The sequence below is a fragment of the Sceloporus undulatus genome, chromosome 2 (assembly GCF_019175285.1).
Source record: "Sceloporus undulatus isolate JIND9_A2432 ecotype Alabama chromosome 2, SceUnd_v1.1, whole genome shotgun sequence".
Taxonomy (NCBI): Eukaryota; Metazoa; Chordata; class Lepidosauria; order Squamata; family Phrynosomatidae; genus Sceloporus; species Sceloporus undulatus.
The window spans coordinates 102,768,196-102,908,368 of record NC_056523.1 but is presented as its reverse complement, the minus strand read 5'-3'; the positions used below and the strand labels follow the sequence as shown (position 1 = coordinate 102,908,368).

The following is a 140,173-nucleotide window of genomic DNA, read 5'->3' as shown; positions in this document are numbered from 1 at the left end:
AGAGCTGGGCTATTAAATGCTATGCGAGTGAGATCAAAGTTTGTATACAGTTTTTTATATATTTTAATATTTTAATGTGTAGTTGTTTTAACTTTTTAAATTATTCAATTGTTTTCTGAACTTTATACTTTCTTAATGCTTTTATATTGCTTTGAAATTGTACTGTTTTAAATACGTTGTTAGTTGCCTTGAAACCCAATATTGGGAGAAAGATGGGATATAAGTAAATTTAATAACATCATCATCATCATCATCATCATCATCATCATCATCATCATCATCTTAACTCTCAAAAACTCCACAGTGAAAACTGACTCACCACTTCTTCACAGCTGAGTATGAAGGGCACTTGTCATTCAATGTTTGCATCATATACTTCTGCAGGAGCAATAATCCTCATGACAGCCCACTGTTGAGTACTTGAAAATTCCACACTTTTTGCTGACATGGTTCTATAAATAATCTGAAAAAATCAGAATTTACAGCCATGATCCTGCAAATTGGCAGTTTACTATAAGAAAGAACATTAATTCAAGCTATAGTGACAACAACATTATGCTTAGATTTTGGGAAGTCAGTTGGGGCAGGAACCTTTCAGCACCTCCTTGTAGAGCCAATGTATGTTTAGTAGGGCCATCCTCTATTGATGCTCTTCTGTTTACTGTTATTATTCTCAGGGTCTAAGAGCCCCCATCTTCAGAGAAAAGATTGGTGAATATCATTAGCAGGGCTTCTTCATTTCTGGGACCTAATGGTCATAATCCTGCATGGCTCAGCATAATGTAGTTCCATATAACAAGATATCACAGTGCTCAGCCATCTACTGCCTTCTGCACCTACTGAAAACCTTACACCCATGACCATTCATGCTTGACGGAAACTGGGATGAGGTCTCAGAAGCGTCTGGCTATATCCCCATACTCAGATGTAAAACAAGTACATCATCTGCTGCCAGGGGCCTTCAGTAGTTGCAGTGTGTAATGTAATTGGTTTTCATCTGGCTACAGGGACATAGCCAGACACTTCTGAAATCCCACCCCAGGCACAAACGGATGTGGGTGGAGAGCTTCAGTGGGTCCAGGGTAAGTTGAGGGGCTGGCTTGGGTTTCTGCAGAGGGGGGAAGGGATTACCACTCCCTGCAGTGGCCAAACATAGACATAAACAGGATAGATTTAATTTATGCACAGGATGCCAGCCACTGCCTAGGACATATTGCCCAGAACAGCCTGACAAACCTGCTTGCTTTTAGTTTTTAGAAAGGTGGTGAAATATTTATCTTTCCAAAGGCTTTGATGCTGGCTGGGAAATGCAGCTGTTTAAATTATTTTGATAGTGCTGTTGTTGCTAGGCATTTCAGCTTTTTTTTCTTATTAAATAATGGGTTTGTAGAAGGGTAGAATGGTGTAATGGTTTGAACATTGGATTTGGACACTGGGAGGCCAAAGTTGAAATCCTGGCTTGGCCATGGAAACCCACTGAATAAGCTTGGCAAATCACACTCTCTCAGCCTCAGAGGATGGCAATGGCAAACCCTCTCTGAAGAAATTTGCCAAGAAAACCCTATGATATGGTCACCTTAGGGTCACCAGAAGTCAGAAATGACTTGAAAGCACACAACAATACATTTATTGCAACATTGAGATATAGCACTACACTGACAGCCTGTTGGACCAGAAATCCCCAGCACAATCTACAGGGGGCCCATTTACACTACAGAATTATAGTGCTGTTATTCCACTTTAACATCTATGGTTCCATCCTGGTATAGAGCATTGGACTTTATATTTTGGTCAAAGGCACCAGAGGAGCTCTTTGGCTGAGGATTCTAAAGGCCTTTCCTTAAATTGCCTATGTGACTGCAGCATTATATTCTTTTTAAAATACATATTCAACAAACATAGAACTGAGAACATAGAAAATGATCTAACTGGAGTGAAAAATGCTGATTTCAGAGGAAACATTCTCTCTTTTAATATGAATAAATTTAAGTGGCATAAAAAAAAGGGTTATGGGTAAGACAATTTATTTAAGGCAAGAGGAAGAGAAAAGATGTTATCACTGAAAAGATACCGAAGTGCCAAAATTGTTAAGACCAGTAACTGGAAATGATTCTGTTTGTGTGGGTGAGTGGAGGAGATTCTTAGGACACCAGGGAGAGGCATTCTAAGAATTTGCCCCAGCAGATAGTGGGGGGTTGCAAGTATATAATTATAAGCAGCACTCCCTTTAGAGTTAAATAAGTCTGTTTATTCTAGCATGAGATTTCCTCACACTGCATGTTGCAGATTAGATTGCTTTTATCTTTCCAGGTATGACCAGTAACATTCTGTCCAGAAGGCCAACAGTGCTTAGTGCTTAGCCTTGTACTTACCTGTTTTCTTTCTATTTCTCTGTTTCCTAGCTTAGTCTTGTTTGTATGTTCTTACTGGGCAAAGCTTTATATGTCTGCTTACAAGTAACTTCCACTAGATTCACTAGGGCCAACTCTTGAGTATAAATGTAAAGCATTGTAACCTTAATAAGTTAGTAGAACTCTTAATATTGTCTTGCCTCTTTTTCCACGTTTTCTTAAAGTGGACACATCCAGTCATATTTGGCATCTGATTAGCACTGCCTCTTACTGTGACATGCATGTGAAGGGCATGGAATCTCTGCCAAAGGCGGAACTTCTTTCCAGTAAGTAGGATTATAAATATCAAAATATATGTAATATCAGTTATCTAACCACAGTCTAGACCCAAAAGGCCAAAAAAAAAAAAAAAGGAATAAGTTATAACTAACATTCAAACCTATTATTGTACTTGGCTTCAACACTGATTTAATGTGGATAATTCTATAGGAACTCACATTGGCTCAGTTAGATATTGCTCACTGTTTGGAAAATACCTCTATTTTGATATTTATAACCTGCCTTTTAAAAAGGATCCTCAACATTTTAATAATATTGCTTTTTGTGCCAGCCATAACATTTGGCTTACACTTTAATTCAGTGCTTCAGGAAACTTTGGTTCAAATCAACCCAGAACCAGGCTGTTTCAGTATGGGTTCAACCTTTTCAAGGACCAGACAAATTTTTAAAAACTCACCTTTTGTTCTGGATCTTCCCAGAAGATTTGGAGCCCTCCATTGCAATACTGAGTGGCTCTTCAATGCATCCCATTTTGCTGCCTGGCGTGGCCACTATAGGCAAATGTTGCTCACTCTGAGGTCAGATCAAGGTGCCATGTGATCAATGCTGGGCACCTCATTCTGACCTCAGAGGGAATAATGTGTGGCAGCAGCGGCCACACAGGGTGGCACAGTGAGACATGCATGAGAACAGCTGCCCAGCATCAAAACAGGAATGTCAGGTAATGGAAGGATGCTAGGACAGCTCTGGAGCCAGAATAGTCTGGGATGCCCCCAGAGCATTCTGACCCATGCTGATACCATCTGCATGCTTAACAGAATTAAAATTCTAGGATATCATAGGATACAGCCATGGCAGCTTAAGTGGTATCAAAATGCTATGATTATTCAATATAAAAATGACAAAAATGGACTCTATGAAAAAAATACTGAATACCTAGTTTATTGGAACTATGCTCTTGAATCAGTTTTGAGAAGCGTATGATTCTGCCCTAAGTGACAGAAACATTAGCTACCCATGCACTGTCAAACCGGTTTTTCATTGCTCAAAGTTGAGTATTTTCAGGATCCATTAAAATCCAGGACAACATAGTTAAAGATAATCTTTCTTAAGTTTTTATTGAGCATTTGCTGTAACTGAAACATTATACATGGCTAATTCTATCAAAAAGAAGACAAAGAATAATATTCTATATATCTCAGCTAATATTGGTTTAATACATTTATTGAAAGGTTGTAATATCCATGGTCTGATAAAATTAAAATCACTAAATGCCATATAGTCAATGGGGAAATGAACTACATGCACTATAGTCAATGGGATACTTAGGCTGCATCCACACTGCAGGAAGAATCCAGGTTGACACCACTTTAAGTGCCATGGCTCAGTACTATGGAATTCTGAGAAATGTATTTTGTTGTGACACCCAAGCTCTCTGACAGCAAAGGCTAAATGTCTCAAAAAACTACAGTTCCCAAAATTTCATAGCACTGAGACATGGCAGTTACAATGACATCAACCTGGATTATCTCGGCAATGTGGATTCATCATAATTTTAAGTATCATAGGGGTGAAACAGACAGGCAAAATAAAGAGGCTTCCAGACACTTTGAAGGTGGGGCATTTATATGACGTGCACCTCCAAAGTGGGTGAAAAGCAAAACAAAGCTACTGTCCATGGCTCAAAACTAGAGCAAAAAGAAGCCAGGACACTTCTGCTTAGCTCAGAAAATATGCATCTTCACTTCTGTATATATATGCCCCGACATGAGTGTGGAGTTGCAGCAAAGCAAAAAAATGAAAGTGCAACAACTCCAGTTTAATTACAATGTACATAAACCAGACAGTACAACAAGGGGTATGGCTTGAAAGGGGCATGTAGGAAGGCCTCCATGATGGTGCTTTGCCAATGTGTCATTAGCACACTGATGCACTGCATGCCAGCTGAGCAATTCTCATGCAAGTAACACATGCTAAAATTGCCTCTTCTACATAATCTTGACTTTAACAGATCGGAGAGCTGGGCTCAGACAAAATGAATTTCAGCAGGGATACATGAAAGGTACTATGTCTAGGCAGGAACAATAAAATGAACAAATATAAGATAGGTGACAGCTGGTTTGAAAATAGTATGAGTAAAAATGAGGTCAAAAATGAATTTTAGAAGAGCACAAGCTAAACATGATCCAGCCGTGTGAAACACTGACCAAAAAAAGGCAAACACAATTCTGGGCTGCACCAACAAGAATATATTGTCCAGAATGAGGGAAATAGTAGTGCCACTCTATTCTAGTTTTGTCAGACATCACCTTGAATTTTGTGGACAGGTCTGGGCACCACAGTTCAAGAAGGATATTGACAAACTAGAGCCCATCTAAAGAAAGGCAACTAGGATAATCAAAGGCTTTGAAGCCAAGTCCTATGAGAAATGATTTAGGGTTTTGGTTATATTTAGCTTGGGAAAGAGAAGACTGAGTGATGACATGATGTGTGTGTGCATGTGCATGTGTGTATCATTTCAAGTTGACTGTTGACTTAAGGCAACCCCAAGAAATTCATAGGGTTTTCTTAGGAAAGTAATGCTCATACAATCATAGAATCGTAGAGTTGGAAGAGACCACAAGGGCCATTCAGTCCAACCCCCTGCCATGCAGGAACTCTCAGAGGTGGCTTTACTAGTTCCTTCCTCTGGTCTTTGTTGGTGACCTCCCATCCAAGTACTAACCACAGCTGATCCTGTTTAGCTTTCAAAATCAGACAGGATCTGGTGCCTAATAGCTATCTTTAAATATCTGTAGGGTTGTCATATAGAAGATGGTGCAAGTGTGGTCTCTGCTGCTCTAGAGACTATGGCTGAATCTACATGAGGGGTGTATCTCAGCTCCATTGCGTAGTATCCCTGCCATCTGGTTTGACTCCTTTTCTGCCGCACACACCAGTTCTAATCCAAATTGAAATCACTTTGGAAAGCCACACAGGACCCCCATTACATAGCTCCATCAGTACAAGGGATGTTTCTACTGTGTGAATGTGTTCACTGTATCAGATTGTGTCTGGTGAGATCACAAGCCCACAGCAGCTATAATGGGGGGGGGGAGTGGGTTGTGTACATATTCACATATTTGCTTAATCAACCAGCCTTTGTTTTCCTTCCCTTGATCATCTTCACTTCTAGAAAGTGAAGCTAGTAGAGAAGGGGGTGATGTACTGCAGACCTGCAAATGTGTGTATTTAATGCAGACCTGCAAATGTGTATTTAAACGCTGATCTAGGTGACCATCCATCAACCTGGCCCACCCACCACCCATCCCACCTCCAATTCTATCATGATCCCAATTCAAGAGTCACTAAAAAAGCTTCTTCCTCAAATCAGTGGAGCAAATTGAGTTTTTAAAAACATTCCTTAAAGTCCTGAGGCATTAAAAAGAAGTCTTTGCACATCAGAATGTGAGTAACATTGTATGTTCCAATGACATTCGGACTGAAGTAAGGATGCATTGTTTAGCTTGTGTAGATCCAGCCTACAATATGAACCAATGGATTCAAATTGCAAGAAAAGAGATTCCACCTAAACATTAGGAAGAACTTATTTTTACTGTGGGAGCTATTCCACAGTGGAATGGATTACCCCAGAAGGTGGTAGACTTTTTCTTTGGTGGTCTTTAAACAGGGGCTATATGGGCATCTTTCAGCAATACATTGCAGATTCCTGCATGTCAGAGGGTTGTACTAGAGGACTGTACTTGTGGTCCCTTCCAACTCTAAGACTGTATGATTCTGTGATTTTAATTCTAATCCAATGCATATATGCAGCAACACAGTTAGCTGTGGAGAGAGAGAGAGAGAGACCACTAGCACTGTACTGTAGCTCCTTTTTCCCCTTCCAATTTTTTTCAGATACAGACACTGCAGGTGTATATTTCATTCAAGCTCCTCTTGCAAAATAAAATCCATATCACAGTCTTGTTGACCAGGGTGAAATATGTGATAAATGAAATAGACTTTATGAAGAAAAGAGGCAAAGATGGGAACATGCTTACATTTCTTTACAAGTCTGATGGCTCATAGATTGAGAAGTCACAGGTTATCAGCCAATTATCAATTGAAAAGACAGAATTATAGAACTGGAAGGGGCCTCATGGCCATCAGATCTAACTTTCAGTCAGTGCAAGATCTCTAGCCAGAGCATTCCCAGGAGGTAGCTGCCCATCCTCTTTTTGAAGCTGGGTGACATGAGGAGGAGACTCCTCCATGTCTCTAGAAAATTGGTTCCATTACCAAATCCCTCTTAATATCAAGGAGTTCCTTCCAATATTCAATTGAAATGTACTCTCCTGTGACCTAAAACCATTAGACCCAATCCTTCCTTCTGAGACAGCAGAGAACAGACTGCCTCCTCGTCTCAATGCATGAATTTTGTGACACATAAATAATTTCCCCCCGAAACACTTGCTGCCCTGTGTGGTTCATTCCATCAAAGAGAGCATTACCATCACTGAAGTCATAGAGGTTATCAATGTTTATTTTGTTTACTAATGTTTAGATGCTGCTTTTATGACAGAAAATACAATGATGTCAGCTCTTTTTGCACACTCCTCAGAATTCTACCCCATATCCAACATACACAGACATCCAGGTCTTAGTAATGGTAGTTTTATCACACCAGTATATTATCTTTTGTAGCAGCATTAAGTTGGGAACTTCATTTGTGAAGGCAGTCATTGAAGTGAAAACAAAAAATACTCCATTATGTAAAGAAAACAGGAGTTTGATTTCACAAACTTTATTTAAATTAAGGCAAAGTACATTTTAAAAATCTGTGTGCCACAGAAGTTCCATCACATATGAAACTGGCCACTGTCATTAACAACTTGATATAAAAACACAAAGCTTCCACATACATTTAAATATATTAGCAATTCCTTTGTGATAACAGCCTGAATCAAATTACAGGTTCATGCAAAATCATGAAGGTCATCCAAAAAAACATAACACGATCAACCTGAAAATAATGTAACAAGGGAAAATGCTAAATGCAACTGAGGACTATAACTTAAGCAATGGTTGTAACTCCCTCTTCAAGAAAGATACTCTTTATTGGAGTTGCAGCTTGCCTTTCTCCCAAAACAGGGGTCCAAGCCAGCTTACAACACAAACAGTAATAAAAAACACATTCAGTCATAAATATTAAAATACTGTTAAACTGCATGTAATATTAAAACCCAAGTTAAATACTTTTAAAAAAACCCCACACCTCAATAATAATAAATAAAACTCCAGTATATCTATTTAAAACTTGTCCATCTCTGGCAGTCAGCAAAGATTTTGCCTGAATGAAAAAGGTCTTTGCTTCCAAGAAAGAGACAAGAGAATGAGGTCCAGCCTCAAAAGAGAGCCCCATAGCTTGGGGTAGATTTCTCTTGCGTCCTCGCCACATGTGCCCCAAAAGGTAGCTGCTCTATGACAAGGGTACTCCTGCCAATCTCAAAACCTGGGCAGGCTTGTTGACAGTCCTAGACCCAGATTGTATGGGACATTAAAGGTGTTTAGCTTTATTGCCTTTTTATGGTTAAACATTAGTTAGCTTTCTGATCAAGATCAGAAATGCTTGAAAATATATAATACTCTATAAATATTAAATAAAATAGAAATAAATAAGTTCTAGGTCATGAGACTCCAAGGGGACAATGAATAATACATCAGCCATATAGCCCACCATCATTACATATGGATGTATAGGTCTAGACAACCATTTTATCACACATCTGCTCATGATTTGTGTAAAATATCCTATGCAGCTTGGCAGGACAATCCAGACTGTAATTACACAGAACAACAGATACACAGTTACATTCCACTTGATAGAAAGACTGGTATTACAAATCGTCTGAGAAGAACAATGGATGAATACGGAATGAGGATTGCCCTTTGATTTTTCTAAACCATGGCTGAGAAGTGGTTGAGAGATGGACTTAACCATTAAAATCACCTTAACAGTGTCACATTTGGACTGCATGGCTCCCTATCTGGGATAGGAAGAGTATTGTCATACTGACACTGTTTCATGCTAGACAGTTATAGCACTTTAACTGACCTAGTAGCATCCTAAAGAAGCTTAGGATTTGCCATGGGGGGGTTGTTAGCATTTTCAGCCAGAGAGCTCTAGTGCCTCTGACCAAACTGCAAAACCCAAGATGCCATAGGAAGGAACCATGGAAGTTAAAGTAGAATCATAATGCGATAATTGTGTAGCATGAAAGGGTCTCCTGCATACATTTGGTATACATTTTTAAGCATTGATTTAATCTGCCTGCTTCCCAGAATTCCATAGCATTGAGCTAAACTGGTATCAAATCAGATTACTGTATTTCTGCAGTGCAGATGCAGCCATGGAAAGTATTTTAGCACCAACTGCTGATCTGAATGTCATGACAGATGAATGGGTGAAGAACATGCTACAACATGGGATACTGTATGCACACTTTTGTACATGTTTTCTTCACAGAATCCATCTGCCATAAGAAAGGGGTAAGCTAATCACCCGGATAGGGATACATGTTATGACATGCGTCTGTAGATGACTAAATTAATTATTGCATTTCTTATTTTGATATCAACTTTCACAAGAAACATGATGGTGTTTTTTTTTAAAAAAATGTCAGTTGCCATATTTTTTTTTAAATTCACCCCCGCCCCCCGATCACTTTAGGCAGGTGTTAAATAAACTGTTCCCAATCCTTAGGCACATCCGCCATCTAGGTTGTCAACATATTTAATAACTTTTGAGCAGAACTGATCCAGAGAAATGTAAGCTTCAGCAGGATGTGTGGAATTGCAGTTGGCCTTAAACAAAAGGAAGACAAAGGAAGAAGAATTTAGTTAGGCTCCAACAACTCCCAGTTGTTAACAATTAGAAAAACACATGACAATGACAATATTCCCCCTCCCCGTTCCATATTTTAAGAGGCATTCAGTACTTGTTGGGATCCCTTCAACCCTGAAAGAACAAACTGATAAGACTAATTTCATAGAAGTATTTCTGTCATATCTGGCTCCAATTCAAATTCACAGCAAAATCAAGATGGAAAACATGAAATATGGAGTTTACATTGTGAATCCAAAAATATTTCCTTGCAGTCTCCTTACATTCTTTTCTCAAAAAGGTGAAAATATTAAATGCTCTCATTCCAAAGCTGGATTACACATCTTTCAAACTCACTGTTATACACTGATGGTTGGGTGTAAATGGGCCTTACATTTTAACCTGAATAATTCTTTGATTTTGTCTCATGCTACGTTAAGGCCAGGCATGCACCAAGGGGGACCCTGGGGCCACATGTGGCATCCAAGGATATTTCCATGGCCCTCAACACCTCCATAATCCCCAGAATGACCTTTTCCTGGCCAAAAAAAGTAAATCCTGCTCCTAGAAGTTTCCAGGGGCTATAGTTTATCTTTCAAGTAGGTTGCAAGGCTACCCTGTACTGTTTAACCTTAAAAATACTTATTTTTGAGACCTCTGGATGCTTTGGGATATTGTGTTTTATTTCTCAGAAGTCCATGCAGCCCTCAGAGGGTCTCAGAGCATGAATTAAGGTGGCCTCCAAACCTACCACAGATGCCTGCTCCCTCCTTAGAGCTATATATATCTGTACCTACACTAAGCAGACACAGAGATGGAGTAGCTAAGGAATTAGTTTCAGCCACTGTTATTCCTATTTATTTTTGGCTAACTGATGCTAACAAAATGGAGAGTTATAGCAGTAGACCCAAATTTATTCTGGCATTTTCAGTAGTTCATTTTTGTTGTACTGACAGATGATTAGAGTTGAGCTTTAAATATGGATTTAAAAAAAAAAAGGAGCTGAGCTACTTGGTTGCAGAAGGGACTGCAAAGAGTTGTCTCTCTTTGTTGTTCTCATTGCTAGTAGATTGTTTGTACACTGCAAAATTTAATGATTTATTCAAAATTAAAATAGAAAGCATTCCTAACTTTATTAAGTAAAAAGGAAGACTCTTCTAATGCTTTTCATCACCATCTAATTTTTTTTAAAAAAATAAGAATGTTGCTAAACCTAAGTGGAGAGCAGGGCATCCAGTGACCATTAGTAATGAAACCAACTTTACTGACTCAGTAGACATTAATATTCCTAACAGACAAGTAGGTGTAGAAAGCATCTTTAAAAAAAAATAAAAACATGTTTTAAAACAATAAATCCCTACTAAGTTTAACTGATACTTACAGAATTACCAAGCAGTACCCGGGATATTTGAATTTCTGAAAAAGTACTGTTGCGCTCAGTCTGTTTGAGTTCTTTCACAACATTTTTGACTTGGCAGAATATTTTTTGGTACTCTGAAGGTGTACACTGCTAAGAAAGGTTGAAAATGAAATGCAGCATGACCACTTTAACACACTGAAAACAATATTCATTTAATTCTATCACTAGAGGAGGTACAATATAGTATAATATAATAGTATAATATTACGATGGGGAACTTAAAGGCCTCTGCATGATGTTGGCCTTCAATGTGCATCAATCCTTGTCAGTACAATCAATGGTAGCACATGATAGGAGCTATAATTTAATACCATGAGGGTCATTCCTGATAAAATGAAGTGAGAGCCAATGTGATGTAGTGTATCCAGCCCTGGACTAGGACTCTGGAGACCAGGGTTTGAATCCTGCTCAGCCTTTAAACCCACTGGGTGACACTGGGCAATCATGCTCTCTCAGCCTCAGAGGAAGGCAAGAGAAAACCCCTCTTTGAACAAATCTGGTCAAGTAAACCCCATAACAGGTCTGCCTTAAGACATCCATAAATCAGAAACTATTTGAAGGCACACAACAACAAACAGCAACAGTTTGGGGAAAGTTGGAGAAAGCATTTCTAAATTTCTTAGAAGACAGATAGATAGTTATGATGATAGATAGATAGCTATTGTCTATATAATTTTGTTTGCGTGTTTTTTCACGTTATTGCAGAGCCATCCCATATGCTTCACTGTAGGTCAACTCCTTGTGTAACATGAATGAAAAAGTATTTAGTAGTATTCTACCTAGTAGAATTACATGCAACATAATAAGTAAAGTGGACTGTATTGGAAATCTTCAAAACTTCAAAAGGGCACTCCTAAACTCCATTTGAAGAGGTCCAGTGATGGAGGCAGTAGAAGATGAAAAGTAGTGTGTCTGGAGTGGGTTGGGGAAGACCTTGGCTCCAAACCCCTCCCATTCCCTGGCAAAATGATTTAGGATCCCAAACCCTCTCATTTTTCCCAGTAGTTTCCAAACTTTGGTCCTCTAGAGGTTCTAGACTCAGCTCCCAGAATTCCCTACTATTGGCCAAGCTGGCTGGAGCTTCTGGGAGTTGCAGTCCAAAACACCTAGAGGACCAAAGTTTGGGAACTGCTGTCTTAGACAATCTGCCATCTCCAACAAAGGAGAGAGAAGAAATTGTCAGCATTAGAGATGGTATAGTTATTCATCTTCCCAATGAAACCAATGTAAGAACTAGAAAAGGATAATCAAATGCAAAGGAGGGAAGCTGCTACACTGGCTAGTGTAAGCCCAACTTGTCTGCTTAGGAAACACTCTCCCTCACAGTCATAGACTCATAGGATTTCTCTTTCCCTTTCCAAACCAAGGACGTCTTCCACCTCAAAGCAGTCTTAACAGGTTTAAATAGAGGGCCTGAAGGCTCACAGCACCATTTCCCACTAGATTGACTGTAGAATATATTTCACAGTTTGGGGAGGGGGGAGAGAGTATCTGTCACATTTCTGTTAGTGCTCATAAAAACTTTCCACATGAACCATGATGGTTATTATGAGAAGGCAGTAATGAGTACTTGCCAGAAAGAAATACAGTGCCAGTGTTTAGAAAGGAGACACCTAACACACAAAAATTGTATTGTAGAAATCAAAGAATTTGAAAGAAAAAGCAATATTTTGCATATAAAATATTGCAATGTGCTCAAACTTACATTCTAGAGTTCTAGACTCATCTCCTTGTGTAATAACAATTTTCCTTTCTCCAAGAATTCATAACAGATCAGTAAGAACATTTTCAGTAGATTCGCTATTTCATAAGTACACATTTTCATTTTAGTGCCTTTCACTGATCTGTTATAACAGCAAATGTTGTGCTAATGTGGACAACAATCTGTAGAAAAATTGCAAGCCAAACTCTACATTATATGAAAGCCCTTTTAATTCTTAGTAGCCAGATATAATACTTCATGTTTTAGGCTTGTTGACAAATTTGTGAAAATGTAGTCACTGATGACATGGGAAGATTACTTAAGATTAAAAACAAACAAACAACTCAGCTGAAAAAACTCAATTTTCTCTGTTAACCCTTTGGTTTGATTCAAAGACATAGAAGATGATAGAGGCACTGACTCAAAGTTTACATATACACTTTTCACTTACATTGACTTGAAAATTGATATCTGTTACTTGCGGGTTTCTGCAGGACAGACACTGTGAAACAGAAAAGAGATAGATCAGATAAGGATGGTGCCTTTGCTTACATTTTCTGTGAATGAAACAAACTTTACTAGATGAAACAGTACGTTTTATTACTAGGGGTGTACACTGAATACAAGAGTCAGCTTTCAACCCAATTTAGAAAACAGTCTTACTAGTAAAGGTAAAGGTAGTCCCTTGACATTAATGTCTAGTTGTAACTGACTGTAGGGGTTGGTGTTCATCTCCATTACTAAGCCAAAGAGCCAGTGTTGTCCGAAGATGGCTCCAGTGGTCATGTGGCCAACATGACTGCACCAAATGCTGTTACCTTCCCACCAATGCTACACTGGCAGAAGCTAGGACTAGTGATGGGATCTCACCCATCATGCAGCACTCTGGCCTTGAACTGCCAGCCTTCTGATCTTCTACTTGTCAGACTTGGTGTCTTAATCACTAAGCCACCACATCCCTAGTTTTACTAGGCTCAAGTTAATTTGGATACCACCTAATTTGTCTAAGTTTCAAAGCAAAATCTGTTAACTATTCACTGTGATTAGAGCTTGAGCTGCCAGTCACAAAACTACTTCAGATAAGTCCAGGGATCTAAGTGTTAGGTTTTGGAGACGTGTTGTCTCTGTCTCTGTGTTTATCCCAATCAAAATTGCTAACAAATCTTAGGAAGTGTTCAGATTCAAAGTCACTTTGCCTCAGGGCAGCACCATTTTCATTCAAACTTCTCCCAGTTCTGCCAAACCTGCCCAACAGAATTTTTCATTTGCAATTTATCCAGTTTCACCTCTTAAAGCTCTGGTGTCTGTCCTTTTTTCATCAGATTATGAGTGCTTTAAAATAACTAGTTTAAATTGTAGATTCACTCCCCTCCTTTATTCCCAGGATGCTCATCTGTATTAGGATAGGGTACTGTTACCAACATATATCTGGTAAAGCAATGTACATTAAAGCCATGAGTATGGCAACTCTGAGGTGTGGATAGTCCACAAAAAGTGGACAGTTCCACTAATTCACAAATGCCCAGGCTCTGGTAAACTACCTAGTAGTTACTGGGTTCTGGAATTCTTGTAAAACAAAACATAGGCTGCTTGCTAGACAACAACAACAACAACAACAACAATATTACATTGATAAAATATGTACCATAATGACAATAAAAATAAGCATATTAGATTTACCTTCGATGCATTACACACTTCCTTTTGCACTTCTGTTTTAAATAGACCAAGTTCTCTTTTGAAGCCCATTGATGGTGGGGTGCTCGGAGCTGTAAAAACAATTCCTACCAAGCAGCAGATTGAAAGCAATTTTGGCAAAGACATGACTATGATCTTTGGATTGCTAAGAACCACAAGTAAAATCCTTACTGTTTGTATCTCATTCACAAACCCAATATTTATACATATATCAGAGGAAGTAAATTGGTGATGTCAGTGGATTCCCCACCCCACTCTCCTCAAAATCAAAAACCACAACTATCTCACTTATAGATAAGGTATAAGGTCCAATGCAAAGTGAGTAATTTTTGCTTTCTAATGGAAGGGGGGAAAATCTTAAGTTATGGCTTACCAAGTGCATGTGTGTGTGTGCGTGTTTTGTTAACAGTGTAGACTTAATTCTGGGCCTAAAGCTCAGTGGAACCACGACAATTAGAGAGCAAGAATTCAAAGATATAGCTGTGTTAATCTGTAGAATCAGTATGTAGCAGCTCTGAGACATCTTTCAGTTAGCCTCAAAGGTACTACAAGATCTCTCTACATAATGAGAGAGTAAGAAGAACTTGCTCATATGGATGTACATGCACCTAATATCTCATTTCAATGGGTCCTCAGCAAGCACACATGAACTATGCCACCATGGAGGCCACTTATTAGTTTCACCAGAAATTAAACTATTTTAGAGATACAGACCGTTCGTTAATACCTTGATTGGTGTATGTATGTGTGGTATGTTCATCTGTATATAATTAAGTTTATATGAATAAGAAAAGATGATCTGAAGCTGCAATGTATGTTTCTATGAATAAAAATGTAATATCCATGTAGTGTTGAAGGTGTCCCTTATTATAAAGGATGGGGTTGTGCAGACCACCCCTAAGGGGCAGCCTGCAGGCACCTCCATTTTTGTGGGATCGGGGCCATGGCAATCACATGCAATCGTCTCAATCCAGCCTTTCCAGGGCATGATAGCCATGGAGGTGCAGCTTTACAGTGCTCCTTCAGCACTGTGTCATGTGGATGCAGTACCTGAGGAGCACTGTGATGCCGCACACTGGATGGCGTGGCATGTGGCATCATGCTGCCCTGGGGGGGGGGGGCGCGGGGGGCGTCCTGTAGACACTATATCCCGGCTCTGCTCCCAACCCAGCCTTTAAGGTTGGTGTGTACATGGGGGATGTTTCCTATTTGAGGATTGGAAAGCTTTCTTTTTTAATAGACTAAACAAAAATCCTGTATTTTTGGGCATGGCTCTTCATAAAGGCATAATTTAATAACAAGAACAACAACAATAAATACATAATTTATACATATGCTAATTTTACAGGAAAATACATGGTTGAGTTATCTGAAATGGATACTTTTGTTTAGTATTCAGATAGGGCAGAAACTTGTTAATAGCTACTTCTTGTCGTCAACTCAGCATATAATGAATTTTGACTGTCCCTTAATGCTATTTTGAAAACCTGGCAACACAACTCTTCCTTTTAATACTCAGAGTACCTACTTTGATGAGAGTTCAGACCCAACTCCAGAAATGTATGGGAATAGTCCCTGAAGAAAGTCAGTTGGTGACAAGGCCAAAACGCATTGGGCTTTTTAAGATATTAAAGTTTTTGGACCATCACACAGCACATGAATTTTTTTCCCCTATTATTCTTCTACTAACACTAGATATATGCCAGATCAAAACAAAAGTCCATCTCAGGGGTGAATATTTTGTCAGCATCAAGGGCCATATTTCAGGTTAGTCAAGTGCCTGAGGAGAAAGGAGAAAGGAGAAAGGGCAGAGCTTAGTATACTTTTAAAATGAACTGTACATTTAATGTATTAAAATAGATATATGAAGTATGTTAGAACTGACTGTAAATAATGGCCTAAGTCTTGAACTGAGTTAGACCCATTTAATCAGATGGATTTACCTATGTCTTGACTCACCATTCCAAAATTGATTGAATACTCTAATTGGGGCTTACCAACAGGATTCTGGCCAATACAGTATTTATAGTTTATTTCATTTTTAATATGGAAATTTAATCATGCACAAATAAAATCTACCATTCAATCTTGATTAATTATTGCTAAACATGTATGATTAGATGAGTGAAAAATGCACTTAAATTGTCTTTAATATGATATTTACCATGATAATGATTACTGACTAGGATATTAACTATCTCATTGAGTATAGTTAATGTGATAGGTAATATTCTAGTCAATATCGTTAACTTCCCTATAGACTATGGCATTTATCAGACAAAGGAAATTGGAAGTATAATCCAATGGCAATCCGAACGCAATCATGGGGTTTCATGTTATTGCGTGATAGACTACAACACACAATTTCAGGCAATGGGAAGTCAGCTGGAATGCAATCATGCAGTTTCACGTTATTGTGTGATAGACTACCACACACAATTTCGGGTAATGGCAAGCTATTTTCGAGCAATGAGAAGTCAGTTTGAACACAATTCAAATTCACGTAAATTTGCCGAACTAGCAAATTTGCATGAATGCATTCTGGTCCCACTTTCTTTTCATTCGAAATTAAGAGAAATTCATCCTGTATGATTAACTCCTATAATGCATTTAGTAGTTTGCCACTGGATTTTGGCATCAAAAGAAAAATTCATTAAGAAAACAACAACACCAAGAACACTGGAAGAATTGCACAAAAGCGCTTGGGGGAAGTATGCATCTCATGATGGATCTGTTCCAGTATTTCATCTCAGCCAAGTAACTATAGGAAGCCCACAAATAAAATTAAAGGGGTTCTTAAGAAAAACTACACAACAAAGGCAAGACTCCAAAAACCAAACCCCTAAAATTGTAAAACACAAATTCACAGATAATCAATTACAGTAGCCTCTTCATTTTCACAGGGAATCTGTTCCACCACCACCCCCCCCCCCCCCCCCGCAAAAATGGAAAATCACCGGTATTCAAGCCCCATTGCCTTGAATGGTGGTGAATGCCCCATTCTGTCCCCCTTCATTTGCCACCCACGAACTGGCAAGGTACACAGATTCAAATTCCACGAAAATGGAGGGGCAACTGTATTTATAGTTGTAATGGGAAATATGCAAACACATTGTGAGTGACTGGGGGAAATATCCCCCCCCCCCCTTTTCGTAGTGCCACTGCTGTTTTTACTTTCATACATATCATTTAAATCATCTTTCTGCTCCAAAAGTACCAAAAGGTAATACAGCTGGCCCTTGTTAGACACTGATTCAAGCATCCACACTTTGAAAATGTTCAAAAAAAGTATAAATTTCAAACATCAAACCTTGATTCTCCATTTTTTATAAGGGACACCATTTTGCTATGTCATTATATTTAATGAGACTTGAGCACCCACGGATTTTGTTATCTACAGAGGATCTTGGAACCAAACCCCAGCGTATAACAAGGGCCCACTGTATATAAACTCTAACAGCAATCTTCTTGAAAACAAACCAAATTAAGAGTGTAACAGAAATATCTGGAAAACTTTGAAGTATAACAGACAGTGGAATTAATCCCATTTAAAAAACCTACAGTAAATAGAACTAAACAATATGTATTCTTTATTTGTAGATTATTCATTAATTAATATAGGTCAGCGTTCATTTTTATTCCTGCCCATCCACTTAAAAATCCTGCCCATCCCATTAAAATATATTAAATAGCTTTGTACAATTTTAAACTGAAAATAAAAAAATATTTTTTAAAAAATATATTAAATAACTTGTCAATTAAAAAGAGTCAGTTTAATATTGGTTAAAATTATGTTGAATAATAACACTATAAAACATGGGCAGCCTGGATAAAATCAGTTTGGCTTGAAAGCTTTCATAAAAACATTGTCACCAATTGTGCCTCCAGGGTGAGACAATACAGTAAAAGAGACAACACAAAAAGTTATTATCCACCTTAAGCTAAACATGGGGCCATTTCCACAGAAGGGATCTGCCAGAGAACAGGATTATCAAATTGAAAAAGACCACAAATCAGAAGAAAGATAATGCTGATTTCAGCACTATAGGAAACACATGTGGGGGAAAGAAACATTTCATCATCTTCTTCTTTTAATGTGAGAATAAATTATCAGTGAACAAGAGTGGGCATTATCAATGAAAGGAATTCTTAAAATAGATAATAGGGCAGACATGACACTTCAAGCATGATGGAGATAAAAGATGTTATCATACACTGACGCACAACATTTATGATAGTTCATACAGTATGAGTGGAGGACCAATTCCTAGGACCCAGTGGAAAAGCATTCTGAGAATTTGCCCCAGAGATTTTACAAGTTGAATCAAAGTAAGAATTGAAGTAATTGGACTTGCCATGATACATATCAGCCATGGTGTGAAAAGTCAAAGCGAAGGTTAATTTGTGTGAAGATCGTGTTCCTTTATTGTTAGCGTTATCAGCATCTATGGCACAGCAAAGGGTTTTTACTGTACAACCATCCTGCCTCAGTGCATAAAATTTACGTTACGGTCTTTTTCAGACTCCACTGGCTTCCATTTCTACCCCTTCTGTGTTTTCCCACAATGTCCTTTTTAATTCCTTCAGGAATTATTTTTTTTATATAGGGAGGAGCTTACTATAGGGGAAAGAGGCTGCACAATTAAGTGCATAAGAATATCTTTTTAGTAGCACTAGTAGCCATCCATCCTAGAAGCAACTACTATACATACCATGTGATAGATAGGCTAATTTGCACTTTCCCCAATGTTTAAAGTATGTTTTTATTCTGTTCAATTTCTCTGTAGATGCTGGTTTCTAATTCGCTTTGCCCACTGTAATGTCATTGTCCTGTTGTCTCTTCACTGAAATATCAAGTGGGTTGCAGTGGTCAGATTCTACAGTTGCCTTGTACAGGGGGGAGGGGGAGTGGGAAGGAGATGGAGGGTTGTTCTAGAGAAGTTGTGTCTCATAATTGTGAGTTTGAGGCTTTCATGGCCAGCATCCATGCTTTTTGGGGGGGGGGTGTTCAGAGAAGATGCCAGCCACAGATGCTGGTGAAACGCCAGGACAAACTCTCTCGAACTCAGCACTCTAGACCAGTGGACCCATAGCCCCCCCCCCACAAAAAAACTGTGTCACAGTTGTTCCAGATCTCAACACTCACGAGTTACACTAACCTAGATGACTACAAGCTGCTTCTAAACCATGTTACACACAGGAAACAAGGCGCAATACTTTTGCACCATGGCACCTCTGATCGTAGCTGCCTGTCCAACCCTTCCCTTTTCATTGAAGGGGAACCTCCATCAATGATCTCACACATGCAAGACCCCAGGTGTGAAACAAAGCTACTGGGGCAGTTGTGGCCTACTCCCGTCCTCCTCCCTCCAGGTGACCAAATGCCTGTTTTCCAGGACTTGTTCACATGCAACCTTCTGTCCAGGAGGAATTCCAAAATGTCCTGTAGAATAAGGACCTAGGCAGGGAGGCTGGTTTAAGGACAGTCAGGAAGATGGTGCCATGTGGCAGTTGTTTGATGGTGTGTGATGAGAAGAGGTGCAGTGATGATTGTTGAAAGCAGTATGTTCCCCCTTTTCTTAACTAACAAAGACAGGTGTGAGAATAGGTTCATGCACTATAAGCAGTAAACTTGCATCCAATCTACACATGCATGTAACAGAGGGGGTGTGTGAGGATGACCCCTGGATGTGTTGGCTGTAGTTTTCAGTACCACTCCACATTGGAGCTGCTGGTAAGTTGGTATGGGACTGTAGTTCAAAAACTCGGATGGGAGCATTTTGCCTGCTCCCAGTGAAAATTAATACACACCGTACAAAACAATTTACCAACAACAAATCCTCCTTAAAGAAACCAAGCTCAGGGGTTAACCAAAATATAAAGAAAGAGGTTAGAATAACTGATTTTTACAGGATCCCAGTATCTGTGAAAATATAACTTGGGCTCAAGCTTTCACTTTGATGGGGGGAGGTTGTTTTTTGTTTGTTTGTTTATTTTTTTGCATGGTTAAATGTTTTAAAATAAACCATTCCCATTTTAAAAAAAATTAATTGTTGATTCTTTAAGATATTTATGTTTATTGATCTGTCCTGTATACTGTTAATTGGATGTTAAAAGGAAGAATGAATGAATGCATTGTTACATTATTTCAAGCACATCTGATGAAAAAATAAAGACAAGACACACAAGCGGCACATCATGAGGCAAGGCATTCCATTATCAGGACCCAGCTTCAACACAATGTCCCATTTCAGAGACAGGGCACAGCACCAAGAGAGGTCAAATGCCTAAAAGGAAATACTCTTCAACAGCTAACAATGGTAGGGGATCATATCCTCTGGAGGGGATAACCGAAAGGAAGTAGTTGAGAACATGCTCCTTTTAAATGCTAAATTACATCTTCTGTAATGTGAGGACAGAAAACCTGGGCCCGGACAGACAGGCCAAATAAAGCTGTTTCATGTCACTTTGAGGTATGCTGTTTAAAATGATGCGTGCTGCCTAAGGGCCAGAAGCTGTGCCAACCAACTCCAGGCCTAAAAGACTGCAGCACAGTATTTGGGGGCAGCTTCTAGCTCTTAAGATGTGTGTGTCATTTAAACAGCATATCTCCAAGTGACCCAAAAGCACTTTATTTTGCCTGTCTGTTTGGGCCTCCTATTTCTTTAACTCCCCTTTTAAGGTCAGCTATCCCAGCCCTAAAGATGAAAGAATGTTCATGACTGGTCCCTGGGATATCTGTATGAAGGTTGTATCTGCTTTTTTGATGCCTGAGACACACATGGGTGATTCCTCCGTCCTCTCCCCTACATTGGCTCAACACATTGTTTGTTTGTTTGTTTTTAATATGTCCCTTTCACCAGAAGGTACCCATGGCAACTCACAGATAAAACATTTAAAAATAATAATTACAATCAATTAAAACAATTGAAATCTTCTAAAAGCGTATAATACATTAAAATATCAAAAGTTAAACACATTACTAAAACACACTGACTCCACAAAACCGTCTGATATGTTACCTATCAAATACCTGCCTATCAAAAAGCATTCATGGAGGAGCCAGCCACACGAAAGCTTTTTCTCTTGTCCTCACAAGTGAACTTGCTGTGGTATGGGACCGAGTTCATCTATCTCCACTTTAAACCCCAACCCTCTAGACATTGAGGTAATAAGAGGTTCCCCCATACATTGAAGAGCATCCATCAGTGTTGATATAAGCATTTTGCTTGCCCACGCCATGTCTGGAAGTGCTGAGACCAGTCTTGAAATTGCAACCCAAAGGAAGGAAAGAAGCTGGTTGTTAAACATGATGAATGGCTTTCATTTCCCTTAAAGATTTGAAACCCTAGGCCCAGAATGTTGGAACCTTCTATAGCTGTTGCCAATGTAAGAAAAAGGAGGCTTGTTGCTGTGCAATTGATTTTTGCTGGCCAAGTCTTCCTCATAACATTGGACTGTGTGAGTCATGGTCTATTGGCAAACATGATGTTGGGTGTGATCTGAAATTGTGTTCTCCTAAAGGGAATGTAGTCCCTAGGGCTTCAGATAGTGCTTAGGGACTGCAGAAACAGCTGGAATCCAAGTGTTTCTTCTATTAGGGAAGCACTGTTAGATCACAACCACAATCACATTCTTATCACAGCATGACTCAATGCATTCAAAGACAGAGAAAAATAAATTCTCCACCCAAAGTGGGAATACCATAGGAACGGCCTCTCTCTATAGCAGTACTCAGTTGAAGGGGAATGGACACCACTTTATTGATGCAAGGGAGAGAAGATTGCTTTGGAAATTAAGGTTTCTCAAAATATCACTTTTGAATCTTTTCCTGGAAAGCTTGGGAGAAGTCCCCTCATTTGCCCTGTCATAGAATTATAGAGCTGGAAGAGACTACAGGGCCATCCATTCCAAATGTCTGCCAGGCAGGAATTCACAATCAAGCACCCCCAAAAGATGGTAATCAAGCCTCTTCTTAAAAAACTTCCTAAGAAGGAGACTCCACCACAACTTTGACTACCTCTGATCTTGCCACCTGACATCTTTCTGTATTGTCTGTCCCATCTGACACTCACTTTCACATTCCCATGCACACACAGACAGTCACCCTATTTCTATAGAATCATAGAATTGGAAGAGATCCCAAGAGCCATCCAGTCCAACCCCATTCTTGCCATGCAGGAAATCTCAATCAAAGCATCCCGACAGATGGCTATCCAGCTCTGCTTAAAGACCTCCAAGAAGGGACTCCACTACACTCGAGGGAGTTTGTTCCGCTGTCAAATTGCCCTTACTGTCAGGAGTTCTCCTGATGTTGAGGTGGAATCTCTTTTGCTGTGCTTGCATCCATTGTTTCGGGTCCTATCTCTGGAGCAGAAGAAAACAAGCTTGCTCCCTCCTCATTATGATATCCCTTCAAATATTTAACAGGGGTATCATATACCTTCTTAACCTTTTTTCTCCAGGCTAAACATCTCCAGCTCCCTAAGTAGTTCCCTATAGGGCAGGGGTAGGCAACCTGCGGCCCGCGGGCGGATACGGCCCGGCAAGGCCTTGGGACCGGCCCCCACCCAGTCCTGCTGCCGATTGCCGCCGGCGCTTTGGCCTCTTGTGTGATTCCGTGGGGCCTTTGGCCTATCAGGAGGAGGTGGGCAAGGGGGGGCAAGGGAGGGAAGGGGGGGCATTGTCTATAGAAGCCTCCAAAACATGCATTTTTATTAACATTTTTAAAAAATAAGCGAATGTTTTGCGTGTCCTCCATTTGAAAATTTGTCCTACATTTGTCCTGGTTATTTATTTATTTAATTTCTTTTTTAAATTATTTAATTATTTATTTTTTGGCTTCCTCCCCCCAGTTGTCTGAGGGACGCAACCTGGCCCCTGGTCAAAAGGTTGCCTACCCCTGTCATAGGGCATGGTTTCCAGACCCTTCACCAATTTAGTTGCTTATATATGCACTATATAAACTATTTATTTGTTACATTTATTTTCACTTTTCCTGCACTGCGCTCACAAGCAATGAACTCACAAACATTCTCTTGGTCCTGCCACCTTCACACGCACATCAGGTAAGAATTTAGGACAGGCCTTTGCAGTGGATGTTCCTGGATTTGCAAACCTCTGTAGAGAAGCTAGGTTGGTTCCCGTTTGTATTTTTTCATTGGCACAATGCAAACTTTTCTATTCCAACAGGTTGTTGGAATTTAATGGAAAGCTTTTAATAGTGTATTGACTTACTTATCTTTCCTCTTTTTAATGGCTTTGTTTCAATTGGTTTTAATACTATGGATTAATGCATGATCTTTTAATAATAGTGTGTTGGTTTTGTTTTTTTTATATCTATGTTGTGCTTTTATCTTTGCTTTTTCTTACAGTTTTGGGGGAAAGATAGGATATAATTAATAAAGAACCAAAAAAGCAGCAGCAACAACACACAACCAACAAACACAACAACACACAGGCTGTCCTCTTTCCAAGACGTAGCCAGGATTTTGGAAGGGGGGGGTCAAGACTAAGTGCCACCCTTTTGTGAGGCTAAGAGCCCCCCCAGACAACAAAAAGAGGGTCGACGTTTACCCGCGACACCTTGATGGCACCACTTTAACTTCCGTTATGGCTTCGTTGCAGTGGAATCTTGGGAATCGTAGTTGAGTCATCTGTCAGGTGCCACAACAACTACAAATCCCAGCATTTCACAACATGGAGCCAAGAGCAATTAAAGTGGCATCAAACTGGATTTTTCAGTGCAGATGCAACTGAGTTCTTCCTCTGAAGGTGTTTACATCAGATAAATTCAGCTCGATAAGCAAATGCAGCTCTCAAGCAAGGCGGCAGCCACTCTGTTCAGCTCAGAGAACTGCGCTTGGGGCACTGTATTCCAAAACTGAGCTGAGCTACAAACCCAGGCTGCACCACACATTCATTCCCACTTCAAGAGGGGGTTTTTATTTGAGACACACCACACACACCTAATGCCAAGACCTATCTATCATTCTATCTACTCTATCTTACACTACATCAATTTTAATTCCAAGCCATTATACGTTCCTTTTTTTATAATAAACAAACCCCTTAAGAGAACCTATTTTGGGGAAAGGCCGGGTATAAAATCAATCAATAACAAATAGTGCAATAGTTCCATCAGTGCATGGCTTGCAAAAGACTTAACTTTAAAATGTTATACATAAAAACTATTAAAATCACAGTAGACTCAGAGTGCTACAGAATCCTGGATCATAGAGTTGGAAGGACCCAAGAATGGCCATCCAGTCCAACCCCATTCTGCCATGCAGGAACTCCCAGTCAAAGCATTCTCACAAATTATTTAATAGAGGTGTCCATCTGCATTGTAGAAAGATATCTACTTAGATTAATGCTATGGAAAATCACCACCTTGAGTCTGTTATTGGGAGGAAGGGGTATATAGAAAATAACAACAACAACAATATCTGGATATTGTGTTTTGTGGATTTAGCATTCTTTGTCAGGAAATCGCAGGATTTTCCATAGCATTAAAGCAGTGTCGAACTGGATTATTTCTGCAGTGTGCAGCCTTATTAAACTGCAGTTCCCATCGTCTGTGGTGCTGCTGGATGATGGGCCTGCAGTCTAGCATTGCCTGGAGCAGGGCCATAGGACTCCACAGCCACGATTCATCATCTTAGATTGATTCCAATATTAATTAATTAATTCATTAAAACATAGAGTTAGAAGAGACCCCACGAAGGGCCCTTCACAGTCCAACCCCATTCTGCCATGCAGGAACTCTCCATCAAGCATCCCCATTGACATGCTGAAAAGGGCCAGCTAACTGTATTTTATTCTTATGTCTTTAAAAAAAGAGAAAAACAAGGCTGGAAGGAAGCCTCTTGCCTTTTTGCATCACAGACCCACCTCTTTTTGTGTTTGCAAAATCCAAGAAATGACTGTTTTTGAAACATGGTCCATTCTCAGGGCAAATGTCCAGAGTAGAGTCTGACTCTTCTTCTCTGGACTTCCAAAACCCCAAACTGACCCTGAGGCATCTGGTCTGACCCCCAACTCAAGGAAACTTGGAAATCCTGAAGGTTTAGATCAATGACTGAATTATTGAATATACAGGCATAGTGGTTTCAGGGTTTTGCTGAAGCTCAGTATGACGAAGCACAACATTATTTTAAAAATATTGTGCATTAAATTACCTTCAGTCTATGTCTATGAGATGCATATGAAACATACATGGATCCCATCTCCTAGTATAAATCCCATTAGACCTAATACTGTATATAAAATTACCCAAATCTGAAAAACTCCAAAATCCAAAATACATCAATCCTCCGCACTTTGGGTAGGGATATTTTATTATTTTTTATACTATATTGTACATGGATATAACAGCTAAAAGTAGAGTCACCTTTCCTCTTTTTTCTTTCAGTTCTCCCTGAGGGAGGAAGGGGGGGAGGAGGAGGAGGAGGAGTGGAAGCCGGACTCTGAAGGAAACGAAAGCGAAAGGAGTCATAGGGACTCTCCTCTCTCTCTCTCTCTCCCTCCCTCTTTCCTCCTCCCTCCTCTCCCCCCTCCATTAAGCCACGAGCAGAGGGAAAAGAGGACTTTGTTTTGTCTTTCTTTCTGTTCTCTCGCCGTGGTTTATAGGAGGGAAGGGGGAGGAAGAGCTTGAATCTGCCCCAGGGCCTGATAGGGGGGTTCCGACCCCCCAAACCCCCCCGGCGTACGTCCTTGCTTCCATTTTTTCTTAACAACAATCCTGTGAGGTAAGAGATAATGATTATCCAGGTGCATTTCACTAGACTGAAATTTTGATGTCTTGTTCGTCATGCACATTATTTAACTGCTCTGTTGATAACAGTCACTTTCACTAAAAGAGAGCACAACAGAGCAAATCTACTTTGAGTGCATTTAACCATTTGTTTATTTTATACCCCTATCCCCCTTTCATCCCTCATTGGAGTCTTTTAATACCCACGCCTCCCTTTTTCCTGTTTGTTCTCTGTGTAGTTTTGTTTTTGCTTTGTTTTGCTTTTTTGCAACATTGGCATTGGGAGGATGGTGATGGAGGCTTGGGCTTTTTGGGTCAGCTTGCAGCGCTATCTCAGTAAACGTTGTAAAAGCTTGAGCTGGGGAAAAATGGGAACTCCTCTGTAGCTATATACTCTGGCTGTATTACTTTGCCTTAATCAGCTACAGGAAAGTAAAGAGCAGCTGCCTTAGATTTACTGAGCGTGTATGAATGGCAAAGATAAAGGAAAGCAGATAAGCCTGTCTCACCAGCTATCCCTGGCTTGTTTTAAAAAAAAGAAAGAAAGAAAAACAGATAGACTTGTATTTGACCACTACAATGGAAATCTAGTGGAGAATGGTGAAATTCTAATATTAAATAATAAATCTCCGATGCTCGAAGAAGCTTCAAGTGGTCTTGGAAGGGTCCAAATGCTTTTGTTTACTTATGCAAGGTACCTGTCCTATTGTTCATTTCACATGGGGAGGTTGTAGTTTTGAATAAAAAGTTTCCTAATATCTGAGTTGCTCTTCTTCTGTTTTTGTAGTACAGGAATCTACCCATTTTTTCCATGCTATTTCTGCTCCAGCACCAAATTTTCTGTCAAAGAAGTAAGGTCCAGAAACAGATTTGCACTATCTGTTTTCAACGTAAAAACCAATACTGCAAACTGACGAACTCAGGTATAAATTTAGGAAACAGCAATGCAAAAGAGAGAGATATGTAAAGTCCCACTCGCTCCAGTCCTGTCTACATGTTTGCTTAGAATGAATTCCCATTATGCTTAATGGACTTATTTTCCAGTATGTTTCTATAGGACTGCAGCTCATATCCAGTGACAGGAAGCAACTTCTCATGGTTTAAGTAGATTTCTGCTGAGCTTATATGCAAGCATTTGCTATTCTTGGGAACACTAAAAAGAGATCATAATTCAGGCTGAGTTGCAAGTGATTCATCCATTGCTTTATCTGCTCCAATAAAATGGAGCTTGATGAGAAGCATTTCAGGGCAACAAACTGCCCAGTGATAAAACTAGGCTAACTGGCTAGTTAATAGTTGATTCAAATTTCAGTAACGCAGAAAGTGACAGTATTCACATGTTTTTGTTTCCATTTCCCCTCTGCTTACTCATGACTAGTTATCACATAGATCAGACCACGCACAGCCTCTCCTCTTCTCTACAGAGAAATCCACAAAAGACGCCCTGCCCATTTTCTACTCCACTGGCCCAAGTTCCCAGGCCTGTTTTCCCCATCTATCCATCCACCCTTCTCTACTGCTTCCCTGCCCTGCAGCCCAGATCTACTCTTCCTGTATCCTAGTCTGTTCCTAAAAAGGACAGGGTTGTGCAGAAGGCCGCTGAAGTTTCTTTCTCTCCTTTCCAGCCATGTCTGCTCTAGTGTTCCAACAAGAAGAAAGCTGATTGCCTGGAAACTGGGGCTGGTTGGCAGGATGATGGACTCTGGGCAGCTATTATTTACACTCCCTTTTGAGCCAGTGTTGGGCCCCTGGAGGCTATACAGATGCAGGTTCAAGTTATTTGGCAGCATGAAAGAATGGTCCTTCCGAATGTGCTCTTTTCCACTTGCCTGTTGGACCTTGGATTATCTGCACACATACAGACAACAAGCCTGCACTGTGTTTATTTAAAATAGAACGTTTCCTTCATAGATACTTGTTAGCCTGTGACTTTAAAACCACCATAGTTATCTCTTAGGTAAAGGCTTGATCTAGTCAATAACAAACTTATTCTAATAGTTTATTTAATCCTGACTCCTGTCTTTTCAGTAAGGGAGATGCTTATGTATTCTTACAGTATTTTGTAATCAACGCTCTCCTTTTTCTTGCAAGGGTAAGGTCCAAAACACACTGCAGATATAATCCAGTTTGAGATCACTTTAGCTGCCCTGGCTCAAGGTCAGGGATTCTGGGAGTGTAGTTTTGTGAGTCGTTTAGCCTTCTCTGTCAGATAGCTCTCTAGGGACACAGTAAACTCCAATTACCGGATTGCTAGCACTGAGCCAGGGCAGTTAAGCAGTCTCACATGAATTATTTCTGCCTTGTTTTTGGACCCAAGTTAATAAAATACTTGATTACTGATTCAGTTCTGATTATTGCAATGTGCCATTGTGCATTTTAAGAAAAAGATCACTTAGTCCAAAACACACTGCAGAAATAATCCAGTTTGACATTGCTTTAACTGCGTTGACTCAATCAATGCTAGGGAATTCTGGAACAGTAAATTTGTGAGACATTTGTCTTCTTTATCAGAGAGCTCTGGTATCTCAATAAACTACGAGTTCCCAGTTCCCTAGCACTGAGCCAGGGCATGTGAGCAGTTCCTCCCTGGTTGTTTTGCCGTGTGTTCTGAGCTTAATTTCTAAACTCCACACGATCCTATAGGGGTGGAGGGCTATTACTAAACGTGCTTGTCCATGAGTACGACTATGGGCCGGACACGGAATACCAAAACTAGGCGAAGCCTGTCGCTTAAGCATTTCCCCTCATGCAACGATATGCAATTTTGCATATTATGCAAATACATATTAGGCAATTATCTGAAAGAAAACTATTATAAAATGTTTTATAGATGATATCTAGCACCAGAGAAATTAGCAAAATATACACAAATGGAAAAGATAAACTGTGAAGTGGGGGAAAAAAGTCTGGATTCAAATTTATAATATGTTGGAGGAAATTCTATAAATTAAAATTGAAATGTAACAAAATTTCAGAAAAAGAAATAGGGTAAAACATCAGTTTTAAATGTGGAGGAATATTAATAGATATGACATAACACGCAAATATACATAAATAATGGACTGACACTTAAATTATGAACAAGAAAAATTGGAAAGGAAAACATATCAAGTTAAAAAGGTAAATATATGGAATAATATATTTTCATAAGTGTATGTGTGTATGCATAAACTGGTAAAAATATGAAATAATACAGATATGTTCATATTACAGTATATACAAACTGATAGAAAAAAGAGAGATTAAATGTTGTATGTAGATAATTCGGTGATTAATAGAACAGATAAGGAAGCAGAAAGAACATTGAGAGAGAAGAGATAATGAAATGTACCTAGAAAAGGACATTTAAAATCAACTTCTAAATGAGGATGTTAAATCAGAAAGATTTATTTGTGGAGGTTTTGTATGATTTTTTTGTTATACGTGAAATACGGTGATAACTTGAAAGCAACAATATGTGAATTTTTATAATGTTAATAAAAATAATGGGAAAAATCATACAAAATGTCAATGTTAAAAGAGAGTTAAATGATTAACAATATTACAACCATTTAAAACATACAGTTAGAAAGGATAAAACCAAGTCAGAACCGTTACAATTGAAAAAACCCTGCCTTTTCTTTTAAAACCTTCAATTCTATAAGCCTGTTGAAATTAAAAAAAGGCTTTGCCCACTGATGGAAGGACAACAGGAAGGGACCCACTTTAGCCTCCCTGGGAAGGCACTTTTGGTGTCTAGGGGCAGCCACTGAGAAGGCCCTATCTTGTGTTCCTGGGACTGAAGGAAGGGCCTCTCCTGAGGATCTCAGACGGCTGTGGCACTAACTATACTTGGTGTCTCCTGGTGCCAGAGGGACAATGGTGGCCTGTCCCATCCCCTCCAGCTGCCTCACTCACCTGTGCCCCCCATCCACCTGCCCTCCACCAGCCAGTCCTTGTAAGGGTTGGTGGGCATCAGTGGCATCAGAGTCCCCTGCCTTTCCTTCCCTCATTCTTTCACTTGCCCAGCTACCCATCCAGGATGGCCAAGTGACAATCTGGCAAGTGAGCCAGGAGAAGGAGATGGAAAGGATGCACTTTCCCCTCCTCTTCCTCCACTAAACCTCTTTCTTCTTGGGAAGAAAGCCAGGCAGTGGAGTAGTCATGAGGGGTGAGTGTTTGCCCCACTGCTTCCTCTGCTTCTTGGTTTCCTCCTTAGGGAGAAAGCCGGAGGGACAAGCAACACTCCTCAAGGAGAAGCTGGCCAGCAGAGCAGCCTTAAGAGTCAAGCGTTGACTCCTCTTCCTTCTCCTTGGAAGGAAGGAAGCCAAACAGCAGAGGAGGAGTGGCAAATGATCATTCTTCATAGCTCCTCCACTGCCCGGGTTTCTCTCTGCGAAGGAAGCCAAGCAGCAGAGAAGGAGGCGCACATGTTTGTCCCTCCTCTTCCTCTGCTGTTAGCTTCCTCCTTATAGAGAGAAAGAGATGGGGAGTGGAGAAGGGGTGGGCACCAGGTGCAGCACCACTGGTACATACACATCCCCTGCAATGGGAGGAGGGCCAGACCAGGTGTCGCCCCTCCTCCGAGGTATCATCTGGTGCATTACGCACTCTCCACACACCCCTATTGACACCACTGATCTCAAGAGCCTGAACAGGCTCATATGGGGAGATGTAGTCTGTCAGATAACCTGGACATAAGTAAGACAAGGCTTTGTAGGTCATAACTTCTACTTCCAGTTGTGCTCAGAAACAAGACTGGCAGCCAGTGGTGTTACTGGAGCAGGGGAGCTGTATAAACTTTGTAACCAGCCTCAGTTAATTCTTCTCTGCTTTGGAGGGCCTAACTGACCTTTGATAGAACCTTCCACGTGTTACACCAGTTGTAACATCTGCTGCCCATTTCTTTTTCACTTATTAGGGCTGTGTATCTGTCTCTTGTGTACTATGTCAATGTCTATTGTCTAGACTGGGATATGACTCATTTTTTTTTAAAGACCCTACATCATCTTCAGAACTTCGCTTCTGCATTCAGGTATTCAGTCTCACAATGTTGGAAGTTTAACTTCTTGAGTATCACTGTCAGGTCAGAGCCCCATCTCTTCCTACAGCATACAAGGCAAATCAGTTCTCTAATGGGGATAGATTACAGAACTGAGAGGTTAGAAGTCCAACAATACACTCTGGAGTGCCACAGCATTTAATGGCAACTGAAAGGTGAAGTTGCAATAGCCCTTTCTTATACCTTTGGTGTAGGGGTGAGACTGTATTCCAAAAATTTATTAGGGAATCAAACACAGGCGATGATAGCAAAAAGGAAAAAGAAAGAAAAAGAAAGAAAAAAGAAAGACAGAAACAACCCCTTCCATACATGCATAATATATTATACAAACACCAATACACACAAGTAAATCTTAAAATTACATTGAAACAATAAAAAAAAAACCAATAAACATAAAATAGAATTTGTTGTTGTTGTGGGCCTTTTAGTGATTTCTAACTTATGGTAACCCTAAAGTGAACCTGTCTGGGGCTGAGAGTCTGTAACTGTTTCCTTGGCTGACATGAAAATTGAACCCTGATCTCCAGAATCATAGTCCAAAGCTCAAATCACTCAAACCACTGGCTCCCTATACATGATATACTGTATACAAAATATATACGATATATAATTACAAGATTTATAAATATTTTGTTAAGTCCACATTTCTTTTGAGTTGTATTATCTCAGCTATTATCATAAACAGTTCTAAATTGGATTGCTTTCACTGAAAATCTAGCTACATCAACCAGGATTAGACTGGATTAGACAACGGATGTATACATTTATCTGTCATTTAAGATGGCTATAGGCTCTTAATATCTAACTAATTATTTATCTTTTAAGGTTTCATATAATGTAAAATATAATACATAATGTAGTGTGTCCTCAATCACTTAGTCACCACATATATAGAGATGTTGGTCTCTGGGGATATTCTTTACCTTCCACGAAATTGGTCTTCATAGTCTAAAAGTGAAAGGCAGTAAAAGGTAGGGTGATGTCTGTCAGGTATTTCTCCTCCCCAAAGCAAGTGTTTAAGAAAAGGAAGCTGGTAGAAAATCTAGACATATAGATTGCTTCTATATCCATCTTAGCAAAATAGCCCCGCAGCTGTCATTTAATAGATTTATGAGCAGGTTTAATGGTGACACTGTATCTTATATTTTGCCTTCCTTCCTGCTTAGTTTTGAAGGTGAAACATCTTATGTACCTGGCAACCACTTGCGTTTTCATGGTAAGAGGAGACTGTCAAAAGTAAGCATATTCAGCTAGAAATTATTATTTTATGCTATACTGTGTGTAAGAACTGCAGCTCATGTTGAAAGTGGGATACACATTTTATGCAGTCAGTAGCCAATGTGTTAGCCAGTAAGGCTAAAATGTTGAAATTAAAATGCATAGTATCTTTTTCAGTTGTTTATTTTTTTGAAAACATTTGTTTCCATTCTTAGCTTGGCTATGTATCACAGGAAGCTTTTAAGTTTAAACAAATAATGTGGGCATTTAGTAATCATATTAAAATGATGTGTGGTCAAGGGAAATGCAGATAATAAATGTCACAAAATATCCAAATTTTTAGGGTTTTGCCACATAGCTCAGTTTTATTGAATGGAAATCCTAATGTAAAGGATTTGAGAAGCGTTGTACAAAATAGTGTTATAAACAATTGCACTTGTCCCTCCATATTCGCTAGGGTTAGGGGCACAAGACCCCCGTGAATATGGAAAAACCGCAAATAACAAAAACACCATGTTTTTACCTGAGGGGACACCTCTCTAGGAATTTCTAGTTCCTCCAGTGAAATTCTGTGGTCAACATCTGACAGACACTGACCACAGAACTGCACCGGAGGAGCTACAAATGCCTAGTGGAGTGTTCTCTCTAGGAATCTCTAGGCCTTTCAGTGCAACTTTTAGTTAAAGTTGACCATAGAGTTGCACTGGAGGACCTAGATATTCCTAGAGAGAACATATTAATCAAATCGTGAATAATCAAATCCACAAATATCAAAGCTGCAAATATGGAGGGATGAGTGTATATATGTTTTACTCAACTGTAGTGGATTCCTCTTTTAATGTTCATTTCCTCAAAGACATTCCAAACATTTAATGAAAATGATTTCAACCAAGTGGCATTTTGGAACTTAGTGTAAAGGTTGACTGTGGTTGGTAGAAAGGTGACTTTGATTAGTTTGTGGAGTTTGGCCACTGGTCTTTTTAAAATGACAGTCAAAGCCATTGGAGATGGCAGCAGTCCAAGGGGCATGTATAAAGGGGATCAGAAGGGGATCATTAGACCTCAGGGTCAAAGGCACATGATTTGCTGGTAGTAGCTGGCATTAAGGAGTTTGGAGTCTGATTTTGAATTATGGAAACAGAGCCCGAGAGATTAGGCTCCCCAGATGCATGACATATGCATTTTTTGGTACTGAGATCACTTTTCCTTTGGTTTATGAGAAGCCATGGCACCGCAGAGGCCAAGGTGGCCAGTAGGCCTGATTAAGGTTTGGGGAGTGATGACAATTTCAGTACTGGCTTTTCATCAGGTCCTGCAGAAGTTTCACAGCATTTCTCCTACATGAATCAGATGGGAATCTGAAGTGGGGGCTGGACTGGACATGGAATCAACCGGCCTTTGAAATTAAACCTGATTCTGGACCATATTGGATGAAAGGGTCTGTAAGTCTCTTACTCTTGAAAACCCCGACTCCTCCCCTTTTTGGAAGGAATATATAGTGTGTTTTTCTTTCATCTTTAATGTTTTAATAGGGTATTGGCCAAACAGAATCAATCCTTTGCTAGGAACTGTGGCTAGCTTTCCTCTAGAAAGGGTATACAGTATGTATTCTAAAATGCTCTAGCCACATTAAAGTACCCTCAAGACAGTCTTTGAAGCAAGCTGATGGATGGTGCCAGCACTAGGAAAAATAAGAAACAGCTTGGCAAAGCTTTAAAAATAGCGATGGGGTTGGACTCTTGGCAACTGACCGTTAAGGAGGTGAGGAAAACAGCTTAAGAAATTTGCAAGACCTGGAACTAAATGAGTGTCTCCAGTAGACAGAGCTGAAGAACAAGCATTTTGCTTTCACTGTTATCAAATGAATTTAGCTCTCCTGGCCAGTGATACAAAGGTAACAAGAAAGGACTACAACTTGACAGATAAAGAATGCATCTGGAAGTTTTCACGTTGTGTGTTTGGGGTGTGTATATGGATCTCTTTTTGTCCCAGCCTTATGCATGACAGCAGTGATGCAAAGTGATACTTCTATCACAATTCCATCCAGTATAAACAAGCAAGACAGGCTTGTTTTACTGAATACTAACATTTTTTACTTAATGCTTGATATCTTATCAACTCCTTAGTTTGTGTTGTTGGTTCCACAGAGTATGGAATTATGAAGTAGGCAAGCATTTTATGTGGCATCCTGTTGGTGGCATGTGTGTAAGATGATGGCTTACATGCATCTCTTTTTGCACAAGGCACAGGGGCTCCACTCTGGCCCTTTGCATCCTGTCCCAAACCTTCCACCTGCAAGCAGCTGTTAAGCCCCAGAAGAGGCCCATTTGCTGCTTTTTATTGGTGGGGGCAGAAGGAAATGTGGACAATAAAGATGGAGCTAGGTTGAGAGGAAGAAGAAAGAGTGCAATAGCGCTAGCCGCCCTATTTACACATATAAATCAGACAGCTTCCATTTCATCTGACTGGGGGATTGCAATTATTGCCCCAATCTTTAAAAAAGGGTGAAGATCTGATCCGGCCAATTATAGACCCACTAGTTTATTAAGTATAATTAGTAAGCTGTACACAAGCCACCTTCTAGAGAAATTATTGTGCTGGATAGAAGAAATATTTCTGAGGGAAGAACAAGCAGGATTTAGGCATGGGCGTTCATCAGTGGGCCAGGGTCTTATACTGCAACATCTACTATAAAAATATTCATTTTCTGCAGGAGGGACACTCTATGCAGCCTTTATAGATTTTAAATCTGTGTTCGACACAATTCCAAGAGACAGGTTATGGCAAAAACTGGAGGCACTAATATCGATAGGCGCTTACTGACCCTCATACGAAGGCTTTACGACCAAACCTCCCTGAGAATAAGATGTAATCAAGAAGGGCACTTGGCAGATGTGATACTTGCATATAAAGGGGTAAAACGGTTGTGTTTGGCTCCGACGCTGTTCAATATCTACATTGACTCACTGATCAGAGTATTGTCTGGTGAGAATTTCCATCCACCTAAATTGGCAGGGAGATCTATATCTACACTCCTTTATGCAGATGATGCATTCTCTTGCCTTTAACTTGTGTAGGTCTGAGATGCTTGTTAAGAACCTTAGGAACATATTGCAATACTGAACAATTAACAATGATAAATCTAAAATTCTAATTTTTACTCAGAAAAAATGTAAACATCATTGGCAAGTGAATGGTTATCAAATAGAACAGGTTAAATCTTATAAATATTTGGGAGTAATTTTTCATTTTAATGGAGCTTGGAGAGCTCAAATCGCCTATGCAATTGCAAATATACAACAGAGTTATAATTCACTTACCTCCTTTTATAGCAAAGGTGGTCAACATGTTCCCTCAGCTATTCAGGTGTTCAAAGCAAAGATCCTTCCTGAAATGTTATTTGGTGCGCAGATGTGTTCATTTAAAAATACTGCAGCCTTGGAAACTATTCAATCAAAATTTCTGAGAAATATTCTCAGCCTCCCAAGTTGCATGCCAAATATTTTCCTCAGGTTGGAAATGGGTTTAATCTCTATTGACTCAAATGAATGGGGCTCGAGCATAGGCAGATATCGCCTTATGTAGGGGGGTGGGGTTCGAAATGGACCCACGTGTAAGGCAAGGGTCCACTGTACTCAACTTTTAAAGACAGTGGGAGAGGCTTCGTCCTTGTTGCATATTTGAATAATTTAACAAATCCAAAGTATAGAAAAGCCTTTACTCTGGCCAAATGTAATGTACTTCCATCAGCCTTACTTGCGGAAAGATATAACAACAAACCATTTTGTGAATGTTTATGTTCTTGTGGGTCTGGGGAGGTAGAAACAGTGCGGCATGTCTTATTGTATTACACCTTTTACCAGGACCTGCAGCGTTGGTTATAGCACCAATTTTACAAAAAATACCAGGTAAACCCGATACATTCTATGCTGATTACCTCCTGACAGACCAGCAGCCAGGGATTACAACCAAGGTAGCAAGTTTTTGCGTTGCTGCAATTGCTTGCTAACGCAGAATGTTAATTTTTAATTTCACTGATTTCATCTAGTATTTGAAGGGATTCCACTCTATAGTTATTTGAATTTACCTAGGTTTTGATCCATTGATAAAATTGATTACATTTGATATATAATTTTACCCATCCTAATGTGCCGTTTTTTTCCTCATGGTTTTATAGCATTATTACAAATAGTACCAGGTAAACCTCACTACGTCTGGGCTGACCCTCAGCCAGGGTTTACAGCCAAGGTGGCAAATTTTTGTGTTGCTTCAATAGTGTGCAGATGCAGAATGGTGTTTTAATTTTAACGACCCTATTTACTATTTGAATGGGTTTTATTATATAGTTTAGTTTCTGAATTACTGAGAAAATTGATACAACTTGATGTACAATATTACAAATTCCAGTACCTATTGACCTTGTTTGAGGAATCTCCAAGTTGTATTCCTTTTTGTATCTCTATTGTGTGCTTGCATTATTTTTTCTATTGGACATTGTATAATATTGTGCTGTATTGTGCTGGTCATTGACCGTAATAAATTTCATTTCATTTCACTTTGTGTAAGTATACCCTTGTTTCCTCTCCTCTTCAACTGAAACAAGCTTCTTTTGTTGCTTCACCTGAATTGCCTTCCCCAGTATCTCCCCTCCACACTAGTAAATGACAGAAACTGCAGTGGGGGCCCTTCATGGGACATCTGCCAGTGAAGATGGAAATGCATGGAGGGAGTGCTACTCTGTCTTCCTGTTGTGGCATCTCAGCCTTTGTCTCCTCAATCCTGACACTCCATTGCAGAAACTGTGGCATTTTAGTAATGCAACCATTTGGTAGAAGTCAATAAAAACTATTGTGTACATTCAGGAAAAAAAGGTTTCCCTTCGCAAAAGAATATAGCTTCTATATCCAAAGAACAATCTTTATTTTTATTACAGAATGTTTCTGAGCACTTCTATAATGCAAAATATTTACAAATTCTAATGAAGATATGATCCCAAGGAGGTGACATTATATTTCACAATTTCAGAACACTGGTCAAGGTTCTTCTTAATTCTGTAGAATTTCTCCACGTATTCAGAACGACTCAAAAGTTCCACAAAATCTTCATCATGTGTAATAACAAGCAGCTGAAAGTTTCGTTGCTGGGATCTACTTTTGATTATCCTGTGAAAAATACCATTTATTATTACTATTCTTTATTTATTTATTGTTGAGCTGCTGTTAAAATATTTCTATCCTGCCTTATATCAAAAAATCTCAAGGTAGTACACAAGTAAAATCTATACAAACAAGTTAAATCCATTTGAAACTATACAAATAATTTAAATAGACTAAAACCATATTAAGCACATTGAGTTTAAATAGGTTTATAAGAGTAAAACAGTATAAAACTGTCTGCACAGATTTGAAGTCAGTCAGTGAAGTCCAAAAGGCTTTAATACATAGCCATGCTTTAATTGCCACTTAAATCAAACCATTGTTGATGGCAATCAGGCATCTGAGGGGAGAGCATTCCACAGTTGGGGTGTCACCACTGGGAAGGCCCACTCCCCACATCCTGATACATCCTTGGCCTCACTGGTGAGACACAGAAGAAGAACTCTGTAATGTAAAGCATATTTAGAACACACAATTCACTGATAGATAACTAGCAGGGATATAGCAAAAGAAACTCTGTTGTGTGATTTCAAGTCGTTTCCGACATATGGTGAACCTATCATGGGGTTTTCTTGGCAAGATTTCTTCAGAGGAGACTTGCTACTGCCTTCTCCTGAGGCTGAGAGAGTGTCTTGCCTAAGGTCACCCAGTGGAAACCCTGGAATAGGTTCACCTTGGGGTTTTAGTTCTGAGGAAAGAGGAAACAACAACCCCTAACCCCCGCTCCCACTGATAGGGTTTAAAAAAAAAACTTATTTAATCATCTGCACCTGAGTTGTAGTTGCAAAGGTGTGCATAAGATGTCTATTTTTTTTTTTAAAAAAGTATGCTGTCTAATGATGTCCCCACCTCCCTGCCACGCACCTTGGCGAACAGTGGCTTTATGATCCTGCCACCCCTGAAGGTTCTCTGGGACCACCTGGAAGACCCTTTGGAGAAGGACTCCATCTCCTCCGGACTTTCTGGGCAGGCCAAGGGGAATCTCCCCCACCCCACCCCGGCCCAGAGGCCCTGGACAGCCTTGGACTGGACAGCCACCTCTGGGAGGCTCCTTGACAACAATGACCCGATAGACATAAGTCCGTCCCTCAACCCAAAATAATGGGGGAGGGGGGAAGCAGCCTCTGTCAGCCTTGAAGGAAAGAAGAAAAAAGACCCCTAACCCCCACCCCCCAATAGTTTTTTTAAAAATGTCAATCAAATAATGCACACCTTTGTCATGACAATGATGTAAAGTATACTGTATAAAGGTATGGTCTACTGCGTCCATGCAATTGCAAAGGTGTGCATAAGCAGTCAAATTTATTTATTTATTTTAAAAAATACACCTTTTAATGGTGTTCCTGGGAGAACCCCCTCCCTGGCTTTGGCTTTGGCTGGCAGGGAGAGAGCAAAGGGGTGGGCATGATTTGCTCCTGTGAATTAACTGCTCCTTTCCTTGGCGCCGAATTGAATCAACAGCAGGTTCCCATTTGCAGCTGGTAGAAAAAAGGCCAGTTCTTTTCAAAAGAACCACTAAAGTCCCTGTTTCCAAAAAATCCCAGATTAAGGGGGATTTGCACTCCCTGATTTCGGGTCAGAAAAACTCAGTGCAAGTGTGAACGATCCCAATTTAAACCAGTTTGCAAACTGGTTTAAAACATAGTGTGAACGACCCCTGGAACTGTTAGTCTACGCATTTTTAAATTAAAGGTTACAAAGAAGATTTTCGTTATACAATAAAATCTAACAAAAACAACATCCCTAAAACACCTTCTTTCAGAATCCAATTAGTAAGGAAAAGTGTGGGGAAAAATTAACAGAGTCGAAGTGAGGGAATTAGCAAGAAGCAGACAGAACTAATCTGCGGTTCTTTAAAACTTTAGAGCAGTTGTTTTTGAGATATACAATTCCTGATTTGACCCACAATTCCTGATTTGACCGACTATCCCAAATTATTATCCAATGACCGACCTTAATTTATGAATTACCACACAATGTGAAATTTGCATCTGAATAGTAGTACAAATTAAGGCCATGTAGAAATTTTGCTCCTCCATTTTCAGTAAAATCTGCAGGTACTTACTCCACCAAGGCATGTGCAAGAGATTCAATATTCTCTCTGTCAAGGTTGGTGGTGGGCTCATCAAGTGCAAGAATACCACAGTTGAGACAAAATGATTCTGCTAGAGCAAGGCGGATAATGAGGGAAGCAAGAACCTAGGATCAAAGATAAGGGCCACTGTTCAGTAATAAATTAAAACACACATGTTTTCAAATGCACTGTAATGACAGCACTCTCTGGGCTGTACTATTTCAGGCTAAAGATTAACACTGAACACTCTTCTTCCTCACATACTATTCATCTATGGCGCGTTATAGACGGGCCTAAGAGGTGCCGTCCTTGCGCTGCGATTATGCGCAAGGGGCAGTGCTTCCGGACGTGCCTTGCCCCTCGCGCGTAACCGATATGTCAAGATAGCGGCGCCCTATACAGATGGGCGCCGCCATCTTGACATAGAGGACGCTCTGCGTCCGCACGTCCCAACCCGGAAGAGACGTCGCGAGTGCGCGCTTTGGCACTTGCGACGTCTCTTCCGGGTTGCCGGAAGGAGTGCGATTTTCGCGCTCCTTTTTTGCAGCGCGGAGGAGTCGCGCGGTTTGGCTGCTGCGGCTCCTCCACGCTGCAAGCAGCAGCGGCCTGAGACCGCCCCTTTTGGGCGGTCTGTAACAGGCCTATGTGTGAGCCTTCCTTATACAGAGATGACTGCCATGGCATGGAGGATCTTAGCCTATTTTTCTTCCTTGCATAATAGCTTTTTCACTGTTGAAATGTTTATACATGAAAGAGCATTCAATCACAATCTGAAGTGATGTAATCAAACATATGGTTATAATCCAGGAAAAACCAATCTACATGTACAAAGAAACACCATGATTTTGTTTTGTGTAGTTAACGAAAATGGATAATGGACCTTTTTATAAAAAGGGTTGTGCTTAATTGTAGTTGGCAAAGGATAGCAGATAGGGACAGACCTCCTAGATAGATTTCTAGATGATTTTCCATGCATCAACATCATGCTCTAGTTAGTGGACCTAGTAAAAAAGAAATAAATTGTACAAGTCCTGAGGCTTACTCACCTCTGCCCTAGAGACACAATACAAGCCCCTTCCTGAATGATCTGAAGATACATTTAAAGTCTTATGACCTGACCAGACCTTGATAATACCCATTTGTCTCAATGTTCCTACTTTGTAATCTACTGATCTAGTCTAAGACGCCTTTGTTTTGTCTTGCTTTAAAATACATTCTGACTGCTTTAAAATTAAGGTACACAAGTGTTCTATCAAATTTCCAGATCACAAATACAATTCTATTTGTATTCAACCTAATGGAAATAAAAAAACCTCTTCAGATGTTTTCCGCCAATTCAAACAAATCGGGGGAGGGAGGGGGGAAAGGTGGGGGGGGGGGGATTCAGCAAGTATAGCCTCATGCCCCTTACTCATGTTTAAGTATCTGTTCAGGCTCAAGGCCTGAATGAGGCCTATATACCATTGGATGTGTACAGTACTACAAATATTTCTAACATAAAAGTGACCCTGAAGAGAAAAACCATTTCACATCTTTTAAGATATTGCCATGGGCTTTCCTTTGTTAGCATTTATTTACCAGTTTAGGTATAGTGTGTGTATGTTTGGGGGTGGGGAGAGTAGGTTTTTAATATATTTTAATTAATTATTTTCCCCTGAGGAACAGAAGGGAAACATCATGGCTACTTCTCAGATAATTATGAATATAACCCTGCTTCTCTTTCAGGTATTGCAATAGTTTTTCTTCTACTTCAGGGACTAGACATACAGTATTGGCATTTCTCTGTGTTAATGAGATGACACTGTAGGCTACAGTGCACAGCATTTAGTTTTGCACAAGCCTCTGAGAAATTTTAGTAGTATCATTTTGTCATCTACCAAACCCAGGATTCAAAAATCATGACTCATCAGTCTTGCAGTTATCTGAATTAAAGCCTGGGTAAAAATATATGAGATGGTTACGGAACTCAGTTTACTCTTCAATCAGGTATTATCCAACTACAGTGGGTGTATATGCCTTATCTTCTGAGTCAACAGTTAACTGAAAACAGATAGCTAGAACATAGCTTTGCATCTGAGTGTGTGAATTTGAATAGCATCAAGTCCTTAGTTGGGATCTGCGTGTGCACACATGTACATCCTGTGTTGATTTTTTTACTCTCCTTTACATGATCCCACCCTATTCTTTCCATCTCACACTTATCATATGTAAAGTCTTAAATGTGTTTACATATACATAGTTTCATGTGATTAAAGTGAAAACTTAGTAAAATGTGATTTTTAAAAAAATAAAATAAAAGAATAATGTATATTTTTAAAAAAATATATTTTAAAAACTAAATAAATCTGGAGCCTCTCTTTCCTCCTCTCACTGAGCTTCATTTCACTCACACCATGTCTTCAGCATTTTAATGAGACACAGGCAAATGCCACAGCCTGTTTTTACCAAAACACAGTTGTTTGAGGAGCAGTGGTGTCACCTGCTATTGTCCATAACCCCTGCACCCCACCACTGCCTGTTAGATACCTTTTGGCCAGCACTGCATCTGCCCCTCATATCTAGAGCAGTGTCTCCTTTTATCATTACGACTCTATAATTGTAGCTTCTTCTTTTGTCAGAAGCAGAAACATTCTCATCTGCATCAGACCGAATTTCTATGTATTCAATATCTAAAGGAAAGAAAAATAAAGTTGCATGTTGTTAATTGCCAAAATAGAAGATTTGTTAGTCTTGAAGTAATCTGAACACATCCATTCCCTTCTCCCTTTGTGTCGTGTCTTTCTAGATTGTAAGTTTGAGGGCAGGGAACCGTCTAATTAAAAATAATAATTGTAAGCCGCTCTGACAGCCTTTACGGCTGAAGGGTGGGGTATAAGTACTCCAATAAATAAAATAAATAAAATAGTCCATCTTTTTTTACTGATGTAAACTGTGCTATGCCCAAACCTTCTTATTATAGTAAGTAGAACCCACTCTAAGAATGCTGTCTCAGAATTCCACCTACACCCCACCCTGGAGAGATTACACACAGACAGAGAGAAAGACTAAATACCCTGTCCTCTGTAGGTGCTTCGCCAAAGGTCACGGATTGTTTTGTTGATTTCTTCCATTTTCATGCTGTGAAATGTCATTATTGCTCTAAGTGAGAGGGAAAGGAAAGCCACAGTCATTTCTAGCTCACATGATTTTGTAAGTTTCCATTAATCTGTAATTTTTACTCTGTAAACTATAAAATAGTTTATTCTATAAAATATTCTGTAATTTTGAGCCATTACAGAAAAGAAATGTTCAATAAGCGAAGACATATGCTAATAGCTATAATCCAACATGTAGAGAGATCTTGTAGCACCTTTGAGACTACAGTGGGACCCCGGGTTACGTATGTAATTCGTTCCGCGGCGCCGTTCGTAACCCGAAAAATTTCGCTAGCCGAAAAAGCCATAGCCGCTAGCGCTGAAAGCCGCGATTCCGTGTGAAAAAGCGCCGAAAAGCACCAAAAATTTTTTCGTAAGCCGAAAAAAAAAACGTAACCCGAAACAGTTTTTTCCTATTTATTTTTTTCGTATCCCGGAAATTTCGTAACGCGGTGATTTCGTATCCCGGGGTACCACTGTACCATATATACTCAACTATAAATCGAGAAATTTATTCCCAAATATTGACCCTAAAATCTGGGGTCGAATTATACAAGGGTCAATACAGTTACCATGACTTGAGATCGACTGGAGGACAGTTAACAACAACAACAACAACAACTAGTAATAATGCTCATAAAGCTCCTTTAAAAAGTAGCCCTGTGTAACAGTTACCTTGTCTATCCCACATTTTACAAGCTTGTTTGCAAGAATGTCATGGGAAACCTTGTCAAAGGCCTTACTGAAATCAAGATATACTATATCCACAGCATTCCCTTCATCTACCAAGCTGGTAATTTTATCAAAGAAAGAGATTAGATTTGTCTTGCATGACTTGTTTCTCTGAAGCCCATGTTGACTCTGTGATTATGGCATTGCTTTCTAGATGTTCACAGACTCTCTGTTTAACGATCTGCTCTAGAATCTTTCTTGGTATTGATGTCAGACTAATTGGATGATAATTGTTGAGATCCTCTTTTTTCCCCTTTTTGAAGATGGGGACAACGTTTGCCCTCCTCCAGTCTGCTGGGATTTCTCTTGTTTTCCAGGAGTGTTCAAAGATTATTGCCATTGGCTCCAATATTACATTTTGCCAGTTCTTTTAATACCCTTTGCTAACAGATGGGACTCAGGAAAATACTGGCTTAGATACACAGACTTAATAAAAGTAAATGAAAAACAAGAAATTTCTATGAAATCCAGAAAAGAATTAATTAGGGGAAAAAGGAAATAAACTGGTATAGTTACTGGCAAATAAAAAAGTTTAATGAGGATATTAGGACATCGGGAATCGAGATAAAGTTAACAGAATTAGATGACCTGATAATGAAGACAGATTACACACCAGTCAGAATGAACAAGTTCTTTAAAGGGGAAACGGATAAATGTTGGAGCTGCCATAAAGAAAGAGGGATGATGATCCACATGTGGTGGAAATGTGAAAGAATGAAAAAGTTTTGGGATGAAATACATAAGATAATACAACAGATATATGGTGTCAAATTTAAGAAAAAAACAGAATTGTACTTACTAAACATGACATATTTTCTGAACATTAATGATGAGAAAAAGCTTTGGTGAATAATGTTATATCTGATTACATTGGCAAGGATGATGATAGCACAGAAGTGGAAATCAGAAGAAGAACTACAGATAGATAAGTGGTTATTAAAAATCAGTGAGGTTAAAGAGATAGACAAGCTTTCCTACATTTTAGGGGACAAGAAAGGAAATAATATAGAAAAGGATTGGACGCAAATTACGAGGTACTGGGAAAAGAGATGGGGTGTTGATAAAGACCTGGTCTAACTTCAATAAGGAATATAGTAGAGGATGGACGAGAGGTGGTATTTGGATATGAACCAAGGGAAAGTATATTTTCAAGGAAATCAAAGTTAGAGAGGGTCTTTCTTTGATAAATAAAATTTAGAGAATACGTGTGGACATACATTCCTACATTTGTTTTTTCCTTTTTTTTCAAGAAAGGGATGTTATAATTTAATGAGGAGAAATATGGGAGAGGATAAGGAGAATTAATTGTTGCTCAATAATTGGAATGTATGGAATATCAGCAAGAAACAGGAAAAGTATGGTAAGTATCACACAAAAGATAATAGATTGGGAAGTGAAAAAGTAAAGATGATAAAAGAAGATTATATTTTTGCAATTGTAATTTTTTTAATTGTTTTTGGAATGTATGGTTATGAACAAATTATTATATATATGTGTGTGTGTGTGTGTGTGTGTGTGTGTGTACACATACACACACACACACACACACACACATATACACACACACACCCTTGGATGTAGTTCATCTGGTCCTGGAGACTTAAATTCATTTAGATTAACAAGGTATTCCTGTACTTTACTTATTCTATATCGAAATTCCCCCATTCTGTCCTCTGCTCCATTATCCTCAGGTTGAGCACCCTTTGCCTTTTCTGAGAAGACTGAGGCAAAGAAGGTGTTTAGTAATTCTGCCTCTTCTCTGTCTTCTGTTAGCATTTTGCCATCTTCTCCGCACAGTGGCCCTACCATTTCCTTCTTCTTCCTTTTGCTGTGGACATATCCAAAAAAGCCCTTTTTATTGTTTTTAACCTCTCTACCAAGCCTGAGTTCATTCTGCGCTTTAGCTTTTCTGACTTTACCCCTACACATGCCTGCTGTTTGTGTCATATTCTGTCTTTTTAAAGCCACGTTTTGTATGCATGTTATATATGACTGCAGCTAACATTTCAACAGGGAATTTCATCACTGTATAACAGGAAGATGGAGGTACAAGAATGTTAATGTATCCAGAACTTTAATGTATTTTAACACACTGGCAGATTTTAACTGCCATCTAAAAGTCAGTAATGAGGTTCTTGCAAGAGCAGCTCAAGTGAGCTTTCAAACACCTTAATAAGACTGAGATCACATATAGCCAGTAAACATCTGGACACCTAGATCATCTTCTATACGCTACATCCATTCCAATAATACCAGAGATTAAAAATGGCAGAGATGATGGGAAATGATAACTTTGCATGGAACACTTTTTGTCTCCACGATACCAAGAATTATTGCTTTCATTATCCTTATTAGTTATATTTAGTCAGAGCTTCCATTATAAAGATCCTCATAGCAGCTCTCCATCAGATAACATCAAACTTCTTTAATGTTGAGTCATGGTTATTTCTACTGGTGAACAGAGTTGCATACTTAGGTGCATCAGATAAGAATAGACAAAGACAAGCAAACTTGCCTGTTATCGTGGCCGAGGAAAAAACCCTGTGATCATAAAAGATGCTTTATTTGGGGGGGGAAGGGGGGGGGAGGCTAATGCTACATTTCCTTGCATCATAATAGTTACCTCTTTCCATTCTGACTGTTTTAAAAAAAATCTATGTGTATTCCATTTAAATAAAACTGAGGGAACTGACAATGGCAAAAAGCAAAGATAAAAAAATTAGTCTTGCCTGTATGCAGACTGAACTTCTGAACTTGATTTAACTAGCACCATTCTCTAAATCAAGGATTCCCAAACTTTGGTCCTCCAAGTGTTTTGGACCTCAGCTCCCAGAAGCCCTAGCCAACTTGGCCAACAGTCAGGAATTCTGGGAGATGGAATCTAGAACATCTAGAAGACGCAAATTTGGGAACCACTGCTCTTAATAATGGATTATTCAACTTTCTGCCCTTAGGTTCTCTTTGAGACCCACAGTCATAAAAAGCCAGTTGTAAACATCTCAGAAAGAAATGGGGCCTGGCATGATCAGTTAGCAATAACTGTTGCAATGTTATATTGATACATAATCTCTGTTTGGAAATTATGAAATTCTTTGCACAGTGATTTCCTTGGAGTGGAGCTCCACAATTAATCTCTCTCAAGCTTGGTCAAACACTGGCTCTGGGGACATCATGCCTCAGACCATCCCATATGAAACAGAATTTGCTGACCCAGAGGCTCCACCTGAGTGCAGGGCTTTTTATTTTATATTGCTTCCTCATTACTGGGAGTATTCCTATACTCCTTGTTTCTTTCGTATCCCTTTATCCTCTCACAACAAAATGTTAATGAACCTCCACACTGCCAGGTTTTTCACCCTTTCCTCTTGTTGGAAGTATTGATAAGCTGCAGCACTGATGCTTCAGTGCAGCACTGACAAAATGGAGTCTGGTTTCAAAAATGCTGCTTTAAACCAACAGAATTCCCACTGCCCCTTCTAAGGCACCTTTCAGTCCTGGGTTGAAAAAATGACATTTTAAAATAACTGCAAACATTGTGAAAGTGTGTACCAGACCTTCCCTAACAAGCCCCCCCCCCAAGGTTTTATAAAAAGTTGCAGCACATATAAAGAAAGCAGATGATAAAGTTTAACCTAACCAAAATCTACAGGACAGGAATTAGCAACCTTCAGGGTATGGGGAGGGGAGGTGGCCAGTTTTTTCACATACACACCTGGGCCCTCCATAGAAGGCACTACTTCCACTCATTCAAACCATATATAGCTAGAAGTCCACTTCTGGTTTAAAAAGGAAAACATTATCTTCAAATGCCCTTTTATGTGTGCATGGGAGCTTTATGCGATAGTTTAATCTTCTGGAACACGATTCTTTATATTTTAAGAAAAATTTAGGATGGAATGGGGATCTACAAATGGAAGACACTTCAAAATGCAAAATCCTACAAATGAGCCACTTCTTATCCCTTCTACTTTAAAATCAGCACAGACCATCCTCAAAGCTACCTCTCCTATAATGACAAATGAACTGAGACCTGTTTTCTTGAGTACAAGCCACCAAAACTTCTATACCTTCCTCAAATTCTGAGTAACTGGCAAATCCTGGTAAACTAGAATAATTTATCTCTTCTGACTGATATTGTACACACAGGTAATTCATATATGTGTGTGCATTATTAGATTAATTCTGTGTAATGTGCAAATAAACTCTAAATACTTAAAAAAGAAACTGTAAATTGAGAGCTGTATTCTTGCTTTGCAAAACACACCACTTTCCATTTGAAACATTTATACTAATCAGCTTTAAAATGGATGTTGTGATGACTTAACAGGTCCAAAAATACAGTCAATTTCTGCTCAGGTTGAATTAGCTACATTGCCCTGGTGATGAGGACAAGTAGTTGTCAGAAAGGAATGTCCAATAAGGAAGCATACCATAGGCTCCAAACCATTCCCAGATATTGTTATTGGGTTTGGAAGCCAGTACAAATAATCATTAACATTAATTGTTAGAGATTAAAAACATTCAAAATCATGGTGTTTTTTTTAAAAAAATAATGGACTATAATTTTGGCCACCAAAATTTTAATGCTCTCCTTAGGCAATCTAAGGGAAGATGGAGTAATAATTACCTAAACAGAGTCTATTTGGAGCTCCAAGTACTTAAATTGCAGTTGTACACATGCACCATTTGTCCCTAATTTGATCTGAGCACAGGTGGGTATATAATGAGTCAAGCACTAGAAACAGCCAACCCAGAGTTAGCTGTTCACTTGCCATTTAAAATCCACATTTTCTTTCCTTCAGTTAACTGGTTTTGTCTGGAACTAAGCAAAAATGAAGCAGGTTTCAATAAACATGCATTTCTGCTGCCTCATTTAGGAAATTTAAAGTAGTTTTCACCTGACATTTCGTTGCAGCTCTCCAAAACACTTTCTCATAAGTATAGAACTTCTGGGGTTACCAAACATTATTGAAGTTATTTTGCAATGGAAAGACCACTTACCACATAGTATACTCATGATACAATACCATACTCACTGATCGAGTGCTTTGTAGTAAATGTCAAGATCCTTGTTTGCCAACTCTGTTGTTCTCATAACTATCATCATTTCTCTATATTTCTCTTCAGCATCTTTAAACTGTGGATCTCTCAGCTCTTTCTTATACCTAAGGATCTCTTCCTCAAATCCATGCTGGCGACCAAGGGCTAAGCTGTGGTTTCTTTTCAATTCTTCTATTCTGCCTTCTAAATGCTCACGCTGCCTGTCGAACAAAAGTCAGTCTATAACTTTATGATATTTTATATGGTTCTCATGTTTATGACTAAAAATACTATTGAAATATTTTGGTTAAGGAAACATAAGCAGAAATAGCAGCAAATATATTATTATAATATTGTTACAATATTATAAACCTGAAGTAGATAATTTCTAGAGGTTGGAAGGACTACAGAGGATCCTACCATCACATCCCTGATCCAATATTTTTTAGTTCTTAAATCTTGTATAATTTATTTTATTTTTACCACACTTGCCCCGAAAGTGCGAGGGCAATTTTTCCAGTCCCCCAGTCTGGTTTATGCCCAAGGCGATTATTTAATTAGAAAATAAACTGCAAATGGGGGATGGTGTGAAGTTAAAACCTGCCTTGAAAAGCTGCACTCTCATCACCCTTGATTTGAACAAATAAAAAATTCAGAAGGAAGCCAATAGGCAACTTTCCAGTTCTCAATATGATAGAAGAAACAAATATAAAATTACAATAAAAGTTTATGCAAGCAGATAGAAAACAGTTTGGTTTACAAGCAATTCCTTCAATGAGATGGGGTGAACATGCAAATATATGCGGGCCACTATCTATCATCAAGCAGGGGAAATGGAGAATATGCAAATAACTTGGCACTGGCTACTTTGCATTTAAGAAATTGTTTTGGTTTAAAAAAGAAGATCAGAAGATACTTTTTCAGTTGTGGGACATGCATTTCACCCATCTCCTTCTGATATTGTTTTATGTTATCTTCAACTTCTTTTAGGTCTTCATTTCTTTTTCTTAAGGTAAGATTATCTTCTAACCACCGCTCCTGAATCTAATTTCAAATAAAATATATTAGTGAATTGATTTACATCATTTTGTACCATTACTTTTTGACAAGTGTAAAACATGGGCATTAATTAACAACTGGTTATTTAAATAAATAACACAAAACCTAGGAGTGTTTCATGTTCTGTCACAGTGTTGCATATGGATTTTAATTAGTACAAGCAGTTAACAACAATAGGCATAGAATTCCACAGAATTCAACAGCGCTACGCCCCAGCAGACATGTAAACCATTTTAAAGGAAATCTTAGAACCATCTCATCAGAGAATGGTCCAGATTAAATGAAAAGATAAATCAGAACTATCAGTTACGAGCATATTTACTGTGCCCTGTACTTTGGCTCCTCCCACCAGTAGGAATAGTTATACAAACTGGGAGGCCTTTTTCCACTGTTGGTTTGCACTATAGGTTGAACACCTCTAATCTGAAATCCAAAATGCTCCAAAATTCAAAACTTGTTGAGTGCTGACATGAAACCACAAATACAAAATTCGACACCTGACCTCACGTGATGGGCTGCAGTGCACAACAGACAGTTTATCCAGTGGCCCCAGGGGAAAAAAGACCTTCACAGGCCTTCTATATCCATGGGGGATTGGTTCCAGGACTCCACAGATAACCAAAAAACGTAGATGCTGAAGTCTTTATATATAAAATGGCATGGGGCAGCAGTGAAGGCAGCAGTAGGGTCTGGCCACCAGGGGTGAATTATTCAGGCTCCCCTGCCTCCAGGAAGCCTGTCAACCACCCACTTTCACCTGCAAGGTGGTAGCTGTGGCACATCTACAGGCAGCTGGCAGGTTTCCAACGAACGTGCATCTGGGATTTGCTGCTGCTCTGATAGTATGTATAAAATTACATATAAGATTTGTATAAAAGATATATATAAAACAAATGAATTTAATGTTTAGACTTGGGTCCCATCTCTAAGATATCTCACTGTGTATATGCAAATTTTCCAAAATCAGAAAAAATTCAAAATCTGAAACACTTCTGGTCCCAAGCATTTTGGATAAGGGAGACTCAACCTGTGTTTCTGAATGGTACCTGTCTTTTTTTTTTTTGAAATATTTATTATTATTTTTTTACAAATTAAAATACATCATATCGTGTTCTTACATTTCATAGATAATTGATGAATGGCACCTGTCTTATTCCTCATCTAACAAGTCAGAATCATAATCGAAGAACAAACATCTCACAAAGTGGACAAGAATCCATGACATTTGGCACCAAAAAATCTGCCAAGCCTTCCAGATACAGTGGTACCTCGGGATACGAAATACCCAGGTTACGAAATTTTCGGGATACCAAAAAAATCCCATAGGAAAACATTGTTCCGGGTTACGAATGTTTTTTCGGGTTACGAAAAAACTTTTGGTGCTTTTTTCGGCTTTTTCGCACGGAATCGCGGCTTTTCCCCATTAGCGCCTATGGCAATTCGGCTTACGAAGGCTTTTCGGGTTACGAACGGTGCCACGGAACGAATTAATTTCGTAACCCGAGGCACCACTGTACCACAAGGTTGGATTGCTTTTCCAATAACAAATCACAGTTTATCATATTAGCTTGTTATGACAAGACCAACCTGATAATACTGATCTGGAAAGACATAACATTAAAAAAAAACACAGAAGGCTTCCCAAGTTTGGAGGAGGAACTAAATGGCAACCATTAAGCAATGTGCACTTGCTTGTTCTAATAAGCCACAATGCTAAAGCATTCTGATTTTATCATTATGCCCCAAGAAGGAATAGGAAAAAAGCCCTTTTTGGAAATTTATATAACCAGTACAGTGGTACCTCGGGATACGAAATACCCAGGTTACGAAATTTTCGGGATACGAAAAAATCCCATAGGGAATCATTGTTCCGGGTTACGAATGTTTTTTCGGGTTACGAAAAAACTTTTGGTGCTTTTTTCGGCTTTTTCGCACGGAATCGCGGCTTTTCCCCATTAGCGCCTATGGCAATTCGGCTTACGAAGGCTTTTCGGGTTACGAAAGCGGCCGCGGAACGAATTAATTTCGTAACCCAAGGCACCACTGTATTTGTGTTTTACAATAGCATGTGTTTAAAATGATTTAGCTCAGTGGTTTTAATATATTTTAAATGTTTGTATTAATAAAGTTTTAGCTGTGCTTTCATTTGTTGTAAACTGCCTTGGGTCCCATGCAGGGAGAAAGGTGGGATATAAATAAAATACTAAAAGGCATAAACAATTAGTTTATTGTATACCAATGCTCAGTAGTGACTCAGAAGTAACAATGTTACTTGTAACAATCTACTTCCCAATCTAACCAGACCCTTCCTGATGCACTGCAACCAACAATAAAAAGTTAAATCAGGGTTTGAAGCACTAAGTAATATTTAGCAAGTAGCAATAACAAGCACATTTCTACACCACTTATTAGTGCACTTAAGCACTCCTTAAGCATTTTACAAAGTGTAAGCTAATTGCCTCCAACAAGCTGGGTACTCATTTTAGCAACCTCGAAAGGATGCAAGCCTGAGTTGAGCCTGAAGCCCTGGTTGGTACTGAACTCACAACCTTATGTTTTGTGAGTGAGTGGTTGCATTACAGGCATTTAACCACTGCGCCACCAATGCTGATCATCTTGGTTACAGGGAAAAGGGTTACTTTTCAATTTTTAAAGTAAAACAAAGATCTTGCACCACTCTAGTTCCTGCTGACAATGTTTCTGGCAATGACACGCAACCTTTATTTTCAAGTGTCAATGACTTGGATGACAGAATTGGGGGCATACATATCAAATTTGTGGATGACACCAAACTAGGAGGAGTAGCTAATACCCCAGAAGACAGGATCAAAATTCAAAATGACCTTAATAGATTAGAAAGCTGGGCCAAAGCTAACAAAATGAATTTCAACACGGAGAAATGTAAGGTACTGCACTTAGGGTGGAAAAATGAAATGCACAGATATAGGATGGGGGACACCTGGCTGAATGAGACTACATGTGAAAGGGATCTGGGAGTCCAAGTAGACCACAAATTGAACATGAGTCAACAGTGTGATGTGGCAGCTAACAAGGCCAATACGATTTTAGGCTGCATCAATAGAAGTATAGCATCTTGATCAAGAGAAATAATAGTGCCACTCTATTCTGCTCTGGTCAGGCCCCACCTGGAATATTGTGTCCAGTTCTGGGCACCACAATTTAAAAAGGATGTGGAGAAATGGGAGTGTGTCCAAAGGAGGGCGACTAAAATGGTGAAGGGTTTGGAAACTATGTCCTATGAGGAATGACTTAGGGAGCTGGGGATGTTTAGCCTGGAGAAGAGAAGGTTAAGAGGTGATATGAAAGCCCTGTTTTAATACTTGAAGGGATGTCATATTGAGGGAGCTAGCTTGTTTTCTGCTGCTCCAGAAACTAGCAATGGATGCAAGCTCCAGAAAAAGAGATTCCACCTCAACATTAGGAGGAACTTCCTGACAGTAAGGGCTGTTCACCAATGGAACAAACTCCCTTGTAGTGTAGTGGAGTCTCCTTCCTTAGAGGTCTTTAAACAGAGGCTGGATGGCCATCTGTCGGGGATGCTTTGATTGAGATTTCCTGCATGGCAGAATGGGGTTGGACTGGATGGCCCTTACAGTCTCCCCCAACTCTACGATTCTGTGATTCTAAGTTAAAAAGAAACAGCTTTTTGGTCACTCATAGATTCCATTCCTCTTTCCCCACCACCTCGTGAATAACATAATCTTAATATAATGAATAATGTAACATATTCTTTTGGAATACCTTGGAATGGCAAAACATTGCTGTTTGGTCTTTTAATTTGTAATTTGCAACAGAATGAAAGTATGTACCACACCATTTAAAAACAATAACAACACTGTTTTTAGCAACCTCGAAAGGATGCAAGCCTGAATTGAGCCTGAAGCCCTGGTTGCCTAGAGAGGTGGTGAAGTCTCCCACTCTGCATGTCTTCAAAAATTGGCTGGACAGATACCTTCTGGAAATGTTCAGGCTGGGGTCCCAGATATGAGCAGCAAGTTTGACTCAGTGGCCCACAACGCCCCTTCCAACTCTGTGATTTTATGATTTTATATCATATTCTTTGAGGTATGGGTAGGTTATAAATAAAAAGGACATAAATACAGAATTCTGTGTTGCAAGATTTCTAAAGAAGCTTTCAATAGAACTTAAGGATCTAATAGAAATGAAGTGACCTTTTGGGATGCTTGGGAGATAAAGAGGAAAAGAAGGCTAGAAAGACATATTTGTGTTTAGGTCCATTCTTAATACAGAATTGAAGATTTAAAAAAAACCTGATAGTAAAACTCTTAACATGTATCAACTTTATTCATACTTTATTTTCTCTAGTACCATAACAATTCTAAATACTTAATCCCTGAGAAGTATCACTTGTTGCTCTTCAGCCTTTCATTCTTATTATTCCCTGAAATTACTTTGGCCCTGTACAGATGGGCCAAAAAGGACGCCCTCGTTATGTGCGAGGGGTGCCTCAGGGCAGCGCTTCTAGACGCCCCTCACCCCTCGCATGTGACTGTGGTGCACTCGTTATGACGCTGCCACGGCATAGAAAGAACCTGCAAAAAGCTTTTTGGACAGTCTGTAGTTTGTACCCCACCTTTATTGAGAAAAGTAATTACTGTGATAGCCTTAATGTCCAAGGCAAATGCTATTCTCCATTCTAATGCCCTTTTTACATCTACTTAAAAGGGTGTGTGTGTGTGTGTGTGTGTCTATATATATATATATATATATATATATAGAGAGAGAGAGAGAGAGAGAGAGAGCACACATTAACAATGCTATCTGCTTATATATATATGATGCTAATATATGAATTGAAAAATATAACATATTGATATATGTAATTGGGCTAGGTGATAAGTCCTTGATTTGGTTTACTGTACCTGGCTGTTTGATACCAGGGAGCACATTTCAAAGCAATGCATAAGTCCAGCAGACTTTATTACTTTGGTTTGCTTACTATCTAGTAAAAAGAGGGTTTATATTTGTAAAATGGCCCTTATAAAATGACATTGAAGTGTTTTAAACTATTGTGCCACTCACCTACAAATACTCATTAGGCAATATATGAACTCCCCCCCCCAAAAAAAACCAAAACAAAACGTAAGGTGACATAACAGCATCTGCCTAACAGTCTAGTAAATCTTAGTTTATTAGGTGAGTCCAATTTGGGCAGTTTATACACATGTCAAACACATGTTTATGTATTATTTTATTGATAAGAGCGCTCCCCCAGTCTTCAATGCTGCAGTCATCCACCTGTAATTTGTGGAATCATTTGGGAATAATGTTTAAAAGTTACCTTTTGAGTATCAATGTCTTGTCTAATTGTGCCTGTTTCTTTATTTATCTTCTCTTTCTTTTTCTCACATTCTGCTAGCTGGATCTTGACTTCATCAAGTTCAGATTCTTTTTGCTATGAAAGAAATTGTGTTTTAAGGAAGACTGATTATGTTAGTCTGTTGCATAAAAAAGCCAAAACAAAATCTACTGTATGTCTACCTGAGGTTCAGGATAACACTTCCTGTACATGATAAAGTAGGCTGCAGTAGTTCACAAAAGTATATGTGCTAATAAATTTCTTCACCTTTTTATGGTACCACAGAGTCTGCACTGATTTTCAATTAAATGTTTGATTAAAACTGTACTATTATCTTGGAAGGTCTTTAATGTCTTTAACATATTTTATAATTACCTGTTTGTATTCTTCTTTCCCTTCTTGGATGTAATTTTCAATTTCTTTCACATAGCTACTGATGTTTTTAACTTTTTCTTTTATGTCATTTATCTGGGAGAGCATATACATGTAGATTAGTTTGCTGACAAGAAATGCATATATTGAAACAACACACTGTCCAAGTGAACTTAAAATACTACATTTTTCTTATCATAATAGGAAGGCTAAACAAATTAGACAACAACGTTTAAAAAACATTATACAGTTTTACATAAATTGATTCAAAGAAATAAAATGTCCCCTCTTACAAACAGTTTTCATATGTGGACAGCCACAGGTGGCTATTAAGAGACGTTTCCACCCTTTTGGTGGTATGAAATAGAAGGTAGAAGGCCAAAAATAGGAAGACAGGAGGGCTTAGAAATACTTCTCTTCAAATGAAGCCCAGAAATATCCTATTTTGAGAACAGAAATTGTACACAACATTCCAAATAGTACAACTATGGGCAGACTTCTGAACCCAGAAATCATCACTGAGTATCAGAAATGAATGAACTCACAGTCTTCTTGCTTCATGCTGTAACATCAAGGAGGGACTGGTTTTATTACTGATTCTATTGAAATACCGGGAGATCTACAGTAAATTCTATTTCCTACTAGAAAGTATGCTGTCCACCTTAGCCACAGATATATAAGGGCACTACAGTACTGGCAGCTTTGTTTTATGTCTTTTTTCTAATAATCCCTAACAGAGATTTATCTTTTTCATAGCTGCTGCAAACTGAATCAGTGTCTTCAGTCAACTATTCAAAAATCCAAGCTTCTTTTCCCCTGGTTTTATTACCATAATTTGGCTTTCACTGCTGCATGTGTGAAGTTCTCACTTTTTGAAGTTCTCACTTTATACCAGGAATGAAAATCATGATACCCTTCAGCTGCTGTAGGATTGCAACTCACAACATTCTTCATCATTGGTAATGCTAGCTAGGGGTGCTGGGATTTGTAGTCCAACATCACCTGGAGACTCACACCTGTTTTATAATTGTTTACATTGAATTTGCCATTTTGTTGCTCTTTCAGAAAGATATACTCAGATCGCTAGCTAGATGTATCTCAAATTTCTAAACTACATCAGTCATTGTCAGTCAAACTGCCTAATTCTGACTATCTAGAAATTTGGGGAGCCATTAAAATTGACAAGATATACTTTTAATTGGGAAATGTATGCAACTGTTGCCTACAAGAAACAGTTATATTATTTTAGCTAACCATATTATACAAACTCTCTAACCTTCTCTTGTGTTGCTCTGTAACTTGTGTTCTTTTTGTTCATTAATGCTTCTTTTTCTTGTTGTAGTTTTTCTAAAGTTGTTTCCAGAGGAGAGATCTGCTCCTTTGCTTCCTAAAAAAGTAATAAAAATCATTCTGTATTCCTTTTGCTTTACAAGTTTGTTTTTGATTTCTTCATAGTGTAGTGGAGTCTCCTTCCTTAGAAGTCTTTAAACAGAGGCTGGATGGCCATCTGTCAGGGATGCTTTGACTGAGATTTCCTGCATGGCAGGGGTTGGACTGGATGGTCCTTGTGGTCTCTTCCAACTCTTATGATTCTACATTATTATATTTTCTATGACTTGGCAGGATTTTTTAAAATATGAGACATGGGGAGGGGAACAGAAAAACAACCTGTGTTATCATTGTGTTAATTCTTCTTACCTTAACTTCTCTGTTCAGTGACTGAACCTCAGTAGTCAGCTCCACAGTCTGCTCTTCCAGTTGCTGTCGACGCTGCAAACGACTACATAGTTGAAGTTTCTCTGCCTTAAGCTCATTCACTGTACTCTTTAGACTTTGAACCTGATTTTGCTGGTCTTGTTTAAGAGTCTGCTTCAATTCGATTTTGCCAGTAACTGAAAGCATAATTGAAGTATTGCTTCAACATTGCAGTAAACTACAGTCTCAATATACAGCTGGATGAAATTTAATCAAAATCATTACTATGCCAGTAAGTAAACCAAAATTAAACAGATGTGCATTGTAGTAAATTAGGTGTTGAAAATTCAGTTTACATAATTGGATGATTCAAATCACTATCACCACTGGGTAGAGTAACTTTACACTACTAAAAAAAAAAAAAAAAGGGGGGGGGGGGGGAAGAAAGATACCTGCTATGGCAGCGGTTCCCAACCTTTGTTGGGCCGCGACCCCCATTCCGGGTGAAAGTCCCGCCTGCGACCTCCCTCATTGGTTGGGAGGCAAGGAAGGGGCGGGACTTTCGACTGCCTACAAGCCCCAGCAGGCTTTGCGGCCAGATGTCCCGCCCCTTCCCAGCCTCCCAACCAATCAGGGAGGCCACCGGGGAAGAAGGGGCCGGACTTCCAGTCGCAAAGCCTGCTGGGGCTTGCAGTCCCGTCCCTTTCGCCTTCTCCTCCCGGGTGCCTTCGAGGGCACCCGCGAGAAGGCGACCCCATCCCTTTCGCCTTCTCCTCCCGGGTGCCTTCGAGGGCACCCGCTGGGAGAAGGTGAGGGGAGGAGACCCCAGCCCTCTTGCCTTCTCCTCCCGGGTGCCTTTGAGGGCACCCACGGGGAGAAGGCGAGGGAAGGAGGCGACCCCGGCCCTTTCTCTTTGCAGTTGCCGGCGCTAGTGCTGGCACCTGCTGGGAAAAAGGGAGGAGGGGGAGGCAGGGGGGAATCCCAACCTGGCGACCCCCAAGAAAGGGTCAAGCGACCCCCAGGTTGGGAACCCCTGTGCTATGGTATCACAGGCACAAATAATCTCATAGACTTGTAAATAGATATTCACAAGAGTTTTTCATCTGTTGTAATAATTATGATTTATCACAAAGTGGACAGAGACATTTTAATAATTATTAATAATAATATAATATAGTAGAATAATTTATATGCCACCAATCACTGGGAATCCAGGCAGCTTACAACAGAGGGGATATTAGATGGCTCCCTGCCCTCAGGCTTACAATCTAAAAAGACACGACACAAAAGGAGAAGGGAATGCTGCGGGGAGGGGATCAGGTCCAGCATTCTTCTCTCCCTCTGAGGTCTGGACCAAGGCAGATGGACTGGAGGGAGAGCTCTTTTTCTTAATCGAGGCCGGGCCTGATGGTGTTGGGCCTGTCCTTTCACTCCCTCCAGGCCAGAAGATGACAGTTGGCAAGGAGGGAGGGCTCTTCTTCTTCAGGCCCAATGGTGTTGAACATTTATTAGCAGTTACCATATGGACAGCAAAGACCTAAATACCATAAAGACACCAGCTCCCATCTGATCTTGATGGGAGACCATCAACGAATACCAGGTGCTATATTTCAGAGGAAGGACCTGGAAAAACCACCTCTGAGTATTCCTTCCCTAAGAAAACCCTATGAAATTAATGAGGTCACCATAGTTCAAGAGGCAATTTGACGACACAAAAACTGGCAGCAAACGTTACTGTGGAAAACCAATCTCCAGAGATACCAAAATGGCTTAATAATGTTATAGCAAGAGTTAAGGAGTTATTGCATTGAATTAAGTCAAGGAAGGACTACAAGGTATTTTACCTGACCTGAATATTTCTGTGGTACAAAAACACAATAAAGGCAACTTATCCTGTCTGATTTTATGCAAAGGGAACTTGTACTACCTTTGAGACTAATTGTCTGATCGTAGAAGCTAAGCAGGGTCAGCCCTGGTTAGTACTTGAAGGCACAAACACTCACATCTAGATAAATAAATATTGACAGATGATGATTCACGTAATTTAAGTTATTCTCTATACAAAATAAAATTAAAAAATTGATACCATTTAAATTCCAAAACATTTTTTCCTGTTATTTAGAAATACGTGATTTAAAAGATGCTCAAATGGTGCCCAACAGCCATTTTGTAAAATCGCCAGCTGCAATGCTAGAAAATGGTAACGTCTCACATCCCAAAGAGTTTGAAAATTGCAACAATCAATCAGTGATTTTTTTCATACCAGTTTGGGAAATCTAGAACTATATTGAAATGCCTTGAATATGAAGGAAACCTTAAGACTATTCATACAGGGTTACCTGTATCCCACTGATGTTTTCTCTCTTGCTTTTCTTGGCTCACTTGTAGAAGCGTTCGACCTAAATCCACACCTTCTAGCTTAGTAGCATGCTGAGCAATTTTTCGTTCAACGTCCTTCAAATCAGTCTGAAAAAATAAACAAATTCTGGCATTTTTGTACTGCTTGAAAACATATTTTGGACTCAGTCAAGTCCACTACAGGTACAAGTGGCCACATATGATATTTCCACTGGGCATGAGAACAGCTCTTTCTTTCCCCTTGAAGTCCCAGCACATGAAGACTATTTGCAACCACAATACCCACATAATTCTTGTTAAACACAAAATCCACAAAAGAATGATTCCTTTATTGGCCAGCCAAAATTCACAACATACATAACACAAGCTTTCAAAGCTCCACTGGCTTTTTCTGTATGTTAAAAAAATTATAAAGGAGAAAGAAAAAAACTGACAGCGTTGGAGCCACAGGCCTACATTTTCTATTGATGTTGTCTCTGCTGTAGCTCAGTTGGTATGGAGGGATCTCAACATAAACAAAGACCATTTCTTTCTTAGCCACATGGGGATCAAGACAAAAGACAGTAAAATTTAAACCCCAATTTAAACTTCTCTTGGGGTCTAGCATGTCTCTGTTTCTTAGACAACACCACAAATAAACATGAGTCAACAGTGTGATGAGGCAGCTAACAAGGCCAATGCAATTTTAGGCTGCATCAATAGAAGTATAGTATCTAGATCAAGGGAAGTAATATTGCCACTCTATTCTGCTCTGGTCAGGCCCCACCTGGAATACTGTGTCCAGGTCTGGGCACCACAATTTAAAAAGGATGTTGAGAAACTGGAGCGCGTCCAAAGGAGGGCAACTAAAATGGTGAAGGGCCTGGAAACCATGCATGCCCTATGAGGAACGACTTAGGGAGCAGGGGATGTTTAGCCTGGGGGAAAAAAAAGATTAAGAGGTGATATGATAGGCCTGTTTAAATATTTGAAGGGATGTCATATTGAGGAGGAAGCAAGCTTGTTTTCTGCTGCTCCAGAGAACAGGACCCAGAACAATGGATGCAAACTATAGAAAAGAGATTCCATCTCAACATTAGGAGGAACTTCCTGACAGTAAGGGCTGTTTGACAGTGGAACACACTCCCTTGTAGTGTAGTGGAGTCTCCCTCCTTGAAGGTCTTTAAGCAGAGGCTGGATGGCCATCTGTCGGGGTTGATTTGGATTTCCTGCATGGCAGGGGATTGGACTGGATGGCCCCTGTGGTCTCTTCCAACTCTACGATTCTATGAGATTTCCTGCATGGCAGAATGAGGTTGGACTGGATGGCCCTTGCATTCTCTTCCAACTCTATGATTCTATGTAGGTCTATCACTCTTTGTCATTTTACCCCCTTTCCTCTGTATGATTTTTAAACATCTTTAGCCTGATGAAGAAGCCAGTGGAGCTTCAAAAGCCTGCTTTATGTGTTTTGTGCATTTTGGCCTGCACATAAAGGGATCACTCTTTGATGGATTTTGCATTTTGTTTTATCCTGCTGTACAGCCAGCATGCCTACCCCTGAATAAGTATCTTTCATGTTAGTTGACTAAGGAGAGAAGAGGTGAATGGGGATACAGACCCTTTCAATGTGCTCTGCCCTTCATGCAAGCAGCATGTGAATAAAGAAATTTGGCGTAAAGGCTAGTTTGTTTAGTACACTTACCTGATACCTTTCCATAAGTGTAATATCTTGGAGACATGCTTTAGCACTTTCTTCCTCTGGCATGATAGTACCCAAGAGGGTTTCCTGTTCTTCTATCTCACTTTTAAGATGCTGAATCTCTCTGTTGAGAGCCTGTAGCTTGTTCCTTAAGTCTGGTATCTCCTTTTCTTGCAGTTCAGCTACTATTTGCCTTAACAAAAAGAATAATTTTTTAACAAATACATTCACACAGACTTTGTTTTAGCTTATAACATTTATCATACATTCATCAACTGCTGACTGTTCATGCGTGTCAGAATCAGTGCCCAAGAGTAGGTCCTGGAATCAACTGTGTACTGCCAAAGATACAGTGTAGCTCTTGATTGTTCTGTTTGAGTTTCTTCCAAACATTTTCCACCTGTATACGGTAACCTCCCACATCCCTAAAGGCATCCCTCAGTTACTCTTCCAACCGTCTGCTCTGTTCTGTTCAGAAACTTTTCATTTCCTTTGATGAACTATAGTATACTTACATGGTATTTAAGTTATAGTACACTCTCCCCCAGCAATGCAACCAGCTTGAACTTGCTGCTGGTGTAACTTTATATCTTCAGCAGAAATAAAATGTGTAACACCAATATTACAGATCACTGCAGCAGTTTCTTCACTGTCCATGACTTTTTTGCTTATGTAGTCAGTGACACTGGACTCCAGGCCTAGCTAAGCTAATCCACTACTGTCCATAGAAAAAAACTGTTTATTCTCCCTGTTCATGAGTTCCTACTCACAGCCTCCCAGAATCTGTGTGAGCCAATGTTGTGAGATCCATCCCTAGCCAAATCAGTTATTCATGTCCTTTCAAAAGTCAAGTTTTTCAGCAGTAACCTCTTCTCCTTTCCATGTATTCTAGCAGCGTATGCCTCAACACTGACAAAAATACATGCAAGTCTCCAAACAGCTCAGCCAAGCAAGAAGACTTATCCCAACTTAACTCAAAAGACACAAGTTCATCTTGTTGTGCCTCTTCCAACAATTCCAGAGAAAATGCCTTGTTTACTCTTTAGAAGCTATACTTCTGACTGAAAAGTAGCATATAAGAGTTATTATGAAGAGATGTACCATATACAAGTTGCTTTCAAAAACACATAGGGCTCAGCTGAAGTGATTTTTAAATGGCTGTATTCTTTCAAAATGTTGTTCACCTTTACAGTACCACAAAATGCTAAACTCTCTGTCTCACCTGACAGGTTTGAGTGACATCATTTCATCACGTTTTTTCTCTCTCCTCTTAAGCTCAGACTCCGTTGTCTTCAGTTTGTCTGGAGCAAGGCGCAACTTCTTCTGAAGATCATCTATCACTTCCTGCAGTTCTGACTCTGTCTGGAAGACTCTCTGACAAACTGGACAACACGCTTCATTTTCATCTGTTAACTGTGTGATGAACTGGGAATAAACTGCTGTAGCTCCAGCAAGCATGGCTGTTTTGAGGGAGGGAAATTACATCAAATCAGTATTCAGAAGACAAAGAAAGGGCAACATTTTATGAAATTCATCAATTGAGGCAAAGGAAAGGCAAATAACTACTTTAACCACATACACCCAAGTAGCAAGCACCTGATGTAGATCAATAAATCCCGCAGATACATCAAAACTGCAAGACTGATGCCTGAATGATATTGGTACAGACTCCTCATATATCCCTTAGTGAACATCGAGGGAATACCCTTATTTCAGATGGGACCATTAGGCAAGATGCAACAGTGAACCTCTGGCAGAAGAGATAGGACAGGTAAGATAGGACTCCCTCCTGCCTTCAAATCTTCAGTGTGACCTAAAAACCTGCTTCCCCAACAGGTTTTTGGCAACCCTGAAGACTGCTGGTTGGGGGAAGAGGCCTGCTGAGACTGCTAGCATCATATTGGCTTTAGCCCAGTGGAGCTAGGAACAATGAAACATCACTAATTGCTCAAAGTAAAAGGATGGGTGACAACTGTTCCAATGGAAAACAAAAATAAATTAGAGAAAAGGAAATTGAAATGTTTATATTTTTAAAGGGAAGGCATGAGATATATTTCAGATTTATGCTAACAATTTTTCCATGACAAAACAGTGTTATTATAATTATTAAAGTGAAAGTTGTCAATGCCATATATCTGAGTTAAAAATTAAAAAGAGAATACACACCAGCATGTTAACCTAAATCTGAAACAGATTACGGAAACTGTGGGAAAATAGAGAGGAGTTATAAACCTACCACGTTGCTTGGATGTTTTTTTCAATTTCTTCCTGAAGTCTATAGAGATCACTTTCAAAATCCTGGCTTCCACAAACATCAAAAAGCTTTTCTTCATAATCTGATTGCTGCTCTTCTTTCTTCCTTAATTCAGTGCTAATATGATTTTTATTTTGCTCTGCTGAAACAAGATCTTTGCTGAAATGTAAATACGTATTGTTGTAATCAGAAATTAGATGTAATTACTCTTGCCATTTCAGATTTAATTTTAAAAAACCTAGCTGGATTGTTTAATTCTGTCTTTTAATATATAATCAAAATATGGAAGTATAAGCCTGCTGATAGCCAGCTTGGTATACTGGTTTGAGTGTTGGACTAGCATAATGGGTTCAAATAATTACTCAGGGTCTGAATCCTTACTCGGCCATGGAAAACTTTCAGCCTCAGAGGAAGGTAAGGACCAAGCCCCTCTGAAAAAATTCTGCTAAGAAACCATGTGATAGGGTTGTTATAAATTAGAAATAACCTGAAGGCACACAACAACATAATCCTGCAAATGTGTTGTCTGAGTGGAGTCATCTATCTGTCAGATGACATTCACCAGTCAAAATCAGCCTTGTTTCTTTGTAAATTAGAGCACCTCAACCAAATGCAAAGGTTTAAGGCAAAAACTTACTGATTCAATTCAGACTGCTTTACTAAGCTATTTATGGATGTCTATTTTTTACTTTAGTACAACAGTGTCCTTCATTTCTAGGCTGTCTTCTGCTAGTGATTTCCCATGCTTTTTTGTTATGATGCCCCACTCTGCTGGAATGCAAAGTCCTGTTATCTTCATTTTGTAAATGTTATGTTATCTTGTACTTTCAAATACAGTACAGGGAACATTGCTGCTGCTGAAACAACTGGCAACACTAACAAGAGGGACTGAATGCAAGACCACATTGGATATGTAGTGATGTACTGTATTTTCTGGCATATAAGACTACTTTTTAACCCAGGAAAATCTTCTCAAAAGTCAGGGGTCGTCTTATACGCCAGGTGTCATCTTATAGGGCAGGTGCTGAAACTTCTGAGCTGGACTAGAGAATCTGCGGTCACCGCATATGGTGGGGGGAGCTCAAAAACGGCTGTGGCCACATCCCCGCCATATGCGGCAATCGTATGAAAGCAGCTACCACTCTGATAGTCTTGGAAACAGGGAGCACTGGGCAGGCAGGGAGAACTGACCAATCCAAGCAGGCTTTTTATACAACAAGGTTTCCTGCTAAGTACCTGCATGTCATAAGCATTTGAATTAAAATTACCATATTGAAATCAAATCTGATTTTTTTTAAATTTTTGCTTGATGTGCGTTGGAAGAGGGGTAGTCTTATACGGCAAGTACATCCCAAACTCTATATTTTAACTGGAAAAGTTGGGGGTCATCTTATATGCTCAGTTGTCTTATACGCCGGAAAATACGGTACAGTATTTAGTTTTCCTTTTAATAACAGTAACAACCTCATCATTTTCCTCAAGCCACGTATATAACCAAAGCAGGATAGCATGAACCCCCTCTTTCCCTTTCCCCTCAAGTCCCAGTTCGCAGCTGCTCACTCCTTTCAGAGGTTCACTGCCTGTAGCGCCACACTATCCAATTTCATCTCAGAAAAGAAGCTAAATCATAGGGAAATCCCATCAAATGCTGCAACTGATCAAAACAGAATATTTTTCACTTTTTTTCAATATACTGAACCTCTATTAAGTCCAAAGTTTTATAAAATCGAGCAAAACTCCATTTTACCAGAAGTAGACATAATTAGCACTGCTATGGTTTGCAAACTCATTTCAAATCACATTTTAGAGATCAGCATTAACTTTTATTTGCTCAATGTGGACAATATAGTGCATCAACTTAAAGAAAAGCCTGATGAAATGAGTATGCAAGTAGGGAAGGGAAAAGAGGAAGTGAGCCTTTCTCAACTTAGAATAATATTCTATCAGTCCTCCAAACCACTGTGTCATGTTCAACCTGGAGGCGGGAGGGGGGGTGAGAAAGAAAAGAGAGAAAGAAAATGAGACAGACAGATGTCCTTAGCATTTACAATTATAATTAATAGTACACTAGAATAGTGTATTAGAAGTATTTATTTGTTTTTGTGTGCCTTCAAGTCATTTCTGACTTATGGCAACCCTAAGACAACCCTATCACAAGGTTTTCTTAGCATGTTTCTTCAGGAGGGTTACCATTACCATTCTCTGAGGCTGAGAAAGAGTGACTTGCCCAGAGTCTGACAGTGGTTTCATGGCTGAGAGAGAATTCAAAACCTGTTCTCCAGAGTCACAGTCCAATGCTCAAACCACTACACTACAGTGGCTCTCCACTGGGAGTATTTATAGAAGATAAAATCTAAGCATATTGACACCAATATTACCTCCATACAGAAAACCCACATCTAAGTTAGATGCCATTTTATTAGTTTAACAAGTTAGCCATGATATTAAGCACCATCAATTTCAGTAGGAACTAACCCGCAACATAATCATGCACATTAAATCTCACAACGTTCCCTGCAGCTTATGCTCAGGTAAGAAAACACTGGATTGCAGTCTACCTGCATCTTACCACATGTGGTTCCAACCCAGACTTGTGTGATGAACACACTATCCTGTTTCACTGTGCACACATAGTGGGGGAGTTGCAACTGCATTTTCTTGGTTAACTGTGTTTTATACATGAGAATTCAACTTAGAAGACAAACATACACGGCACAACTAGCCAAGAACCAACTATCCCATCTATCACAGATTCATTAAATTAATGGGAGCTCAGCTACATGGAGTTCCCAATGTGTCTGCCTGCAGCTTTGGCCCACAGTATTGCGTATATGCAGGCAACCACTTTTCTCTAATTTGTTTCTCTCCTGACAAACCAAAGGAAGAATCCAAAGTTTCTTAGGTTTGTTACTCTGTTTTTCTGACAGAGAAACAAGTCAGAAAAGGGCAGCTTCCTGCGTTCTTACAACATGAGACACAAACAATGAATAAAAAAAGCTATGTGTTTTGGTACAGCTTCTGATACATGTAGATCTCTGACTGACATGCTCCCACTGCATACAGATGCCTGACTTGACATGTCATGCAAACACACTTACTCTCTGAGAGCCTGTGCATTTTTAAAAAAGGGAAGAACAAGAAGGCCATTTAACAACAACAACAACAAAATCCATAATCTGGAAAGGGCAAAATGATGTTAAGTAATCCCATGAACTGCACAGCAATCAGGCCACAATTATACTATGGGGAAAAAGTTCCAGAACTATGCTTTCATAACTGAACTGGCTAGGGAAAAACTCAACAGCTTTCTGGCTGGTAAATTCCAATGCATGTGACTATTCCTTTCTATCATTCAGTTAACGAAACAGTAAACCCCATAGGAGGATCTCTTTCTATCATGTTAACATCTCTTACACCACCTCTCCCATATCTGCATCTTCCACTTCCTTCCTCAACATCCTTACACCCTCTCTCATGTCTGCCCCACTTCCTTTCTCAGAATCCCTTTTTGACTACTAAAGCCTTATACAGGCAGAGAGCACAGTATCCTGAGAACTGTCTCTACCCATATAAACCTGCCTCACCCTTCAGATTATCTACCAAAGTCCTGTTTTAGCCACCCCCTGTCCCAGCACTGCAAACGGAAGCACAATTTCTGGCAAGATCTCACTGCCAGAAGCACAATATTGTGTAAGATTAAGATCATTCTTAATTCTTGTAAAATAAACAAAAAAAACTGATAAAACATTGATACATTACAGCTCTTTGGTCAAATCTGGACATTCATGTCCTAAACACATTTAGATTAAATGAATACACTATGCTCTACACAGTGGCACAAAAGGAATGAATGTTCTGCCTAAGAAGTTAGCCTGTCTAACTTCAGCCAACAGCTTAAACTTATTCTTTTCAGCAGACATTTTCAACCTTAGCTTCTAAAAGAAGGCTTAGAATGCTGCTGTTTTTATACTTATTCATCTCACCTATGGCCATACCACCCTGAACATGCCCATTTGTTTGATCTCAGAAGCTAAGCAGGGTCAGGCCTAGTTAGTTCTTATTTGACTTAATTGATTTTTACTTATTTGCTGCCTCATTGTAACTGTTTAAATAGGATTCACTGCTCTAAGTAGGTTTTTTTTAAAAAACTAAAAACCTAGAGAGGGGCTGGGGAGATTGAAAACAAATCACTCCACTTTTTTATTGCATCATCATTTATGCCCTTTTCATATGAATGAATACTTACTTGAGCTTGGCAAGTTTGTCTCTTGTCTGATTAATTTCTTTAATTTTAGAGTGAAGCCAATCTTCAAGCTGCCGTTTATTTGGGAAATATCCTAACAAGGAGATTAATTCTTCACTGTGCCTGGACTTTATTTTTCTGATTTGCTCCTCTTTATCAGCCTTTAAATAAAGAGATGGATACAAATAACTTGTAGCTGTGTTCTTCAATTATATATTAGCTTAACAACAACAGACAGATAAGCAAAACATTTGCAATTCTGAAAATATTCAGTTGCCCATGCTGAAGCTATGTCTCTTCCTCCCCTCTGATCCCTTTCTTGCCTTGAGGCTAACCATATTTTACAATTGTGTTCCAAGTAGCAAACGTTGATTGATTGACTGGTTTTGTACACTGACTTTCTTGCAAAGTGGGGACCAAGTCTGCTTAAACAAATAAGGTATTGTCAGCTGTCAAAAGGAGAGTGGGGTGGCGGTGCAGAGAATTATGTCTCATATAGTGCTGACCAATGCACTTGGCACTCCTTTGAACCAGGCCTTTTACAGAAAAAATACATTTAAAATTATGTATTCTAAGATATTAGCAGTGTTGGAAAAAATGCACTACTTTATCTTTCTTCAGCATGTCCATTTGGGTTATAATTGTCGTATTTAAGTTCAACTGCTCCATCTCTTTATCCAGTTTCCGAAGGATGCCATCCAAATCTGTCTTCTCTTTTTGAAGCCCTTGTATTTCTTTTTCTAGCATGTCAACCCTGTAGTTCTTCTCGGCTTCATCTAGTTCATGATTCTGAAGAGAAAAATAATGCAAGCTGTCAGGAATGTATCTTCTAACAAACTCTGGACAGTTAAAACTGGAGTGATATTCACATGGTGATAACTAGTGTTAGCTATGGACACAAGACAGAATTTCTAGCTGCTGAAGAAGCCTTTTTTCATCTTTCAACTCTATTTCTCATTAAAAGGAAGCCTTGGCCAACAAAATGCACCCCCAGGTAAGAATCTCCTGTATACAGCAATTTATGCAGGCAGCTAAGTTAGAATAGCAATAGCAATAGAAAGTACATTTCTATACCACTTATCAGTGCACTTAAGCACTCCCTAAGCGGTTTACAAAGTATAAGCTAATTGCCCCAACAATCTGGGTACTCATTTTAGTGACCTTGGAAGGATGCAAGCCTGAGTCAACCCTGAGCCCTTTCGTTGGTATTGAACTCACAACTGAGTGAGTGGCTGCAGTACAGGCATTTAACCACTGTGCCACCAGTGGTTTTGTTTTGTTCTTTTCATATAGAGGACAAATGTTATGAGGGAGCAATCATGTAAATGTCCACATGCAGTCTGAAGCAATATAAAGTCTGGGGCTGCATCTGTGCTGCAGAAATAATCCAGGATGACACAACTTTAACTATATAGGCTTTATACCAAGTCCTGTATTGCCATGGTTTTAGCTCTGCATGATGACTAAGATCACACCAACCTAATTCACGGAGCTACTTGATCTCCAAGCTTTGGAATATGAGCCTATATGCAGCCTTGATCTGTCCAACCCAGACATAGCTATGCCTATCATCATATGCACAGACACCACAAGAGTAGCAGACATTTGTGTGTCTTAGGCACATACGCCTCCTCAGTGTACACAGGCCCTATATATTTACAGAAACATCAGTGTAAGACTTCCAATATACAGAGAGGATATTTGGAAAGAAAAAAGGAAACATAACTGATTGAACAAGACAGCTTTAGATGTTGTAAAACAGATGTTACACAGTCTGATGCTGTGTGTGTGTCAATGAGCCCATGAATTTCAGAAGGCATTCTAAGGCAAGGAATACTCAGAGTTAGTTTTGCTAGTTCCTTCCTCTGAAATATAGCTTACAGCACCGGGTATTTATTGGCAGTCTCCCATCCAAGTTCTAACCTTTATGGTATTTTGGGTATGTAGGCCCCTTATCTGATATTACAAAAAGAAAATCTTACTGCTTTGGCAAGTTCCTGATCCAGTTCCAGGAGTCGATCTGAAGATCCTTCAAGCTGATGTAATTCATGCTTAAGGTTTTTCATTTCAAGTTGTTTTTTATTTTGAATGTCTGACTTCAACTCAATAGTTCTTTCAAGTCCAGTTTTTTTATCTCTTATTTCATCAATTTGTTTCTGCTTCACTGCCTCTTTTTCATCAAATTCTCTCTGAAAAAGTCATGAAAAGTATTTACACAAAGGATAAATATATCTGAAGTTAGTTCCACAAAAACAAAAGGGACCCATTTGGGATGACATATGCTTAGGATGAAGTAAATGAGCTTAGCTGTACTCCCTTTCTTAACCAGTAATCACAGAAGACTCATCTAACCCTGGGAACAAAAGCGTGTCACTACTAACTTTGAACACAATCATCAGTTTAAAAAGCGTGCTTTTCTATTAATGTCTTTCATTGTACTGATAATGCTAAAATTTCATAATCACTGTCAGGCTGCCATAAGTATCAAGGGATTCCATATGCTGCAGAAAGAAAGTACAGTGGGCTGGAATTTGGTTCCAAGACCCCCCATGGATATCAATATCTGTGGATACTCAAGTCCCATTAAATATGATGGTACAGTAAGATGGTGTCCCTTGTATAAAACTGCAATATAAAGGGTTTTTTGGAAATTATATATTTTTAAAATATTTTCAAACTGTGGATGCTTGAATTCATGGGGAAAAATCTGTGGCTATGAGAGCTGACTGTATGATCATGTCCCTTGGAGGGATGAGGTGGGGGGCTTGGCTGGCCACCCTGGAAAAAAATATTGCACTTAATAGGCATCAAAGAGCTCTTACCATTTTCTTAAGTAAGATGCCTTCAACACACATACAAAATTAAGAAGTGATATGCATGGTTTAATGCAACCTGATTACTACCACCCAAAATTACTATTATTCAGAATTAGCAGCTTTGACTTTTCTGGCTTTGATTATTCATGGAATTGATTAATATTAATATTTGATTAATATGTTCTTTCTATGAATCTCAACATCCTCCAGCGGGACGCTGCTGGAAGATAACCAGAGTTATGCTGGAAGACCGAGAGATTCCCAAAGAAAACATTCTATGGTCAACATCCACCTGATGTTGACCATGGAGTTGCACTGGAGGACCTAGAAATTCCTTGAGAGGTGTTCTCTCAGGTTAAAAAAAGTGTGTTTTTTATTTGTCTTTTTTTCTACTTTCACGGGAGTCTTGCACCCCTAACGCCAGGAAATCTGGATCCACTGTAGTTTGACTTTCCACTTTGAAAACTATACTACTAAATCTGTTTCATAATAAGATATGTCAAGGAACATACATAGTAAGCTTCGTTGCCACAGTTCTTTCAAAAACAAAAAATACGCTTCAGGTTGACATGGGGAAGAATTTGCAGGAATGATTGTGACTCTAGTAATCAAATTGCAGCTTTAAAAATACAGCTGGTAGATCCTTTTCCTGAACCACAGGAGCCTGCATACAACTTGAGATCCACTGGAGAGGTCCTTCCTTCAGTTCCACTACCTTCACAGGTCCAGTTGGAGGGAACCCGAGAGAGGGAACACAAGAGAGAACCTTATTGGTGGCTGCCCTAAACTTTAGAGCTCTCTCCCCGGAAAGACTGTAATGCTTCCTTGTTGTCAACAGAAGGCTTTTAAAAAAAAAATCCAAGCAGGCTTTTAAAATTTAAGACTTTTAAGGAAACGACTATAATGCGAATGCTGTATTGTTTTAAACTGTACTCTTTCAATTACTTTTTTACTTTTTAATGTGTATGTTTTAAATTATTTTAATATGGTTAATAGTTTTACAGTCCGTCCTCACCTTACGCGGGGGATCCGTTCCGGATCCCTCCGCGTAAAGCGAATTCTGCCTATGCTCGAGCCCCATTGGAAACAATGGGGCTTGTGCGCGGCAGCGCAGGCGCGCGCAGGGCACAACGGGCATGCGCGCACATTCAATTGAATGGGACGCACCGCCCCTTCCGCCCCGCACGCGCCCCGCGGCTTGAGTGCGTATGCTCAAGGCCGCGTATGGCGTGCCCGCGTATGGCGCGGGCGCACTGTAATTTTTGTTTTAATGTTGTTTTTAATTCTATTCTAATCATTTTAATTTGGAATCCACCTTGTGTCCAAAGGCAGGACATAAATTATGATAGTAACAATAACAGTAATAGCAATGATAATACTGAACATTCTCTACATGAAAGAGAGGGAAAAATCAGATAACAAACATAGTAGCAAGGTGTCTAGGTCAAAATTTCTTCCTAATACGCTAGTTTGTTGGAATGGCTTGAAACAAGGAGTGGAGGAAGCATTAAGATACAACAATTCCTACAATGAAAACTCAAAGTGGTAAAGTCTAGTCTAGTCCATCAGCCCAATTCATTCCATAGGAAGACACCTGGACCAAGAAATGGAATTTTTTTTATTCCAATCCAGGAAAATATCTGTCTGCAGAAGTGCCCTTCAACTTTATTATTTAGATAAAATGTCCAGATTTTGTCACTTCTCTGACACATACTTGCAAGATAGGGAAAAAAATTAATGAAATACTCCTAGTGGTTGATATTTCTCATCAGCTCTCTGAAACAAAAGATGGTAATTAAGTCTAGTTTTACATTTTTATCAGTCTGAATCTCACTTTTAAACAGAACCTGGAAATGACACTTTTGTGGGCTACAATTATCAGAATCCCTTAGCCAGTGTGGTCAGTAGCTGGGGATTCAGGCAGTCATAAGCCATAGAAGTAACTCTTTCTATTTCTGATTTTACCATTTATAATCAAGCATAAAAATGCAAAGATATTTGCATATTATTTGTTTATATTATTTATATTGTTTATTATTATTTTATTCATTTGTATCCTGTATTTCTCCCTCAGCTTTCTCACGAGAACAAGTAGTTTACAAAAAAATACAATATATGTAAAAACTTACCAAAAAAGTTAAAATTTAATTAAAAGGCCTATTTTAAAAAAATTAAACACAAAAAGCAACTAAAATGTAATGCAGCACACTATTAAAAGTCCTGCAGTTCCTGAAAGCATGTCAGGGGATGAGGAGGCTTTGACTACTGACAGAAGGGCAACAAGGTCGTAACCTGGACTCCCACACTGCAAACCTGCACTTTTGGGGCAGTGTAATCCCATTGAACTTTGACTGCATTTCTATTCTTTTATCTGCCTTTCAATTGATCAGGCAGGCTTCTGCATAATTTGTTATTGACATCTTATTATTATTATTAACCTTTATTTATGAAGCGCTGTAAATTTACACAGCGCTATACATACAATCTTTTTAGTTAGACGGTTCCCTGCCCTCGGGCTTACAATCTAAAAAGACATGACACAGAAGGAGAAGGGAGTGGTGGAGGGAAAGGGTAAGAGGTCCAGCAGTTCCTCTCTACCTCCGAGGCCTGGACCAAGGCAGATGGACTGGAGGGAGGACTTGGCTTCATAATGGATGGTTAATCATTTTCCAAGGAAAATACTGTACATACTCTCAAGTAGGATAATGCATATACAGTACATAGCAATACAGGAAATGGTTTGATAAACAGGCACCAAAAGAACATCAAATAGTAAGCGACAATTATGCAATGCCTGGGAAGGCTTCTCTGAACAGGATGGTTTTCAACTCCGTTTTGAAGCTGGTTAAAGAAGTGATGGCTCTTGCTGGGGCAGCAAGTGAAAAGGGGCGAATCCGCGATGGGGCAGAGGAAATCCGGGGCTGAGACAGCAGACCTTGACTACCAGAACGGAGGGCCCTGGTGGGAAGGTGAGGAGAAAGAAGGCCTGATAAGTAAGGAGGGGCCAGTCCATGGAGGGCTTTAAATGTCGACAGCAGGAGCTTATTCTGAATGCGGAAAGGGAGGGGGAGCCAGTGAAGGGATGCCAACACAGGAGAGATATGGTCAGAGCGCTGGGCGGATGTGATAAAGCGTGCAGCTGAATGCTGGACAGAGATTAAAGGACGGAGGTGAGGAAGAGGAAGCCCAGCCAGGAGGACGTTACAGTAATCAAGTCGTGAGATCACTAGGGCATGGACCAGGATCTTGGCAGTAGAGGCGGAGAGATATGGTCGGATTTTGGCAATATTGTACAGAAAGAATCTACAAGCCTTGGCTGTGGTCTGGATCTGAGGGATACACGACAGAGAAGAGTCAAAGATAAAACCAAGACTGCGGGCTTGCTGGACTGGTTGGATAGAAATGTTGTCCACAGAGACAGAAAAGGAGAGTTGAAGGGTGGACTTAGGAGGAAAGACAAGAAGCTCCGTCTTGGACATGTTGAGCTTCAAACGCCGATGGCACATCCACTGTGAGACAGCTGTGAGGCAAGACGAAACTTGCTGTTCAAGCCTTGGAGAAAGGTCGGGGCGGAAAGATACAGCTGGGTGTCATCGGCATACAGATAGTAGGAAAAGCCAAAAGAGCTAATGAGTTTTCCTACTACTGTTTTAGAACTGAAACAGCCTCTTAATATTTAGGTAGAAAAGAGAGGCAGAGTTGGGTGGCATCAGCACACCAGAGATATTGAGGCTCAAAAATTCTAAACCAGGGGTCGGCAACCTACGGCCCACGGGCTGGATCTGGCCTGGCGAGGCCTTGGGACCAGCCCCAGCCCAGTCCTGCCACCGATTGCTGCCCCCGCCGCAGCTTCCGCACCGTTCCGGGCGCCATTTTGAGTTCGGCCCACCAGTTGTCTGAGGGACAGCAACCCGGCCCCTGGCTCAAAAAGGTTGCCTACCCCTGTTCTAAACAATGCCTCCCAGCTTTTTCATGCTGGAAAAAATATCACTGAGGGATCAATGCAGAACTTTGAAGGACTCCATAATCCAAAAGTTAAAGATTTCATTGAATTCCCCAGAAACACTTGAGTTTATCCTACAAAAAGGGGCAGAGGCTGCAACCACACTGCAGAAATAATCTGGTTTAACACCACTTCAATTGCCATGGCTCGAACTACAGGAACTGTAGTTTGTTGTGGCACCAGAGTGGAGCTGATCACTCCTTTTACCCATGCAGCCTGCATACCTTGGGTTCATATGTACAAACCAATCTAAAATTTATTCTGATGTCCCATTGTTTCAGTGTAATTTGCATTGAAATAAATTAGTATATGTTTGCACCCTAACTTCTCTACAGATTTAAAATGTGGCGCTCTTTTCCTGTGTTAAATTAACTTAGCCTTTAATGAATGTGCAAACATACTTACCATCAACTGATCAGCAGCTTCCTTGTCTTTGTTCTGTCTTTCTTTCACAAGTTTGTGAAAACTGTCAATTTGCCTTTCACTAAAGGGCACTCTTTCAAATCCACCCAATTCCAAATGAGCTGCCAAAGACTGAATTAATGAATCTCTTGTCCTAATATGCTGCTGGTGGCGATCTGCTTGCAACTGAAGACGACCTTTCACAGACATATACACATGTCAAAATATTTAAATAAATTCATTTGCAAAACTAAAAGAACAAGAATTTGCAGCTCTCATTATTATGTGCAAGAAGCTAGAAAAATGTCAGTCTAGTCTTAAACAGAATTACACTCATCCCCCCACATTCGCTGGGGTTAGGGGCACAGGACCCCCATGAATGTGGAAAAGCCACAAATAACAAAAACACTATGTTTTTACCTGAGAGAACACCTCTCTAGGAATCTCTAGGTCAGGGGTAGGCAATCTTTTTGAGCCGGGGGCCGGGTTGCTGTCCCTCAGACAACTGGGGGGCTGAAGCCAAAAAATAAATAATTAAATAATTATTTAAAAATTTAAATAAATAAATAAACCGGGGCAAATGTAGGACAACATTTTCAAATGGTGGACACTTTTTTTTAAAAAAAGTGGAAGACACGCAAAAAAAATTGCTGATTTTTTAAAAAATGCTAATATAAATGCATGTTTCTGAGGCGTCTATAGATAACTGCCCCCCTTGCTCTTGCGCGCAAGAGGCCAAAGGCCCCGGCGGCAATTGGCGGCAGGACTGGGCTGGGGCCGGTCCCAAGGCCTTGCCGGGCCGCATCCGGGCCGCAGGCCGCAGGTTGCCTACCCCTGCTCTAGGTCATCCAGTGCAACTCTGTGGTCAGCATCTGCCAGATATTGACCACAGAATTATGCTGGAGGAGCTACAAATGCCTAGTGGAGTGTTCTCTCTAGGAATCTCTAGGTCCTTCAGTGCAAATTTTGGTTAAAGTTGACCATAAAGTTGCACTGGAGGACCTAGATATTCCAAGAGAGAACACATTAATAAAAATCATGAATAATCAAATTTGCAAAAGTCAAAGCCACAAATGTGGAGGGACAATTGTATTACTTGCCTGGTCACTTAGGGTGAGTAAATTTAAACTCCAGGGAAGTAGAGTTGATCCAGCATCTCCCCTTTGCAACTTATATTCAGTAGTTACTAAAAGGGAGCCAGTGTGTTGTAGTGGTCTGAGTGTTGGACTGTGACTCTGGAGGCCAGGATTCAAGTCTGTACTTGGTCATGGAAACCCACTGGGTGACTCTGGGCAAGTCATCAACCTCAGAGAAGAGCAATGACAAACCCTCTCTGAAGAAACTTGCTAAGAAAACCCTGTGACAAGGTTACCGTAAGCCAGAAATAAGTCGAAAACGATTTGAAGGCATGCAATAATAAATTATTACTAGATTCTCTATGCATGCCAAGATGTTTCCAACATCTTTCCTGCATGACAGGGGGTTGGACTGGATGGCTTTTGTGGTCTCTTCCAACTCTATGATTTTATCATCCTCTCTACTGAACCCCTATGGATCTCCAAAAACAAGAAATCCTTAAGCCCTCTTCCCTGTGGCTTAAATGATCTTGAAAGAAAGTGCCAAAAGAAGAGGCTTCTAGCTTTGGGGGCATGCCATTTAGACTATGCACACCACAAGCGTCTGGAAGACACACTGAGGCTGTGCTCTGGTCTAAAGGACCAGATCAAAAATAATTCAGTTTAAACTGACTCCTGGCAGCGCCAGATGGGGACCGGATGTGGTGGCCTGCTTTGGGAATAGGCCGTGCAGTTGCCATAGTCCCAGTCCAATGGCAGCTGGAGAAACCAGAGGCCACTTCACCCCAAAGTCTTTCTTACACCTGGCTCTTTAAAAGAACAAATCACTTTGTGTGTACAGGTCTGACCAAATATATCGAACTTTACTCTCAAGTACACCTACCAAGAGTTTTCCAGAATAGCTTTTTAAAAAACTGTTATTTTGTTCAATGGATACAAGTTTACAATAGTGGGTTTTTTAAATTATTCTACTATGTGTGCAGAATCATGCTAACTCTTCTGTGTTAGGGCAACTTTTATGGACTTATTTGTAAATCATTTTCCAAGGCTACCAAGTGAAGATGTGAAACAGTTTAATTTCAGTTCTACTCCTAAGTCATCTTTACCATTTATTTTAGGAAAAAGTTTGGCCAGCCTACACACCACTGGAAAATATTGAGAGCTACCTTTTTTGAGATTCAGAATTAAGAATTTTGAAGAATCTGGCAAATAACTTGCAAGTACCAGCTTTTCTCAAAAAAAATATTGAATTTAAGCACTGCACATATATTACACAGGAAATTTAAAAAACGTGTGAATGCTTTCACAGCTTGAAAACATTTTCCCTAAAACTGTGAAAAAAGAGTTTTTTAACCAAACCTTGATAAAAATTAAATGAAGCCAGAAGAAATGATGCTGCAGGCCAGACTGAATCCATGGACTAATGGTTGATAACATTCTTGACTGAATGTACACAACTGGCAGGAGGGATCAAAATAATCACCCACAAACATCAGTGTGGGAACATATTTTAAGATATTACCTCACAAAACAGAAATATACCTACTTGTCATAGATACCTCTTGCAAGTGTTAAACATTTAAGAAATAGGAAACAATACCTTGTTCAACCAATAATTCTGATTTTTCTCTATTAAATCTTTGGTATTCTTTGCTTGCTCGCTCCAGTTCTCTCTGACATTCTGTTAATCTCCTCTCCTTTTCTCTCACGGTTTTCTGATGGTTTTGATACATTTCTCTAAGTTGTTCATCAGTTCCTTGAAAAACCTAATGTTATAGTTCAGAAAGAAAAAAAGATCAACAATAATTTTTATCATGTTGGAGTCTAAGGGCCAAAACGGAAAAGATGCAGGAAATCTGTGATTAGTATCTTCCTTTACTAAGGAAAAAAAAAAAAGGGGGGGGGGCAGCTTAATCTGCTATCCCTCTGGTTGTTTTGAAAAGAAATGTGGATCTCTGATAATAATTATAAAACAATATGGGTCCAAAATACACTGCATAAATAATCCAGTTTGAGACTGCTTTAACTGGGTTGGCTCAGTGCTAGGGAATCCTGGGAATTGTAGTTTATTGTGGCACCAGAGTTCTCTGATAGAGAAGACTAAATGACTCACAAAAATACAGTTCCCAGAATTCCCTAACATTGAGCCAGTGTAGTTAAGCCAGTCTCAAACTGGACTATTTATGTAGTGTGTTTTGGACCATAGAATAGATAAGGAAAGACAATGACAATACTCCCAAGAATGAACTTTCTTTTTCAAAATTTACTAATAATAATTAATGAAAAACCATTCCAAATTTGGCAAAGATTTATCTGGGCAACAAGAAAGCCAAGAATTAAATGGAAATCGTTAAAAGACATAAAAGAAAATGGTGAATGCAGAGTACCAGATTTCAAATTGCATTATCAAGCTTGTGCATTAAATTGGATAAAGGATTGTATAACTTTGAAACCAACCAGTTAACTTTGAAAAATGAAAGAATCCAAAATGTTGAAGACCTCAACAGCAGATATGGATAGCAAACATCCATATGATATGAAAAAGCAAAGGTACATTAAGAATTCCATAACCAATTTATCAGGCAATCCCTGCTTAGAAATTGGCTGACTCAAAAAGGAAAAAAATTACAGAAGAATTCCATTATGGATTTCCCTTCAAGAATCATTCTATGGAAGGTGGAAATCATTAGCTACATGGCTCAGACATGAGGACATTTCAGTAAAGGACAAACAAAACAAACATAAAATGAAGTCACTGGAAGAATGAGAGAAGTTAAATCCCAAAATACACTGGCTGTTATACACACACAATTAAAAGAAAGATTCAAAATGGATCTAAAATTGGAAAGCTTTGGGGAAGATGGAAAAGGATTACCAGTAGATACAATACTTTGTAGCACAGATGGTAAAAACACAGTAAAATTCTATAATATACTTATCTCCAGAGAATGAGAACAAGACTAAATTAGAGTGACTATGGTAAAGAGGGCCATGGATATATGAAATGATATTGACTTGGAAAGTTGGATATATTCAAAGTAGAGGATGCAACAATTTACAAAATGTCAAGACTTGAAAGAAAACTATCTGAAAATGGTATTTTCACTGCAAATTTCCAACAATGGTATTTAACCCTGCAAAAGATTGTAAAAATGTATAAAACAGCACAAAACAAATGAAACGACAACAGGCAACAGGATCATATGTGGCAGAACTGTCCACAGGTGAAAAAATTCTGGAAAAGAATACATATTACAATAAAAGAGATCCTGAAAATTACTAGTAAGAGCCAAAGCAAGCGAACTTATAATTAACAACTGGAGGGGCAATAGTAAGATTGCATTAATTAAATAAGAAGTGGGGAATATTAAGGGACACAATGTCTTAGAAAATCAGATAAACCAAGAAACCACAAGACCTCAAGTTCCATTGGTTTTAACAGAGGTATGGCCACACACACACATGCACGTGCCACCACTGGAGTGAATGGAAAAAGGAAAGGAAAAAGAAAAAAAAGGAAAGATCTCTAAGAGGAGAAGAGGCAATTCAGGATTCTGCAGGGGGGCCATGACCCCCAAATCCATTACATAGGAAAAGGCCTAAATCCAAGACCCTTTTACTAACTCTTGTTTTACCTCCTTTGATTTTATGTAGTGTTTCTCTGGGACAGTTTCAACCCTTTCCTCAACCTAAACATCTCTATGCTGGGGAAGCTGTTATCAGGTCAGTGAGAAGAAACTCTGGCCCAAAACAGATGGGCAGATAGGGGTGGCTTCTGGCCATTCTGGAGGTGGGGCGTTTATAAAAGAGTCTGAATTTTTTTGCAGTTTAAGAATTGCATTCACTCTTAATTGCCTCTATTTAATCTTAACAATGCTGTAAAAATATCAAGTCTCATTTGCTATATGCCATTTTGTTAAATCATTACTATTTTTTTTAAAAAATGACAAATATTACAACAAAACCAGAAGATAAACATGTTAAACATGCATCAGTTAAATGATTATTACATCCATGGCTGCCAAATTCAATGTAACCATAATAATCTGATTTATGATGTATTATTCTATGTAGTTGCAAGGATAAAACATGCAAAATCATAATTTAAATGATCAACAGTCAGGCTTCTGTAGTGTAGTCTTCTACTTTTCCTATATAAAATCTTGAATGTGTCTTGGTTAGTAACATTTAAAAAGTGGCAACTCATTTCTACAACCTTGTTACAAAGAAAGGCATCTATCTTCTGTCATAACTGACTAGTTACTTCTATTTCTAACAAGTGGTTATTTTTCTTCAATCCCTATAAAGAAAAAAAAAACCTAAACATATAATGGGAAGATCCTCAACTTCATTTGATCCACAATAACAAAGTGTAACTCAATCTTCTCCAATGGGGCACACTTCAGAACTGCTGAAAACAACTCTCGTTATCCCAAGCCAACATGATAAATGCAAAAATGTCCACATTCCCCCCCGCCCAAATGTCCTCTAGGCAATGTAAGGAGAGGGCATTTTCAGCACATTTTGAACTTACCCTGGGTCAGTTTAGACCCAAGAGAGAACTTTTCTGAAACAGGAAATGACTTCTGCTTGCTTCCTGTTATTAAAAAATGGCCTCTTCTAGACCTAAAACAACTAAGGAAGGTCCGAAGTATGGCCAAAAGAAAAAAAGAAAAAAAGAAGAAAGAAAGAAAAGAAAAGAAAAAGAAAAAAAGAATCCCCCACCTTTTTTCTCTGGTGGGCATTTGGTAGCAAAAGTGACCTTTTTTGGCAAGTGAATACAGCCCTTTCAAGTTCTCCAACTGTGACTTCCCCTCCACAGTTGCCCACCCCAAATTAATTCATAATCTGCTTCACAGAAGGTAAGGCAAGCAACAATATACTTTCAAGCCAACCTTTTCCATCTTTTGTTGCAAATCTTGATTATCTTTTTCCATCTGCTTTTTCCGACTTTCCAGAGCTTTTATGTCATTGTCAAGTTTCATGACTTTTACAAGATTATGTTCTATTTCTGTCAGCCGATTCTGAGAAAGAGAAAAAAAATACTAAAAATAAGCAAGGCATATAACAATGATGGAGATTATGCAACAGTTTTGTAAACTCACTGAACTAACCTCCTGAGGGTCAGCAGCCCACTAGGTTTCTATGCAGGGACAGAGGAAGGACAGGGCTCTCTATCCCTCCTCCACCACCCTCTTATTCACTTGCACAGAATTACATGTATCTATCATCATGCAGTACCTTTTCAACTACAGTGACTGGACAAATGCTTACCTATACAGGTGTTATAAAATATTTATGTTTACCTATATTAAGGCAGAGTATTTAAGATAACTGGTTCTGGGTGGTACTAAAATCTCTGCACACAGAAACAGTCTAATAATTTCTTATATGTGTTTGGTTTGAAACAGAAAAAAATTGGGCCAATTGCTAATCTCAGCTACAGCAGACCTACTGAAATCAGTTGCTGAATAGTAAATCAAAACCTTTGGTGATCCCATTGAGTCAAAGGATCTAGCCTAACTAGAATTATTAAAGTTGGATTCAGCCCTATGGGTGCAATCAGGGCAGAGTCAACTGGCTCTCCTCTAGCTGGCATGCAATATCCATCCCTTGTACATAAGAGGGCTGCCCTTTTTAGAAGAAGAACAACAACAATCCATCAGACTCTCTGAATGGACTTCCAGTTAGTAAAGCCCATGAAAAACAATGGCACTAACTCTAAACTGCCAAACATGTACAGGAAGATTTTTATTTTATTTTACCGTATATACTCGACTATAAGTCGACCTCATCTATAAGTCGAGGGCAGGTTGTGGGGGCAAAATTAGGGATTTTGATATGAACTGTGGATAAGTCGATGATAAAACTTAGGTTCATGCAAAAAAGGACCTAAATGATGAAGTAAAGGAAAACAATGCCAAAGAACCTACAAAATTATGGCAGGTGTAACTGTTTTGGCTCACACTAGAGGCTGGATGGAAGAGAGAGTAGAGGGACGTTAGTGCTTCCAGGACAGATTGCACTCTTGCCTTTAATCAGGGGATGGTTCCCTTATTAATAAGAGTTAAAGAATAGTATTTACACTGACCTGTGGATAAGTCGACCTAGGTTTTTGAGGTCAATTTTTGGACTAAAATTTCTAGACTTATAGATAAGTATATACAGTATTGCATGTTACAAACACACAATAGGGCAATACAGTAGTATCTATATACTTCAAACTAGAATTGTGTTAAAATAGTACAAATAACCTCTTTCAGATGCTCTAATAAAAACAGTGTGCATGCAGGATTTATTTTCTAATATATATCCTACAGAAAAATCTTAGCTATGCAACTGCAGAAAACGAATTACCTTTAAAGGTTCAAGCTGCTGCTCAATAGATCTGACATTTTCTTTGGAGGCAGCCAACTGAGTTTCTCTATCAGTAAGATGCTTCTGAATTTCATGTGCCTTTTCTTTATTTTGTTTCAAGTACTTCAGCTCCACCTGGCACTCTTTAATCCGCTGGCCTTGTTTCAGACGTACCTGACGAAGCGTTTCCAAAGCCTTAATGTACCTTTTAAGAATTAAGCCAAGTTATATTTCAACATAAATAGCATGAATTGCTTTAATAGATGATTATTTTAATGAGGTATTTTAATACTTTATGATTAAAAATAAAAATAAAATCATTTCATTTACATCTATTTTAAAAAATAGATATAAATTAACCTTGTTGCTGAAAAGATCTCATCAAATTTTTGTTTCAGAGCCTTTCCTTCACTTAAAGGCCAGTTGGATTCTTCTTGGTGGCAAAAAATGACATTGTTAAGCACAGATTTGGAAACACCAAGGGAACCAATCATCTCTCGGTCTATTTCTGCACATTTGGAGCTCAGACTGACTTTTTCCCCATGTCTGTATGAACACAGAACAAAAAGCATATGCATCTGACAATCCAGTAAAATTTCAATATTAATAAATATACTAGAAACATTGAGACCACAGGTTTTCCTTTGCTTTGCATACTCAGTCTTCATTCATTAGGAAATGACATGGAAAGCCTTCAATGTACAGTCAGCTCTCTATATCAACAGATTCAAACATCCCCAGCTTGAATTAAAAAAAAAATCCAAAAAGAATAACTTGATTTTGCCATTTTATATAAGGAACACAACTGTATATAATGAAACTTGAACATCCACAGATTTTGGTATCCACAGGGGATCCTGGAACCAAAAACAAATGGATACCAAGGGCCTGCTGTACTTTATAATTGCTTTTGGGTGTGACATTTGATATGTTTTTCTTTCCTTTGACAATACATTATGTATTACTTGTAAGTTTCAAACTGATTGCCTGCCTTGGGTGGGTAATGGGCTGAATGAGGGAAAACAAACTCAAGCTGAATCCAGAGAAAACGGAGGTACTTGTGATAGGTTCCCTACATCAGGGGAAGGAGTTTTGTCAACTAGTCCTGGATGGGGTCACACTTCCCTTAAAGGATGAAGTTCGCAGTTTGGGAGTACTCCTGGATTCATTTCTACAGCTGTCATCTCAAATAGATTCGATTGCCAGAAGTGCTTGATACCAACCTTGGTTGATACGCCAATTGCGTATTTGGTCCCTACATGGACCAAAAGGACCTTGAAGCAGTAGTACTTGCATTGGTAATCTCTTGTCTAGATTTCTGTAATGCGCTCTACATGGGGCTACCTCCGTACCAAGTTCGGAAGCTTCAATTGGTTCAAAATGCGGCAGCCAGATTGGTCACCGGAATACCTAGGTCAGCCCATATAATACCTGTGTTAAAAACTCTTCACTGGCTGCCGATTAGCTTCCAGGCACAGTACAAAGTGTTGGTTATTACCATTAAAGCCCTTCGTGGCTTGGGCCCAAGTTACTTGAGGGAACGCCTCTCCCTACACAATCCTCCCTGCACTCTCAGAACATCTGGGAAGAATTTATTAGAATACCATAAGCCCAGGTTAACGTCAACTTCCCATAGATCGTTTACGGCCGTAGCCCCCAAACAATGAAACAGCCTACCAGAAGAGATCCATCTTATCACCACCTTAGATGCCTTTAAGAAGGCACTTAAGACGGATCTTTTCCGGTGGGCTTATCCATCCGACCTCATTTAAGATAAAATGCTTCACTTCTGGTTATGATGTATGTTTTCTAAGTGTTTTAGATGTTCTAGATGTTTTAGCTATTTTATTGAATTAATAATAATGTCAAGTGTTTTACTGATTGTATTTTATATCTGTACTGTATTAATCTGCTGATGTGTAATCCCACCTCGATCCGCAGGGAGAGGCAGGAAAATACAAATAAAATCCTCCTCCTCCTCCTCCTCCTCCTCCTAGTTGATCCCAAAATGTGGAATCCATGATCTACTTGAAGAGGTCTACAAATTTGCCAAATATCAAACCAATTTTGTTTGTATAAACACCGTATAATGCAGGCAAATGTGCTCAGGGACTTTTTTGCTATACAACTTTTAGCGTGTGTGTGTGTGTGTGTGTGTGTATCTGAACAGGAAAATTTAAATTTATTGGCAGATTTGGATATTATTTGCATGGAGTTGACCATTTCAAGAGAACTGAGTCTCTGAGTTTCAGATAGGTGCAGGCAAGTATCTGAAAGTTGATTTTTAAAATTTCTTGGAAGACTTGGATGCAATTTACACAGATAGTTGCCCATTCCAAGGGAACTAACTGGCAAAGCAGATCGGCATAAAGAGCCGTCTGCAGGGTGGCGTGGGGGCATGACATATGCACACCGAACACCCCAATGCCGCCCCCAAGCTGGCATCATGCCACCCCACTGACTACACAGCAGGCAGTGTCATGGCATTTCTGTGGCATGGCGTTTACACATGCCACGCCGCAGAAACGGGGAAAAGTCACTGCTGTGGTGGAAAAGGGAGGCTTTTTTCCAGCTCAAAAAGAAGCAGCATTTTGTCACCTCTTTTTGAGCTGGAAAAATGCCGGATCGGGGCCACACTGTGCAATTGCTGTGGCCCCGATCCAGCACTCAAAGAAGCGGCATGATGCCACCATTTAGGGCCGTCTGTTTCAGCGCTAAGTTTCCAATGTTTCAGATGCAGAGAATTACAGTGAAGCCTTGTTATACGCTGGGATTTGGTTCCAAGATCCCCCGTGGATAACAAAATCCATGGATGCTCAAGTCCCATTAAATATAATGACATAGCAAAATGGTGTCCCTTATAAAAAATGGATAATCAAGGTTTGATATTTGAAATTTATACTTTTTTGGAACATTTTCAAACCATAGATGCTTGCGTCCGTGTATAAAAAATACATGTATAAGAAGGGCCAACTGCATGAGCAGCCTTTACAGTTTTGATATCAAAAAGGGCACTCCTATTTCCCATCTATCTCGGTACAAAATTGTTATGAAAATACCATACAACACAAAGGTGACCCAAATTCAAGATAATAGGTGTAGTGGCTTCTGTGAACAGGGAGCCTTCCAATCTGAACAAAAATAACATTTGTTAGAGGACGTAATTCTCCCCACACTATTTACTCCAATTTAAGGTTGCAAATATTTGGCAAACTACTCCTTAGTAAACCAGAATAGGATTATAGATCCTATTTGAAATTCAGTTTTCATTATAAGCTGAAGGAGGCTGATTCCAACAAAGAACTACAGACCTTCTCTTTTTCATATTACATTTAAATATGTTTTCTGTCTGGGAGCCACCTTGGATCCCTTCTGGGAGAAAGGCAGCATCTCTTTGCATACTGCTTTTTTATTAGATAAATAAAGAAAGCTCTCTGGATATCTCAACACAGCTCAAGAGAATGTCATTTATGGTTTTTCATAATAAATTATTACCCTCTTATTATGCTTTTATATGTTTAATTAGCAAACATGGTTAGCTGTATTTATTGATTCTTTCGATATACACCTAAATAATAAAACATTAAGTATGCATTATCACGGTAACTCTAACTGTATGTATTATACACATCATGCAATAAAGCAGACTAAAATACATAACAAACACTGTGGGACTGCCAACAATGGAATGATGAATTTCCTTTTCAAGAACCAAGCAAATTCAGTGAGAGAAACCTGCCAGTTTTAAGACTAGAATTAAGACTCATGTTGGTTCATGTTGACAAAGCATGGAATTGAAAATTGTTAAAAGCATGTGATGTCGAAGGCTTTCATGGCCAGCATCCATAGTTTTTTGTAGGTTTGGGGGGCTATGAGGGCACGTTCTAGAAGAGTTTATTCCTGATGTTTCGGCAGCAGCTGTGGCTGGCATCTTCAGAGAATGCTGGCATGGAACAGAGTGGGGCATATAAACAGTGAGCCCGCGCCATGAGTGGGCTTCACTTCCGCAGCTTTTGGCATACGCTGAAACCGCGGGACAATCTAGTGAGTGGTTGCATGCCCATGGTGTACACGCTGCGCCACATGCACACACCCCATTATTTTCAATGGGGCGTGAGCATATGTGATTTTCCCCTTACACGGGGGGGGGGGGGATCCAGAACAGATCCTCCGTGTAAAGGAAAGGACAACTGTACTGTTGGTTGAGAGGAAGCAATTTACATGTTAATCTGCATATTATTCTGTTGTTGAATGGCAAGGCCCCAGGGTGTCTAATTAATAATCCGTTGTCTGATGGGAAACCCCCTCACCCTGGGTGGTTTTCATTTGCATTTGCTGGGCCTCGATTTTGGTGTTTTTCAGAACTGGTAGCCAAACTTAGGCCCAGGACAGATGGGCAGGAAGCACCGTCCTTGGGCCAAAACTAGCGCTTGGGATCGTGCAGCAACCACACGCCCCTGAGACCTAGTTTGTATAGACGGCGCCATCCCGCCCACATGATATTGATGATATTACATGCATGCCATGTACAAACAGCGTGGTGAATGCATGACATAACCGCAACACCCCAGGGTGCTTACGGCGCCTTGGCAGCGTCGTGGGAAGGAGTTCCATTTTGGAGCTCCTTTTTGGTGTGTGCATCGTTGGCGCAGCAACCACACGGCCGCACCAATGATGCAGAGGAGAAAGGGCTTGCCTCTTTCTCCTCTTTAGGGTAAGGATGCCGCTGGGCATGAAGCTGCAGGAGAATCCCTTTCCAGGCCGAAGAGAAGTGGAAAACGGCAGATTGGGGCCACTGGGCTGTGCATGCGGTTACTGTGGCCCCAATACTGCGCTTCCAGGGGCGGCACAGAACCATCCCTTTCGGGCTGGTCTATACAGCCCCCTAGTTTACACTAAGGGTTTCTTTTTTCTTGTTGAAGTTGTCCACCTTTTTATGGATTTCAATAGCTTCCCTGTGCATTCTGACCTGATAGTTGTTGGCATGGTTCAGAATTTCAGTGTTTTAAAACAGCATTTTATGCCCAGGATGGTTTATAACGTGTTCTGCTACTGCTGATTTTTCTGGCTGACCCAGTCTGAAGTGTCTCTCGTGTTTCCTGATTCATGTTTGGACAGTTTGGTAGTCCCTATGTACGCTTGTCTGCAGCTGCATGGTATGTGGTAAACTCCTACAGCCATGAGAATGTCTCTCTTGTCCTTCGTTGAGGGCAGCATTTGCTGGATTTTCTTGGTTGGTTTGTAGACCATTTGGAGGTTGTGTTTCCTCACCACTTTCCCTATTCTGTCTGTCTCCTTTGATGTATGATAAAAATACTTTCCCTTTGGGTGGTTGTTTGTCTTCCCTCCTATGAAGTTTTCTGAGTCTAGCAGCCTTCTGATGTCTGAGCTGTAGAGCCCAGTCTAGGTGCTTCAATTCATCTTCTAGGAAGTGGGGTTCACAGATCCTTTTTGCCCAGTCTACCATTGGTTTTATTGTGGTTCTTTTTTGTTCTGAGTGATGGTTGGAGTTCTTGTGTAGGTATCTTCCAAGTGTATAGGTTTTATGTATACTGTGTGGCCCAACCGTTGGTTTGATTTGCAGATGAATGGCAGTGTTCTTTCCTTTTCTTTTCCCATTGTGAATTGGATGTTAGGGTGGATGTTGTTCAGAGGGTTCAAAAACATAGTCAGATCTTCTTCTCCATGGCTCCAGATGGTGAAGTGTCATCTACTGTACATATCAGAACCATATTGTGAGCTTTTTTGGTGCTGTTTCCAGGGCTTGCTTTATAAAGTGTTCCATGTAAAACTTTGCTATCACAGGATTCAGAGGGCTTCCCATGGTTACCTCATCTCTCTGCTCGTAGAATTTACTATCTCACTGGAAGTAGCTTGTGGTGAGGCAATGTTTGAACAGGGCTGTGGTGTATTCTGGAAAAATTTGTCGGCTGAATGCCATGATGTCCTTTATGGGGAATTTGGTAAACACGGAGACCACATCAAAGGTGATTAGTATGTCTCCGGGTTTGAGTTTGAGGCTGTTGACTTTTTCCATGAAGTGAGCTGGGTCCCTGATGTAGTGTGGGGTTTGCCCTATATGGGTTTCTAACTGTGTGACCAGAAACTTGGCCAAGTCATATATGGAGGATCCAATGGTGCTCACTATGGGTGGGGGTGGAATGGAATCTCTGTGGATCTTGGGAAGTATTCAGCGAAGGACAGGAGAAACCCTCTCACAGCCACAGAAATTTACCACATACTGTGCAGCTGCAGACAAATCTACATCCAGTTTGGCTGGGGAGGCAGGGGGTGACCCTCTAGAGATAAACGGGGCTCCTATTGAGGTTGTGCGGGGCAAGGGAAGATATGGCGGTAGGAGATTGGACCAGCGTTCCAGGGGAAGGCGGGATCGATGCTTAATATCTATCTCTCCTTCCTGTCCCTCTCCTAACCAAAAGGACCTGAGGATCTTTCCAACCATGCCACAAACCCTGTCTCTGCTCCTGTGCAATGCCAGATCCATTAAAAACAAGTCCCACATAATCTACAATCTACTTGAGGACAACATCTGTGATCTGGCTTGCATTACTGAGACCTGGCTAGGGCCTGAAGGGGAAGCAGTGTGGGCTCAGGCCCTGCCAGCCGGGTACTCAGTTAAGGACCAGACCAGGTTAGGTGGGCGGGGGGGGGGGGGGTTGTTGCCTTGGTCTATAAGTCCATCTTGTCTTTAACCAGGAACCATCTCCGTCAAACTTCCTACATCGAGTGTATCTACTTGACCCTGAAGGCCAGGGACAGTCTAGGGATTTTGTTGGTGTATCGGCCACCCCGTGCGCTAACAGACTCCCTTAACGAGCTGACACAGTTGGTCTCGGAGCTGCTGTTGGAAACGCCCAGGCTACTTGTCCTGGGCGACTTCAACATCCCCTTCGCGGCCAACTATGTTCCATCCGGTGCGGCTCGGGAATTCATGGAGACCATGGCGGCCATGGGCCTGTCCCAGCTGGTCACGGGTCCTACGCATTCTGCGGGTAATACACTCGATTTGGTCTTTTGCTCGGAGATGGAAAATCCGTGGGCGGAAATATCCAATATTTCCCCCCTGTCATGGACGGATCACTTCCTGGTGGAGGCAAAGATCAAGGCTTCTACCCAGATCCCTCCCGGGGGTGGTGGACCTATTCGAATGGTCCACCCTCGAAGGCTGATGGAACCCAGCAGGTTCCAAGAAGCCCTAGAGGGTTATATGGTTGGAAATGACAGCGATACTGTTGATGCCCTGACTAACATCTGGGACACTGATCTCTCCAGGGCTATATACAGTATCGCTCCCAAGCGCCCTCTCAGGCCTGCTTCCAAGAGAAAGCCCTGGTACACGGAAGATCTCAGGGCAAGGAAGCGGGTTCTGCGACGGATAGAGCAGCGCTGGAGGAAACACCAGCGCTTATCCGACCAGACTCTCCTAGATCGTCTGTTGGACGACTATGGAGAGGCGATACGTGCAGCTAAGAACTCGTTCTATGATGCACGTATCGCGTCCGCGGAGTCGCGTCCGGCAGAGTTGTTCAGGGTTGTGAGAGAGCTGACTCAGCTACCTCCTACCCTGAACCAGATCCTTGAACCGACCAAGGCCTGCTGTGACCAATTTAACAACTTCTTCGCGGATAAAATCTCTTGGATAAGCGAAGGTCTTGAACCCAGTATTAGAGCAGAACCTAGAACGGAGGTATCCAGAGCTTCCGTGGACTCGGTTAGACTGGATCAGTTTGAGTCTGTGAGTACTGAGGATGTGGACAGGATTCTTGGAAGTGTTCGGAAGACAACCTGCTCTCTCGATCCCTGTCCCTCATGGCTAGCGGCTCAGGGGGGCCCGGCAGTAATTTCTTTACTGCATCGGATTATAAATACATCTATGGGGGAAGGACAATTTCCATCCAGCTTAAAATTGGCCATTGTAAAACCTCTGCTGAAAAAGCCTTCCCTCGACCCCCTGTTGCATAATAATTATCGGCCTGTTTCGCTATTGCCATTTTTGGGGAAGGTGATCGAGAGGGCGGTTGCAATCCAGCTTCAATCGATCCTGGAGGAAACGGAGTATCTTGATCCATTTCAAACCGGCTTTCGGGTGGGCTACGGGGTTGAGACGGCCATGGTCGCCTTGGTCGATGATCTCCGTCTGGGCATTGACAGGGGAAGCGTGTCCCTGTTAGTGCTCTTGGACATCTCAGCGGCTTTCGATACCATAGACCATGGTATCCTTCTGGGGCGCCTGGCAGAGGTGGGAATCGGGGGCACTGCGCTCCAGTGGTTCCGATCCTACCTCTCTGGGAGATCCCAGATGGTGCAGCTGGGAGACGTGTGCTCCGATGAGAGGCCCCTAACATCTGGGGTCCCTCAAGGGGCCATTCTGTCTCCCATGCTCTTTAACATTTACATGAAACCGCTGGGAGAGATCATCCGGAGACATGGGGCGCGGTGTTATCAGTACGCTGATGACACCCAAATAGTTTTCTCTATGTCCCCGACTGATGCAGTGACCGGGGTTGGCATCTCTCCTCTCGTGGTCTGCCTGGAGTCGGTAATGGATTGGATGAGGGAAAATAGACTCAGCCTGAATCCAGAGAAAACGGAAGTACTAGTGATAGGTTCCCCTGGCCCAGGGATGGCGGTGGTTCCACCTGTTCTGAACGGGGTCACGCTTCCCGTGAAGGACTCTGTACGCAGTTTGGGGGTGCTCCTTGACTCGTCGCTCCACCTTACATCTCAGGTGGATGCGACAGTCAGGAGTGCTTGCTATCAGCTTCGGCGGATACGCCAACTGCGTCCCTACCTGGACCAGGGGAACCTTGAAACGGTTGTACATGCTCTGGTAACCTCTCGCTTGGATTTCTGCAACGCGCTCTACATGGGGCAACCCTTGTACCATTCCCGGAAGCTACAATTAGTGCAGAACATGGCAGCACGACTGGTCACTGGCACGTCCAGGGCCAGTCACATAACACCCGTGCTTAAAGACCTCCATTGGCTGCCTATTCGCTTCCGGGCGCAATACAAGGTGTTGGTTATCACCTATAAAGCCCTAAATGGCTTGGGCCCAGGGTATCTAGAGGACCGCCTCTCCCCATACATTCCGCCCCGCACACTCAGATCATCTGGACAGCTGCGCTTAAGCGTGCCAGAGGCAAGGTTAACATCTACATCAAAGAGGGCCTTTACCATCTTGACCCCTAACCTCTGGAACTCGCTACCAGCCGAGCTCCGTGTTGCCGCCTCCTTAGCCCAATTTAGGAAAGGGTTGAAGACCCTACTATTTGAGCAGGCATTCCCCTGACACCTACCCCGACTATGCTTTGATCCTCCCCTGCCAGTGTGGCCGCTGGCAGAACTGTGTTTTAATCTGTATTAATTGTTTATTATGCATTGTATTGATGTTGTAAACCGCCCTGGTATTTGATAGGGCGGTATATAAATAAACATTTTATTTATTATTATTATTTATTATACATAGGGACCACCAAATGCAGTGTTCAAACACGAATCAAGGAACCCAAGAGACACTGTAGACTTGGTCAGCCAGAAAAATCAGCAGTAGCAGAACACGTCATAAACCAGCGGTTCTCAACCTGTGAGTTGTGACCCCTTTGGGGTCGCCTAAGATCATCAGAAAACAGTAGCAAAATTACAGTTATGAAGTAGCAATGAAAATAATTTTATGGTTGGGGGTCACCACAACATGAGGAACTGTATTAAAAGGCCGCAGCATTAAGAACGTTGAGAGCCACTGTCATAAACCATCCTGGGAATAAAATGCCGTTTGAAAACACTGAACCATGCCAACAATAATCAGATCAGAATACAGAGGGAGCCACTGAAATCCACGAACACCTGGACAACTTCAACAGGAAAGAATAAACTCTTAAAGTAAAGAAAAACGCCACACACACCGCCAGGAAGCAGTGTCCTGGTGGCAATAGTAGGGCTCAGGACCACACACCAACAGCATGGTCCAGAGACCTACTACGTGTGGGTGGCACCACTAATGAGTGGCACTGCCCACACGGTGGGCATGTTGATGATGTCTGAGCACCCACATGTCTACTCCAGGGAGCGGCATCGTAAGGGCTGCGATGCAGCTCTTACGACGTCACAAAAAGGAGCCACTCTAGGCGGCTCCATTTTTGCTGTGCAGTGGTGCCTTGCCATTTGGTTGCTGCTGCAATGCTGCGCAGCAAAGAGGGGCGGTGTTTCATCACCAGTGTGTACTGCCCAAAAGTTTGGCAAAATCAAGACCCAGCAAATGCAAATGAAAACCACCCAGGGTCAGGGGGTTTCCCATCAGACAATGAATCATTATTTAAATAGACACTCTGAGGCCTTGCCATTCAACAACAGAACAATATACAGATTAACATGTAAATCGCTTTCTCTCAGCCAATAGTATACATATACCACTCTCCTCCATGCCAGCATTCTCTGAAGATGCCAGCCACAGCTGCTGGCGAAATGTCAGGAATAAATTCTTTTAGAACATGGACTCATAGCCCAAAAAACCCACAAAAAATATGTTAAAAGCATCCTCCCCAATTAAATCCTTCCCTTTAAAAAATGAAGATAAAATGTGAGCAAACTCATTTTTCACATTGTACATCATTTCTGATCACAAGACAGGTCTTTTAAAATATTAACCTTAGCTTCCAATAGTCTGGCTTTGAAGACTATGAATGAAAAAGAGACAGCCTTAACTCTGGTCTTAAATAACTGACACATTTTTTTAAAAATCACTGATCTGTATGTATCTGAAAATGTTTGTGTCTACCCACACACTCACTTTGTTCTGGTAATGACTCCTTCAAGGGTTTTAAACTCTGTTTTCTTTCCTTTTTGAGTGCACACCATGGATCTTTGAACAGCTACAAGCTCTCCATTAACATCACGAAACTGAAGACGAATTTGAGCTCTGACATCTGTTTCATTGGCAACCTTTAACAACAAAAGAATCAGTTTTGTAAAGTACTCTCCATGCAATCTAGTACAGTCACCATCATCACTTGTTCTCTAAAAAATGGATGTAAACAAAATGAATGTTCCCTTCAATGAAGGTAACAGACCTGAACGAAACAGAAATGAGCATATAGTTTTGCTTCTTTTTTACATTCAATGTAAATAGGCAAGAACTGATACATATTAATGCATCTCTAGTAAAACCTCTCACTAATGTTATGATTGCAACAAGACTCCTATACACGTAGTTTACTTAAAATGTAATAAAATGCTAAATATAAAAAATCAAGCAAAAGCAGGGATTAACACATAAAATAATAATCAAGTTTAATGTTATCTGAATTTTTAAAAATAATTTTAAGTTACTGCATAAAACCCAACAGGGAAATATTGCAAGGAAACATTTCCAGCCAAGGATTAAAACGGTTACAGTGCACCTAGGACAGTCCTTATACTGAGTCTCAGTACAGGTCTAGCTAGCTGAGTACCATCAACTCTGACCAGGAGCAGCTCTCCAAGATTTCAGGTGAGAACTCATACTTCACCCCATACAGAGGTCCCCAGTATTCCTTGGCTATTTTCCATCCAAGGATTAACCAAGCCTGACTCTACTGAGCTTCTAAAAACAGATGAGATACGGTGTTTTAAGGGTGGAATGGTAAGTCATATATAGCTCACTTCAGAAGGCAGGGAAGCATGCAAGTGAGCCTCCTGTGATAATCTCAATGAGAGGGAAGAATATGTGAGAAGAACGTTTTGCCTCAGATAGTAGAACATAAGCTTTTATAAGTCTTCAAAAATCAAAACTAGCACTATGAACTGGAAATAAAGAAGAAAGTAATGTAGATCTTTGGGGAATAGTATTATTATACAAGTTAAAGTTATTGTTTGTCTTTTTTCAACCAGCTGAGACAGTTTCTCTGCTTTCCTCATAGGCAGCTGTATGTAAACCACATTACAGTATTCAGCTTAGAAAAGGCACGGGTTATGGATGCAAGATTTTGATAATGAAAGGGATGTGATATTAGACAAAGCACAGGGGACCGGAAGCAGTTCTGGCCACAGTCACCATATGACATTCCAGGAACAGAATGAGGGCCAGAAGTATGCATAAGGTAAAGATCTGCTCATTTGGGGTGGTGAGGGGAAGCCATTCAACGATGTCTCATTTTAGGCTGCCACTTATGCTTAGTCTCTTACCTGGAGTAGGTTCCAATTAATGATCCTCACCAGGCCAATTATTGATTCCAGACAAATGCTGAACTAATTTTGTGAATTACGTACCATACTGTTATCCTTGAAAACATCTCTCTGTGCTTCCATGTTAATATTTAAAAAGTATAAGGAACTAATCAAACTGAGCCCTGCCAGAGTCAAAAGATTGTTAGCTGATGCAGTAAAAGACACACACAGTTTCAAAAGAATCAAGAGGGATCTTGCCTCCATCTATCAGTTTATCATGATCAAAGACATTTCCTTCATGAAACCACACAGATACAACAAAATGGATTGTGGGTAGAGGGGACCTCGTGCAAAATACTAGAGTTGGCCTATACTGATCTACTCTATGACCTCTACCAAGAATTGTATATTTGAAAGTGATTAACAATTTCTTATATTCAAATACCTTCTTTAGGGATGTCTCTGCTACAGCCTCTTTAGAAGAACCACATACATCAATCAGCATAAACAACTTGACAAGCAATCATGAAATCCAGTATATATGGGAGGGGAGGTGTCATTTTTTTTAACAGATTAAACAAAAGGCAAACCTACCACCTGTTCTCTTGACCCACTTCCTTCTCGTCTTCTAATCTCTATAGCCCCCTCTTTGTTACCCTCCCTCCTCTATATCTTTAATCTCTCTCTCTCTTCGGGTTCCTTCCCCTCAGTCTTCAAACATGCCTTAGTTTCCCCTATCCTGAAAAAACCCTCTCTTGACCCCTCTTCCTTGGCTAGCTATCGCCCAATCTCTCTTCTTCCTTTTCTCTCTAAGGTGTTGGAACGAGTCGTCTATTCACGCTGTCTTGAGTTTCTTGAAACCAACTCCATTCTGGACCCCTTCCAGTCTGGTTTTCGCCCACGGCACTCCACAGAGACGGCCCTTACTAAGATCTCAAATGATCTTTTGCGGGCCAAGGCGAATGGCCTCTATTCTATCCTTGTCCTACTCGATCTGTCTGCGGCCTTCGACACCGTGGACCACTGTCTCCTAATAGATGTACTCGCTGACCTTGGTTTCTCGGGCCTTGTTCTCGATTGGTTCACATCTTACTTGTCAGATCGATCTTTTTCAGTGGTCTCGGGTGGTCAGACCTCGTCTTCTGTCCCCTTATCTGTTGGAGTTCCTCAGGGCTCTGTTTTGGGTCCCCTTCTGTTCTCTCTTTACACACTCTCCCTTGGCAAACTTATCAGTTCTTTTGGTTTCTCTTACCATCTTTACGCCGATGATACCCAACTGTACATTTCCACCCCTAACCTTTCACCAGAGCTAGAGCAGCAAGTGTCATCCTGTTTAACAGCTGTCTCCTACTGGATGTACCATCGGCGTCTGAAGCTCAATATGTCCAAGACCGAGCTTCTTGTTTTCCCTCCTAAGCCCACCCTTCACTACTCCTTTTCTATTTCTGTCAATAACATTTCTATCCAGCCGGTCCAGGAAGCCCGTAGTCTCGGTTTCATCTTTGACTCCTCTTTGTCATTTATCCCACAGATTCAGACTACTGTACAGCCAAAGTCTGTAGATTTTTTCTCTATAATATCGCCAAAATCCGTCCATATCTCTCAGCTTCTACCGCAAAGACACTGGTCCATGCCCTAGTGGTCTCACGACTAGACTACTGTAACCTCCTCCTGGCAGGGCTTCCTCTCTCTCACCTCCACCCATTAATTTCTGTTCAGCATTCAGCTGCACGTATTATTTCACTCGCTCGCCGTTATGATCATGTCTCCCCTCTGTTGTCTTCCCTTCACTGGCTCCCTCTTCCTTTCCGCATCAGGTACAAACTTTTGTTACTGACCTTCAAAGCTCTGCATGGGCTGGCCCCTCTTTATTTAACTGATCTTCTCTCTTCCTACATCCCTACTCGCACTCTCCGCTCTGGTAGCCAAAATCTCCTCTCTCAGCCCAGGATCTTCTCTGCCCCATCCCGGATCCGTCCCTTCTCTCTAGCTGCCCCTCATTCCTGGAACCTTCTTCCTCCGCATGCACGGCTCATCACTTCCCTAACCAGCTTTAAGACAGAGCTGAAAACCATATTGTTTAGGGAAGCGTTCTCAGGGAATTTGTGATTGTTATCTGGCTGTCTGACAATAGTTGATGTGATGTGATTTGTTTGATATTTGATGTTTTTAATCTGTTTTTTCCTTTCTAGATGGTAATTTTATCTATTCCTCTTTTAATTGTTATTATCTTAGAATGTACGCCTTGGGCAGGCTTTTATCTACTCCTAATTTTACCAACTTTGTACAGCGCTGTGTATAATTACAGCGCTATAGAAATAAAGTTTAATAATAATAATAATAATAATAGGAAAGGGTCTGGAGGCATGGATTGAAGACTACAGGGAGGGAGAGTACAAAAGTCTTCTAATACCCTCCCCCCCCCCCCCGGTTTTTGTAAGTACTGTGCACTATTTAGACACACACATATTTTCAAGTATTTCTCTCCCACTATAAAAAGAGGAGGGAGGGAAGAGCAAGAGAGAGATATACAAAAAAGATCTGATACACAAGGAAATGAATGTATAAGCAAAAATCTGCCTTATTCAGAGAGGTAGAAATAATCTAAACTGAAGATCCAGAGTTTACAGAGGTAGATCAGTGATGCTTACATGCATTGAAAATAACTGCATTTACTTGTATGTGTTTCTACTCTTCACTTCAATCTTGAAGAGTTTATAAAGCAGCTAAGATCCAAAATAACCAAATGCAGGCATCATTAAAAGAGAAGAAAACTAACAAGAGAAGGAGATGTTAAAACCACATTCAACAAGAGCCAGTAAGATGTTGATATGAAACAGTGGCGGGTTACAAACCGCCATTTTGTACGTATTCACTACGTATTAGGGTTAGGAAGGGGCGGTGCTTCCGCACCCCCTAATCCTAGTACATAGTGAATACGTACAAAATGGCGGCGGCCGTTCCGCATGTCGCGCAGCGCTTATGATGTCGCAAGTGCACCATTGGCGCCTTGCGGCGTCATAACTGCGCCACAGGAAGAAGCTCCATTTTGGAGCTTCATTTTTGCTCCACAAGGGAGTCGCACGGTTTGGCTGCTGCGGCTCCCTTGCAGAGCAAACAGCAGTGCCGGCAGACCGCCGCAAAGCGGCGGTCTGTAACGTACCAGTATCTCACAACCTTGGTATTCATTTTTTTTTTTCAGATGTCTTCAATTTGACTCTGACTTATGCCAACCCTACCAAAATGTTTCCTTGGCAAGATTTATGCAGCGGGGGTTTGCCACTGCCTTCTTCTGAGTGTGTGTGATTTGCTCAATGTCATCAAGTGGGTTTCTATGGCTGAGCAGGGATTTGGTCCCCCAGAATCATAATCCAACAACCTATCTCCCAAACTAAACAAATTTTTAAAAGTTCTTCCTTCACATAGTACTGAAAAGTCAGTTGTAATGGGACTATCTCAGTGAAATATACTTGAATATATAGTGGGCCCTTGGTATGCACTGCGGTTTGGTTCCAGGACCCCACCATGGATACCAAACTCCATGGATGTTCAAGTCCCATTGAATAGTAAAATGGTGTCCCTTAAATAAAATAGCAAAATCAAGATTTGCTTTTTAGAATTTATGTATTTTTTAATATTTTCAAGTCATGGATGGCTGAATCCATGACTAAATAACCCATGGACCTGGAGGGCTGACTGTATTGAACACATTAATAAGAACATCATTTTGTATAACTTACTGCAATATTTTTACTGCAAAACAATATTATAAAACAAAACCATACATTAATATTAAGATATATCAGAGCAATGATTACTCTTGCAAACAAACACATTCTCAAAAGGCTGTTTATAATTTATTCTACTTATTTTATTTAGTAATTTCATTTGTATACTGCGTTTCTGCCGTTTATAATCGAATGATGTGGTATTTTAATACACTCTCCTATTGTGGACAGAATCCATAACCATCAGGGTATATGTAAGGTATGCCACTTGTCATTTTCCTTCAAATAGGAAAATACGAATTCATTTGTTATAGTGACAGAAAAGTCACTATCATGTTATTCCATTTGTTGGTAATTACTAGCAGTTCTCAAACTAGCAAGATCAATATTCTCAATACTTACTTTTGGATCATGGACAAATGAGTTTCCTTTAGTGCCAGGGGGGAAGTCCCCAGTGCAAATATACTTGAGACATTCTATGATTGTCTAATGGAAATGGAAACAAGTGTCAGTAATAAAACACAAACAGCTGGTGCTCTATTGTTTCCAGATAAAGAGATTAAAACAACAACCACTATAATATAGACCCAGCTCACACTTTCTCAAGATCTCTTGCTTGTTTAACAGCATAATCACATGGTTTATTCATATGAACAAAGTTAATGTTAAAGAAGGAAGCTTCATTGAACTTTGCAGATCAGTCTCCACTAACTGGATTTCAAAGCACACCAAACCCCCAGCCAATCTTGTCAGTTCTGCAAGTTCTTTCCTCCAGGTATTATGCTTTTGACATAAGCTAACTACACATGAGAGCTGTTAATCATTCAAGGCAGACAAATAAAGCAATGTATGGATTTTGTCTTTTGAAGAGATTCACACACATTTCTAGGAAGAAATTTCTCAACTTTTATAATTTTAAACATTTTGTAGCTGATGCATATGCAGATACACAAGACTCATCCAATCCAAGAGCCATTATAATCCAGTAGTTTACTTGGGTTGGCTGCAAAAGAGAACCAGTTCTGTTGAGCACGAGACAAATTAATCTGTGTTCTCTTAACAGAACTGTATCCCCACCAAGGGTGCATCTACACTGGTTGCTTAATCCAGGGCCAGTCAAGAGCTCTTGGTTTATTGACAATGGATTGGGATCCAATCCAGCTGTTCACTTATCAAAAGAACTGAAAGTCACTCTGAGATTTCTGGAAAACACAGGATTTAGTTTGAAGCAAAATCAGTTTAAGGGCCAGAAACTGTGGTATCTTGCTGCAAGTAGCTGTATGTTCTGAAGATGGCCAGCACTGGCTTTGAGATGAGTTCAGTGTTCCCAACCTTGGGTAAAAAAGCCCTGGGATCCAGTTTGAAAACTGAAATTTTATGCCCAGCAGGTCACATTTTGAAAACTGAAATTTGTTATTAATCACATGCCCATGCAATTCAATGTATGAAGACGTATTTAACTAAAACAAAATTAAACCCAATTGTGTCTCACCGTTTTTCCAGCACCATTAGGCCCCACCAAGATAGTTAAAGGATTAAAGAAAGTGATCACTTGCTTGTCCTTGTCCTCAACACCAAAGCTTCTCACCCCAAGGATGCTCATTTTATCTATTCGAGACATTTCTGAAGAAAATCCTTCTTCCAGGAGGCACTGGTTTGTATTTTAAATATCCTGCAAAACAACAGTTTAATAGAAAAACATAATACTGTATGCCATTTTCCCCTACTTCCCTTCCCGATAAAATAAATGAATCTGTAACTTGTTGAAAATCATATCAAATCACTAGCCAGTCAAATAGATTCTCAACATAATGGCAAATGTTTTCATTACACACAGAGACATAGTTATTCAGCTGGTTTTGATTTCTGTTTGTAGGTACTGTACAGTGGCCATTTTATGCTCAGCATGAGAACATAGGTGGGCAACTTGCAGAGTTTGGAGAGTATGCTCTGAACCCACGGGGGTCATATACTACACCAAATTCAGTAGTGTGGCAGTAGAAACTCACCCTTGTGCTTTTAAATTAGGGACATTGCTATTTTTAAAAGGTAAAATTGCTATTGTTATGCAAAACTGCAGGGGTTGGGGTTAGTTTGTTTGCTGCCTAAATGCTCACAAAATTTGCTTGCATGACAACATGTACAGTGACACATGGATAGGGAAATCCATGGATACTCATATCCCATTATATACAATAGTGTGGTAAAATGTTGTCCCCTATATAAAATGGCAAAATCAAGGCTTGATTTTTGGATACACACACACTCAACACTCAATATATATATATTTGGAAGCCATGGATGGTTGAATCTGTGGATGCAGATTACGTGAATACAGAGTGCTGACTATATTTCTTGACATATTCTCGTTTGATATCTTTCTCTCTCCACTTCTAGCTCTATCATTATCTGCCCAGGATACTTACTGAGCCATATGAAAGAGCATTCAGCTCATTCTTCTAGGGTGCTCATTATCACTAAACACAGTTATCATCTCTCAGCCTGTTAATTCTACATTTTCTGTTAAGCATTTCCTTGGTACCCAGTTCACATCTCCAACAGTAGAGAAAATAAAGTATATGTAATGGCATTTACCGTTATTTCTGGCATTTACATTTACAGTATTCATTTTTACACTTGCCCTCTCCTGCTGATTATTATTGTTATTATTGCTTATTTTATCCCACCACATTCACTGTCTCTTGTTGTTGTGTGCCCTAAGTCATTTTTTGACTTATAGCGACCCTAAAGAGAACCTGGAGGACCAGCGTGGTGTGGAGGTCTGAGTGTTGGACCATGAGTCTGGAGATCAGGGTTCAAATCTCTGCTCAGCCATGAAACCCACTGGGTGACCGTGAACAAGTCACATGCTCTCAGCCTCAGAGGAAGGCAATGGCACAAGTCTTGCTAAGAAAACCCCGTAATAGGTTCACTTAAGGTTTACCATCAGTTGGAAATGACTTCAAGGCATACAGCAACAACAAAGAGAACCTGTCAGGGTTTTCTTGGCAAGTTTCTTCAGAGGGAGGTTGCTGTTGCCATCCTCTGAGGCTGAGAAAATGTGACTTACCCAAGGTCACTGAGTGGGATTTTATGCTTGAGTGGGGGATCAAACCCTGAACTCCAGAGTTGTTGTCGAACACTCAAATCACTACACTATACCAATTCTTTCAATGCCCATTATATTATACATTCCTTCAGAAAAGACTTATTTTTCTGATTGTGTTAGTCTAAGCACTGCTATGTATCAGTGATTAGTAAGAAGCCAAAATAGTTGTTTCATTCCAAGTGCTTCATGCTTCCAGGAGCAGCCTGTGAATGGTTTCACTTCAAACAATCCCAATGGGGATGGGATGGTAATAAAAGTTTCAAGGGACAGTTTAGGTAGGTAATCCTGCATGGCAGGGATTTGGACTGGATGGTCCTTGTAGTCTCTTCTATGATTCTCTTCCTCCATTCTGCAAACAAAATATCTTTTTGAGTGAGATGTCTTTCAAGGGAAACTTATGCTTGATCCAACCCATAGTCGCTCTATGAATGATAATTGAAGTTACAAGTTCTGATGAAAAGGATATTGATATATGTAAATGTTCAGATGTGGTACTGGACAAGAGTGCTGAAGATACCGCGAACGGCCAAGAAGACAAATAAATAGGTCCTAGAACACATTAAATCTGAACTCAACCTGGAAACCAGGATGACTAAATTGAGACTGTTGTACTTTGGCCATGTTATGAGAAAGCATGAATCATTAGAAAAGACAATGATGCAGGGAAAGGTAAAGGGCAGTGGAACCAGGGGAGGAATTCAGCCAGATGGTTAAGACTCGAACAGGGAGGTCATGGGCCTGGGCCTGCAGTTGAGGACAGGAAATCTTGGCAATATCTCATCCACACGATAACCATGAGTAGAAGTTAACCGAAGGCAGCTAAAAACAACAACAAATATTCAGGCGCTGCATCACTGGTGGGCTTCCAGATGTTATTAAATCTCAACTTCTCTTAACCAATATAGCCCAAGAAAATCAGGAGAAGCAGCCCAACATTTGGACAGACATAAAGTAAATAGCAGTCGCTCCTATTATGACTGTGTGAGTAGGGAGGCTAAAGCTGGATCTAAAATATGATAACAGTGCATTTACAGCACATTAATCATCCCTGATTGTCCCCACTGGAAATGATAAGCTGTCCTACCCACCTACCACCAAGTGATTTCAGTAACCACAGCTCAGCTGAGGAGCCCTGTAAAGAGGCAGAAGAAGGGCTGCCAGTGGAGTTCTTGACTTCAAGGAAAGCTTGGCCTCCGTCACATCTTACAGTTAATCTGAAATGAGCAGGACCATACTGTGAGGAGGAGGAAGGAAGAAAGGAAGGTGGAGGCAGGAGCATCACTGGGGCTGTGTGGAAGGTACAAGCTGTACCAGTTGACACACTAAGGGGTGTGTGTGACACCACTGCTCCCCAAACATCTGCCTTTTGGCAGAAACAGGTTGTGGTGTTCACCTTTAAAACACTGGTGTGAGTGGGGCAAGGCTCAGGGGAAGGAGAGTCCCCCATTTTTAAAAAAAATAGATTTGAATATTTGATTAAAAAATTAAAAATGACATTCTTTCCAAATTTTCTTTAAAAACATCACATCTCACCAAATTTTCACTTTAGCCACATAAAGCAATATACAGCTGGCCCTCCATATCCACATTTTGTTTTGTTTTTTATCCACGGATTCAAGCAATCACAGCTTGAAACTATTTTTAAAATATTTAAGTTCGAAAAAGCAAAGCTTGATTTTGCCATTTTATATAAGGGACACCATTTTACCATGCCACTGTATTAAACGGACTTGAACATCCATGGATTTTGGTAACCATGAGAGGTCCTGGAACTAAACCATTGTGATTACAAAGGGCCCACTGTACATGTAAATACATTTATAGACATTATGTATTATACTGTAATTTAAAGGGTATAATTTTAATGTTGCTAGTTGTTTATGTCATGACTATTGCCACTGCATTCAGTGATACAGTCTGCCCTTCTTTTACACGGGGGAACCGTTCTGGATCACTCCGTGTAAAGGAAAAATACGGATGCTCAAGCCCCATGCAAATAAATGGGGCTCGTGCCCACAGAGGCGCGGTGGAGGCGCACGGGGCGCACACCGCGGGAGCGCGCACCGTTGTTTCCTTCTGGCGTGCGCCTTCTTCACTTCCGTCGCATCTTCTAGCATATGCTGGAATCTGCATAAAACGCGCCCGCATATAACACGGGCACACTGTATATGGGAATTGTAACTTATGAGTAACATTAGTGGAATAAAGATGACTAAGGATTCTGTATAGTGTGGCATGGTATGGGGTGGCGGCTAAATAGGGGGAGTGACACCACATTGAGGGGATGATCTATCTCTCCATGTCTCTGACTGATTTAGTGACTAAAGATGGCACCTCCCCTCTGGATGCCTGCCTGGGGTCTGTAATGGACTGGATAAGGGAAAACAAACTCAAGCTGAATCCAGAGAAAACAGAGGTACTTGTGATAGGCACCCCAAGCCCAGACAGGGAAGTTTGTCACCCTATCCTGGACGATGTTACTCTTCCCCTAAAGGATAAAGTTCGCAGTTTGGGGGGTACTCCTGGTCTCATCACTACAATTATCATCTCAAGTAGATGCGATGGCCAGGAGTGCCTGGTACCAGCTTCGGCTGATACGCCAACTGCGCCCCTGTCTGGACAGAAAGGACCCTGAAACTATACTACATGCACTGGTAACTTCTCGCTTGGATTTCTGCAACGCGCTCTACATGGGGCTACCTTTGTACCAGGTTCGGAAGCTGCAACTAGTGCAGAATGCTGCAGCCAGATTGATCACAGGTACCCCCAGATGGGACCATATAACACCTATTTCAAAATCTCTTCACTGGCTACCTACTAGCTTCCAGGTGCAATACAAAGTGTTGGTCGTTACCTATAAAGCCCTATATGGGGGGCACGTCTGGGAAAGGGAGGCCAATGTGGTCACTCTGGACACGAGGAAACATTGAGGCGGGGGATGTGGAGGCAGGAGCAGGGTGGCAAGGTGTCCTCCCCACAGCAATGGAGGACCAGGCACCCTGAAATGTAGGGCATGCAAGGGAAATGGAGGGCCTGAGCTGACCCGTGCTTCTTAGTCCTGCTCAAAATGGAGGATATTTTGGAGAGGAGAAGGCTGAAAAGGAGGCGGTGTCCAGTCATGCTGGAGGGAAGCCATTTACTAAAGGGCCAGGAGAGGCTGCATCCACACTGGAGAGATAACCTGGTTTGGCAGCGCTTTAAGTCTTTGTCTGACTCTTTGTTATGGAATTCTGGGAGTTGGAGTTTGTTGTGGGGTCCAGAGTGGAGCTCCGCTCTGGACCCCGCAACAAACTCCAACTCCCAGAATTCCATAGCCTTCAGCCACAAGAGTTAAAACGGGGCCAAACAGGGTTATCTCTCCAGTGTGGATGCAGCCACAGAGCCATGCGAGCAAGGGTTTTTCAAGAGCCCAGAGCGCGCACGCGCACAAGCACCCTTCCCTCCCTTTCTCCCCCCCCCTTCCTCTTCCTCTGCGCCAGCGCCGTTGCGCGCGCTCACCCTGCAGCCTCTCTTTCGCGCCTCAGACTCAGCAGAGCCTCCTCTCCTCTCCGACTCCGAGGGATTTTGGCGCCCGGAGGAGCAGACGCCGCGCCACCTCGTCAACGTCATCACCGCTCGCCATCGCCCCGCCCCTCCCGCCATTATATAGAGATAGGAAAAACAAAGAAAGGATTCCGCCAGAGTTGTCCCCTCAGAAACAAAGCACACGAATAACTCTCTCCCCGTACCTATATATATATATATATATATATATATATAACATTTGTTTGAACCCCACAGTGGGAGACACCCGAAAAAGAGATAAAATATATATAAAAAATATATATATATATATATATATATATATATATAATTTTTATATATATTATTTTGATTTCAAGGGTTTACATCTCACCCTTCTCTCACTTATGGGATCCAAGGCGGCTTACACATACAGTATATACATAATCACATGTTTAACGTCCCCATATATATATATATATATACATACACACACCCAGACTGTTGGGGGCAGATTAGCTTACTTGCTAATTAGCTTACTTGCTGTTCACCGCTATGATCTTTGGAATAGCGGTATATAAATAAAACAAATTAATTAATTAATTAATTAATTATGTCTGTGTGTGTATATACATTGTGTGTATATAAACAATTTATATTTATAAGATATATTTATAACACAATTGACATATAGTTAATGTAATAACTTATTAAAATATATATTATTATAAATATAAATATAGCATGTATAGATTGTATGTACAGCACTTTGTAAATTTACAGCACTTTATAAATAAAGGTTAATAATAATAATAATAATAATAATAATAATAATAATAATTTATTGTAACTATATTAATATTATATTATATACACACTCTGTATATTGTTTGTTGCTGTGTGTGCCTTCCAAGTCATTTCTGACTTATAGCGATCCTAAGGAGAACCTATCCTGGTTTGTTTGTTTTTCTTGGCATTTGCCATTTCCATCCTCTGAGGCTGAGAGAGTGTGACTTGCCCCAGGTGACGCAGTGGGTTTCACGGCTGAGCTGGGATTTGAACCCTGGTCTCCAGAGTCCAACACTCAAACCATCACACCACATTGGCTCATATATATACATATACCGTTGGCCCTCCTTATCCATCAAACCTTGATTTTGCCATTTTATATAAGGGGCACCAGTTTGCTCTGCGATTGTATTTAATGGGGCTTGAGCATCCACGGATTTTGTTATTCACAGGGGATCCTGTAACCAAACCCTAGTGGATAACAAGAGCCCACTGTATATATAATTTATATTTTATAATTTATAATTATTACATTATGTATTAATATAATATAAAGAAATTACAATATATTTATAAATTATAAAGGAAGAGAGTGTGTATTCCTCAATGGAAGGGAGTTGGACTGCATAGCCCTGGTGGTCTCTTCCAACTCTATGGACTTCATCATACGGGGACAATTGGAAGTATAAACGGGGATTATCCCATGAAAATCACACATCTGCAATTAGCATTTTCACACGACGTTGTGATTAAACGGCCATTATCCCAGGAATATCCCTGGAGTATCGCACAATTGTGATAAAGCTTTTCACACGACATTGCGTTGAAAAGCGATTAAAGTGGAATTAATCTGTGAATAGCCAGGCAATAAACAGCAACAAATAATTTATGGGAAAATCCCAAAAATGCTTTATTGCTGTTTATTGCCTGGTTATTCCCAGGATAATGTATCTTTTATCACACTGTGTCTAAAAATCTTGTGATTTAATAATAATTGTGCGATTTTCACGAGATAAACCCCGTTTAAACTTCCAATTTTCCTCTGTGTGATAAAGTCCTATGATGCCCTGATAACGTTCTAATAACATTCTAATGAGTGGTGAAAAGATTAAATGTGTAAGTCCATCTGGGGAAGAACCACAGACCATGTTGGGGTACTGCCTTTATTAAGACATGCCAGTTGTGAGATGGCTTATTCTGTTTTTCCCCCTATCTCCGAAAGGGTCTCACAAAGTCTTTAAAATGGAAGAAGTGAGGGGAAAGGAATGCGGCCGCTCCTTTAAGACTAAGGACAATATCACACTACACTTTTATAGCATTATTATTCCACGTTTACTGCTCTGGCTGCCTCCTGTTGCATTCTGGGATTTGCAGTTTAGGGAGAGGAATTTAGAAATCTCAGTGAAAGAGTTCTTAGGGCTCACTGAACTACAAACCCCAAAATGCAACAGGACAGGAGGCAGCCAGAGCAATAATAGTGGAATAGCAGCACTAGAACAGTGTAGTGTTATTGTCCTAACTGGTTTTTATTCATGGATATAAGCCCATTTCTTTGGACGCAGCAGTACAGAGTGATAATAAATGCTCAAGTATAAAACATATTTATACCATTGTGGGAGGGAGAACAGAGTGTAACAGGATCCAGAAAATGCAGATCATGACTCTTGGCCTAAACTTTCACAGAGCTTTCAGATCTGTTTAGCGTTCAGTTAGTGTTGACGTGTTAAAGCAATAAATTGCATCTGTGGAAGTCTATCCACAAATAAAACCCAATTTATCTTAAAGGTGCTGCCACATTTCTCTTTTAATCCCTCTTTGTTCCTAGTTTTTATGCTGCAAGGGACTAACATGGCTGCTTCTCTGAAAAGCCTTTGCAAGCCTTCTGCATGGTTTCTAAGCTATTTTTCTACCCAACGAGAGGTTTATAGACTCATACCATGGAGCAATGGTTCTCAACCTTTGATCCTCCAAAGTTTTTGAGGTCAGCTCCCAGAAAAAATTTAAAGAAAGCTGGAGGACCAAAAGTTGAGAACAGCTGCCATAGAAACACCGATTTCAGAGCGACAAGACTGTGCTCATCGAGGAACTAGGGTGTATCCACACTGCAGACTTAAAGCAGTTTGACACCACTTTAACTATCCTATAGAATCCTGGGATTTGTAGTTTAGTAGGAATTCAGTCACATCCACAAGACTTGAGAGCAATTAACAACAACACTGTCAGAGAGCTTTAGTGCTTCACCAAACTGCAAATCCCAAACTAGGAAAGCTCATGCTATCAGCTTCTTCCTTTCAGTCAGGTGATGCAAAGGTGCTGCAATCTGTTTGCGTGCAAATGCCAGGACTCCAGGATAGAGTCATGGCAGTTAAAGTTGTGTCAAGCTGTTTGAATTCTGCAGTGTGGGTACATCCTTAGACATATGAGAGCTGTATACAGCCATCAAAGTTGCCAGAATGGAAACTGGAGAGGACTCCTGTACAGGATGATCAGGTGTCCTCCTTTTCCAGGACATACCCTACATTTCAACATTCTGTCCTAGAGGAATTCCAAAACATCCTCTATTTGGAACATGACTAAGAAACATTAATTGACATTTATATGAGTGCTTTTATATTTGCCTGTAGGTATACTGTACATAGGGGTATACAGTACTTGCCCATAGAGACAATTACAGGAAACAACTACAGACCCAGCAAATACATAACATCAGTTAAAAACACGACTTCAGTTAAAAACACATATGAATTAAAAGAATAGGCACCACGACACGTACATAAAACAATCCACAATCTTATTTTAGGGGATTTTTTAAAAAAAAAGAATGCTCCACTTATCTACAGGTTGGTAATGCTGACTTATCTACAGGTTGCCCAAATGTGGTTTTCCAGGCTGTCGATGTCAATATACTAGCAGTGAACTTTTACACATATAGCATCACTTTTTTTAACAATGTAGATCAGTATCTGCTTTTTTACATAACAAGGTAGCAAACAATGTTATTAGTCATTAATAACTTTTGGTACCACATGAATAACCACTATGAAGATTATTATTCAGCTTTCAATGACATTTCCAGTATATTCCCATGATAGACTGGAATATGGTGGAGGTGGGGAGATGCCCTGCTTTGCAGCAATAAAACATATTTGGCTTTCTAGGTATTCTGTATCTGTGGGGAAATTCCACTCACTTTTGTATGATGCAAAAAAAAAAAAATAGTAATTTATTCCCTTGTTACTGTCTGTTTCACTGATCCTGCCAAGAGGGCTAGACTTCAAACTTGTTTTTGTTGTTAGGTGCCCAATTCATTCTGACTTATGGCTACCCTGCCACAGGGTTTTCATGGCACAATTTAGTCAGAGGAGCTTTACCAATGCCTTCCTCTGATGCTGAGAAAGTATGACTTGCTCAAAATCACCCAGTGGATACCACAGCTGAGGAGTGATTCAAACTCTGGTCTCCCAGAGTCCTAGTCTGACTCTCAGACCATTAGACCACACTGAATCTAACATGTCGGAGTAGCACAAACTGACTGGTGGGCGAGTACTAAGATGTTCCAACTATATAAGAGCTTGGAAAAGTTGTGACTAGCCCAGCCAGTACGGCTGCAGTAGATCAGCGAAATTAAAATGAAACAAAAGATGTATGTATGTCTGTGTGAGTGTGTGTTGTTATTATAATAATAATAATTATTATTATTATTAACCTTTATTTATGATGCGCTGTAAATTTACACAGCGCTGTACATACAATCTTTTTAGTTAGACGGTTCCCTGCCCTCGGGCTTACAATCTAAAAAGACATGACACAGAAGGAGAAGGGAGTGGTGGAGGGAAAGGGTAAGAGGTCCAGCAGTTCCTCTCTACCTCCGAGGCCTGGACCAAGGCAGATGGACTGGAGGGAGGGCTTGGCTTCAAAATGGAAGGTTAATCTTCATCCAGGGAAAATACATACTCTCAAGTAGGATAATACATATATAATACATAGCAATACAGGAAATGGTTTGATAAACAGGCAACAAAAGAACATCAGATAGTAAGCGACAATTATGCAATGCCTGGGAAGGCTTCTCTGAACAGGATGGTTTTCAACTCCGTTTTGAAGCTGGTTAAAGAAGTGATGGCTCTTGCTTGTGGGGGAGGAAAGTTCCAGGAGTGAGGGGCAGCAAGTGAAAAGGGGCGAATCCGGGATGGGGCAGAGGAAATCCTGGGCTGAGACAGCAGACCTTGACTACCAGAACGGAGGGCCCTGGTGGCAAGATGAGGAGAAAGAAGGTCTGATAAGTAAGGAGGAGCCAGTCCATGGAGGGCTTTAAATGTCGACAGCAGGAGCTTATACTGAATACAGAAAGGGAGGGGGAGCCAGTGAAGGGATGACAAGACAAGAGAGATATGGTCAGAGCGCTGGGCAGTAGTGATAATGTGTACAGCTGAATGCTGGACAGAGATTAAAGGATGGAGGTGAGAAAGAGGAAGCCCAGCCAGGAGGACGTTACAGTAATCAAGTCGTGAGACCACTAGGGCATGGACCAGGATCTTGGCAGTAGAGGCGGAGAGATATGGTCGGATTTTGGCAATATTGTACAAGCCTGGCTGTGGTCTGGATCTGAGGGATACACGACAGAGAAGAGTCAAAGATAAAACCAAGACTGTGGGCTTGCTGGACTGGTTGAATAGAAATGTTGTCCACAGAGACAGAAAAGGAGTGTTGAAGGGTGGGCTTAGGGGGAAAGACAAGAAGCTCCGTCTTGGACATGTTGAGCTTCAAACGCCGATGGCACATCCACTGCAAGACAGCTGTGAGACAAGACGAAACTTGCTGTTCAAGCCTGGGAGAAAGGTCAGGGGTGGAAGGATACAACTAGGTGTCATCGGCATACAGGTGGTAGGAAAAACCAAAAGAGCTGATGAGTTTTCCAAGGGACAGTGTGTAAAGAGAAAACAGAAGGGGACCAAGAACAGAGCCCTGGGGAACTCCAACAGATAATGGAACAGGAGAAGAAGTCTGACCTCCTGCAACTACTGCAAAAGATCTACCAGACAAGTAAGATCTAAACCAGTCAAGAACAGAGTCTGAGAACCCAAGGTCTGAGAGTATGTCAATTAGGAGACAGTGATCAACGGTGTCAAAGGCTGCAGACAAATCGAGAAGGATGAGAACAGAGTAAAGGCCATTAGCCTTGGCCTGTAAAAGGTCATTCGAGATGTTAGTCAGAGCTGTCTCTGTGGAATGCCTTGGGTGGAAACCAGACTGAAAGGGATCGAGGATGGAGTTGTCTTCAAGAAATTCAAGACAGCAAGAATAAACAACCCATTCCAAAACCTTAGAAAGAAAGGGAAGAAGAGAAATCAGATGATAGCTAGACAAAGAGGAGGGGTCAAGAGAAGTTTTTTTCAGAATTGGGGAAATGAGGGCATGTTTGAAGTCCGAAGGGATGGAGCCTGTAGAGAGAGAGAGAGATTGAAGATATGGAGAAGTGAGGGCAGAAGGGAGGTTGCTATAGAGATTAGAAGACGAGTAGGAATTGGATCAAGAGAACAGGTTGCAGGTTTGGAAGAGTTCAGAAGTGTAGAGAGTTCATCCAAAGAGGCAGAAGGAAACACAGAAAATTTGTTAGGCGAGGGCAATAGGTATATCTCAGGGGCAGTACAGACTGGCGTTTAAACACTGCTCCTTTTTGCTGCATAGCGTTATCACAGCAAGCAAACAGAGCGGTAACGTTGCGCAGCAAGAAAGGAGACACCTTCTATGTCCTGTAGAAGATGTGTGGGCGCTCAGATGCCCACAGGTCATCTATAAGCCCCGTGTGTGGGCGATAACGCTGAATAGTGGTGCTGCTGGCATGTAGTAGGGCTCAGGACCATGCAATTAGTGCACAGTCCCAAGCCCTACTATTGGCGGTGTGTATCAGGCCTCAGTTAATAAAGTGGATGCGTTCCTGAGCATTACTTATTTAACATAAAATTTTATGAGAGAAGCAGAAATAACATTAAAAGAACAGATATAACTTGTGACTAGCCCAGCCAGTGTGGCTGCTATAGATCAGAGAAATTAAAATGAAACAAAAGATATATAAAGTGGATCCTTATTTGCGCCATCATAAGGGAGTCATAGCGGCATAATTGTGTAGTGTGAAAGGATCTAACTGCTCGGGAAGGTGTAGCTATCCTGATCCTGCTTTCTCCCAGTACAGGACTCAAGATAGCTTATACAGCAGTTAAAACAAACATAGCTAAAATTTTACCTTGGACAAAAGTTTTGAATGTAATTAAACTACCAGTAAAATTTAAAACAATTAAAACATAGGAGTGGGACAGACCGCCTCAAAAGGGCAGCCTGCCGGCGGCCTATTTCTCTCTGGAGGGAAGCCATAGCCAGCAAACAGCGCAACTTCCCTCTGTAGTAAAAAGAACCTGGCAAAACTGGGTTCTTTTTATGGCGCCGGAGTGATGTTGCGAGTGCGCCAGTGGCGTACTCACAAATTAAGCAATGTGTGGTGCAGTGTGGACACTGCACAGTGCTTACGTCACAATGGCGACACCTGTGTACACGGGACGCCGCCATTTAGTACGCCGCCACTCCGTACTAGGGTTAGGGACCGTGCCACAAAGTGCCCATCTGTATCGGGCCATAGTCATTCCAAAGAAAACAACAAATAGACAATACAGTTAATTATTCTAACCATGTCTGCTACATCACAATGTGGGATTGTCACAGCATAGGTCATTGAGGAGACTTTGTCTAGTACTAAAATATTTCTAAGTAAATAATAATATAAATAGCCTTAGTTCTTCATATGGTACTCACACGTGCTGAAGCTTCTATGATAATTTCAGCAGATTTCAAGCTTGTCCTGCTCCCTTGTAGGTAGGAGCTTGTGGATCCAGTAATTTCATTTATTTGTTGGTCTCTGGTAATCTTATTGCCTCGAATGTACAGTAAACGTCTCTGGCCTTTTCACCCCACAGAATAGTACAAATTACAGCCAAAGCCAAAGAAACTCATGCTAAAAGACAACAAAGCTCCTTTAACAGATTGCTTTGACTACACACAGTCATAATATTCAATGGGAGACTGGAGAGACAGCATGGTGCAGTGGGTAGAGTAATGGGTAATTGTAGTGGGACTAAATGTTCTGGTTTTGCATCTCCCCACTTTCTGCCAGTGGCTGCACTGCTGGTGACCTGAAAGTGAACAGTACTCACTTCCAGTTTTCATTTACTTTATTCTTGGTTAACTTTTGGGCAGGTCTTGGGTTTGGGGAGGGGCATTGTTGGGCATTAATACATACCCTCCAATTGTCCAGGTCAGACCCAGTTAATTATCTATCATCCTACTTTTTCAGCTACTTTTAAAGTGTCCTGGTTTCTTTCTCTTCCTCTCACTTTCCCCCTTGTGTATTTATCTTACTTCAATCAATGCAAACACAGTTCAGGTAACAGCAGTGGGGAGAGGAGAGGACAGAATCTTGCCCTTCCCAGTAGAATTAGGCAAGAGCAAACTGCTGCATTCTCTCCCAGCTTGTACATTCTTAATCAAAAATACTTTTTTTCCTCTTCTCCATACTCTGATATTGTTTAGCCACACATGTCCTGGTTTTCATATGTGAAATGTTGGAGGGTATGTGGTTGGAGGGAATAAGGTCAATCTGCAGCATTTGGGGGGCTGTTTTGTGGCGGTCCAGACAATTTTTAGATAAAAAAAACAAAAACAAAACCTAGCTGGAGAATTTGGGGGATTGTTCAAGCATTAGACTAGGGAGCAGGAGACCCAGCTTTAAGTCCCCCATTGGGTCATGAAAACTCAATGGGTGACCTTGGGCCAGCCTGACATACCAGACTAGATCTTTCTGGACTACTGGCAGTGCCAAATTAAGATGCATCTTCCAAAGTACACAAAAGGCTGGTCCATAACATACTGCAGAAATAATTGATTTGAGACTGCTTTATCTGCCCTGGCTCAAAGCTAATGAATTCTGGGAACTGTAGTTTTGTGAGATATTTAGCCTTCTCTGTCAGAGAGCTCTGGTGCTACAATAAACTACAATTCCCAGGATTCCCTAGCACTGAGCCAGGGCAGTTAAAGTGGTTTCAACTCCCTTCTCCTTTTGTGTCGTGTCTTTCTAGATTGTAAGCCTGAGGGCAGGGAACCGTCCAATTAAAAAGATTGCATGTACAGCGCTGTGTAAATTTACAGCGCTTTATAAATAAAGGTTAATAATAATAATAATAAACTGGATTATTATTGCAGTGCATTTTGGACCCTAGAGACAGCCATCTTTTTGCTTTGTACATCATTGTACACAAAACAATACTAAACAACAGTAGAGGGCAGTCATTCAAGGATTGCCCATGCTAGCTGTATCTTCAAACCAGCAGGTGGCAACCTAGTATTTAAAAATGAAATTGCCACAACTTGAAACTTGAGGGAAAGGATATACTATGTTTTTCTTTTCCTGTTTACCTCTGTGTCAATTCAGTATTCATTTACCCTATTGTATTTCATTCTCATACAATTGCTTCTCTCTCGTACACAAAAACATGCTGATCCCTTAATTTAGGGATTGTAAAACCAAGGGGAGATAGGAACAAAGCCAGAAGTATGAACACAACTGTCCAACATCTGACACGCAGGGATAAGGAGAAATACTATAATGACCAATGTAGAGAAATAGAATACAACAACAAAAAAGGAAGAATGAGAGACCTTAATAAAAAAAAATCTGATAAATTAAAGCCAAATTCAAACCAAGGGCAGGGATGCTTTATGGAGAAAAAAGGAACATAATAGAGGAACAAGAAAAAATAAAACTATGCTGGAGGCAATACCCAGAAGAGTTATACAAAAGAGATGAGGGAATGAATGATATTTAGAATTAGGAGCCATATGAAGATGAACCCCAAAATTCTAAGAAGTGAAGTAGAATCTGCAATAAAGGAGCTGGGGAAAAATAAATCACTGGGAACAGATGATATCCCAATGGAACTGCTACAGTGCCTACAGAAAGATGCAACTTTAGTGCTAACTGAAATGTACCAACAAATATGGAAAACAAAGCAGTGGCCAACAGACTGGAAACACTCGATATACATACCAATCCACAAGAAAGGAGATACAAAAGACTGCAAAAACAATGGCATTAATCTCACATTCAAGCAAAATAATGCTCAAAACTCTGAACTCTCCAACCATACACGGAGAGAGAAAATCCAGAGGTGCAAGCAGGATTCAGAAAAGGAAGGGGCACTAGGGACCACATTGCAAACACAGGATGGCTAGTGGAGTGCACCAAAGAATTCCAAAAAAGAATCAGCATGTGTTTCATAGACTAGCAAAGCATTTGATTGTATATATCACAAAAAGTTATGGAATGCACCCAAAGACATGGGGGTGACACTACATCTAATAGTCCTGATGAGTCCTGTACCAAGAACAAGAGGCCACCATCAGCACAGAATTCAGGGAAACAGAGTGGTTCCCAACAGGCAAAGAGATCAGGCAAGGTTGCACCCTATCACCTTACTTGTTTAACATATATGCTGAAAACATCATAAGAAAAACAGAATTAAAATCTGAAAAAGGAGAAGTTAAGATAGGAAAAAGCAACATTAACAACTTCAGATATGTGGATGGCACCATAATATTAGCAGAAGACATTCAGGAATTGGAACAGTTAATAAGGAAGGTCAAAGATGAAAGTGCAAAGGCAGGTCTGATGCTGAACATAAAGAAAACAAAAATAATGACCACAGAAGAAATACACAAATTCAATCTAGATAACAAGGAAATTGAAATAGTTAAAGAATTCCCATATCTAGGATCAAACATTGACCAGAATGGACACAGCAGTCAAGAAATAATAAGAAGACTAGGGCCCGTTACAGACGGGCACCCTAGGATGGACTCAGTCCGTGCTAGGGTTAGAAAAGGGCGTCTCTTCCAGACACCCCTAACCCTAGCACAGACTGAGTCCATACGAAATGGCGGCAGCCGTTCCACACGGCCGCTGCCATCTTGACGTAGCAGACGCTCTGCATCTGCACGTTGCTCCCCAGATATGATGCTGTGAGTGCGTGACTAGCACCTTGCGGCATCACATCCGGGGGCCAGGACGGAGTGCGATTTTCACACTCCTTCTTTGCTGCATCCGGGAACCGCGCTGTTTGGCTGCTGCGGTTCCCGGATGCAGCAACCGGTGGCGGCAGCAGACCACTGCTTTTCGGTGGTCTGTAACCCACCTAGAAATAGGAAAGGCAGCTATGAAAGAACTGGAAAAGATACTGAAGAGCAAAGACATACAACTGAACATTAAAGTCAGAATCATTCAGGGCATTGTATTTCCAAGTACCATGTGACAGCTAGAAGGTGAAGGAAGCAGACAGAAAGAAAATCAACTTACTTGAAACGTGGTGCTAGAGAAGAGTACTTAGGATATCATGGACAGCCAAGAAGACAAACAAATGGGTTCTTGAAAAGATCAGACATGGGCTCTCCTTGGAAGCAAAGTTGATCGAGACTATTGTACTTTGGCCACATAATGAGAAGGCACAGATCACCAGAAAAAACAATAATGCTAGGAAAGGTAGAGGGTAGAAGAAAAAAAGGAAAACCACAAACCAGATGGATAGACTGAATCTGGAGGGTTGTGGGCAAGGGCTTGCAGAATCTGGGCAAAGTAGTGGAAGATAAGGATTTTTGGAGATGTCTCATCTGCGGGATTGCAATGAGTCAGAACTGACTCAAGAGTAGCTAAGAACAACAACAAACGGACTCCATTGCCATTAAACTGACGTGTAGAGACACTCTACAGTGAACCAGCTAGCTATATTGTAAGTAATGTAGATAGCCCATCTATTTGGCTATAATGCTCTAGATGTACCTGCACACAAGGGATCACAGTGCTGTACTCCATGATCCTTAACAACAACAATTTTATTTTCAAAGTCTGAGCATCCAGAAGGATTTCAGACACACTACCTGACACAAGATTACTTCCTAGGGCCCTTTAACACTAAACAATTGCAGCACTAATTCTGAGGTTTGTAGTTTGGTCAGAGGCACCAGGAGACTTCTCTGAAATGCCCTTCTACTTCATGCGTTTTGGATTTTGGAATTTTTCAGATTTTGGAATATTTGCATATACATAATGAGATATCTTGGAGATGAGACCCAAGTCTAAACTTGAAATTCATTTATGTTTTGTATACATCTTATACATATAGACTGAAGGTAATTTTATACACAATATTTTAAAATAATTTTGTACATGAAAGTTTGTGTACACAGAACTATCAGAAAGCAAAAGTGCACTATGATGATCCAACACACTGCAGAAATAATCCAGTTTGAGACCACTTTAACTGCCCTGGTTCAATGCTAGTGAATGCTGGGAATTGTAGTTTCATGAGACATTTAGTCTTCTCTGTCAGAGAGCTCTGGTGCCACAATAAGCTACAATTCCCAGGCCCCCCTGGCACTGAGGCAAGACAGTTAAAGGGGCCTCAAACTGGATTATTTCTGCAGTGTCTTTTGGACCTCTCTCAGTCACTGATGTGGATGATTTTGGAATATTTTAGATTTCAGAATTCCAGATAAGGGAGCCTCAACCTGTATCATTTTTAAAATTGGTATTCTGATTTTATCTCAAGAATGTTAGGAAATTTATGTTGGTTTACTATGCTAAACTAAAGTTTACACAAGTTTCTTAATTTTGTTTATTGGATGACAGCAGTCCTGTTTGCACCCTGAAAGAAGATAACTATTATAAGAAAAATAGTTGCAAGCAGTTGTTACATAAGGAAACAGCCCTTGTTACACAGACTCCCCCCCCCCCCCAAAGTTTGGCACACACTTAACACTCTGTTTAAAAGATCTGTTTTTATTTTAGATAGTGGAGGTCAAGATGGACTCTATAAATACTTTCAAGAATGACTAAAGAAATTGGCAGTGCCTACCAGCTGCATTTTTCTTCCCTGGGGTTTTCCCAGTTGTTTCCTTTTTAACAGATGCAACGAGGCTGCTAATGAGAGCAAAACTCACAATTCTTGAGTTTTATCCATCAGTGCCTTTCTAGCCATATAGCAATGACAAAAACAGGCTAAGGAGATGCATGCATGATGCACTCTCATCAGCTTAGGCTGTCAAAACTGGAAGGCAGTGTTAACTTTTCAAAACACGAAAAAAGATGCATTGGCTGGGGCGTCTTAATAAAAATTCAAGAGGATTGTAAACCTAGCCAAAATGTCATGCCCCGTGGCTCCCTTTAGATGGCGATCTGAAAACAATTTAAAAGCTTTCCCACAATGTGAATTTGGAAGGCAGCTCTTATATACTGTATTTTATTATGTTTTGTCTCAGTATGACTCTGTGTGTGTGTGTGTGTGTGTTTAAAGTAATCGCACAGGCTAGTTGGTGCCCTGGTTTGAAGGAGAAAGGACAATAAAGGAAAGGGAGGTGCTTTTCAGGATGGATTTTTCCCAAAGCCATGGATTTCCCCTGCCTTGTCTCAGTCTGGAAGTTCCAGCTGTTTTCCCCACGGGATCAGTGCCCAGGGATGAGTCATCCGCTACAACTCCAGCAGGCCTTTTTGAGATGAATGGACAACAAAGCAGCTTGAAAAGGGCTCTTTCTGGCACAAAGGTTGCAGGCTCCAAGACAGAGACCAGCAGATTCTGGCTCAGCTTCTACACCATGAGAGCCAACATGCATGTATTTGATTTGAAGCCTGCCTTTGCCCCAGAGAGGGTTCCAGGTGGTTTCCATGTCAGTAGAATAGTGAATCCACTCTGGCTCTCCAGGTTGCATCTGCATGGCAGAAATAATGCAGCTTGACACCGCTTTAACTGCCATGGCTCCATCCTATCCGAAATCCTGGGGTTTGTAGTTTGTTGTAATACCAGAGCTCTCTGACAAAGGCCAAATGTTTCTCAAAACTACACAGCAGTTAAAATAATGTCAAACTGCATTATTTCTGCAGTGCAGCAGTAGTAAAGTCTGAATTTCAGCTATCCACCCTACAGAACCAAAATGGTGAAAGGTCTGGAAACCATGCGCTATGAGGACAGCTTAAGACCATGGGTATGTTTAGCTGGAAGAAGAGAAGGTTAAGAGGTGACATGATAACCTTGTTTAAATATTTGATTAAATATCTTGTGGCACCTTAAAAATACCTGGCCTAGCCTTGTGAGGGATCCACTTCAGCTAATAAGGCCAGAAAATGTGATAAACAGGTTTGTATAATCCACTACATCCTTGGTACTTGAGAAAGTTCTCTTCCTGACTGAGCAGGCAGAGAGGCAACCAACCATCCCAGAAGACATTGCCTGCATGTTACCCGACTTGTGTTCCTTGAGACCGTACCATCCAATTGCCCTGATTTGTCAGGGACAGTCCTGATTAATCCTCTGCCCACTTTTTAAGCCGCTTTAAAAATGTCCCGATATCTCTCTCTTCCTCCCACTATCTTCCTTTGCCCTTAGCTTACTTCAGTGGCTGCAAAATGAATTCAAATTAGTTCCCACTCCATTAAATTAGGAGGAGGGAGAGGGAGGGGCAGAATCATGCCTTTCCCAGGAGGTTCAGGCAAAAACAAACCACTGTAGCCTCGCCTAGCTTGTGAGGGCATCATTAAAAGCCTAGTTCTTCATCAGTAATAATTTTTGCTATCTTGAGTAAATTCCGTAAAACATAGTCTTAAAAATGATAAAAGCCAGTTTAAAACAGTACAATTTAAAGCAATACAACACCCTCTTTTGGTGTTGAAGTAATACCAGGTATAGTACTTAATACTGGAACCATCCAATAAAGCTGAATCCTGGGGGAAAGGAAGCAATTCTTCATATTTAAAATGCGGAACTTGCTGCCACAAGATGTAGCTATGTCTATCAGCTATTCAAGCAAGACTTTAATTGTTTGCACCAAGGGAAGAGTAGCCTGCTTGCAACTGCTTGTAATTGATTGCATGTTGCCCTCTCTCCTATTTTGTTTTGCTCTCAGTTCTCTGCCTTTCCCCTCCACTCTCATGCTCTTGGGTGTCTTGTATTTCTAGCTTTCTAAGGTGGAAGGCCAACCAAAATGCACAGTGGAGCTTGCACCATGTATTTTGTGCCTTTTGGTTGTTCCAATAAAGGTATCACTGTTTTGTGGATTTTGGATGTTATTATGCAACATGCCATTTTTCAACATTTTAAATGCCCTCATAAAGACAGATGGGTGTGTACCAAATGATTTATGAATGTGAACTATATGTAAATTTTACAGAGAAATACATGGTTGACTGAAATCAATACTTCCCTTTGATATTTAGGTAAAACACAAACTTGTTCACAGCTGCTTCCTGTCAACCCTGCATGTCATGAATTTGGCTCGTCCCTTATTGCTATTTTGAAAACCTGGCAACACTATCCTTGGCAGACTCATATACAGACTGGAAACTTATCCAGGCGTAGCAAAGTACAATAACACCCCAAATCCACAAAACAGTGATACCTTTAACATCTTTGCTGATGAAGAAGCCAACAGAGCTTGCAAAGCTTGCAACATGTATTTTAATAAAATAATAATAAATAATAAAAGCTTTATTTTTACCCAGCCTCTCTGGCAGAAAGGCAATCGAGGCAGCTTACAATTAAAAAGAAAGCATACACTACCCAACATCCCAATTATTCCCTCCCTCCCCTAAAACATCAATTAAACACAATAGTCATTAAAGCAATACATTAAAATAATCAGAGATGGGCAAATGGGGCTACAGAGTACTCAGTGAGATGGTGGATTCAACTGGTGGCCAGGTTTGCTATTCAAGTTTTATTTAACTCGCTGCCTTCGGCTTCTACATAACACCTAGCCAGCTACCACCTCCTGTTCAGTGACTTTGTACACAGTGATGTGGAGCTTGTTCCCTTTCCATCTCTCTCTTTGTGGGCAAGGCTCTTCCAGGATGATCTCCCCCAAGTCGCACTGCGAGGTCCAGACCTAATGCAGGAATGCCTCCAGCTCTTGGTCCATGCAGGCCAGTTGCTGTGCATAGCCTTGCTGGGCCTGAGTGTAGATGGGTGGGTGAGAGCTGCATCAGGCACCTGGGAGGCCCACATGGCCACACTGCTCTCCTTCGTTTCTCCGGAACACTCCGGGCTCCCCTCCCTCTGTGTATGACATTCCTCTTCCGTGTTGGGGCTGCATAGGATCTTTTTTGTGCACAGGCAATGGAGAGCATAGATGATGAAGAGCCACATGGCACAGATGCTGCTGAGCCTGGTCATGGTGGCCAACCAGTTGCGACTCCCATTTCCACGGCCCCTTGGTGGAACCATAGGTACTGATCGCAAGGTACCTCCGGAGAAGACTCTTGACTTCTTCTTGCGGTCCACACCAACCAGACCAAACCCAGGAGCCAAAGCACACTGAAGTCAGTCATGTCTCAACCGTAAGGTTGCCAAAGGCCAACTGGAAGCATTCTGGAAGTTTATGGGCCATGCAGCTGACCTCTGACCTCAGGGTTATGCTGAGCTGCCACTGGTTGGCTCAGCCCCATTATTATTATTATTATTATTTAGAGTATTTATACCCTGCTCTTCAGCCACAAAGGCGCTCAGAGCAGTCAGGTTTACAATCTAAAAAGACATGCCATAAAAGGAGAAGGGAATGGTGGTGGGGAAGGGGACCAGGTCTAGAGGTTCTTCTCTCCCTCTGAGGCCTGGACCAAGGCAGGTGGACTGGAAGGAGGGCTCTGCTTCTTTTGTGCATTTAGGTCGTCCCACAAGGTATCACTGTTTCTTGGGGTTGGGATGTTATTGTATCATACAAATTGGTAAGAGATTGCCAATAATTCCCTGCTCACTTCAGTATAAATATATGAAATGAAACTTTTATTTAAAAAACAAACTGCTTCCCCTCCCCCCCAAAATGGTTTCTCCCAACAAAGAAAGCCATATTCCTGATGCCCAGTGTGACCAGGTGTCCTAAGGGGCACTGCAAGATGTAGGAGAGTCAAGAAAAATATAAGACATTTTCCAAAAGAAAAGTGAAAAACACTCATAGAAATGTCAATGCATGTTTCTTAGCTGTGCTCAAAATGGAGGGCATTCTGGAATGCCTCCTGGACAGAAGACAAAAGCGAAAAACAATATAAAAGTAAATTCGTGCTTCTTAGTCCTGCTCCAAATGGAGAACATTTTGGGATTCCTCCTGCATGGAAAATAAAAAGACCCAAACACTTAATATCAATATAAATCCATGCTTCTTAGCCTTCTTCAAATGGAGGACATTTGGGGAATTCCTCCTGGACAGAAAATAAAAGCTAAAAAACCACTTCATATAAATATAAATGCATGCTTTTTAGCCCTGTTCCCAATGGAGGACATTTGGGGAATTCCTCCTGGACAGAAAATAAAAAGCCAACGCCACTCCCTGCCAATGCATGCCTCTTAGGCTAAGCCCTGCTCCAAATGGAGGAGGACACTTGGGGAATTCCTGCTGGAGAGGAGGCTGAAATGTAGGAAAAGGAGGACGTGCCTGGTCCCCCTGCCTTTGCCTCTCCTCCTACCAGATCCCTCGCCCATCCGGCCTTGGCAGAATGCTTAGGTGTGTGTGAGTGTGTGTTTTAATTTAATGTGATTGAATTGGAATGGGTGTTTGCACGGTTTGGGTTTCCCCTTTCAATGCCTCTGCCTTTCTCTTTCCTGGCTCTAGCGCCCTCTAGTGACCCTGCTCCGCTGCTGCTGCTGCTGCTGCTGCTCCCCCTCCTTCCCGGAAAGGAGCCTCCCTTTCATGGAGACGACGGCTCCCTTTGCAAGAAAGCGAAACTTAAGCAGCCAGAGCTTTGCAGGGAAAGAGGCAGGGAGAGGGGGAGCGTTTGCGTTTCTTCACCCAAGCCTGACCCCTCCTGGCCCAGTTTCTGTCAACCACTGGACTTCCTCCTGCTGCAGCCCTCAGCCCTTGCCTCTCCCTCCCTCCTTTCCCAGGGCTCCCCAACTCAACGCCCGCAAAGCTTGGGGAAGTTACTTTTTGAGGCAACCCTTTTGGGGGGGGGGGAGATTTGGGGAGGTGTCGGTGGAAAGGTTTCCTAAAGCCCTGGCACCAGGTTGTAGCCTGTTGGGGTTGTGTGCCCAGGCTGACCAGTCATGTCTTATCACATTGCAGCCTTCTGTCCAGGAGGCATTCCAAAACAGCAGGGCTAAGGAGCAGCAGTTGATATCTATAGCAATGTTTTTAGCTTTTATTTTCTATCCAGGAGGGATTCCAAAACGTCCTCCCTTTTGAACATGACTCAGAAGCATGTTTTTATATTTATATCAGTGTTTTCGGCTTTTATTTTCTGCCCAGGAGGAATCCCAAAATGTCCTTAGCAGGGCTAAGAAGCATGGACTGATATTTGTATGAGTGTTTCTGGCTCTTATTTTGCGTCCAGGAGAAATCCCGAAATGTCCTCCATTTGGAGCATGCTTTTACATTTCTATGAATGTTCTTAGCTTTGATTTTGTATTTCCCCAATGCCATACATTTTTATTGCATGTCCTACATTTCGCACTGCCTTGACTTCCTCCTTTGTGGTGGGCTCCTCTGGTCACCCTGTGTCTGCCTTCAAGTCATTTCTGACTTATGGTGACCCATGGGATTTTCTTGGCAAGATTTGTTCAGAGGATGTTTGCTATTGGCTTCTCCTGAGGCTGAGAGAGTGTGACTTGCCCAAGATCACCCAGTGGGTTTCATGGCTGAGCTGGGAATCAAACCCTGGTCTCCGGAGCCATAGTCCAACACTCAAACCACTATGCAATGCTGGCTCTCATAGCCAGAGACCCCACCCCACCCCAGAAAGTACTGTCGCAGGAAGAGTAAATCATGCCCTGCAGGCTTTATTTTCCAACAGTCAGACCAGGACAAGGTTCAAAGGGGAGGATTCTGTGGCCAGACCCGGCTGTGTTCAGACTGTTTTGCCCTGACAAGGTGCTATTTGCAGCACCTTTGGGAGATTGATGGAAGTGGGGATATAAAAATTAGGAGATGTTTCTACAGTTTGAAGGGAGATAAGATGCTGACCTTCCAAGGTTCCCAACCTGGAGTGTTTCAGAGGGTGAGACAAAAGAGTGCCTTGTGCCCTTGAGTCCTCAGTCAGGAGTCATCACTTGTTTTTTTCCTGAGTAAATTGGAACCTAATTGCTCAATTTAGGTTGGCATTTTATGCACCCAGTTCTTTTTGTTCACCCAGTACAGTATTGTTCACGCAGTATTGTATATGGTTCGATATGCGGTTCAAACATTAGAAATGAAACTTCTTCATCTTCAAATGTGATAATTACTTTTGTAGAGGGTGCAAACATTTTCTAGAGGTGTGGGGCATAGAAAAGGTTGGGAACCGCTGTTCTAAGGAGTGCTTATCAAAGAGGATACAGAGAGCACAGCAGGAAGGAAGGTTCCAGAATATGCTGCGAGACTCTCAAAGGACAGGATTGATTTTGTTTGCTTAGGGCAGGGATGTACAGTGTGTGGGCCCTCCAGGTATAGTTTAACAACAACTCCCATGTCCTGTGTGTACTGTCACATGAGATCCAATGAAGTGGGACTGTCATTGGGAACATAAGAACATGAGGCAGCCTCTTTCAAGGGACACCAACACTTTTTGACAAGCAGAATTCAAAGATATAGCTGTGTTAGTCTGTAGCAGGGGTCGACAACCTATGGCCCGCGGGCTGCATGCAGCCCGCCGAGGCCTAGGGACCGGCCCCAGCCCGGCCCTGCTGCAGATTGCTGCCGGTGCCTCTGGCTTCTGGCGCATGCGTGCGGGGCCTCTGGCCTATGGCGCCTGTGCACGGGGCCTCCGGCGCAGGTGCGCGGGGCAAGCGGCGGGCAAGGGGGGCAAGGAGGAGCAAGTGGGGGCAAGGGGGGAAGGGGGGCAATTGTCTATAGAAGCCTCAGAAACATGCATTTATATTAACATTTTTTAAAAAAATCAGCAGATTTTTTTGTGTGTCCTCCATTTTTTCTTAACTAAAAAGTGTCCTCCATTTTAATTTTTGTCCTGCATTTGTCCCGGTTTATTTATTTAATTAATTTTTTTAAAAAATTATTTAATTATTTTTTTTGGCTTCGGCCCCTCGAGTTGTCTGAGGGACAGCAACCCGGCCCCCAGGTCAAAAAGGTTGCCTACCCCTGGTCTGTAGAATCAGAATCTTATAGCACTTTTGAGACTAACTGAAAGAAAGTGGTTGGCAGCATGAGCTTTCATAGACTTCAGTCTATTTCCCCAGATGCATTTGGACATAAATTGACAAAGCTCATGCTGCCAACCTCTTTAGTTAGTCTCAAAGGTGCTGCAAGATTTCTGATAAGTGTGAGGCTCTTGCTGACTCAGCACTGCGGAGTCATTGTTCCCTCCAAGCCAAACATTAGGGTGAAGATGTGAAAAGTAGGGTTGTAGCCCACTTCCGGAACAAATTCTTGGTATGCATAAAGATCATTGGCACATTCAAGAAGGACTAGGAAGGAACCTTACTAGAGATCCTGAGGATAAACACAGGCCAGGACAGGGACAGAGTAATGCCAGCACTGACAGTGAGTTTTGAGTGGAGAGCATAAAATCATACTTGGAAGAGACCCCAATGGCCATCCAGTTGAACCTCTGCCATGCCAGAAGACACAAAGCACTCCTGACCGAAAGGGGGTTTAAAACCTCCCAGTAAGCAGTAAGGTTAAGTATCTATGCATTTTCTTGTGGGTGCCTTCTCCCGAGAGCATACTTAGAATCCAAGAAAGCTGCCACCAGTTGGTATCAATTATATTGGGCTAGAAGATGGCTGAAAGGTCTGACTCACCATTAAACTCTGGTCCCAAACATCATCCTGTAGTAATATCCACACTTTGCATGTGTGTCTGCCTGCCATCAAGTTGCCTGTAGACATATGGTGACTCCCATAAATTTTATAGAGTTTTCTAGGCAAGGAATACTCTGAGGTTGTTTTGCCAGTTCCTACCTCTGACATGAGCCTTCAGCACCTCATATTTGTTGGCAGCGCTAACCAATATAGCTTCCAGACTCAGACAGGATCTGGTGCCTTTAGGACATTTAGGCTGATTGGCTTCCTAATGGTAATCCTTGCAGTAGTATCCCCTTGTTTCCTAGTTTTACCATGAAGTAATAATGCTTATTTCCTAACATTTTTTAATTGCTGTATGCCTTCAGGTCATTTCTGACATATTTTGAGCCTAAGCATCTCCTTCTGAGGCTGAGATAGTGTGGCTCGCCCAAGGTCACCCAGTGGGTTTACATAGGTTCAGCTAAGATTTGAACCCTGGTCTCCAGAGCCAGAGCCAAGTGCTGTATCCACTAAACCATGCTGCCCCATTCACCTGAGGGTAAACATGCCAGCACACTGATAGAGGAAAAGCCAACACTTGACAGGAATTTTTGAGAGACCAGTAAGCAGTTAAGGGTTAGGAATATACTTTCTTTCAGGTGCTTACTCCCTAAAGTATTTTTACAAACTGAGAATAGGCTAATGTTAGTCAAGCCTGCAGTGTAAACCACAGTTTTACCCCAAAATTACATTAAACAAGGACTAATTTGTCAGCCTTTGCAGGCTACATCTCTGTTTTCTGAGCCAGATTCCCCCACTCCACCATAATATGACTTTTGGTTCCCAGAGAGCAAATTGTTTTAAAGATGCATTCTGTTGAGACTGAGACAGCCTTTGTTTGTTTTAGCAGGAAATATTCCAGGCCCTGCCCTGAAAGCTGCCAACTGCTGTTGCATACACATAAATAAGGTAGTAACCAGGGAGTAGCAGCCACAGTGATTTCTTGTTGACTTGGGATTTTAGCAGAAGAATTAAAAACGAAATATTTAACATATTTCATGAGGGGAAGAGTAGAACTTGAACAGACCCTCCTCCTCAATTTTTTAAGCAAAAACAAGCTTCTAAACCTTATGCCTGTAAAATTATCTTTGCATGTATGCGGGGGACTGCCTGCAGGTATGACAGTTGGATGAATGATAACTCTAGTATTCAGAACAAGGCTTCACTGTCAGACATCCTTCAAAATTAGCATTTTGTTATTTGAAATTAATTATGTGTCAATGTGGACCTTTCTCTAGAGGTCTTGTGTGTTCTCTTCAGCTGACTTGCACACTACTCTTACTACTAGTAAACTACCAGTGCCACATCCGTGACCAACTCCAGGCCAGTTGATAGTTCACTTAGCAAATGAGGGGGCAGCCTCAGGTGGCAGATATTGGGAAGTGACTGAAAGATGTGAAGTCGAAGGCTTTCATGGCCAGCATCCATAGTTTTTTATGGGGTTTTTGGGCTATGTAGCCATGTTCTAGAAGAGTTTATTCCTGATGTTTCGTCAGCATCTGTGGCTGGCATCTTCAGAGAATGCTGATGCATTGTCTGAAGATGCCAGCCACAGAACGCATTCTCTGAAGATGCCAGCCACAGATGCTGACGAAACATCAGGAATAAACTCTTCTAGAACATGGCCACATAGCCTGAAAAACCCACAAAAAATATGACTGAAAGATGTTGGTGGAGAGAGCTGTGTGCTCACAACCTATTGTGTATTCCCAAATTAATCTTGGTCCTTTAGGTACAGCAGGAGATACTGTTCCACCATGATGTTAAAGTATGATTCCACACTGTTGGTCCTGTTAGCTTTTCTAAATGGAGGAAGAGGGCACAGTATACTTTCTTTGCCTCACACAACAAAATATTTTAAGCCTGTTATGAACCAGTGGGTGTTTCTGAAAAATCATTGCAGTCCATGGTAACCACATGAACCCTTTGTTTGGAAACACTCATATATTATATTACCATGTTCCATCCTGCAGGTTGCTGAGGCATGTAGCCAGTTTACCTGTGTCCAGGAATACCCTACAGTAAAGCTTGGGTCACAGGTACGATTGGAAATGTTGGATCCAGGTTCACATGCAGACTGTATGCTTGAAAAAAGGAGTCACCAAGGTGAGTCCTACCAGCAGCTGATATAGTATGTCATCAAAGGGCAGAAAATGGCTAGTTGTTTATTTGTTTTTATCGTATTTTTATTGCCAGGGATGGGAAGATGTGCTTGTGGATTTTTGTCTCATTACTAAAATAAATTGATTTGCTAGGGCTCATTTGGTGTTGTATTAGCCCTGGGAAGTACTCTTCTTGAAAGAAGACGTTTTGCCATTCTAAACCATCTTGGTCAGTTTCTCTCACCTGAAAAAACCAGCCAGATAAGCAAGGAGCAGGCAAATATATCAGCCATACCCTTCCAAAAATGGTCAGCATTCTCTGATGTTAATAACTAGAAAATGATCCAGGTAAGTTCAGCCAGAACAAAGGGATACTTCTAATTAAGCACCTTCAACCAAACAAGAAACCACTTTGGTGTGATATGAGGCCTGAACAAATGCTTCTCAGCTGGAGCCTAAGGATTGAATCTGCCCACCCACCCACTCACCACACAGTGGTGCAAACTTTTTATTCAAAACTAAAAATATGCAAATATCTGCCTTTTTTTCTTTCTTCCATTGCATAGCGTCCCACTATAGCAATCTAAGGGATCATTCACACTATGAAATAAATTTGTGTGGAAACCGGATTATTTCAGGGTCATTCACATTGTGCCCTAAATGCACCCGGAAATTCCACTCCTCACCCCCTGGGAGTGCAGGCACCACAGGTTGCCCTAGGGCTGTGGTGGTGAACCTATGGCACGCATGCCCTTTCTGGCACACACAGCCATTTCTGAGGATATGTGGAGAGATGGGAGGGTGGGGAGAGAGTAAGGATAGGCACGCACCTGTTCCTCTTCTTCCCCCCGCCCTCCCATGCCTTCAGCTGTCTCTGGGGAAGTCCTGCCCCTAGAAGGAGGATGCCCCTTCCCCAGAAGGCAGACGTCCTGCCCGCCAGAAGTCCCATCACCCCAGAATTTCTGCCAACCAGCACCAGGTAAACCCAGTGTGGGAACGCCTTTGAATTTGGGCAATCAGTTCACCATCACTGCCCTAGGGAGTTGGGAGGCAGCTTTGAAAATGCCATGCACCCACTTCTTGTCTCCTGTCTCTCTCCGCTCTCCCCAGTGGCCGAGTTCATCTGCTCAGTGCTATAAGTATGTATGTTTTAGTTCCAGTAAACATTCTGTATGCAACCTGAATAGTTATGTCTCCTGTCTGGTTCAGGAGTGCCTACAAGCCTTCCTAAAAAGAAGCTTTGTTCTTGAAGGCTTCACCAACTATAATACACCTGTATTTGTCGCCACCACCATCACCATCTATGCCTTAATATAGGCTCTAACCTGGTCTGAATCAAATTCATCAAAAATGTCACCCTTTGTGGCTCATTCTATTGCATCATCATGGGTCCATTCAGGAGTATGGGAATAACCAGTATGAGAACAACACTTGTGAACAATCATATTACCTGCCCAGATAAAAGCTAAAGCAAATGTGATCTCTTTCTCTTTTTTCTTTGAAAATAACAAGTGTGAAGATGAGGACCTGAGGAGCTCGCTTGCAGCTACTTGCAAGCACACACACCCATTCAAGCCTATGGGGCTTGAATATCTGGGTCTGCTTTATTAATTTAATGGGTCTGCTTTGTTAATTTAATGGGTCTGCTCTAGTTGTGGTTATCAATTGGATTTAGACCTGAGTAAATTAAAAAAAATTAACACATGCTACATAATAATCATGGGCACCATGACTAAGAAACCTGTGGAATTCAAATGCTGCTAATTGTGACATATTCCAGAACAAGAAGACACGAAGATTATAAGGCCCATAAGATTATAAATTATTTTTTCTTAATATGGGCTAAGGTGACAGACATTCATAGTGCCAACAGATTAATATATTTTAAAAACCCATACTGTATTTCAAAATCAGATTATTATTATTATTATTAGAAACTAAAATTTAACTTTATTTAAACTTGGTCTCATGTTTCTAAATTAATATTAGAATTTTAGAAGTGTGATTAGAGGTTTCTTAGAGAAGGCAAATTCATAGTGTATCTTCAAGTCATACTCAACTTATGGTGAACCTATCATGGGATTTTCTTGGCAAGTTTAGTTCAGAGGAGGTTTGCCATTGCCTTCCTCAGAGTCTGAGAGTGTGTGACTCACCCAAGGTTTCATGGCTGATCGGAGAATCGAACTGTGGTCACAGTCCAACACTCAAACCACTACACCACACTATGCACATCATACTGAGTCCTATCAACTCATTTGTGAGTAAATATATGTTCAGAACTCAGTTGCACATGATCTGAACCTCGAATTAGATTGATGCACAGCAAGTCTGTCCTTGCTTTGGACCCTTGGGTGTATATGATTCCCTGTGCCTAAGGAAATTTAATTTTTGGCACATGTGGTTTGTGTTTGTCTGTCAGCCTCTTCTGTTCCCTTCTTTTTCTGTGTACACAATGGTGGGAAAAGTGCCACTTTCCCAAATTCTTTCCTGAATGTAACTTGTAAGAACACAAGAGATATGTTCTTTCCCATCCTGCATCTAACAATATCAATAAAGGCTGGACTTCCACATCAGAGGACATGCTTCTCCCTTACAGTATATTCCATTGTGATCTCAATGTGCAACTAAGAGTATAATCTCTGGGACATCTTTGCGCCAAATTCAAAGATTGATTTTGCTCACTGTAAGACAGAAATTATGGCTTAATAAACTAGGCAATGTGCTGCTGCATGCAGTTTGCTCACAAAAGTGAGCAAATTAATCAGAAAAGAGATAGCTTTCTATGATGTCCACATCTGGGATTATGGGTAGGTGCACTCACATAAGCCAGGAACATAATAAGTTCCTTTTGGCTATTATGTGTGCTAATTTGTTAGAAACACTGTATCATAATGTGAAGTTGAAGGTTTCCATGGCCGGCATCCATAGATTTTTGTGGGTTTTTCGTAGATTTTTTTTCCTCTGCTGAATTATTTATTTAAAATGGGGAGGGGGAGATAAAGCTTGTTCTTGAAATTCTGTGTGGACGAAATGTCTCTAAATCATAGTAAAGATAACAACTACAGAGCTCTAAAAGACTAATTAATTTACTGATAATTGTGCCATGAGGTTTGCCAGATACTCTCTGGCTCCATAAATTAGTCTTTAAGATTTAAGAGGTCACAAATTTAACAATTAAAATGCCACAGAATGCTTATTGTTTTTGTTGCAACAGGTGTTAACACAACTTAGCCTTGAAAAGAAAATTAATGGATATGTGATATACCACAGACATTTTTCATAACTATACCGCCTATGCTGCAAATAGAAAATCTGGTTACAAAGTCTGTAATAACTGTCTTGACATTCTTTTGAAACATAATTTTTCCTCTTCCCAACTATCCAAGGAGACAGAAGCTATTTGTGCATCATGCGCAAAGAGCGGAAAGATTAATTGTTCACTCGTCTCCCCAGCATTCACCTATACATTTATGTCCTTGAACCAGGGCTTGCTTTATTTTTGGAGTGCAATTCACATAATTGCCAGCCAGTATGGGAGCTGTAGTGTTGCTCCCCACCACCAAGAAAAGTATTCCCATGTATAAATTATTAAAGTAGGCTGACTTGGGGGTAAGTTGAGCATGGATAACTGAGTCCATCGTGTCCAGGAAATGGATACTATTGATGAACCTCAGCCAATAAAGGTCAGTCTTGGCCACTATAATCTCATCCACTTCCAGGAACAATAACCTATCCAGGAGTATTTTGAGAACCTGTTGTTTTCTTGAGAAAAAGATCCTGTCCAAAACAGGTTTAATACATTGATCTTATCTTGATTTAATATCACGTGCAGCCTCTCAAATATCTAGAAAAGCTCAGAAACATCAGGTCATTGGCCAATCTGCCAAAATCCCTATGCAAATCATTCACCAGAGCAGCCAAGGCAGTTTAAGTGGTCCTATATTTAGGCCAGAGTCTGGATTATACCTGAGCCAAATAATCTGGTGCTGGTTAGTAAGCACTACAGGAGGAAACCCTTTGCCTAAAGCAAAGTATGGCTCTATTATTTAATTATAGTTAAAATTTTATATAAATATCTTAACTATACCCTGCCTTTTCAATGCTTGTTAGCCACCTTGGATCCTGTACAAGGAGAAAGATAGAATATAAATTAATTAATTGATAAATAAGAACTATTGTAAAAATAAAAATTCTAAGCCCTAAAGAATGCAAACAAGTATCTTCACCTTGTTTAGAGAAAAGTTACTTTTCTATGATGATATATCCTGAGAGGACTTGTCTTCCTTGACAAGCCAGTATGCCAGGATCACCTAATGTAAGTTGCCTTTTGCATGGAATTTAAGCAGTGGTGTTTATTGAATTATTATGCAGTGGTGTTTAGTGTGAGGAAATACAGTACACCCTTGCCTTACGTGGGAATACATTCTGGACCCCTCCACGTAAGGCAAATCACATGCATGCTTGCGCCTCATTGAAAATAATGGGGCTCGTGCATGGCACGCATGTCATTGTTCTCCTGTTGTGCGACTTTCAGAATAAGCTGAAAGCCGCATGAAAGTTACCCACGTATGAAGCGGGCACACTGTACATATTAAAATAATCTCTGAAACCCCTCCTCTGGACTACATCCGCACTACTTTAACTGCCATGGTTCAGTGCTATGGAATTGTGGGAATTATAGTTTTGTGAGATATTTAGCCTTCACTGTCAGAGAGCTCTGGTACCACAACAAACTACAAATCCCATGGCTGTTAAAGTGGAGTTGTTGCTGTTGTTGTTGTTGTGTTTCTTCAAGTTGTTTCTAATTTATGGTGTCCCTAAGACCAACCTATCTTGGAGTTTTCTTGGCAGGTTTCTTCAGAAAGGATTTGCCGCTGTCATCCTCTGAGGAGGCTGAGAGAGTGTGACTTGCCCAGCGTCACCCAGTCAGTGGGTTTGCATGGCTGAGCTGGGATTCGAACTCAGGTTTCCTACTACAGCACACTGGCCCTCAAAAGTGGAATCAGCTTGGATTATTTCTGCAGTGTCGATGCAGCCCAGGGTCAAAATGTTAATTGTTTAAAAGCATTGGCTTTTTCCACCTTTCCAAACAGCAGCAGCAAGAATAACAAGAAAAGTCCAACTTAAAATCAACTAATGCAGTTCAGTTTAGGAAAGGACGTTTCTGGGAAACTATAATCGGTCCCTCCCATGACAAACGTGCACCGAGTATCTTTAGCAGTCAACAGTTTTATCTGGTGCCAGCTGAGCAGAACTGAAGGGTTGTTCACCTCATTCATTTCCCTTGCAGCTCTCCTTCCTCATAGCTTCCTCCTAATAGCACCGTTTATAAGAAATGGAAACAGCTTTCAAGCTGCCTGTGGCCTGAAGGAGGCGAAGAGAGGAGAAGAAGTATAAACAACCGCTTCCCCTCCTTTTTTCTCAGTGCTGGAGTCACTGAATGCATTTCTGCTGAGTCATCTCTAGGCAGGGCTTTGGATTTCGGTGGAGAACAGACATGTGCTCCTCTCATAACCAGTTCAGACATTTGCTGATAGACACATGGGTAGAGGGAAGTCAGGGCTGGGAGCAACATTGGTTCACCCGATGCTTCTGCTTTGCCTCTTCCTCCCCCTGGCCTCCACCCTCTCTTTCGCATCTTCCTTTCTCACAGGGTCATGAATGTTAAGACTCATGGGAAATGATCTATTTTTTGTGGCTTTTCTTTGTGGTTAGGCACCTTCAGGTCTTCTGACTTACGGTGACTCTAAGGCGAACCTATCATGCGTTGTTTTGTTTTTGGCAAGTTTCTTCAGAGGGGGTTTGCCATTGCATCATCTGAGGAGTGTGACTTGCCCAAGATCACTCTCTGGGTTTCCATGACTGAGTGGGGATTCGAATCCTGCTCTCCCAGAGTCATAGTCCAGTGCTGAAACCACTACACCACACCAACAAAAAAAGCAGTGGGGGAAATCATCATCATCATCATCATCATCATCATCATCATCATCATCTTGTTTATATCCTACCTTTCTCCTCATATAAGGACTCAAGGCAGCTAACAAAATTTAAAACAGTCAAGTTAAAAACAATTTGTTTTTTAGGCCTTCAAGATATTTCCAGAGTTCTGGGGTGTGGTGTCACCAATGTGCTGATGACACTTAACTCTATTTCTCCTTCCCATCTGATTCCAAGGAAGTTGTATCTGTACTGAACCAGTGTCTGTGGTCAGTAATGGACTGGGTGAAGGCAAACAAATTGAAGCTTAATCCCAGACAAGAGGGAGGTGTTCCTGGTCAGCCGTAAGGCAGATCAGGGCATTGGGGCTATCCCTAAGCTGGATGGGGTTGCACTCCCCCTGAGATTTCAGGCTCGCAGCTTGGGTGTGCTCCTGGACACTACTCTGAACCTGGATGCCCAGGTCTCAGCAATGTCCAGGAGTGCATTTGCACAGCTTAAACTTGTGTGCCAGCTTCGCCAATTCCTTGAAATGTCAGATCTGGCTACGGTGACACATGCCTTGATTACATCCTGTTTGGACTATTGCAATGCACTTTATGTGGGGTTACCTTTGAACACTGTCCAGAAATTTCAGTGGGTTCAAAACACTGCAGCCAGAATGCTGACTGGGGCCAATTACAGGGAGCATATAACTCCCTTGTTAAAACAGCTCCACTGACTAGCTATTCGTTTACAGACACAATTCAAAGTGCTGGTCATGATCTATAAAGCCCTACATGGCTTGGGTCCAGACTATTTGAGAGATTGTATCTCCCCCTAAGAACCTGTGAGGGCCCTAAGATCTGCAGGAGAAGGCTTTCTCTCAGTCCCGCCAAGATCACAGGCTAACCTGGTGAGGAGACAAGACAAATAACATGGGTGACAGAACTGAACCCTGAGGAACCCCACAGGCCAACAACGGTCAAGTAGTTGAACAGGAATCCCCCAACACCACCTTCTGAGTTCTCACCTCCAAGAAAGATCAGAACCACGGCATAACAGTGCCCCCAAGTCCCATCTCAGAAAGGGGGCTCAGAAGGATACCATGAGCGATGGTATCAAATGCCGCTGAGAGATCAAGCAGGACCAACAGGGGCACATTCCCCCTGTCCAGTTCCCTGCATAGATCATCCACCAAGGCAACCAAAGCTGTCTCTGTCTCATAGTCAGATTGAAATGGATCTAGATAATCAATTTCATCCAGAAACCCCTGGACCTGAGAGCCCACCACTCACTCCAGAACCTTGCCCAAGAATGGAATATTGGAGTCTGGCCAATAGTTATCCAAAATAGTGGGATCCAGGGTGGTCTTTTTCAGTAATAGCCTTACCACAGCCTCCTTTAGACAAGATGGAAATCTGGCTGGCTGCAATGAGGAACTAGTCACCTCCCTTCTCAGCCAGTCCCTCTCTGGCTGCTTTCAGAAGCCATGAAGGGCAAGGACCCAGTATGCATGTGGTGGCTCTAACTTCTCCAAGGATCCTGTCCAGTTCTTCAGACTGCACGAATTGAAACATATCCAACAACACAGGACAAGCAGGTGCCAAGATTACATCCACTGGACCTGTGTCAACTACAGCATCCAAGTCAGAGCGAATCCGAGCGATATTGTCTGCAAAGCAGGGCCGGCTCTAGGTATTTGGCCACCCTAGGTGAGAAATATTTTGGCACCCGTTGTCACTCCTCATAATTATTTTCACCCCTTGATTTCCGCTGGTTCATTTGTTAAAGCTAAACATGACATAAAACAATCTCTCATCTAGTATTGAGAATTAGTCAAAAAGCCAATTAGATTTTTACAGGTTAAAGACTTGTTCTGCTTGTATTGTTTCTGTAGCCTAATTTATTGCCTTTTATAGAACAACATTCTTTTTCTGATTTCTGATTACATAATGATAAAAGACATAGGATACAGGATGGCTGTGCACCCACCTATCCCCTAAGATAATATAATAATAAATAGAGTACTCACCTAAACAACTAAAACTTCCTCCTTACTTAAAACTTGAAAGAATGCAACACAGTATTAAACGTACAATAATAATAATAATAATAATAAATAAAACTTTTATTTATATCCCACTTATTTGTAAGAAACGGCTTCTAACAATTAAAATAATACAGATGTACAGAGATAACAATAATAAAAATATATACAATCTCCCCTTAAAAAGGAATTAAACCATTCTAAGATTAAAATTCAAATCAACACATTTATATTAAAATCACACAATATCATAGCGCAAAAGCAGTGGGCAAACTCATCATGGCCAGGGTTGTACAAATACAGAAATACTCCAAGTATGGGAAATCTATATGTAGCTGGGGGCTATTCCGGGAAGGCCTGCCGGAAGAGATTTGTCTTGACCGCTTTTTTAAAGTTATCTAAGTTGGATATTTGGCCGATCTTATTCGGCAGGCCATTCCATAGGGTGAGAGAAACAGCGGAGAAGGTCCTAGGCAAACATTCAAAATCAAACACAAACACTGAAACACTACCAAAAATGCAAAACACGAAAACAGACTAGTTTTTTTGTTGTAAACAGTAAACTCAAGATGATTGGCGACTGGCGTTCCGTGTTGTGGCACCAAGGGTAAGGCGGATGGGCAATGAGAGGAGAGGGGGCTGTTGACCTTGAGGTTACATTCAAGGCACATGCGGAAGGCAGATGATGACCATACCACGGACACGGGGGGGGGGGACACATTTATGTTTTGACCATTGTGTAAAGAAATCGTCATATGGTAGCTTGCTTTTACACCACTTGCTGTAATGAGTTTTCACTTTAATATTGTTTGTGGATAGATAATCATCTCCCCATTTTAAAACTTTGAACAGTTTCTTATATGTGTCTCATTTTACTTTTTATGTATTTTTAAACCATTGGTCTTCTGGTCTTTGACCGTAATAAAGTTTATCTATCATAAAGTTTAATATTGTTTAATTATGCAAAAAATTATACAAAAAAAGCCGCCCTGCTGTTCCTAAATTTTGCCGCCCTAGGCGGCTGCCTAGTTCACCTATATGGATGAACCAGCCCTGCTGCAAAGTGTCTCGCAAATTCTTCACAATGAGCTGTTGAATGGTCTTTGTTTTGTTCTTGGAGGCCAGAATGTAGAAGGCCCCTGGCCACTCAGAATATCTCTGCTGGATGACACTGTGCAGATGCAATGGTGGCAGAGACTCACTCTGAATCTTCTGCCATAATTGCTCTAGTCTCCGTCCCATTCGTTTCATCACTGCCAGCTTTCTAGTGAACCTGGGGCATGTTTGGCTCCACTTTGTGGGAAGGGATGCTTAGGAGCAAGCCATGGCAGTTAAAGCAGTGCAAATCTGCATTAATTCTGCAGTGTAGATGCAGCATGCCTGGGATCCTGTGCAAAATAGTGCCATTGTCTTTTGTTGAGAAAATATGAGAAAAATGAACTAAAGATGCATCCAGATGAGATATTATGCAGTCACCTTGCCTCTTTTCAAATTTTTGTGAACTGGTGTTGTGGGCTTTCCAAAACATGTTGCCTTCCACTTGTAACCTTCCCCACCACTTTGTCTCCATTTTAGCTGCTTCTTTCCACAAATACATTAAGGAAGGAAAGAGGGAGTGACAGCACAGTATCTTTTAACTGGCAGCACTAAGTAGCAGATGTTCAACTAGAAACACCCTAAGACTGATCCATTTTATTTATTCTTTTATTAAAAAAAACCAAAAGACCTAAGATCCAGTGGTTAGCTGCAGCTTAAATAGAGCCAGGAAATCAATTTTGGAATGGTAAGTCCACATTTTGTAAATCCCTAACTAAATCTAGTTAGATTTGGACCAAAGCATGTGTATGGCTTTATGTCATAGTCATTGCCACTCTTTCTTTAAGGGCCAGTCAGCACTACAAAAAACTGCTGCCAATCTCCTCTCCACTGCTGTTGTTGGTTTTACTTTTCTGGCTGGTAACCTGGAGACAGGATGAGGCAGAGCTATGGAGCTCACCTTGCATGGAGGTCCCTCAATAACAATGATCCAGCTTTCTGTAGTATCATGGGCACTTTCACACCATACAATTATGGTCCTGTCTTTCCACTGTAACTGCCACAGCTACATCCTATGGAATCCTGAAATCTGTAGTTTGATCAGAATCACTGGCAGAAGATTCAGTTGGCCCCCTCCCTAAACTGCACATTTCAGGATTACATCAGGGCTATGACCATTAAAGTTGAATCATAGTGCTACAACTTTGTAGTGTGAATTAGCCCCATGAACACTGGGGGAGGAGGAAGGTCCTATTTCCTCTTTAAGTCACTGCAGTTATTTCCTGCAAATGTCTGAGGGTCTTTACATCCAAGTTTGCTAGCTTCTAGTTTGACAGGAAGCTGATTTGGCAAGGGATTTTTAGTTTGCCTAAGTGTTCCTACTGGGACTCAAAAGTACATTTTGCCTTCTGTTCAATTTTGGAGTACACTCATCCCTCCAGATTTGTGGCTTTGACTTTTGCAGATTTGATTATTCACGTATGTTATTAATATATTCTCTCTAGGGATATCTAAGTCTCCAGCACAACTCTATGGCCAACTTTCACCAAAATTTGCACTAAAGGACCTAGAGATTCCTAGAGAGAACATCCCACTAGGCATTTGTAGCTCCTCCAGTGCAATTCTATGGTCAGTGTCTGGCAGATGTTGACCACAGAGTTGCACTTGAGGACCTAGAGATTCCTACAGAGGTGTTCTCTCGGGTAAAAACATAGTGTTTTTGTTATTTGCAATTTTTCCATATTCACAGGGATCCTGTGCTCCTAACCTCAGCAAATGTGGAGGGACAAGTGTATATACTATTTGTGTGACAATCAGTGAAAGTCACTGATTTGTAATTGGTTGACCAGCCGAATCCAAAGGGTGCAAAACAATGGCTCCTCTTTATTCTGGAGAGAACTGACCAGTGGGTTGCCACAGGATTCTGTCCTGGGCCTTGTGCTATTCAACATTTTTATCAACAACTTGGATGAAAGAATAGAGGACATGCTCATCAAATTTCAGATGACACCAGATTAGGAGGGGTAGCTAATAACCCAGAGGAGAGGATAAAAATTCAAAATGACCTTAATAGATTAGAAAGCTGAGCAAAAGCTAACAAAATAAATTTAATCAAGGGGAAATGTAAGATATTTTACTTAGGCAAGTAAATAAGTAAGTAAGTAAGTAAGATGCACAGGGGGACACCTGACATGACAACATTACATGTTAAAGGGATGCATGAATCCTAGTAGATTGTATGATGAACATGAGTCAACAGTGTGATGCAGCAACTAAAAATGCTAATGCAATTCTAGTCTACATTAACAGGATCATAGTGTCTAGATCGATGGAAGGAACACTAGCACTCTAGCCTGCTTTGGTCAGACCTCACCTGGAATACTGTGTCCAGTTCTGGGCACCACAATTTAAAAAGGATATTGAGAAACTGGAGCATGTCCAAAGGTGGGCAACCAAAATGGTGAAGGGTCTGGAAACTATGCCCTATGAGGAATGACCCAGCTGCCTGCTGAGTATGTTTAGCCTGGAGAAGAAAAGGTTAACAGGTGATATTATAGCCCTGTTTAAATATTTTGAAGGGAGATTGTACTGAAGATGGAGCAAGTTTGTTTTCTGTAGCTCCAGAGAATAGGACATGGAGCAAAGGATTCAAACTATACGAAAAGAGATTCCACCCCAACATTAGGAAAAACTTCCTGACAGTAAGAGCTGTTCAACAGTTGAACACACTCCCTTGGAGATTGGTGGAGTCTCCTTCTGTAGAAGTCTTTAAACAGAGGATGGATGACCTTCTGTTGAGGGTGCTTTAACTGTGTTTTCCTGTATGACAAAGGGTTGGACTGGATGGCCCTTGAGGTTCTTCCAACTCTTATGATTATTCTATTCTATTCTATTCTTCATTTTACTCTACATATGTATATTGAATAGGTGTATATTTGTAAAGTCCAATTTTCTCATAGTATTTATTTATGTTTTATTATTAGAAGTATTTACACATAATATATACAGCCATGGATGTTTGCATTATTAGTTTATTATTAGAGTCAAAGGATAATAATAATAATAATAAATAAAAATTTGTTAATGTGGGTCTATGGTGCTAGTTTTCTTGACTTATTTTGCATTAATTATTAGCCTGACATCACCTTGTGTTTTTTTCTTTAGGTTATTTAGGCCTTAGAATCACCATAAATTGAAAATAACTTGAAGGCACAAAACCACAAGAACTTGAAGGCACGCAACAAGATTTTCCTACTTTTTTCTTTCTTTTTTTCTTTCTTTCTTTTGCTGAGAATTTTGCTTTTGTTTTACCCTCTTCTCACTTTTATCTTTGTGTTATTAAGGAATATCTGTAATCCCAGTCTATTTTTCCTATTTATTTATTTGTTCTTCTCTCAAACAGGTTTGGTTATTATATAGTAGCAAACTACAAGAAAACAAGAACGCTCCAATTCAGAGCAAGGAAAACCAATGACTTTGTTGATATGCCATCTGTTCCTGGGGATTTATTGTCCCCAGGTGCTCTTGAATGCTCTGAATGCAGCTTCCACTTCACTTTCTAAAACTGCAGGTTCTTCTTCAAATTGTTCTTCCCTGAAAGAATTTGTCTTCCTTTCATAGTGGGTTTTTATGGCTGAGGGGGTAATTGAACCCTCTCTAGATTTGGTTCACTATAATCCATGGTTTTGCATTTCCACAGTAAGTCTTGGAATGTATTACCTGAAAATATGGAGGTTGTTCTGTATCTTTAAATTCTAGGATGTTCTTCAGGTTATATTTCAGCACAATGGTTGGTTTTGTGTTCTTAT

General features: G+C 40.7%; 1 protein-coding gene across 1 annotated transcript; it reads right to left on the bottom strand.

Annotated features, from left to right (window-relative positions):
• Positions 1-37,218: 37,218 nt before the first annotated feature.
• Positions 37,219-104,717, bottom strand: RAD50 (RAD50 double strand break repair protein). Its single transcript, XM_042452725.1, is given in 27 exon segments — positions 37,219-37,488; positions 39,548-39,681; positions 42,083-42,225; positions 42,609-42,694; positions 48,459-48,683; positions 49,379-49,506; positions 54,845-54,958; positions 55,238-55,330; positions 56,511-56,621; positions 56,933-57,126; positions 59,269-59,395; positions 60,972-61,161; positions 62,191-62,428; positions 63,205-63,223; positions 63,225-63,381; positions 67,469-67,626; positions 68,072-68,254; positions 69,448-69,654; positions 74,690-74,883; positions 77,363-77,528; positions 80,658-80,786; positions 82,120-82,324; positions 82,480-82,665; positions 92,930-93,081; positions 98,415-98,498; positions 99,505-99,684; positions 104,620-104,717. Coding segments are annotated over 26 exon segments (3,939 nt in total). The 5' UTR covers positions 99,634-99,684; positions 104,620-104,717; the 3' UTR covers positions 37,219-37,301.
• Between the last annotated feature and the right edge of the window lie 35,456 nt (positions 104,718-140,173).